Source organism: Acanthochromis polyacanthus, chromosome 15, assembly GCF_021347895.1.
Source record: "Acanthochromis polyacanthus isolate Apoly-LR-REF ecotype Palm Island chromosome 15, KAUST_Apoly_ChrSc, whole genome shotgun sequence".
Taxonomy (NCBI): Eukaryota; Metazoa; Chordata; class Actinopteri; family Pomacentridae; genus Acanthochromis; species Acanthochromis polyacanthus.
In genome coordinates, this window is record NC_067127.1 from 18,140,580 (window position 1) to 18,247,057 (window position 106,478).

Here is a 106,478-nt window from a genome sequence, read left to right on the forward strand (position 1 = left end):
ATGTGAACATCGCTGTAAATAACTGAGCAAAAAGAAAAAGTTATGTGCAAGCACATTCCAGAAGGCAAAAAACTACATTGTGTTGTATGGTTCTTTGCTACAGCTGAAACTGCATTGGTGCTTGAACATCATCTGCCCATTGAGCCCAAATTTGCACATCAATTACGAACTCCCCAACAAGTCTAATCAGAGACAGAAAACTTTATCTGGACATCCCTAATACAGATGTTGGCTATTGAAGTGTTTTCATTCCAGATGTTTAATACAATGGCCACTAGATAGTTGGTTATTTTAGGACATTTGCTGAAATTACTTGCATTATTGATCTTCTTGAAAGGACATTGTTGTATGGCAAAATCTATAACAGGATAACCACAACGACATTAACTATCTCACTGCCCCAGTATCCTTCAAAACAACCAAGCAACCAAAAGGTTGCCATAGTGGAAGTCACAAGAACTGCATTTCCTTGAATGACCACTTGAAGCTGGCTCCAAAAACGAGTCCTTTCCCACAGATGGTAAAATGTTGTTTTATCCAAAGTTGAACATTTTTCAACTCCAGAAAAAAAGCAGCAAACATGCAGATCTCTGGACAGTATATACCTTTAGCTTTCTCATTGCACTGCTGACCTAAAGTATCATAAATACATGACAGTCTCATTACAAACAACTGAAATATATGCTAGCCTTTGGTAGACACAGCCCTTAACTGTAACCAGAATGTTTCCCTTACATTTTTTGTCGCTCAGTGATAAGTATAGTTATGCAGTTTATTTGCCATATCTAGGATGTTTCGTTATTCCTTACAGTACTGTAGTAGTAGTATGTTCCTGTATTGTTGAAAGTGGGAAAAACATTGGGACTTGACATAAAGTAAAGAGAAAACATTGTCATCTAACATAATCTGGGGATTTACAAAAACATCAATCACACTCTCTTCAGTCTCCATTTTACCCTCTTACTACCCTTTAAATCTCTGAATTAATAGTAAAGCTTCACAATAAACCATCCAAGATTAATGTCAAATCTCCTGCCTCTGCCTACATATGTGGTATACTATCACAGCGTAATGCCTTGATCCTGCAACAATATTTCACTCATTCAGCTACGAAATAGCCTCTTCCCAGACTCACACACAAAAAACGGGATCCCTCCCTCCAGCACAAACATTTTTAATGAGACACCTTTCATACCAGCTCTGAATGCTCCCTTCCATGTCTGTCTAGTGCAAAAACAATTCCAGCTTCAAGGACATACTGTAGTCGTTGACTGAAGTCATTCATCTTCCACCACCTGTCACACAGATGTCCATCGTCTTCTTCGACTCCTCTACTGCTTCTATTCATCTTCTTTGTTGTTTTCATTATCACTCTCTTTCGTTGTTGTGCTGATCAATGGAATCTCCTGAAAAATGAGTTTAAAGCAACACAGTATCTTTCAAGTCTTTGTTATAAGATTGTTTTAAGTTAGCATGACACAGTAGGAACCATGAAAAGAAACACAACGTTCAATTAAAGAGAGAGTAATTTTTTTTTAAAGAGTACAGAGTTGAAATTGTACCAGCTCAAACAAATATGATGCAGCTATCTGGAATATTTACTGGATAAAATCGTCAATAGATGCAGATACAATGAGCTCAACACCTGTTCAATTAAGACATAAATAAAAGGCATTTTCCTGTCTTTTTGAGGGCCCCTGTATCATATATTCCTCAACAGTGGCATTTGATTACTACAATAGTGGCTCAACTGTCAATTTTGGCCCATTGATTCTCTAACAGGATAATCCAGCCATGAATGCCACCATGACTAAAAGATGACTTAACTGCCTGTTACAGTACATCAGAACTGACTTTGATCTTTCTAACTGCACTTGGAAGGTCATCCAAGTCTTTGGGGAGCCAAGAGTTGAAATTGGTTTGAGTAACGACTGAGATTAGAGGATTTTTATAAATCTGTGATGAAATCAAAGTTTGCCATTCCCTTGTTTTTTTTCTCTCTGGTGACCTGCTCTGACCAATGCCTGAAAACGAGCAGTGGCAGCACGGCAGTGATGGTAAGTGTAGATGAGTCAGAGTGCTGATGGGCAATCAATCATCCTCACTGCTGAGATGAGAGCAGGTTCCACTGCAGTGATCCCGAGGCAGTGATGGGGAGGGAGGAGAAGGGGAGAGACACCAGGGTGGCAGGAGAGTGGAGGTTAGTGAGATAAAGTGCAACAGAGTGGAAAAGACAAAGGCAAAGTTTGATCACGTCTCCACCAGGCACAGAACCGAGACCTGACCCACACAGACAGGGAGCAATGAGAGAGCGAGGAGCTTAGTAGTGAAGCAGATCTTGGTTTAAACTCCGACTTCTGCCTTTAAACTTCAGTGCAGTTTCAAAAGGTAGATGGAAAAAATAGTAGGTGGTGGTACAAAACACTACCTTTACAGCCTTTAGAAGGACTGAGTTCTATTGCGCTGATTAGCAAAGTGCTTTTTCGGCAGATATGAAGGAAATAGATGTGTGTCTCTGAACAGGTGATGGTTTTTAGTTGCTCTGCAAACAGTTTGATTGCAGCTTATGACAGTTACAGTGACTCAGGAGGCAATTTATGCCTTGTAGCTATTCATCACCTGTTAGACTTTCAGCTTGATGACTTATGATTAAGTGGGCGGCTCTTAATTGTGCAATTTATGCGAAGATTACCCATGCGCAATAAATCTGTGGATTGTACTGCACATACAGCATTTAACAGACTTGTGTCAAAGAAGATCAGTAGTGTCAAATTTATAACATGCTGTGAAAGACAGTGGTGCAAATAGTCATTTTGTGTGCAGAAGGAATGGATTGTCAATTTAACCCACATTGTCTATGTTGAAAGGGACAAACTGAACAACAAGGGAGACAGTTTGAGCACCTTCCACTTGAACTCTGTGCTGTCAAAAAGAGGAAGATTTTTGCTGACTCTTCCCCCTCCCTTCTCTGTCTCTCTCACAAAAAATATTTTTATTCCAAGGTCTTTTCTTTTCTGGAGTGTTGAATAAAACATGACACCCAACTTAGCTGTGTCCCTGCTAATGTACCTTCTATACAGTTTGCTGTACATTGTAGCCAAAGCACATTTAAATTTGCTCTTGCGTGCAACTGAAGAGGTCACCGCTATCTGGTCTGTCAGAAATCAACAGTGGCAAAAACATTACAATTATTATATTTTTATTGTGGATAAAAATGCTTCAATAAATGTGAGCACTTCTATTTCATGTAGTAATCATCGACAGTTTGATTTGATTTTTTGTTAGTGCCTATGTGTGTGGTGAATAATTGGAAATAGTTCCCAACCGGAAAAATTTACATGAACGCCTCCTCAAATCCGACTGTCAGCAAAAACTTTGTTGCATAACTTCTAAAGTTGTTTATATTCACAAAACCATGGCAGACAATGTTTGGATGATGGAAAGAAGCCTTTGCTTAATGGTCCAAAAATATGTGTTACATATCTTTTATTTTTTAAATTTGTATTATGGTAGTAAGTTATAGCTGTTACCATAGATTATATAATTATAATTACCAAATTTTTAATATATTCATCATTTATTAGGGCAACCCTGTCTTCAAGTTAGGTAAAGCAATTTTTTTTTTTTACTGCCATCAGCTATCAGCTTAATGTTTGCACACTCTCAGCTAGAAAGCATTCCTCATCTTCTAGGAAGCATCCACACTATTTCCACATTCTGACTCAAATGCACATGAAGACACCAAAGTTGTAAGAATAATTCGAGAAACGAGACCGACCAAGGAGCCCATGAATGTGAAATATGTGCATCCTTTATGTATGTGTGTGATAATAGCTCTTCAGAGTCAAAGCTCGTATTGATTAAGTAGTGCAGTAGCATCCACACTAGCAGCATTATTTTAAGCTTTTGAAGCATTTGCATTGAAGCACAGCGGAGTTTTCCATGTGGTCTGAAATAAAGCTAATGGTGGCCTGTGAGTCCACAATGGTATTTTTGGATCGCAAGGGTTGCGCTGCTTCCCAAAATTGAGAAGTATTGTGGTTATGTTAGAAGCTACATAGGCAGAAGCGACGCCACAATCAGTCTTTATGACAAACAGTTTTTTGGTGGCCTGAGGTCAAAGTTCTAGTAAATTTCTTCTGCAAGTCCCTCTTTCTTCAAAAACTGCGAATGCATTTTCTAGAATTCTTATCCACCATATTGATCATCATTACTTTTGCTAATTTTTTTCTAGACCAGTTCTTTGTGTCATCCACAGCAATTCATTCATCGCCATTACGACGCTTGAGATATTATGTTGAAGCAAAATAGTCTGACCAGGTTTCAAAATTTAAAAGCTGTTGGGTTTCTAACTTTCATTTATTATTATTATTATTATTATTATTATTCATTGAAATTATGTATCCAAGCACATCAAAATTTTAATAACTTATTTTCATTTTTGTTTTAAAAAAAAATCAAATCAAGGATTAAAATTCAAGGTGCTCAAATTTGACGGGCCTAATTTTGTGCTCACTGATAAAAAAAAGCTCACATCCACTGTCCTTGGCAAAAAAAACAAAACAACATCCAGCCAATCCAGTTACGCTCCATTGGTCATATGACGCCGATGCTTGAAAGCACAGGAAGGCGATGAGCCATTGCAACCATAGACATATATAAAGAGTAGACGCCGCATCGACCACTACTGCCTATTAAGGCTGATGAGCGGTGGGCCCGCCATCTTGGTCCGGTGACCTGCTCCACTCAGCGCTGTTTGACAGCGCATTTAATCCATCTTAACTCTGAATATTAAACTGATTTTCACGCGTTTTAAATTTTTATTTTTTTGCTGCAAACGTCATACATGTAGCTATGATACAGGACAAATGGTTCAGCGTATTTTAATATTCATAGCGGGAATAATAGATAATAATAATAACAGGTAATATATATTAGTGTGTGTGTGTGTGTTTACAGTGTTTGCAAAATACCTGTCTACAGTCGAGCTTAATATCAGACACACACACACACACACACACACACACACACACACACACACACACACACACACACACACACACACTAATATATGTTAGAGAAGCAGATAATGGCAGTAAAGTCAATTATTTTAATAATTTGAAGAGACAATATATGATTATATATATATATATATATATATATATATATCTAGAGGCTTTGAATATGAGTTCATGTTAACTTCTGACTAACCGAAAACTGTATAAAAGTCACACTGACAGCACGTTTAGCGGCCGTGCAGTTAAATAACCACCTGTGTCATTTTCTTCAAAACAATTATAAAAGAACACAAATAAAGTGTAACTATCAAACTTTTTATATCACGTTCATTATACTGACCTTTGATTGTCAATTTGTCTTTGTGCTACTGTTTTGTGATGTCTGTATTTTTTTGTGCTGTATTTGTGATGACAGGCCAGTCAGGTTGATACTGTTCAGCCAGGCATTGGTGTACTTGATAACAACAACAGCCAATGGTGATCTCTCAATACAAGACATGAGGTAAAGTAATAAACTTCAGTTCATATATGGTACTTTTCAAAAGTTTGGGGTCACCCAGGCAATTTCATGTTTTCCATGAAAACTCACACTTTTATTCATGTGCTAACATAATTGCAAAAGGGTTTTCGAATCATCAATTATCCTTTCAACACCATCAGCTAACACAATGTAGCATTAGAATACAGGAGTGTGTCAGGGCTCCCTCCCCACCCCCGTCCTTCCCACCTGACATCCCAAATACCCCCTTTCCCCATCTGTTTCCTCTTCCACTCAGGCTCCCCTCTCTCTCTCTGTCCCTAGGTTTCTGTCTCTGTCTCCTCGGTCTCCCATCCGCTCCTCTACCCCTGTCTTCCCCTACAGCTCGACGCCTGAGTGGAGTTCAGCTTCCCAGCTGACTCCACTCAGGCAATCAACCACCTCTACGGCTCCCGGACAGCTGAGGGACATCTCATTGATTACCACCTCAGCAATAAGATTGTTGAACACAACTGACTTGTCAGTTCACTCTCTAGCCGCACAGTAAGCCAGTTGAAACTTTTGTAGTTTTTAACACAACTGTGTCTCTCTGCCTAGACTCTGCTGTCCGGGACCCTGCCTCCGAGTCCCTTGTCTGCGTCCCCCCCGGATCCATTCGGCACCCTGCAACTCCCCCATGGACCCTCCAGTCAGTCCAGAACCCCCCTCCTTTTCCTGAACTCCCCACCAGTCCATTCACACCTACCCGGAACCCACAGCAGCACGCCGGCTGCTCTCCACCTCCCGACTCCTCGCCCCGGCCCGGCCCCTCCTGAACCCACTCCTTCTGCCGCCTTCCCTGAATCTCCCCTCTCAGTTATCTCCCACCTGCCATTATCCACCAGCTGCAATAAATCATTCTAAATCTCCTCCGGTCTTGGTAGTGTGGCTCTCTGCTCGGGTCCAGCCCTCCCTAGTTCGTGACAGAGTGATGGTTGCTGGAAATGTTCCTCTGTACCTCTACGTAGATATTCCATTAAAAATCTGCTGTTTCCAGCTACAATAGTCATTTACCACATTAACAATGTCTAGACTGTATTTCTGATTGATTTAATGTTATCTTCGTTGAAAAAAAATGGTTTTCTTTCAGAAATAAAGACATTTCTAAGTGACCCCAAACTTTTGAACTGTAGTTTACGTATGGCTCATTATTACTCATCAATCTTAGACTTATTTATGGTTAGTGCTTACATTTTCTTTTATATAATGTTGCAAATAGGAGAGGAGGTTGGGCTGGCGGTTCAGCCCTTCTACCTTAAAGATCATCACTCAAAATGAAATGACCAGGTAAGGACAGAAAGGCCCAGGAGATATTTTAAGTGCAAGTGTACATATTTTGGCCACTGTCATTTTATATCGACAAAAATCCACCTGTCACTTAAAGTAAGCAATGAAAGACATAGTATTGTGTTGCATGCTCTAAATCTTACCAGTATTGTAGATATAAACATCTGCGAATTTATGAAAGTAAATCTTGAGATGATTTGTGACCACTCTGTACAATGGATGAAAAACACATTTTGACATTAGGGTAAAGACCAATTTGCTTCCATAATATCAGCAGCTGTTAATTTGATTAGTCAAAACTGCATTGCTGATCTCTGAGATTGTCATTCTGACTAGTCAGAATGATGTTATAGGTGTTTCCAATATAAATTCAGTGATTATTTAAAGTGTTACTACGACTAGTCACAATGATGTTGTTGTTCATTCCAGAAATTTGAACTTAAACTTCAGTCAGGATATATGTATAGCCAGCCTGTCCACTTCTGTATCACTGTGAAATCACATATTAATCCTTTGTGCAATCTACAAACACAAAGTAGGAGCTTGTACACAGCTATTAAGCAAAATAATTAAATGTATACACACATACACACGTATCCATCCATCCATCCTCTATACAACGCTTTATCCTCACTAGGGTTGCGGGGGGTGCTGGAGCCTATCCCAGCTGACTCGGGTGAAGGCAGGGGACACCCTGGACAGGTCACCAGTCTGTCACAGGGCTATATATACAGACAGTCACTCTCACACCTATGGGCAATTTAGAGTAACCAATTAACCTCAGCATATTTTTGGACTGTGAAAGGAAGCCAGAGTACCCAGAGAAAACCCACGCATGCACAGGGAGAACATGCAAACTCCATCCAGAAAGATCTCAGGCCCAGACTGGGATTTGAACCGGAGATCTTCTTGCTGCAAAGCGAAAGTGCTAACCACTATACCACTGTGCAGCCCCCCGTAGCTATACTATATATATAGCTGTATATTCCCATAATAAATTACTCGTTTTACAGAACACTGTGTTAGTGTGGTGAAGTTTCATTTAATCTAGAGTAACTGCTATCTTATCTGATAAACTCTTTGAGTAATTTTCCCCAACACTGCTCATAATTACCTCCGCCAGGAGGTTGTGTAATCACCGGAATTTGTGTGATTATGTAATCACCGGATGGCCGCCAGGCCATCTCTCAATTGTCCTTCGACCTTCAAAAAATCCTGGATCCAGACGGTGATCCGGATCACCTCCAAAATCTAATCGATTGTTACTTTTGCTCTTCCGGACATCCTGTAAAAATTTGGTGAAAATCCGTCCATGACTTTTTGAGTTATGCTGTTAACAGACAAACAGACACACACAGACAGACAGACAGACAAACAGATGGCCTGGCGGAGGTCTGCGCTCTCCGAGTGCTTTTCTACTTAAAGATGCAAATCTTTTCCAAAAATGGCAGCTGTATGAAAACACATCAAGACAGGCTGTCATTAGAAATGAACACAAACAAGCTTTATGTTTCCCTCTGAATGCTATGTTGCTGTTACTAGCCATTGCAACATCCAAAAATAAAGTAAAACCACATTTTCAATGAAAAATGTATTGCATTTCTAAGTCCTGTCACTCAAAAAAGTTTGCAATTTTAAATAGCTGTCATGGTGAGATACAAAGCAGTGCTTTTTATGCTCACCAGCACTGATTACAACCTTTAAAGTTGAGGAAAAGAAAACATTTTCTCCATTGCTGCCTGTAGGCGTACTGTATACATCAGCAAATGCATGTTTTCATCTCAGCAGAGTGCTTATTTAAGTGAACTTGGGAACTTAGAGAGAAGCAGGTTGCGGCAGGGAAACATTTCTCAGCAGTGTGGTTCCACAGTGGCCCCAGCTGAGGTAAGCATTTAACTGCTGTTGATGGGAGAAGCAGCACTGACCTTTTAGCTGCTCAGAGGAGGGGAGGAGTTGTTAAAGTTCAGACGAGACACCCTCACTGCCAATGATAAAAAGACTACAACCAACCAATGTAATGTGCTTTTAGCTATGCTAGTATTCAGGCTCTGGGGAAATATTGTACAGATATTCATAGTCTTGAGAAGATGTGTCCTGCTGACTTTCCTGATCCCTTGATTTCACCAACTGTTTCTACAAATGATGGCCGAAGGTTGAATGTTAATGACTTTGGGATCCACTTTTCTCTGGCACCACCAGCAGGTCAGCTTTTGTACCTAGCGTGTGAAATAGCGTAACATCTACAGGACAGATTGGTAAATAAATTCATACTGACCCTCATAGTTCTCAGAGGATAGATCCTGCTCACCTTTGGGATCTTCTGATGTCCCCCAAAGCTGTACCATGAAGTTAGATTTTTTTGTTTCTTCATGAAATGTCTCGACAAGTATTGTCATGAAGTTTGCTATTTCAACTCCGTTCAGGATGAATTGTCATTACTTTAGTGTTCTTTGACTTTTCATGAGATGCCACCATAATTTCCAGTTGTTTAGAAGTTTGATTTATGACTGAATAACTGCAAATAATGCAATTTCTATCAACCCGAACTATGCTGAGTGCATATTGCAAATGAGCCAATATTAGCATGTTCATATGCTACAAAACAGTGAACATAATGAAAAATTATTTAAAAAGCATGTATCATTTAACTGAAAACACAGCCTGACAGCTCCAATAATATGCACAAAGACTCTTGGTTTGTTCATTAGTCAGTGTTAGATGATAAATCTGTCATTTTTGAACACACATCCTTACACAGCAATGCTCCAATTTGTCGGTGTCATAGGGTGTATAACAACTTACAAATTGTCAGCTCAAGCATCCACTGAGAAAAGCACCTCAGATTTAATGACATTTCCTCTTGAAGTGTTGTTCTAATTGCTGGCAAAAATCAAAGTCATATTTTTCTGTCTCCCTTGTTGGTCTGATGAAGTCCCTAATTTTGAATAGTGATTCTCCAACTTTTTGAGATGCAGCTGGAGACCCTCAGAGGAAAACAAATTTCATTATTCAGACACCAGAGAGAATAATGCAACACTGAAACCCTTTGCCTCGCTGCCAGAATATGTGGTGCGTTTTACTGTACGCTCACTAATGGCCGCTCTTAATGCCTTTCCTCTTAATAGCAGAGTTGTTTTCCATAGGGACACAGGATGGACCTGGGACACCGTGTGGCCACATCTCCTCTAATGAGCTGCTATTTAGCCATTGCACCTACTTGAGCAGAACAGAGCAAATTAACAAAATGCATTTTATTTCGCTATTGCTGGGTTGAATGCCAAATCTCTCAGGTTTCAGAGCTTGATAGAATGCTGAGGGAGATGAAAAAGCAAGGCCAGCATGTTTTTGTGCTTGCGTTTTAGAGGATCCGTGTGCATTTTTGAGGATGTATGAAAGACAGACGAGCCAAAAAATGAGAGAAAGGCATTGAGAAACACATTCCAAGGTCAGTGACAGAGGCCACTGATAATGGGATTCATGTGTCCTTGCCAAAATCTCACAGTGGTTTATAGGAGGCACTCCAAGTCTGGTGTCCCCTCAGCTACTGGCAACTATTGGTCACCGATCACACACAAAGACAGACCTTACAGCTGTGAGAGGTCATTCATAGCACTCGAGAAGGTTTTCCGATGATTATCGCTACTAGGTTACAACCTATTTCAAATTGTGCATGTTCGCTAAATTTAAAGAGGAAGTAAGCGCTGTGAGATGTGGGAGATTATCCAGCCTTGCTGCAGCGACGGCGTGGAATTGTTACGCATCAGTTTTTGCTAGAATGCTTCACTGAATAGTTAAGCAAACAAAGAGAAGGAGCAGAACATGTTTGTGGATGTCTGCAGATAGGATTCATGGCCGGTGTAAGATGGAATTCCTGGATATGGTGCAATTCTGCTGTGCCACCAGCTGCAACTAAATGATTACTGACTGCATCTTCTGCCCAGACACACTCACAGGATGAGAGAGCTCGAGGGAGGGAGGAAAGGGAAAACACACAGAGGTTTATTCAACATATCAGCAGTCAGGTAATCCAACTGGCAGTGGAATAAGAAGATTAGCAATACTCACTGATGAGTATGAATTCAGAAATATTGCTGAGGAGCCTGTGCTGAGTTAAGCTGTGAACCTGGGCAAGTTCAGGGAGAGTTAAATTTGACAAATTTAGGGCTCATTTTTGCCCACCTTGACATGATTTAGCAAGTCTCAGAGATATGTTTGAAGACCATGCAAACCTCTCATCCCGAAGTGTTTTCACTGGGCGACTTCTTTCCATCGTTTGCTAGTGTTACCTTAATTTGACACCAAAATATCTTCTTAAACGGGTACCTTCAAGTGTGCGTCTTTGACTGAGATGTACAGGGAAGAAGAGCGAGGCCACAGGCTGCTGAAAAAAGTAACACATTTTTCATGCTGATTAGCCGAGGAGGTGTTTCACTTGCCAGATGACATAGTAAGAAGCATTAGAGATTCAGGGACAGGAAATCATCTGTAAATCACTGTTATGATTCATGCATATTTAATGAAGCTTCATAAGCAATAAAAACCCTGGGCCTGAGATCCAGCGCTTCTTCTGCTTTATATGATAATGAACATATAGGTGCTCTGAGCAGCCAGCACCCCATCGACCGGCCTGCAGGCATCATCTTTCATTCGCTACTCACAAAGCCCCTCAGATGGATGAGAGGCATGAAAGCCTAAATGGAAATGACTGGATAAACAAACCTGTCTCTTTCTGTGAGCTTCCTTCGTTTTGCAAACAGCCAACAAAACCCTCTCCATTAGGAAGTGGGCAGAAACAAGTAAATTAAGAAGCATTCATTCAGAGCACCTAAGCAAATACTCGACAGTAACCTTCTCAAAGGTTAAGAACGGTGGTAATGTTTTCTACCCTCAACACTTTTGTAGGCAATACCATTGTAGCAGAACAAGGACGGGAAAGCTGATGAAGTAGAAACGCCCCTCATTACTGCTGATACAGTAGTTACCAAGGCAACAAGTAGGCATGCTGTCCTCCACAATTTATGCCCAATTAATCAGTTACACTAATAGTTTACTCCACGTTATCAGTACTGGATGCTTTTAAAGTATAGAGAAAAAATGAAAAGGAATCCAGTCTCGTGTACTGCTGGACCCTCAGACAATTTTTTTGAGCAAATATAGTTTCTATACAAGTTTTCCGATTTGATGCCAATTGACCTGCTGCGTGGGAGGCAGGGCTTGCTAGTTTTATATTTCATTTTATTTTGACCTATTGTGTGATTGCACCAGATGGAGTCCTCTAACTTTGTAAATCAACAAACAATATGCTTCATTCCTCTGGGACACAGCGAAGGTCAACTCAGTCCACTGGAAGGGCAAAATTGTTTTCTAACTTTCTAGCCTTACTTTCGAAACGTCTGCCAACTTTATTTAACAAATTTGCTTTCTCTCTATTTTACTCATCATGCCTAGGTTTCAATATAAACTTGGCTATCCACATTTCCATCACCCAATGGTTATCTGTTTTTTTTTAATCTTCCGGGTTAGTGCTTTCTGGTTATTGTTGCTGAGAGAAAAGAGCAGACTTACAACAGATTAATCCAGTTGTGCTGGCCAGTGTACTGCTTTAATAGAGGGAGTACATGCGGCACAAAAGAACTGCAGATGTAGGACAAGAGTAGCTCTCCTAAATGCAGCACCCCACCATGACTGCTGGAACAGATGACAGGACACTCACTGGGTTGAACAAAGAACCATAGCAGTCACAACAGTCTCCCATGAAATTGTCTCTCAGACGTACATCTGTTCCCAGTAAATGCATAAGCATCATAAAATGACTCATTATGACCTAACTAAGGAAATGCTGATGGGCTCTTCCGAGACATTCACATTCTCTAATCCCCAGCACAGCACATGTCTGAAATCTAACAAAAAAACTGAGACACACAGCCACACTCAACTCACTGTGAACCCATCTCCCATTGGCTTCCATCCATTCTTGGCATAAAGCTGTGATCCCCACACACCGCATGAGTTTTTGTCAGATGCTGTATCAATTTTGGGATCAAATTGGTTCAGATGAGTCTGCGAATACGCTGAGCAGGTAGAGTTTGAACACAACAAATAATCTTTGCCGACCATTCAGTCAACGCAGAGCAAATATCTGAGTTGAATTTTTACTTTATGGTCAGTAAGGACCAATGTGATGCTAATTACAAGTTACAATCTTCTAAAAGTCTCGCTTCAGTCATCATTCTCTATGTCTTCCCAGATCGTAGTTTTACTGTCATGCCTCACAAAGTATTTCACAGAGGAGAAGACAAAAGCAGCATCGGCGTCCTCCAAGCGTCCGATGTGTTCTTCATTCCGCTGAAGCCAGGGTGCTGTCGCTCTCGATGGCGAATGTTATTCAGGCCAGCTGCATCTCCTCTCCTCGGCAGGGGCTCCTCTAGGGTTTGGCGGAGTGGCAGTGCCAATGCCCATCAGCGCTGAACATCAGTCAGAGCATGCCCCAGATTCACACATCATCTCCACTTCAGAGGGTCGGCCAACTGCTTGTAAGTCTATGTGTGTCTGTGTGCATAAAATTACCTAAGTGAGGCAATTAGAGATTTCATGAATATATATATATATATATATATATATATATATATATATATATTTTTTTTTTTTTTTTTTTTTTTTTTTTTGTGAAAGGGGCCTGGCACAAACAAACCAGATACAATTCCTCCACATGAATAATGCGAAAGAGATGCCGTTATCTTTTTTTTTTTTTTTTTGGTGGTGGTGGTGAAAAGTGGGATTCATTCTGTGAATTCCATAAATAGCTGCTTCCTAGTTATTGTAGTCGATTCACAGAATTCACAGAAATTAAACAGAGGCCAATATGTTGAGGACGTTTGTTAAAGTTAGTGCTACAAAACATTAGTTGTCGGATGGTTAAAAAAATCGCTGAGAATTACAATATCTACTGTTAAAATGTCTAAAAATATTCTAAAAAGTTTTCCACTGATACACAAACATCAGAAGAAACTATGAACTCCTTAATGCAAGAAAATTCTTTGACAAACCCACCTTCAAAGACTCTTCAGAGAAAAGAGACTGAAATTCATATGATTCCTCAAGTGGAACCAAGCAAACAGACTGAAAGCCAATTAAGTAGATGAAATGAATAAATAAGGAAAGACGTGAGACGGCTTAAATGTTTATCCCGTCTCCTTTGCTCAACACTGTTTACAGCTGATGTGGAGCTTCTGTTGTTGGTCTTTAACTATCTTTCTTTGATGACATTTTTCTTTTTCACCATTAGTACATTTTTTGGGATATTTCCAGTCATATCAACTAAAAAAATCAACAGCCTTTATCTATAATTTATCATTAAAATCCCTCATGAATTGTATAGGTGTGTTTGTCATTGTGGTGTTTACCTTTACTTGTGAAGTCTGATATATGTTTCCTGGGAGATGAAGTGCTGCAGGGAGCCTTGGGGCAGTGGAGCTGCCAGGCTGAAACAAGGTAGTTTTTCTTACAGGGGTGATATTTGAGACAATTTTTCTGCCTCAGGCAAGATGAGGCTTTGTAGCGAGTATATTAAAAATACCGCACAAATCAAAAGAAATCTCATTTTAAGCTTATTCTAGACGTGCTTCCAGAATGAGGACCATTCAATGTGTTCTCCAGTAATTTTTGGTTTTACCTCACAGCTCAGTTGTTTCCTAGATTGACTGAATGGTTGATTGTATTCCCCATCAGCTTCTTATTCTCGAAGGAATCCACAAGAAAGGAATAGTGGCAGTTACTTGAGAATGCATGAATGCTGAATGAGCTCAACGTGTGTTAGTGAACATAAATCTCAGTGACTTTGGTGTAAGAAGTTGCAACAATCACCATAATTTGATGGGACTCATTGCTCCACAATCAGTTCTTCGCTGGGAAATATATTTATTTCTGCAGTCTCGCTTGCTGTGGGAGTTTAGAAGTTTTAGACAGAAATTTTACCTTTCAAAGCAGTGTGGTAAGAGAAGGAGCATGACTAATTGTGTCTGGATACTTGAGAATACCTTTTAGCAGGTGTAAAGTCTTGGAGAAAATAACTTGTCATCTTAAGGTTACTAGCCGCTCACTGATGAAGTCCAGCATGGAGGCTGTACCATTATCCCATCTTTACTCACACTGTGTCAACCTGCATATGACAGGTGTAAAACTAGGTGTTCAGGACCATAACATAATACATTTCACTGCAGTTACTAAATGCACATGTGACTCTCTACACCTATAAAAAATGGACAGTTTGGGAAAGATCTGTATTTACTTTCTGTGTTAGCACTCCCATGTCTGCCCAGCCAAGGTAAAGTTACAGCCAGGCAATCGTTAGCTTAGCATAAGAGCTGGGGGGAGGTAGAGACGTCACCGTGAGGTTTCTTGATATACTCACTGTGATACCAAAGCACTAGCTAGCTGTCCTCCCTCTGCTCCCCGTCTTCATAATATGTCAACCTCACCCACCTCCTGTCCATTAAATATTAAAGCCACTTGCACGTCATGGGATGCTGAAGGTAATAACTGGAAGAATTCCCATGGCCACAATTTGCAAGACTTTATCTCATTTCCAGATGGCAGTCAGTACGTCTCCTTGGGCTGCTGCTACATCTTACTAATCATCTGGCATTTTTCAGATGTTTTAATATTAAATTTTCAAACACCATCACACCTAGAGAGCTAGTTAAAATGCTATAATGGCTTTTTCAGTGTAGTTGGAATAAAGAGTAGTAACTGTTCCATCCATACATTAGCTAAACTCCCCTCCAAAAGTATTGGAACAGTGAGGCGGCTGAGGCCAATTCCTTTTTTTTTCTTTTTGCTGTAGACTAAAACATTGGGGTTTGACATCAAACAATGAATGCAAGACAAGAGATCAACGGTTCAGCTTTTATTTCAAGGTATTAATTCAGATTCAGAAAGCTTTATTTGTATCTGGAACACCTTTTTGTTTGAACACACCCATTTATCATGTGACCAAAATTATTGGAACATTTGACTGACAGGTGTGTTTTGTTGCCCTGGTGTGTCCTATTACACTGATTAGTCAAACAATAGGTAGGGCTCAATATCAATGTTCAGTTTAAGATTTGGGTTTTGCCTGTGCAGACTGCATCTGTAGTTAGAGGTGTAAACCAGAGAGCTGTCCATGGGTGGGGGAAAAAAACTATTGTGAAGCTGAAAGAAGATGTAAAATCAATCAGAGCCATTGCACAAACATTTGCCATAGCCAGTACAACCATTTGGAATGTCCTGAAGAAGAAAGACATCACTGGTGTAACAGATGTGGAACAGGTAGACCGAGGAAAACAGCAGTAGCTGATGACAGAAACAGTGTGAGAGCTGTAAAGAAAGACACAAACACAACTGTTAGTAGGAGTGAACAGTGTTGCCAACTCCTCAGTAAGAAAAGTAGCTGTTGGCTGTCCTAAAAGTCGCTAGAAGTCGCTAAATTACATCAGCGCCTAATTTGCATATTTCACAGTTTGCAATTGTAATCAACGTTGTAGGAGAGAGGAATAACGTTGTGGAAGAGACCAAAAAGTGAGTTTAAAACACCCAAAATATGTTTTTGTACTTGAGGCTAAATGCTGTGGTTTATTTTATTATGACAGTGAAGAAACATTTTCATTTATATCCCGCTCTGTAAGTCTGGATGGGATCTGTAGTGACTTTGTGCATGCGCGATTCATTTGCCGTCTGGCCGCGGAGTGATGTGTCCTCTAATCAGACACTGGAACTGCTGTGGGGTTACTCACAGCAGCACCTGCTGCTCGTTGAAAACAGTAGCTGCAGAATGAGCCGCGTTTTCCTGTCAGAGTCTCGAAACGGGCAGAAAAAGTCGCTAGATTTGTCGCTAGTCGCTTTTGACAAAAAATGTCGCTAGGACGCTTTGGAAAGTCACTAGATTTAGCGAGAAAGTCGCTAACACTGGCAAAGTCGGCAACACTAGGAGTGAAGGTATCACCATCTACTGGTCGCAGAAGACTTCATGAGAAAAAGTACGGAGGCTGCATCAGAAGATGCAAATCACTCATTAGCAAGACGAGTAGGAGGGCCCGGCTGTAATTTGCCAAAAAGTACAGAAATAAGGACAAAGTTTTATGGACTGATGACACAAAGATGAACCTTTACCAAAGTGATGGAAAGGCTAAAGTTTGGAGAAAGAAAAGATCTGCTCATGATTCCAAACCTACAAGCTCATCTGTGAAACACAGTGGAGGTAATGCCATGGCTTGGGCTTGCATGGCTTCTTCTGGGATGGGCTCATTAATCTTCACTGATGATGGAACACATGACGGCAGCAGCAAAATGAACTCAAATCTCCAGAAACATTTTGTCTGACAATGTAATGAAAGATGCAAACAAACTGATTGGAAGATTCTTCATCGTGCAGCAAGATAATGACTCAAAACACACTAGCAAAACATCAAAGGAGTTCATCAGGGGCAAGAAATGGAAGGCTGAGACTTAAACCATACAGAGGTGCATTTTACCTGCTAGAGGAGATTAAAAAGAGTAACCCTCCAAAACAAATAACTGAAAGAGGCTGTGGAGAAAGCCTGGAAAAGCATCACAAAAGAAGAATGCAAAAGTATGGTAAGGTCAAGGGGTCACAGGCTTGATGCAGTTATTGCAAGCAAAGGATTTACAACTAAATACTAAGTCTTTTTCACTTTACACTGTTTCAAGTCTATCTGTTCCAATACTTTTGCTCACCGAAAAATGTGGGCTTCCATTACAAATAATGCTATCTTCTAGGCTGTGTATCAGATCTAGATGTAAATACCTGGAAATAAAAGCTGAAATGTTAATCGCTTGTCTCTTATTCATATTATTATTATGGAAAATTGGCAATGAGTTTGTCCGGATTAAACAATATTAGACGTGATGTCTCCAAACAAAGCCTGGTTAGTGTTCTACCAGTCTATCAGCTGTAGCTTCATATTTAACACAGAAATGAAAGTAATTTAACTTATTTTTCTTTTAAGATGTTGTTAATAGCATCTTACACAACAAACTCAGCGAACCAGCAATGAAGCAAGCAAAGAGAGAAAGGCCAATAAAGGAAAATTAGAACATTGATGTGTTCAAGAAATTGAAAAATTTAGTGTTAAGCCTCATTAGACAGAAAGCTTGACTGTATTTCTTTTCTTTAGTCCATGCAGTGCAGTCTAAAGGGCCTATAAAACTTCATACATGACTGGTAGGATTCAGTGTAAATCCATCATGCAGTGGTTATGTTATACTTAATGCAATGCTGTCACCTGCTACAAACAACAGGAAGTGACAGCATCCATCACACAAGGTGTGATTAAGGTTATGATGCAGAAAAAGATCTCTGCCGGTAGTTGGAAATAGCATCTCGTCAGATGTGAGCGCTGGATATTGTGACTGGAAAGCTTGGTGAGATGTTGGAAGAGACAGAGGCAGCCTGTTGTAAAGCAGAGATATAAGCAGACGTGCAGCATTGTAACACACAATGAGCTATTGTACCTGTTGAATTATTGATGCTTCTCCGCTTTTAGGAGGCAGGCGATGCTCTACGTGACAGTTAGTTATGCTTTACGGCTTCATTTTGCCACTCGTTTTAGGTCGCTCCTCCTCACCGGCGAACAGGCAGGTGGACGGAAAGACGTGCGGATACGCATGAGTGCTGGCTCACCCAAACATATGCATATGCGTGAGCATGCACCCAGATGTGCGAGCTGTATCCCCAGAGTGTCTGTAAGCAGGCTGACAGGTAATCCTGTGGTTTCTAATGTTCCTCGAGTCATTCAGCTGGAACAGATTGAATTTCAGGGCTTTAGCCATGCAGCCTCTTACAGTGTGCCACCTGTATGTTTCAGGTAGTCTCTAATTTTACTTTGCATTTTTATTTATTTATTTATTGTGGTCAGTGATTCATATTTGAAGATCTCACACGGACTTCAAGTGTTCCATGAATATATAAGTTGATGCATGACACGAGCTTATAGTATCTGCTAAGTGCACGAGTTCTGAACCGGTGCAAAACTGGTGCTGACAGTTACTGACTGTAAAGGACGGGCTGTCTTTTCTCACGTTGAAAGCAGTTTGTGGTTGTTCGAATTGCTTTCTTCTTTTTTTGTGTGTGTAAAAGTGCAATTATTAGATGTACCAAAGCTGATATGAGGACCTCCCAAAGTTATTTTCTCTTTAATACATAATTCCCACTTTAATTTGTTTCCTCACTGAGCAGCAGACAGTGAAAGGACATGAACACAAAGATGAAATTTTGTATTGAAAAGGCTGTTATATTTGATAATTCCCAAATGATTTGAGTACACGCAGCTGCTGAAGGCATATATTAGTGTTAGGAGTGGATTCTTGCACAGATTTTGGAATTTTTTTTTCAAAAATCGTCTGTGAAACATTGGCATGAAAGGGATCTTTGTTTGTCTAGTCTGACAACATCAACAGAAACCAACACATCTTTTAAAGTTTCAGTTGTTTAAAGACCTTTAATACCCAATGAAACCAATCCAAGCAAGCACAGAGAATTGTGGCATATGGAAAAAAAACATTCTTTCATTTTGAGCTCATATTGGAGAGGTAATTTTTGTTCCAATTTCCCCACAGAGCATGTCGCAAATATGGATGACTGCAGATGTTGACTCAGCTGGTGTGCTGAATGTTAAAAAGATAAATCTGCTAACCAATTTTTGTGGCTTGTCCTTCTACAATGATTCGAATTTCAATTTAACATACAATATCTCTACATGTGTGCAGGATTGCATTTCCTCCTTGTGTTTGGACTCCTGGATTCCACTCCAGCATTACCAGTCAGCTCTACCTGCCTGCTATCATGAAATATTTATGCCGTCCACTCTGGGCTTTTCTTGTGTTCATTTCAGCTACACAGGCTCCTGCCACATTTCATCATTATGAAAATCTGTCGTAGGGTTTTATATATGATTGAAATCTCACACACACACACATGCAAACACTCATACCACAGACAGACTTCAGAAACAGAACAGAATCCTGCCAACTGTCATCCGTCATCGTGATTAGATGAGGGGTAGCGGACCTGAGATAAAGCCCTCTCTTCTCTTTGGCACCTTCATCCCACAGGTCTGCAGATGCCAGATAAGTCAATATTTCAGCGATATCGATTGAACTTTTACCCGCAACACAAATCATGGGCGAGATCATGTCGAGGAAAACGACTCATCTCACATCTGTTCTGAAAATAAGTTATCACGCAGTACCTCAAAAATACACGGTACGACATCCAGCCTGTGAAGGTGAGAACCACGTGTTAACAGCAGATGGAAACTACCTGCTGTCAATCTCTCTCTTGAAAATCCAAAGTTTGTGCTGTCAGTGGAGTGGCAGATATGACTTAAAACTGTAGCTCATGAAAAAAAAGTTCTAAAACATGTACATCATTCTCGTTGCATAATGTTGTTTGACTTTCTGTAAGAAACAGGCGTAAACTAACCGTGACGTCACCCATTGGTTTCAATGGCGAGAAAATGAAGCCCGGATTGTGATACTTCTTGGTCGCCGTTTTGGATTTTTTGGAGCCAGTGACGTAAAAAGCATCATCAAACAGACTGGACCGGAGAGCAACTAGGGGCAGGATTGGCTGAGAACTCTCTTATCCCGCCCAGGTTTTGCCGCAGAGGCTTCTGTTGCTGTCTATCAAGTATAGCCACGCCCCCTGGCTCCGCCAACTTTAACGATTTATTTAAAATTCAGTATTGATTTATTTTAAGATCGGCCACCTGATCTCTCATTTTGACCATGAAAACTAACGGGGAAAAAATCCTGAGCTGTAGAAAATCAGTCTATCAAATTTTATTTTTTCCAAAAATGAATTGGGGTCTATGGAGAAAAAGCTTTTTGGAGCCAACCCTAGCGGACGGTGTGATATTGCAAGTTTTTGACACTTCCGGGTTTGCTTCAATTCTGGAGCCAGATGTTACGTCCACTATATATACAGTCTTTGGTAAGAAACAGTAATGGGAAAAAATGTGAAGATTTAAAGGCAATCATCTACTGTACTATTTTCAATAAAAATTTGCTACAGAAGAAAAGCTGAATTATATAGAGGCGTATATATATATATATATATATATATATATATATATATATATATATATATATATATATATAAACAATACACCACACCAGCTCCTTATATCAAATTATCACGTCCCATGAGTCTTTATTATGCATTCGACAAACCTGGTGTTATGTAGGTGGTTTTATGTTCTCAAAGTGAACATGATGTTATTAATTCTGTCAGAGAGATCATTTTTTTCTCAATATAAAATAATTTTCAGTTATGTTGCCTTCGCCAGAAATATGTCCTTTATACACCGATCAGCCACACAATTAAAACAGAGTGAAGTGAATGGTAATGATTATCTTATTTCAGTGCAATGTTCTGCTGCGGAACTATGTGTCGTGGCATTTTTGTAGGTGATACTTTGACACATACCACTATTTACATACCACATAACAAGATTTTCAGAATAAAGTTGCACTTGGGTGTATTTGGCAACAGTCATAAGCACTAATAGCGGTGGTCAACGCTGGAAGCAACTACAAAGATGACAAATTCATAATTGGTTTGGATTTGAGAAGCCAATTGTAATTTCCAGCTTCATCCCAGTACAGCTCGAAGAACATGACAAAGAGCCCAAAGTGTTAACTCTACCTCCAAACTCCCCAAAGCACTGTTCGATCAAGCCTCCACAGAATGAATAGAACAAGCATGATTCATAGAATATGAAAGGATCAGAGATGAGAGCTGTTTTAGTGGAACTGGGAGACCCATGCAGAAACAGGAGGCTGTTTCAGTGTTGTGGCTTCTTGCTGCATGCCGTCCATCAAAGCATACAAACACTGAGATGAGTACTGACTTTAAATGGAGAAAACAGTTTGCGAGGAAAATATATATTAAATTTTATTGTATGCATTATGTAATGTAATATATGTAAACAATGCATGTCATGTATTTATAACCAACAGTCTGGCCTATTGTACAAAGCATCCTAAACAATCAGTGGTTAAACAGAATAAACAGACATTTTTCTATGCAAAATAGTGAATGCACATTTTTTTCAGTCACACATCTCCTTTAAACGTCAATTAACCTTGCATAAAATCTTGTTCTTCATTTTATTTCTCTCTTCTCTTGTGTATTTAAAGAAAAACACGAGTTGATTAGCTGCTGCTAAGTTCTGTATATATGCGCCAGCTTTGTTTAATTTAATATGTTTCCCTATAGATCCACCGCCAAGACAGTCAAAAATGGATTGGCATATTGGAGGTTTCATATTGCAAGTGCATGTTTTAATTTTAACAAACTACATGAAAACAAACTCTGTGATTTCCGGCTTTCGACTGTACAGTGTGCGAGCAGAGAGTCTTAGCAGCCACAGCAGAGCTCAGAGTCCCAACAGTCTCAGCCACTCTTCTGGTCTTCCTCCTCTTGAAAGTGTTTGCAACTAGGTCAGTAGCTGTTCGCATAATGCAGCTCACCTTTATGGCTGCTGTACCTGGTGCAGAGCAGATAATTTGGGTAATCCTTCAGCTCTCTTCCAGGACATTTCCCAGCGGCCTCAGCGGTGGTCCATGGAGCAGAGTGTGTGGGTTCACTGCAGCAGTGGTGCACAGAGGGTTTGTTTATTTATTGAGCCTTTTAAATTATTTATTCCTCTACACGCTGATATCATTATAGAAGAGCCTGTGCCTTTTAAAGATTTTTCAGCGAGGTTCGATGAATTATCACTGCTTACTAACCACACTGTAGCATTTACCGCACTTTACTTCAAAGCCCACCGGTTTGTGAGACGATTTAGGGAGTTTTGTGGAAGGTTAGCAGATCCAAGCAGTAAAAGTTCAGGTTGCTGACGGTGCAGAGCGTGTTTATTCTCTCTGGGTGTCACTTGGCTCAGTCCATGCTTCAATCATCAACAGCGGCCATGAAGCAGCAGAAGTGGCAGCAGGGAGGAGGATGTAACAAGGTCCTCCAGAGTGAGCCTAAGCCTGCAGATGCAGCAGGGAATACCAGCTTTGTGCAAAACTGCTGGTACTCAGATTTAAACTTCTGAACTTCAGCAGCTTTGTTTATGTTGTAATATTTGTCAGAGCAGATGATAAAACAAGTCTTGTAATCGCTCTTGTCCTCCAGTCAGACAAAAAAAAAACATCCCTTTGCTTTGGAAGTTATTAATTTTTTATGGAAAGTTGTTTCATTGTTTTTCCCTCCCTACATTAACACATAAGAATAGATCTGTGTTCCCTCTGATGCAAATATGTGGGAGTAAAGTCCACAACAGAATGCAGAAGGCGTGAAAAAAGTCAGAGAGGAGGCAATGTGAAAGTAATAGCATTAAGGGTATTTCTTTTGATAGTAGTTGGGGTAAGAAAGGCAAGTCAAAGAAATGTCTATAGGGGAAAGCAGAGTTTGCATTTATTGCAATTTTAAGTAGGAGCTGAGCTTTGATTTACAGCTCAGCTCGACTTTAAAGTCAAGTAAGGAGCATAAAGCCATTTCAAAAGCAGCTCTCCAGGTCATGCCAGGTCAGGTATTTCCTGCCAGCAGTGTGATGGCAGTGCGTGTTTGAATGTTTTTTTTTTTTTTTTTAACTCATTGGCAACTCGTCAGCACATAGCAAAAAAAGTCTAACCCTGACCTTTGAGGCATAAAAGGTCATCTTACCTGATTGAATCGATATCTTTCAGATGACAATGAAATCATACAGCAGATGTTATCTACCACATGGACTAAATTGTTGGAACCATTCCGGTTAAGAAAGAAAAACCCACAGAACCACAATTCAGAAGTAATGTCTGATTTTCATTAGTAACTTTTCAGTACATTTTTATTTATTTATTTATTTTATCAGTTTCAAGTTATTTCAGTGACCAGTGTGTTGTTTTCTTTCTTTGATGGAAGGGTACCAAGAATTTTGTCCACATGTAGTTGAGAAAGTCACTTTTCAGTTTTGCATACAGTGACTTCAATATGAAGTTCAGCACCTATAAAAGAACGATTCCTTTATAGGTTATATGCTTTAAAATTCCTTCTCATAACCTGCTCTTGTGCGAAAGCTTCTATAGTTCTTTTTGCCCTCTGCCAGTGTTTGTGTGTGTCGTATCTCTGAGTGATGTCGATCAATTTCTCCGTCTAAGTGAACCAAACAAGAGTGCAATCGCTACTTAGCATTTAAGAAACGAGAGCCTGACACTCACTTTGCCATCAATTCCCCTAGCCCTTCACTGGGGGTTTCGACTGAATGTTACTCTTTGACAGAATTGTGGTTTGTGTATTAATAAGGCAGACAGAAATCACTGAGTTCTGCAATATAGCACAGTGCCCTGAGGAATTTACAGGAGCATGAAAGGTACATCTACAGCTGTCTGCTCATTGCTATTGATCTATTATGAATGTCAGCTTCCACTTCGGTTGTGATTCATGCAGAGTTGGAGGGTTATTGCGCTTGCTAGCTTACATATGTACACTTTTTGGAATGTAGAATATTTATTTATATTGCAGAGTAAAACCTGCAAATGGAAGCAGACACGACTATAAAAACCTTTGGCCAAAAGCCACAGACACACTCGTGCTTTGAATAACCTGAACATGGGAATAACACGACTTTTGACTCCTGGGAAGCAACTAGAAACTCAAACTTTTTTTTTGTTCTTTATCTAAAATCAGTTAGAACTCTACAAATGATGCTTGAACATGAGTGTTGCATTTTTCAGTTGATGTATTAATTATAAGTCTGTGTAGCACTTAGTTTAGAATCAAGGGCTATTTCTATTGCAGTTTGTCAAAAAGCAAACAAACAAAAAAATACCAAATACATAAAGTAGGGGAAAGTATGCATTATTAATAGTTCCTTACAATTGCTATGTTATCACTTACTGCTGTGAGGAACATTGGGTAGAAGGGAACTAAACAAAATCCTGCCCTCACTCCCCCTCCCTAACTCCAAATGAGTGAGGGAGGGGGAGATAAAACAAGAATAGTAACTCATTGCCGTCATCTTTGCACCATAGTACACAACTGACCAGCTCTACATTGTACAATACACCCATCTTCCTAGCACGGCTTCAGTAACTACTACGTCACCTTCCCTCTCCCTCCCTCTCAAAGTTGTTTGACAAATTTGGTTAATCCCAAACATCATATTTAAAGCATGACTCTGTTGACTCAGTCAAGCTGCAACTAAAGCATTCTGAAGATAAAACTTACTCAATATAGCTCAGCTATTGCAGAGATAAACACACAAAGACAGACAGCGGGTGAATGAAATTTCCTCTATTTCCTAATTGGAGTTCTTCCATTAGTATTGTGACAGCCTTGGGAAAATACTGTAAAAATCAAGAGCTTCAATATGAGTTTACTCATCGTGGGGAGCACTATTCAGGCTGTGAAAACAGTTGTTCGAAAGGCTTCTGAATCAGTCTTTCACTAATTAACTACGCCCTGTATCGACACACTTTTATATATTTATAAACAAGCGTACTGTCATAGGCGTACCATTTGCATCAATAAAATGTGATTCGCATTCAGGCTTGCATTGTATTTTGACAACACTATATGGGATAGTACATCAATTTATAGCTTCCCATTGGAAGCTTTCCCCTTTTGTTGCTTTTCAATATTGAATCCCAGTCACGATAATTTTGCTCTTAAAAAAATACCAAAAAGATATTCTAACATGTGAAAGTGGAAACCTTTTTTCTGTTATTTTAAAATATAAAATGTCAAATAAGTGACTGCACACAGATTCTCCACCTTTTAGTGAATAATGCAGCTTCGGCGGCAATTGCAGCATTGAGCCTGTATGAATAGGACTGTTAGTCTTGCACTTCTGGGCATTGCAATTTCATCTCACTCTTTTTTGCAAAACTGCATCTGTACCAGGTTTTACTAGGATCATGAGTGAACAGCTCTTTTCAAGTCCAGCCACAAAGTCTCAATTGGATCAAGGTCTTGACTCTGACTCAACCACTCTAGAACATTTATCTTGTTGTTTTTAAACCCTTTTCTGTGTAGCTCTGGCTGTACACTCTGGGTCATTGTCCTGGACAGCAGTTCTTTTCTCAAGTCACAGTTTTCTTGCAGACTGCATGTTGGAGGTTGTCGTCCAGGATATCCCTATTCTTCATACGTGCACTTTACCCTTTATTTTTACAAGCATTCCTGAGTCTGCTGCCAGGAAGCATTCCCATACCATGATGCTGCCCCCACCATGCTTCACAGAGGGGATGGTGTGTTTGTGATGATGTGCATTGTTCAGTGTTTACCAAGTCTCTCTAATGGCCAGAAAGCTCAGTTTTGATCTGATCAAACCAAGAACCTACTTCTAGTTTATTTCAGAATCTCCCATTTATTATGGATTTATTATGAACTTTTTTCAATAGTGGCTTTCTGTTTGCCACTTTCCCATAAAGCTTTGACTTGGGAAGAACCTTTGAACAGCTGTTGAGCCTCCCATCTCTGCCGCTGAAGCTTGTAACTCCTTCAGAGGAGTCATAGGTGTCTTGGTGGCCTCCCTCTCTAGCATCTCTCTTATCACTCAATTTTTTGATAACAAGCTGCTCCAGAAAGACTTATGCATGTGCCAAATTCATTCCATTTCTTAAAGATGGATTTAACTGCACCCTAAGGCATATGTAGAGACTTGGAAACGTTCTGGTATCCATGCCTTGGCTTACACCTTTCAATAACCTTTCCACAGAGTTTCTTGGAGTGTTCTTTTTGTTTTTACTGAGTAGTTATTGCTTCACGACTGATGCAGTGACAAATAGTTACTGATTCACTAGTGAGTGGACTCTCCAGATACAGGTGTCTTTATCCTACAGTCACTTAGAGCACATTCACTTCACTCAGATGATCTCCATTTTCACTAATTGTGGCTTCTACCACCAGTTGGATCCTTAGATTGGGGCCTAGACTTATGCAGTCGCTTATTTTACATTTGTAAAAATAAAACATCAGTTTTCACTTTGACATGAAAGAGTCTTTTTTAATACATTTTTTCAAAAAGGAAACCAATTACCTTGGGAAAAGTGAGTTAATGAACTTAATCGTATCAAGTTGATTGAAATGAGTATTTGTTCAGAATGAACATACTTTTTTCTTCAAGTCAAGTTTAATCAAACTGCTACAACTATAAAACATTTAAAAAAAATCTACTAATTTCAAAAAATAAATCCCCTAATTATACTTCAGTTTACCAGACTTCTAATTAAATCAGCTCAAAAAGTGTGACTTATTTTTTTGTTTTCAGAAGACTAAAGTTTCTTGCACACAGTACTTTGCACAGAATTCATGTGAAACATGGGAAGAAAGAGATCTCATTTTACATTGCAATTCCTGCACTACATGCACTGGACCGCTACATTAATTCTGCATGAAATAACTTTTGAACAACTCTGAATAATAACACAAGTGATTAATTGTTACAGGAACCTCGGCCATGGTAGTGTCTTGCCAGTAAACCTTAAAGGCCCTCTCCAGTTATTAAATAAACCTCTAGAAATTCATCTCTATATATCAGAATAACATATTCTGATGTTTTCTCCCTGAAAATAATCCATTCATGTCTTAAAATGGCTTAGATGTACTGTAACCCTACAACACAGAATGTGCCTCTCTTCACCCTCCTCTTCCTACTTTCTGCAGTTCAACACACCAGCTCACCTTCAACTCTGTTCAAACACTGTAAAACCACTCTACACTAGACGATGGAAAGTTGTGATATTGGAGTCATTCCGCCATACACTGTTGCACCACCCTGCAAGTTGTCAGGATTGGTTTTGGTTTCTTAACTTATGAAACTCTAGAAGTTTGAATAATCTGTGTTTTTCAGATTCAGCGGTACGGTGCAGGTTCAATATGGAAATGTTCAGCCATGCTTATTTTGCTCATAATTCATCTTCTAGCAAATACAGAAACACCATATGTTCATATTAACAAGGTAACAAGCTGCACTTTTACCAGAGGGAGCCTTTCAACCATTCTCAGCCACACAAACATTAGAAGACACATCCACAGAATCAAAGTCTAAATGCAACTGAAATAATGATCACAACACCGCTAAATTAAAAACGTAAACATTAATCCTCCTATGAGTCTTTGCACTTGCTACTTTGAAGCAATCCATATTCTGAAAAATCAAGGACATATTAAATTAAACAAGTATGCAGGCAAAAAATATGGAAAACTCAGTGTAAGTCAAATTGAAAGACTAGAATAAATTAAATAGGGACACTGTTTGCATTTACAGTGCAGCTACCTCGTCTAGTCTGTTCTGCAGTTTCCAGATAGCAAAGACTGTATTGAATTTGCATGACTTAGTGGCCTCACCAGCTCTGAATTTATGCAATTCTCTGATAGCAGAAACTGTATTTGTCAGCAGATGTCTGATAAATGTCTTTTTCAGTGTTGTGGAGAATCTGACATACACTATCAAAATGATAATGTCATGCTATTGATTAGTGTTTGTATCTAGATAGCATTATCTGTATGAAAAATACATGCAAAATAGAAGATATGTGCTCTTTTCTGATACGGTCTCATTAATTTTCCCAATGAAGAAAACTGCTCTGATTTCCACCAGCGATCAGTATCTTATCAGCATCTACAGTATCTAATTACCATGTTAACGATCCCTATGTTCTGATTCCTGTTTCATGATGTGAACTAATGGAGCCACAGGTTCATGAAGTCTACTCCTCGAAAACAATGAGTGTGACGGAGTGTTGTGTGCGGCTTGAAGGGTATTCCAATGTTAAGTGATATTAGATGCCAGCTGACTGTTGATGCATTAGATCCAGGTTGATTTGACGGCCTTAATAGCACTGCTCATCCAGAAGTGGGGGTTGCCCTTGACAGGAAAACAATACGGGTGTTTTGAGAGATGACACATTTGCCTTTGACTGAGTACTCTAATCATTCATATACTGATAGGAAACCTACTCTTCAATGTCAGAGGCAAGCAGCTGTTTAACTGACAGGCAGCTGTTTAGTGCTCCATCAAATGTTAGTCTTCCACAATGCTGAATAAGAACTATACCACCTCAGTGGCGCACATAATCTCCCAGCATGTGGTTTGTTGCAGAGTTTCAATGCAAGAGTCGCTCAGGAACAACAGCGGCTGTCTGTGTAATTGCTTCTGTGTGGGTGTTTTACTGTTCTGCTGTGTGCATGCTCAATATGCCTTAGAACTGCAGTATCTACAGTCCCTGGAACATCAACTCCCAGGAAAATTTTGCGCGATCCTACCGCTTCGCTGTTCTCTCCGCATAAACAACTCTCAACACAGGATCATATACTTCCAGTGCGTAAATGATGTCACTTAATGGATCATCTATTAGAAGCAATGCAGTCTCAAGTGTGAAGTGAAGTCAGGATTTTTCATGTTGGAGAGGGCTGTTTCAGCAGAGCAGCTTTCTCCACTTGTTACACAAGTACTGCTGCTGCCACACTGTCAGGCTTGATTGCATGGGTTGTTACCAGACATCACACGTCTCTTAAAAGTTTCAGCTGATTGTATATGTGAAAGCATCTCTTTATTTTTTGGTTCGTTCCTTCCTTTACTTGCACCAACCTTGAAGCCTTGCGCTCTTTACAAATGCCGTCGCTCTTTAATAGGCTTTGAGAAAGGCACATCGCAGCAGCTCACCAGCACACAAAAAGAGGGCAGATGTCTGGGAGCCTATTGATCTGAGATGTCTTTATTATTCAGGAGGAAACATTTTCTTATGAGTAGGAAGGCCGCGAAGGTTAAAAGCCTGCATGAAAACATTCAGGTATTACATTTTTTTAGCTATTCAAATACAAAAATATTTTAAAACTAAATTATTCACAGTTTTGAAATTAATGTATAGGGAGTACTATTCCATCATAAGTCAGTTGCAGAAAATCAATTAAAGATCCAATATTATGCACATTTACTGGTTTACAATTATATTTTGGTCATCCACTACAATATGCTTACATTCCTGAATTGTTCAAAAAACTTATTTCACTCATTGTGTACATTGCCAGAGCACCTCCTCTCTAGCCTAGCCGCGCTAGACCCATGTTCTGAAGGCACAAGGGTCTAGGGCCGCTGGACAGGGAGGGAGGCGGGCTAAAAGGTTGTCTTTCAAATCACTCTGTAGCAATTGGGTAGGTATACAACCAATCAGTGCAACGAATAGGCTGACGGAGTTCCTAGAGCGCCGGCGGATTGTGGCTAAGGCCCATTAGCTTCCCAACCAGCGGAGCCAACTGATATATTAAGGATTTGCCATATCCCGTCAGCATAAGTCCAAATACGTCTTTCTTCTCAATGAAACACTTCAGTGCCGTCCTTTGTTTATCTTTCAAGTTGAATGTTAGCTTCAAATCTTTAAGGGCTGTGGCCAAAGCCGAGTCAAAAGATAACTGTTTATTGTGCGCCGGTTGTTTCTGTCAGAATCGTCGCCCCTCTGTCGTCACTTAGTTATGCCCGCCTTCTGACTCTACACTTCATGGTGATTGGTCCGGCCAGTTTTAGGAGAATCCAGCCTCGAGCCTTATGGAGGGTAACTAGACCCACCCTGGCAGAGAATTAAATTCGTTGCCGTGGGTTGTCTAGCGCGGCTAGGCTACCTCCTCTCACCTTCTGCCTGAAACACTCTATTTTAGCTCCTGTCTCTTTAAGAGTCCCATAATGGAAAGCCCAGTCTGCTCTGATTGGTCAGCTGAACCAACAAAAGTCAAGTGTCGGGATATATTTCCAGCAAAAACGAGGAAGTAATGGTGGTCTTTGTATTGCACAGAAGCTGCACATTCTTTGTTGAAGCTACTCAGAAATTGTGCAAATGTGTTACATAGTGATGTCATAAAGTAACAGATGAAAATCTGAGGAGGAGCTACAGACAGGCAAAAAAACTACATTTTCTGTGGGAGAGAACAACTTGCTTTGGCATGAACTTTTGAGATTTGCAGACCTTCTATGTGCATAAAAAGCAAAAACAGACTAAAGAAAAGCAGCAAAAAAAACCCAAAAAACCCTTCCTGACCTTTTTAAAATCATGGTAGAATTTTAAGCTTGTGCAACTGAGAATGGCTTATAACCAGAGCAATAAGGCTGAATTATCTAAAAAAAAAATAATAAAAAAAAAATCACAAATTATTATTTTTTAAGCTAAAATCTCAGCAATTACTCATTTACATTTTTATTAGTATTTCTTGATCCTGCTTGCATTTTCTATTAATACCAAAAAATTTAAATGAATGAGTATTCACTGGAAATGCATCTACTCTGTTGTTAAATAAAAAACAAGCAAACAGACAAAAAAAGTCAACAAGTATATGTCCTTGTAGATGTCAGAAAGGGTAAGAAATGATAGTTTGCTGTGTATGTACTTGTGTGCATGTTGACTTGTGAATGTTAAGGATAAAAGCAGCACTAAAGAGGCTGCACAGGAATTTGATGTCAGTGTGCATTTGATCATAAACCAAAGCTAGTAGGTGACAAGTCAGGGCTTCTGCAAAGTCATTTAAATTCATCTTCAAGAGATGACTAGTTGAAAGCCTGTTATAAACTTCAAGGCAATCCATCACCCTGTCGTTATATTTCATGTAGTGTGTTTATATGCACATCGCTATCCCGGCTATGAAGCTTACCCCGGCTTTGATCATGTTTGGGGTATGTTGTTTACATGGAGCATAGAGACTCTGGATATCCATGTTGCCGTATGCATGATAGATTCTAGCATTCAAGCTACAGATTACTTGACAATCTTTTAAATGTTATCCTTAATTTCATTTGACTGTACCTATTGAAAGTAAAGGCACTCTTTTGGCGTAGAGCAGGATTAGCTCGACTGCATGTCAACATCGGGTTGCAGTTTGAGCTTCTCCACCATATTGCAAGCAGTGTGAGATGAGAAGAAAATATCAAACAGCTTTGACCAGGGTTAGGCTGTCACTGTCCCCACAGAGCACAGAGGAGCTACAAGATATGCAAAGATGAAGTTTGGTGACTCTGAATGCAGAGGAAAATTCCATGTGAGCAGGACCTTTTCCTGACTGTGTGACAGCGTTTAACCGTTCGTGTGACCTGAGAAAGCACCAGCACTGGTTCCATCACTACTGAGGGTGATTATATAGTGTCATACAGGCTGGACAGTTGTGTGGAAAATCACTTGGTTTGCATTTCTGTTTGTTGCTTGGCTGAATCTGTACCTACACAGATAGTTGTCAGAAACCTGGAAGATGTATACACGCAACAGTATCCTGGATAATGCTTTCGAAATACTCCAGATTATGTCATTGGGTTTCAAAAAACTAGCATTATTTTCTGAAGTTAAGATGTGGGCTTTCAATATGGAAACACAAAAATTTGATATTTTATAAATGATTTTAAAATAAATAGTCCTAAAGTACAGTTTCATTTAGCAAATGCTTTTATCCAAAGGGACGTCAGTCTAAGAGTAGATACACCACACGGCAGGTAAACGGGGCACGAAGGGCCTTGCCTCAGGGTCTTCTCAATTTGAAACACCAATCTCCTGTGCCAAAGTCAAGGATGTTAGTCACTAAGCCACTAAGCTATCCAGCTGTTACATAAATAAATAAATGCAGTTATTAAGATTAATCACCTTGGGATATCTGTAAACAAACAAACAGAAAACAAAGGCAATCCATTGAAATGTTTCCCAGATTTTTTCAGTCTGAACCAAAGTGTGAACTAACTGGCCAACAGACCTGACATAAAAAGCAACAGGTAGTCTTAAGCATACACACGTTTATTGGAAACTCCCTAAACAAGAGCGCAACACAAACTGATGCAAAGAAGCATAACACACACTTAGCACAGAGTTACATTCACGCACACACATTCAGCTCCCTCAGTATCACTGTGCAATCTGAAGGCAAATCCACTGAAGCATAAAAAGATTCAAATAAACTTGGGGTATAGCTCACTTAAATATCTGCTGCTGCATAATCTAAGATTGTTCATTTGCATATCATAAGAAACAATGTCGAGTCCGATATATGCTGATTACAGGGTGGATTTTTTTTTGTATACAAAAACCTTGATTTGTTTCCAGTGATGTGTTCAATCCGAGAGAAGCAGCTCAGAGTTCCTGCAACAAACACAGGCTCCAACGATCACACTTAGACGAGATATATTAGAATCCTTTGTTTTCTTCATGGACAATTTCACACAGCTGCAGTCCTTTATTGTACAAGTATACAAACAGCAAAACACAGCTCAAAGAGTTCTCAAGGCCTGACATGCGTATTCATAGAAAACACAAATGGAACTGGCATGCCATGAAACAAAGATTCTTAAGTCGTACACTCTTTTTTCTTCAGACGTCTATTCGTAATAACTGATAATTTATTTACTTTTTTTGTTACTTTTATCCCTTCGGTCCTTGTGAAGGTGAAATGACTGAAAAGAAAATCACAGAGTAACGAGCACTGGTTGCCCTTGAGCTTCAGACTTAAAAAGAAATATGTGTTATAATTATCTTTTTTCTCGGTAGAAAATTATTCTAGCTTGCAAAACGACACATCCACCATTTGAAACAAACAATGGACACCTGCTGCTACAAAACTATCTATAGCACCAAATTAAAACAGATCATGGAATGGTTCCAAGGATTGTGGGGTACTAAATCCCTTGTTGAAAAAGTGAAAAATACTCACAGATATGACTTCTGAAACCCCCCCCCCCCAATACACACTATACCATCGAACAGGAGAGATACAGTCAAATACACGTCTATAGAACATAATGCATCTGTGTCACAATCATTTCATCTCCAAAATCTTCCTCAAGTCACTGATCTCCAGGCCTGCACTGAAAGACTGAATGGAGCCAGCTGGGGGGCTTCGCTGTTACAGTCAACTCTCAGAGCCTTTTCAAGTCCCATCACAGAGTCTGATGTGCAGAGTTGAGCACCTGTATCCCTCTGGTGAAAGGTTCATTCTTTGTAAAGTTTCATTTTGTATTGCATCAGTGTCAGATAGGCCTCGTCAAAACCCTATGAACACACCACACGCACACATACGCACACACACACACTCAGTTTTAAGAAGCTGCCAGTGGGTTGCATTAGTGACAGAGGCTTAGTTGTGACTGATTTTAATAAATGATTTATGAAAAGAATTTTGAACAGAGACGCTTTCCTTGTCAACTATTGTGCCACGAGCCAAATTGTGCCCAGAATGAAGTTAAACAACGGCTGCACTGGATAAAAATGACCCTCTCAAAACAAGAAAAAAACTTATGTCAAGGAACTTTTACCTTGAAATAAGTGACAAAATCTGCCAGTAGAACAAGTGAAAAATGGATTGGTAAGATTTCTTGAAATAAGATGTGATATTTAGAATATTGAGATCTTAAAATTAGCTGGGAAAACTTATTTTAAGCTATATTTAACCAGGATTGTCAAGTTTAGGTGTCTTAAACAAGCCAGACATGCCACAAAAAAATAGTAGCTTTTCACTCAAAAATAGATTTTTGCTTTTATGTAACCTCCTAATTTGAGATGTGTCAACCTTCCTGTTGTCCTCATTTACAGGCACCAAAAAATATTGTTTCCTCGTCTGAAAAAAATCCAAAAAATCTGCAAAAAAAAATCCCCAAATTTCTGAAAATTTGCAAAACCTCCAGGAAGAAAATTCCAATAATTCCCTAAAAATTTTCCTTGAAAGTTTTATTTTTAAAAAAATCCCGCAAATTTGGAAAGAAAATTCTTGTAAATATTTTCAAAAAAGAGCAAAAATATTCCCAAAAAAATCCTAAAAATATCTAAAGTGATTATATATATATCATTAAAAGGGTTTTTTGTTGTTGATTTTTAACATTTCTATTTTCCACCAAAAAAATGTTCAGAATTTCCCAAAAATGTTGAAAATGTGGACATCACAAGTTTCACTGTAAAAACATGTATTTTTTCCCCACATTTTTAAACTTTAAAACAGGTCAATTTTGACCCACAGGACAACAGCAGGGTTAAACGTATTTTGAGTTTTCTTGTAAAATTCAACTCAAAACTAGATAATTTCAAGGTTGTTTGACTTAAAGCTGCTTTCCGGAGTTTGAATCGCAGCGTCTTCCAAAACGCTGTTGGTCCCACCGTCCCTCCCTCTGATTTCGTCCCTTTATTTGTGCACGCGCGCAGTACATGAGAGAAGTGCCCGGAGTGCTGCAGCATATGGCCTGTTTTGCTGTTTTCCCCTCTTCTGCATTTAGTACATTTAGTAAATAATAAAGGAATTACGTTAGAATGCTGTATTGAGTCTAACTTGTCCTAATACCAAAATAACATGAATCTGCTAGGACTAACGAGTAAAGTTTCAAGATGTGATTACACTCGTGTATCCCTCTCGATGATGTTGTTTATCAAACTTAGTGCATTTACGCGTGTATATGTGTTAGATTGTTCATTTATTTCTATCTAGAGTTCAGAATTGCATGACTCCTCTGACGAAGAGTATGTCCCAGACGCCCCAACATCTTCCTCCAGAGGTCGGGCATCTAAACGAAGCCGTCAGGCGGGCTATGGAGGCCGTGGTCGGGGAGCGATGCGAGCACCCCGAGCCAAAAAACGTCCTGCAGTCTCTTGGCCTGACAAGCCGTGGGATTGGTAACTTTTCTGGAAGTTGCTGAGCCCTGATGCTCTCTCCTTCACTAGCAAAACAAATGTGCGCGCGGTTGCGTAGTGCGTAGCTCGCCCACCTCTGCATGGGCTTGCTTGCTGTGCGCGTAACCGTTGATTGACAGCATGACAAAGCTGAAGCTCGAACTTGATTGGTCGGCAGCAACCGGCGCTTTTTGGAATAACATGGGGGTCTATGAGAGGAAGGCGGAGCTCAGGAATAAATTTTCATATCGTGTTATACTAACTTTATATTATAGTATCGAACTAGACTAACACATTTAAGCTTTGTTAAACAATGATACATAAATTGAAAACAAACGGAAACTCCGGACAGCAGCTTTAAGATGCACTGTATTAAAAGAAGTCCCTCTATGTTGCTGAAATGTCCCTTGTTAAGTGAATTTATCACAAATCAAGTAGGATGAGACATTTTGACTAAAAATAAAACAAATAGACTTAGTAAGATTTTGAGTTTTTGCAGTGTGAACTCAAGGTTACAAGGCTGATGCTGAAAACATGTGGTCTGTTTAACAAATGTAAAAAAGATGTTTGCTATCATTCTGACAAGACATTACAGTTACACAATGACCTTCTATACTGGCTTGCTGCTCATTTCATTCTGTTTTGATGTGCTATCTTCTGCACACACCCCCCCCCCCCCCCCCCCCCCGCAAGCTTTTCAGAACAAACATATAATGCTCGCCTTCCTGTAGCTCGGTCGGGTTAGAGGTAAGCTGAGATTGTGCCTTCCCATTAATGTCACAGCAACGTCAAAAAAAATAAAATAAATTACAGTCACCAAGGCAACAAAATGATCCATCATTTTTAACAAAAATTTGTAAAAAGGCTACAAATTGCTTTGTTGATGATAGGGAACCAGTAATCTGGCTGTGCGTCATCTCTGTTAATAAAGCGTAGGGCACGTACAACCCAGGCAGCAAAAAAAAGAAAAAAAAAAGAAGCTACAAATCTTTGGTGTTTGCTTCATTTCAACGCGCCGTCCCGATGTTAATAAATAACGGAACTTTAATGGATGGATAATACATCAAAATCACAGTCTCTTGTTCAGATCTGTGGCCTGCTGAATGCTGGATTGTCTATTTGTGGGGCTACACTGGGCTGAAAGCCGTTTGTGATGCTTGGGCAGTTCGTGGGGCACCTTATACAGTCCTAATGTCCTCAGAAGCAGCAGTGGCTGACCTCGGGTAATGAGGATTAATGCAGGATCAGATTGGAGTTTGTGCGTGTCCTGGCACACTTCTTCCACGCCATTCCCACCTGTCTCTTATTGATTGCGCTCATTGAGGGTTCATGTCGCTGTGAAGCCGGTGGGAACATGTGTTGAACGTGTCGAATGCAGGGCTCCAACAGAAGGAAGTCGGATAGTAACACAGAGAGGAAGCAGAATGAGAGAGAGGGGATGTGCAAGCCCTAGAGAATGAGGAGTAATGGAACGATAAAAAATGCGGTAACAGAGGAGTTTCAGGTAAAGAAATATTGAATATTGTTTTCTGACATGGACCAGTGCTTCTACAAGAATGTATTGGTTTTATATTTATCATTATGTATGAATCTAGACCAGTGCTGCCGTACGTTTACTCTAAAAATGCAGCATACATCTATAGTTTTACTGAAACACGCAGGATGTCGTTTTCTTTCCGACACTACTTGCTATCAAATCCTATACTTTGTTTCTAAGTGTGGCTTATACATAACAGTTTGTCTGGTTTGGTATCATGGTTTAATTGCTGTGACATTTCATGGGATTTCTTTTTTTAATCTCCCCAGCTGTCTCTTCCAATCCTTTAGCAGCCAAACAATAAATAAACTCCAGCATAAAACAACCTGCCAACCATATCTCTCATTAAGCGAAAAAAAAAAAAGTTCCAGCAAAAACTGGCAATATTTTCATCTTCCTTCGCAGCCATTAGTGAGACGATTCCTCAAGTTTTCAACATGTTTTTCTCTCTCTTCCCTCTCAGCGGTGATGTCCCATATTCGAAGATTCCTCTCATACATCGCATCTAAATATAGGCTTTAATGGCTGCTGAGCAAGAACCAGGTTTAAAAAAAAAAGAAAAAGAAAATACAAACACAAAGGAATGTAGGTGTCACCGAGACCAGGTGGAACAGTATGGGAATGGGTGTTTTTCTTGTCCACTGGAATGTATACAAGACCCAGTCGGTCTCTAGGAGAGGGGAGGTGGGCTTGGCGGCTTGGTGAGGGTGCTGGGGGGAGTCTCGGTGGTGGCCACTAGTCATACTGGCCCTTCAGTCAACCCCTCCAGGGGCAGGGTGGTGGCGTTGTCGGTGGGCTGCGGGTCGTCCTGAGGGTGCGAGGGCGTGTGGGTGGCAGCAGCCAGACTGGCATAAGGCAGGTGGCAATCCATGTGCAGGAAGGGGGGTAGTGCTGGCGGTAGCAGATGTACGCAAACAGCAACCCGATCACCCCTCCAACAAAGGCGTCTGCAAAACACATATATTTTAAGGTTTGCATTTATAGATAAACTTAGCTTGTGTGGGCGACATGAAATACCACCTGCTCTTCGAATCAGCTCAGTTAATTAGACATTGTTGCATGTGTACGTAACGTGAAGTGAACATTCATCAAGCCTGACGACTTCAGAGGTTGATAAAAGTAACACAAGAGGCAAGGCAATGAATCTGTTCCACTGAGCACTTGCCTGTGGACAGGCTGTGTCTGTTACTCTGTCAAACACCGAACAGTTTCGTATTATACCTGCCCACCTTTAAGCTATAATATATCACCTAATATCACAGTGCCATGGTGAATACTAAGCCTATATTGCCGCGTATAGATCAAAATGACACAGCCAGCTGGCGTCTGAAGGAGCTGAAGTTGAGGCTTTCCTAATATCAAAATTATATTTTTCCATAGGTCTCACTTTATTTTCTCCTTCTGGCTGAAATGAAAAATAATGTAACATCGATTTCCACCATTCAGGCACGCTACAATGCATGAGCTTGCCCTGCGAATGTTTCATCAACCCCTGTCAGCTGAATTTAATAGACTGTGACTTGATGCATATATTAGTTTGTTGGCCTCATTGAGACAGTGATTGGAAGCCCAGCCTTTTCCTCTGCGAGGACAGAGTGCACCTCTAAAGTGCAAAAGGATGGCTAGAACATTAGTATCCATCAAGCGTGGTGTAGCAGCTCGGCTAATGGGGCTCCCAGCTTGTGTTTACACTGGGAGCAGATTGAAGCCCCTCAAGTTTAATGGGCTGCACCACTGCTGCTTATTTACAGTCGGCTGAGGACAGGGAGGAGAAAGAAATACAAAGATGACTCAAAGTGATCAGCTTGCCCGCGACTACTGTATATGTTACACTTTTGATGTAAATAAATCCTGTTTGTAAAGAGAGTTGTCTGTTCTGTAGCTGCCCTGCTACCCAGGAGCATATGGCTCCTTAAAACTAATTAACACCATATGACAGAGCTGTCATCATATTATCACATATTCTTTCCAACACCCCACCCACATATGCATTCCCGTCTCTCTGTCCCCTCAAGTCTGAAGCTTGTTATTTTAATCTGCTTCCAATGGTGCTGAATGAAATGTTACCTCACTGTTATTTGACGCAGTTTTCATGAAATCAAAACCATTACGGAATAACTGCAACAAAGCAGTCTCATGAGACACAATTTTCAGCCTGTTGGGCAAATGAGCAGCCTGCCCAGCCTGACTTAGTGTACATCATTATGTTTTCTTTCCCTCAATTTGTCAGTCATGCTGATTAAGATAAAATTTTTGCATGATTACAGTAGTACAGCTGTTTCAAATGTAGGCCTGGTAAATTATCTGTGTCACAATTATAAATGTGCCATGAGCCACATTTGATTGAAACAGATTTCTGAATATCTATCTTGCTGCAGCTGGCAGAAGCAGATTTAACACTATGTCAGATAAAAGGACACAGAGTTTGTGTGAGAGTGATTTTGATAAATGCAGGAAAATCTCGTTCGTATGTGTGAGCTGCTGGGCGGACCTTGCCAGTGGTGTTTGTAGTCGCAGGTCCGGGACAATGCGATCATCATAGCGCTGTAAAGAGGCAGCACCATGGCACAGAGACGCCAGCTACGCCCTCGACCCTGATCCGTAAAACACTGGAGCTTTCCCGCCAGGTAGAAGGAGGTGAAGCCGAGACCGGAAAATGCAACTGGAGCAGGGAGACAAAGAGAAACAGCAGCAAATCAGCAGTGAACATTAAGCATCAGCATTCAGCTTGAAAAACTGTCATCTGGACTGAGAAATCCATGTGTGTGTGTGTGTGTGTGTGTGATAACAAAGCATTTTAGAAAAACGTAATGAAGAAAGCTGATGGGAGTGTTGCAGTTCATCCACTGCGGTTAATCGCACTGAGGGATGGAACTGCCATCTGTCAGGGGAAAAACCTCTGTACTAAATCACTGTTGCGGGTGCCTGAGAGCAGACAATTACATCTACAGAGCTATACTAAGCACAAACCGCACACTAAAGAAGACTTATTTAACAATATGCAATCACTTGCAAAGTGTGCATGTGGCCTCAGTGTGCATTGCGCATCTCAAAATTAGGTTACTAGTGATTGGTTCCATTCATAGCACTGCCTATAAGACAGATAAGAAAGGGGACTATATATGTCCCAAATTACACCACCTTTCAAGATCCGCGGAGTTGATAAATTATTGGTGCATAGTTGCGGCACAACCTTGATTTTGTCCGAGAACCCTCCTCTGCATCGGTGTGTGTTGAGTTCACAGTGAAAAATAAAGCCCTGTGTGAGAAATGAGTGCGAGTGGAGAGACCCTTCCTGTGTAAGAAAAACAGCAGCCGTGTAATTGTACGAATTAAAGGTTGTGTGATGGAGCCATAAGAGGTGGTGCTGAGACAGGGCCAGTAGTTTACTGCTACAGCCGGCCAAACAGCACCCATCAGCACCCATCAGCTGCCCATTTGTCACTCAACCCACAAACTGGCCAAGAATACTAAGGACACCAGAACACGTGTGCAGCCTGTAGAGAGAGAGAGAGAGGAAGGACGGTGGGAAGAGAAGGCAGGAAGTCCAGCTGTCTCAGAGACTGTCCTGCTGTCAAGGAGGGGGAGTCGGTTCCATTAAAAACTCAACATTTTCCATCAGGCGGTGTGCACCAATATATTGTGTGGCTGGTTTAGGCTGATATTGGGTTTTTATTTCCAAATGGTTCTACAGGTTGGAGGTTATGGATATGTTACACTTTGCTTGATTGGATTTTTCCTTTAAAATTGATTCCTAAATTGAACTCCTTTGCAGGACTGAATGGAATGTCTAATGTGAGCTTTTTGGTTGGACTCCACTATTGTGTGCTGCATCTTGTTGTTGTTGCAAGCCGACATGTCCAGCTGATGTGAGTTAAATGTGGCCAAAAAGAGGGCACAGGCTGGATAAGGAAGCTTTCCCAAATTGTGTGGAGCACAGAAACCCAAAAATCATGCTTCTGGGAGGATATATGCAAATATTTCTGCGTATCTACAAAGAAAATGGTGTTTTGGTTGACTGGTAGACTGTAGATTCTCTCTGCCAACTCTTAACAACACATTGTACGGCTCTGCACCTCCAACAAGCTTAGTGGTAGACTTGAAAATGAATCACTGGGACTGAAGTAGACCCAGATCCAAAATCCCAAAAGAAAAATATTAAAACTGTACAGCTGGGCGGGCACTTATAGAAAATTAGCCCTAAGCTTTAAAGTGGGCGAGCAGATGATAGACTGAATTCACCCATAAATAAAGTTAACAAAGTCAGTCAGTTGAAACAATCCATAAAAACAAGGGAAATATGAATCATGCTGCAAGTTAATTGGCACCTTGTGGTTTAGAAAACACTGCACATAGTCATCATCGCCACCCACAAAGTGTACCGCACGGGTTTTGTAGACAACAACACATCACTTTTCAGGCTCTCTTCATCAGTCCTTCTGTTCGGAGGTTATGAACAAGCCTGCAAAGATGCACAGCCTCAGCATCCCTCAGTGTCCATCCATCTCACTTCTGGGCGACCTCTGCACATTCCCAATCGCACGGCAGTGCAGCAGCTCACACCATTCATTTTAATAGCTTTAACCACGGCTAAGACAATTTCATTAGTCATTTGGAAAGACAGAACTAAATTATCCATGAGCCACACGCTTGGGCTGCTGGCTGAGCATTTCAACCTTAAAAGAGCAGTTTAACAGTACAAAATGAAACGTTTCCGAGATATCCTCTCGTCGGTCTGTAGCACTGATCCCACATCACCATAGCATTACCTGAACACTGAAAGAAAAGCGTCAGTGAATCATAATGGGCCACTTCACCTGCATTATTTGACTCTAATATATATTATAAAGTGTGCTTTGCCTGCTTTGAATCTTCTTCTGTATTGCTGTTATGGATCGAAAATCATCTCCCACATGGTATTTCTCTGTGAAGACAGCAGCAGTGATCCAGTTAACTGCTATTAGCCATTATCGTTACTCATTCAGAGTGACAGGAGCTGGAGCCTGTCCAAGCACGCATTGAAAGGGAGGCAGGGAAGCACCCCGGACAGGTCACCAAACTCTCAGAAGACAAACGCACTTAAGCACTCACAGCTGAACACTTCAAATGTACATTACAGTCCCAGCTTATTTGTGGTGTATTTGCACATCCTTGTAGCTGCTGCTTCAGTCAAACACTTTGGCATTGTTGGTTTTAGATGTTAAACTGTGCTAATGCTCAGTTTAAACCTCTGTGCACCACAAACTTTAAAACATTCCTGCACCTATTTAGAAATTTACTGACAGAAAGCATGAACAGATTAAACCCAGCTATCTGAAAAAAAAAAACCCCAGCAATCTGCATCTGAATTAACAAGGTATTATGAAAATGTCTCATTGTAGGAGAAACTTGGACAGTAACAGGAATATTTTGTTTTACATTCTACACACAACCAATATGTTTGCAGACACAGTGAGTCAACATCTCGAGGATTAAACCACTAAAAATGCACTTTGGCGATATGAATAATGCATGAGTTGGAACAGCTAGTATGTGTCCCGCACAAGGGACACACAAAGAAACGCAAAGACACATTTCTTCATGTGAAATTTGCATAATTAACTAAGCCAGTGGGTTATACAATGAATGCTCGGTTTATTCGATATGTGCTGAGGGGTGCTCCTCGAGACGCAGCAGGAGTCCAAGACAGGCCAGGGGACAGAGAGGAGGCCATGGAAGGCAAAAAAAAGATGAAAAAAAACCATCATCATGGTAATGAATCGGCTTCATGTGTTTCAAAAGCCTTTAACAGTAATTCCCTTGAGAGAAAACAAAGACGCCTAATGAGAGTGATGAGCACAGTGCGATTGCTTTGTTCATCTTCAAACAAGCTCAAGGTCCGCTCAGAAATTTCAACCAATTCCAATTGCACTTTTTCAAAGCAAATGGGAAGATTGGATTTCTGCAAACATTTTGACACACCAGTGACATAATATAAGAAAAGAATGATAATTTAAAAAAAAAAATCTTTCAGCCACATTGTTGTCCTCTTTTCTGTAAAATATGACGATTTAAAAAAGCAGTCACTCCATGAATATGAAAATCAATCAAACATCTATCAAACATCAGAGACACTCATAACTCCATCTAGGTGCATTCAGTGTTTCAAGCAACATGGAACATTTGGGGTTTTTTTGTGTGTCAGCACCATGAAAGCCTATTTATTGCTTTTACTCGACACTTAAAATAATCAATCGGAAAAATATTTTTTGAATTTGCCTTTTTATTTTCTTCAGTGTTCTCCTAAAAGTGGTTGCTTGATCCTGAGATATAACGTAGCCATTAGGAGCCTTCTGTCATGTTTTGTACAGTTATTTCTTGTATGACAGCAACATATTTGTACCATGTTTGAGTGTTCAGTGAATTACCAAAAGCCACTTGAGTTCTCTTCAGTCTTAACTACATTAACTTTATTAAGCCTCGGAAGTTTCTTTAATAAACATCATCAAGTTGAACTTTTCATTTGTCCGGTACTTTGGCAAAAGTACAAATATTAAATTCTAAGCTCACATAGTCCAGTCAAAACAGACTAATTACATCGCCATCCTCAGTTTCATTGTGTTTACTGATAATGATCAAATGTTTTGCAAAATGCTTAACCAAGGGAGTAAACATTTTAATCAGGGGTTGAATTGACTGAACATATCGAGGCTAAGCCATGGAGGAACAATCTAACTCTCAGCATCCATCTTCAACAATGTATATATTTTTACAATTCTCTGTAGCAATAATTCATGCAATGACAAAAATACAATTTCACTCCAACCATAAGCTCTTCATCCTTTACACTGTCAGTAGGTTTCCCTGTAAACCACCTCGCAGATCAGTCCTCTCTTTGGCCTGTCAGAAGGTGCAGATGGCAGTCAAGGTGAGAACTGCAGGGGAGCTCAGCTCTTCTTAGTAAGACATGAACTCCCCTGGTTTGGGGGAGTCTCTAAAATATTGACAATGTGCTATTTTTGGCATGTTTTTTTGTTTATGTTAATGTACCTTCATCATCAAAGATTGCATAAAAAATTAGGCTGCAATTGATGTATGATTCATGCATAAGTGGGAGTCATGCCGTTCTTGCTGTGTGGCGGCACAATAGCATAAGCTTCACTTACTTTAACTCAAAGATTAGAACAAAAAACAAGCTTTGTTGATGCTTAACACTGTAAAACAAAAAGGATCAAACATAATTCCATGTGGGGATGAGAGCGGGCAGCAGTGGCAGCTACTTTTTATTTGCCTTCATATTCTTGTCATTCTTACTCTTAGTTATAAGAAAAAGTGTTACATAAAAGTTAAACTAATGCTTTATCAATGTTTCATTTCTGGCCATGGAAAGTCATTAAGTAATTCTTACACTACTGGCATGGAAGGATGAATGGCAAAGCAGAGTCAGAGGTCAGAAACTTACATGGGAGACCTCATTTTATAACATAATGGATAACAAAATAAAGCTGATATGCTATTTTAATAACTTAAATGCTGATTTCTACTAACTGCTTTTCCACAAGATGTAGGCCTGTTTAGAACAAGCTAGCTTTGACATTAAACTGAAGTTCAGCTTAAACTGTAAAGCGAGCTAGTGTAGTTTGAGCAGAATATTAAAGAATCTCAAATTTCATGAAGTAATGTAAGATGGTTTGACCATTTCTGAGCTATAACTTTATTCATGTCAGCATATATTTTAATACTGTAGAATATAAAATTATCTATTTTTTAATTTACCCATTGAAACACCTGGTCCGTGCATATTAATTAATTCATATTATTATGCTCGCCTCCTTTAGCGGCAAACTCACGCTGTCATTCCTATTTTTGATACTGATACACAACAGAGTACCTTTAAAGGAAGGTTTGTTAACATAGATCATAGTTGTAGTTTATAGTTAAATTATACTGATTAATGTCAGCCTCTGTATATGTAAATTGGTTTCCTGTCAAACCTCAAAGACTCCCCACTTTCAATTTTCCGATTTAACCCCTGCCAGCAAACATTATCCCTGCTAAACATCCACATTAACAGTGCTAACATGTGTATGTCAACATGCTGACATTAGCATTTAGCTCAGCATGCTTGAGGAATCACAAAGAACCACCAATGTGGCTGTAGACTTCCACCTGTGGTCTTTTTATTACTTCGCCAAGGAATGTGGCGGAGTTATGTGATGATTGACATACGTTTGTTCTTCCATCTGTTAGCAACATTAGTCAAAAATGGACTTAAGGATTTGGATGAAATTTTTGTCGAAAGTCAGAAATGACCACCTGATTTGACTTTGGCAGTGATCTGGCTTATAGTCTGGATCCACGGATTTCTTAAAGATTTCTGTATCATTGCGAGATAGCGGCACAGCGTCACTGTAACTATGACAACAAGTGAACACTACGTCAGCTGCCTGCTGACGATCACATGACTGCGATCCTGCTACAAATCCACTACTGCGGACTTATCAGGACTATTCCGTTGGAAATGATACAAAGACTGAGCAGCCTTGGCAGAGTACTGCGCTCTCTGAGTGCTTTTCTTGTCAGGCACTGTGATTATACAAAAGTTCAAGTTCTACTCCATCGATGGCTTTATCTTTATTTCCTTATTTACTACTTTGTGATGGAACAGTTTCCTTCAGCACCACACTCAAGGCTAAAAAACTGTAGAATGCATGTGCATATTATTATGCTTTCCATCGCTCAGCCCTCAGCTCGCTCTCCCTCCAGTCTTGACCTTTGACCCCTGCAGGGAACAGCGGGACAGCGTTCTGGCTCTCACCAGAAGTAATGCATATTAACCAACCACTTGGGCACAGAGGCTGTTTTATCCATTAACATACAAAAGCTCAACAGAAACTCCTTATTAGCACTGCATAATTGCTGCTTCACTCACACTATGCTGAAGAGTGCCTGTCGGTATTATAGTAATAATATGAGGGCGCACTTTGCAGAACTTCAATTCTCTTAAGATGCTGAATTAATATGATGGACATTGCATCCATGGTTAATTTAAAATAGATAGTTGTGCATAAGTGAATAAAGCAATGTGGAGATTCAAAGATGTGATTAGGTCTGTCTCACAGGATTCGTTTAGGCATGGTAGAAAATGTAGATGGTAAAGATGACAGATGGTTTTGAAAAGTGTATATTAATTGATCATATCTAATGACTTAATATGCACAAGGGGAAATGGCGAGATGAATATGAATGAGAAGCAGACAATTACTGCTAATGCTTGAGGGCCTGCTTGCTTTACCGCTGTGTATATTGGTGCAGCGGGTTCAGAGGAGTTGGTATTTATCTGTTTGTTTTTCCTTTTCTGGGACTTGTCTCCTCCAATCTTTGTTATTCTCTTACTTTGCTGTGAGGTGAAGAAAAGAAATCTAATCACAGAGAACCTGGGCAGCTGTAAAAACTTTGAAATGTAGTAATAATAGGGCTTTAAAAAAATAGCTGTCATCTAAAACAGAAGTCTGGTGTATATTTATATCTCTGGCTGATTCTGATGGATTAGGCTGGGTGAATAGTTTACCATTCAGATTATAGTATCCTGTGTTGCCATAATCTGCCCGTCTGAATGCATCTTGGGGTCTCTGAAAGCAAAACTGTTTAATTTTGTTCTCATCTGTGCCTCGGGCTTCACACCAGCGAGAAGCCGTGTTGTGCTGCGGCCACATGCCACTTTAAATAAGGCTACATTCACTCTTGTCATCCGTCTGGCCCTATTCCTCTGTCCCTTGCCACATTTGTCTGGGTAAAAGCTCTGTAACTTATGCGTGGTCCAACAAGCACTGTCTGGTGAAAAGGGACACAGACAGGAAATTGGATTTCTTCTGCTCTCTAGACGTGCTGGCATATGGGTGCTCCCTGTGTCCCCATCGCACTGTTCTCTCAATCACTTTCTTACTCACAGTGCAACAACATAAGGCTATTAGAGCTGTCGCACAGATGAATGTAATCCATACCCGATGCTGCAGCCACTTGCAGAGCACCGTCCCTCTTTGCCATTTCTAATGGGACACAGGCAGCACTTCAAAGCATTTGTGTCTTACCGCAGGTGTCGGTGACGTTATAAGCATTAAACTGAGTTATTATGCTAAAACATCAATTTGAAATCAAACTGGACCGTGAAATTACCGCCGTCTTTGACATCAATGAATTTTCACTCACTAAGCCATCTCATCCATTACGGTGTCTTGGCATACTATTGTAACACGCAAAATCCAATAATCTCCTGTTTGATTAGAAGCCTGTTGTAGAGTAGGTCAGCGCAGTCACACTGATGAAACACATTCTCAAACCATCTTACAAACACTATGTTTCTCGCACACACATAAGCCGCTCACCTCTCTATACTACCTCTCCCTGAACTTATGTAATACGGGAAGAGTTCAAGATTTCAAGGATTTTCCCTTTTTGTCAACCTGCCTGTGAGAACTGCATGCTTCAGAAGGATGCAAACATTTCTTTACACCTTCCTGCAGTACTTATGAATTCTGCATGACTATCTTGTAAACTGTGAGCATGCATCTAGAGTGGAAGAAGTGTAAAAAGAATGTGAACAAAAGCAAACGATACACAGGAATATCAAGTATGTCGCAGTCGAGGCAAAGCTCACTAGAGGATATACAGTTTTTCTTTCATTCTGAATAATGAATGGCACAAGGCTCAGTATAATTTCAATGTGGGCATTTTATGTTGTGGACTTTAAAAAGGAGGAAAAAGCATCAAAGCCAAGCAGTGACATCTTTTATGTTCAATGGCGGCAGGACCATTAAGTGTTGTTTTCAAAGATGTGTCTTTGTAAATGCTGCCTTTACATGCCTGGTGTGCCATATAATACGGAGGAGTTTTTTTTAGCATCTGGGTGGCCCACAGCATACACTCCATGCATACCACTTAACATTCATCGGCTGGACAACAGAAAAACATGTGAATTATTTAGCACGCTGCTGTAGTGAAAACAGCTTGGAAAGCAATATGGTTGAAAAGATGTCCAGTGTCCCACGTCGGTCTGTGCAGCTGAGCACAGCAGAAACTTGAATAAGGTTAAAACTGTGTGTTCATTCACCTCTCACTTGTTGAAGAATAAATGCAATCTCAACAAGCTGCCTCAGGATGAATCAGTAAATTGAATGATAACTCATCCCTACATGCTGTAATTACCTTTGAAGAGAGGCAGCTACAAGAGACACCTTGTAAACAACCAGTCAGCACACATGGACATTTTCTACTTGGTGAAGTGTTGCTCAGAGCATCAAGATCAAACTGAGTGAATAACTACGGTTTTATGCAGTTTTAATGAGTCAGTGTGAGAGTTCTCATATCTTTTGGTGTTGTGTTGAGTGTGCTGGCAGTGATCTGCATCTCCTGCTTCATGATACTCACAGGAGGAATGGCTACTGGGGAAGCTCTTGCGTCCCTCAGAGACGAGCTCAGGTTCCCCGGTGCACAGCATCTTCGGATTCACTTGGCCATCTGGGAAACAACGTTGGAAATAGTCTGGCCTGGGTCTGGAAATGAAATACAATCCAAAAGTAGGTTTCAGTATTATCCAATTTACTTGTCAATTTATCAGCCTTATATCTAGAAGGTGAACTTATGAGCTTATAGTTTAACATTTAGCATCACCAACAGAGCTGGTAAAATGCTTCAGTTTGTTGTACGTACCTGCCAACAATCAACTTGATGGTATTTGTGAAGACTCCATTTAGGGCAAGAGCCAGGGACACAGCTGGAGAGGAAGCGACACATATAAACAGGCATCTTTAGTGTTGTTTAATGTGAAAATTGGTAATACAGATGAAGCTGACACTTTCAGCATAAGAAACCTTAATGGAAACACTGGTGTTGTTGTAAATGAATGCATTTTGCTATTAGTGCAATACAAACTCTGGCAGTCTTTCAAGTCTTTTGACATAATAAACAAATAAAACAGCCATGTAGGTCCAAGGGAATTTGCCTCATGGCTGGACAGATGGTTGTCAGCATTTATGCGTGAAACTGCCTCTCATGATGTCTAAGCAGCAGCAGCAGCAGCAGCAAGCAGGTTTTAAACACAGTGTAGGTTTCACTGGCAGCCCTGTGCGGCTGTTCATTGGCACCGTGGTGCTTTTAGTGAAATGCTAACTTCAGCATGCACAATGACAAAATATAGTGACCACACAAAAATGTTAATGTTTGACAAGTTCTGTGCGTGTTAGCTAACAAACATTAGCTCAATAGCAATGAATTCAAAGTGCTGTTTAGGTTTATGGGAGTGGGAGTGAGATTTTGCAAGTATTTAGCATAAACCAAAGTGCTGAACACGCTGAAATTTTACCTGCAAAAGTCAGAGGATCATCACAGTTACTGAACCTCATCGTACATGAATGTCAAGTTAAATATCACGGCAACTGATGCATCACTGCAATGGCACTGTGGACATGGGTGTGATGTCCATTCACAGAGCTATACAAGCCAAATATAAGTCCCTAAAATTAAAGCTATGCACACATAGGCAGTTTTCCACTGCAGGACCTTGGGCTTTTTTAAGACAACCTGAACCTTTGTGCTTGTACAATGTCTTTAGGGGTCTTATTTGAGTGAAAAAAAGTACATATTCTAGGGTAGATGCTTCTAACCAGCCCTAAAACACTACTACCTAAAACAATGCTGATTGGTTAAGCTCTAAGAGGGCAATGAATGCCATTTTTCCGCTCTCTCTATGTCATGACTGAGCAGCAGTTGTTTCCTCTCTAACAATGCTATCCTACATGCAAAATCACCATATATTCCAACATAGAAAACCCCTTATTGCTGTACTTTTATGTGCTCATCAGGCTGGATTACGTCCAGCAACTACTATTTGTTGTTGTTTTTTCGGCACACTCAGAATTATGGCTTCGGTTGAAGTTATCATTGGACTGGATCCAATAGACCCAATGGAAAGAGAAACGCTGATTTGTGTAAATGTTCACCTGCCCTAAGTTCCTGCAGAGGAAGGCTGCCAAAAGCTAGCAAATACCTATTAGATTTCTTAAAGGGAGGTAAAAGTGAACTAAGTAACCCTACAGTATTAGTGACAAAATGATTGCACCAATTGAATGCCTAATCTGACTGTGAAGCAATTACTGCTGCAGCTTAACATCCGTAATGAAAAACAGGACTGCAGTTGGTTGACAGGTAGGCATTACAGCGTAGCTGTACGTTCATTTAATTAGCCATAAAGAAAACCACCGGGGCTCATCATTAGCCAGAGTGCTTGCCCTCATAGGTTAAGCCCAGTAGTCTCCAGGGGAATTGGATTCACCCCACGTTGGCAGCCCTCTAATGCGTTATCTTCATGTGCTGCTGAGGAGAGCACTGTGTCAATGTTATTTAACAGCTTGTTAATTTGGAAAACTGTGCAGATCAGATTTAAGCCTAAAGTGTGATACGATCTGCTTGACCAGTTCAAATATGTGACATTAAATTGCAATGTGTTCTCTCTCTCTGACTTTGTACTTTGTGTATAAAACTACTGATTAACCTTAGTTCTGTCAGATGCATTTGAAGCGCTGGAATGCTTACTGATAGTCATTAGTGAACTAATGAACTTTTTCTAGGTCCAAAGCCAACAGTAGCACTGGCACTGTTTGACAGTCAGTGTTTTTGCAATTGCTCTTGTTTGTTAATTTGCTGGCATCAAATGGGCTGGTTTCTGCTGAATTAGTGTGACTAGCAGCTAAAACTCTCAAAGACGACACTCCAGCTGGCTGCTGCATAGTCATGTCACTTCTTATATATTCCCAATTTGTGATTCTGTGTCTCCTGTTTAGCTCTAACTTTCCTCATATCTGCTCATTTTGACGCATTGAAGAGGAACTACATGAGCTTTGCCATTTTTAAAGCCCACCATAAGAGCACCTGCTGCATTCATCCTCCTAATAATGTATTCAACCTGCATCCGTCTCTCTGCCAAAACGGGCTGTGCTACATTTAGGTTCCACTTGTGGCTCTGATCACCAGAATTTTTCACATTCACATGCACAGGCTCTAGAGTTTGCTGTAGTGATTGCACCAGGGCACAGTTTCAGGAAAATTAGGGCTCTATTGAAAAAAGACAGAGTTGCTGCCATTACATCACCAAAGTTCGTCCCTTTCAGCTCCTGCAAGAGTTGATTTGTTGAATTTGAGAAAACCCTGAAAGTGATATCCAGCAAAAAAAAAGCTTAAATCTTTTCAATAATTTACTTTTATATCTTGAGAGTGAAAACTTTGACACATCAGTAAAAATATGCAGAGACACACTGTTGCACTAATGAAACTTACTGGTGTCTCGCTTGAAGATTACTCCCTATGCACAATAGTGCCTCTGCTTGCTATGTGATCTCATATTCAAATGATGAATAATATTGTTCATGCTTTGTTTCCAAAATGAAAAACAATTACTACAGAATCATCACAGAGTCATTCTCAGAGTGAAGCCTTTTGGAAAATATAATCAAACTTCCAAAATGGCTTCATTACATCCTGACTGATAGATAATCACGTAATTAAGCAGCAGGAGTTTGGGAATGATAAAGGGTTATTAGACCACTCTGCGAAGATGACACCGTGTTCCTTTTTACTCCAAAGAAAAATAAAGAGGCAATGAGATAATAGAATGCAGTGCATCAAACAGTAAACGCATTGTATTAGCAAAACAAAGTCCCATTGGTACTACAAGAGTGAAAATCTATCTCCAAAGCCACAATTTATGCAAGCTCAATTATATCTGTTTGAAGATTTGATTCATGAATTTGGCATTAGAGGACCCTCAGGGACAACTTTGAACTCCTTGAATTAGTGAGAATATCAGGACGGCTGTTTTTCTGTGATTTAGCCTGGGATCAAAACTAAATAGGTCTGTAGGTAGTTCAAAATGAGCCACTTTTTACTACACATCCAGCAGAAGTACTGCTCTCTGATATTTCTTTCTCATTAGGTCGAGAATTTGGTTCAAAGCCACAGTCAAATCTGTGATCATGTAGAAACTTGTCAGAATAATGGTCTTCGTTTTAGTCTTTGTTCTCCTGAACGATGTTGTTTTCCTGTGCAGCTTGTGGAAGTGCTTCTCTGCAGGCGGTAATGGGCCCGTTAAGTTCCACACAGCACTGTAATCTCTGCACTGATGCACCGAGCCACCCTCTCTCCACCTGATTCATCTCCGTGTGTCTCTTTAATTGGATTTGTGTTAAACTTTTTTAATGCTGTCTGATGTGGCAAAGCCTCCGCAGACCTTTTGCACCCAGGGGAAAATGGCAAACGGGGGGAAAAGTCAGTGAGAGAGAAACGCCCAGATGCTGCCGGAGAATGAGACAAATAGCATGAAATTTTAAATGGGTATGCACTCATGGCTGCGGTAATTGAGATTAACTTATGCGGGACCATACTGACGGCAACACTAGGTCACAAAGTTGAAAGATCTGTGCCATTAAGCATTGTAAAGCACTTCTATATGTGGCCAATTAGCCCGTGCTTCCAGGCAGAACTGGTGAAAAATGAAAGGTATTAAAGCGCAAGAAAATTAGAAAGAGACTGTTATTAAAAATCTCCATGCAATACAGTGTGTTCCACTAAAATACGCAGTCATTTTAAGATTTTTCAGACTTATCTTACTTTTATCAACCAAGTAAGCGGCTCCACGCACCTAAGCATGCCTCTTTGATCTCTGTCTTGTCCGTCCTCTGAATTATCTTCACCACAAATATCACCGCCAGTGGGGTAAGGAAAGAAATTGCCTGTGAGGAAAAAAAACACAATAACAAATGTGGGGTTATTACTGTGACATTAGAGATGCACTGCACCATTCCACTGGGCCTGTTTTGCAGGTTAATCGTAAAATGACTTCTGCCTCAGGGAGCAACCTGGACCTATCCATTACGCAGAGTTAATTTTAACGAGGCAAACTGAGGGGCCTCTTTATTGTTCAGACGCTCTTCAGATGCTTGTACTGAGAGAATTTTGCCCCTAACTTGATAAGAGATTTGTCACTCCCAAGCACTGAGGTAATTATTCATGCATCAGAATGTATTAATTACTTTCTGGTCGAATTCAATATATTTCCTTTGCCTTAAGCAACAAAGGTAGAAAAAACAAAACAAAGGCAGAGTTTCAGTTCCATTATTATAACACAAATATTGCATTTCCCTGGAGTTCAGTTTATTAGTTCAGCTGTGTGTGTATTTGTGTATCTCTGCCAATTATAAGCTAATTTTACACCTCACTATTCCCTTGAAGGAGCTGGATTCAAACTTGTGATCACACTTGGATTCACTTGCAGTAACAGTTGCTGTCTGAATCCAAGATTAAAACAGACGCAGTTTTTCGATGTTTTTGTGACACTGGTGTAGACATGGATGCAATACAAAATGCAGACACCATATTGTAGCTCTAAATAGTGCAAAACTCAAACTGTACGGTGCAAATTTGAAACGCAAGAAAGACAGTATGTGGATAGTATCACAATACATTATTTTTGGATATATCTTATGTATTTTGGCAGCTTCTGTGGATGGAAACGAATTTAACAACGCCTTATCGCAGCGTTCCACAAATCACGTACGAGCCTGAGTGCACTAAAAGGTTTCCTGGCAAAAAGGGATTGAAACAAGAGGTTGTGGTGACTCAGCAGCAAGTAGCCTCCGTCACATTTACCAAAAACGCACCCTGTTTATCAGTGCCCTTTGAATCACAGCAGCTCCCATCACTGTCTCACTGAGGTTGTGGCAAATTAAGTGAAAAAAAACAACAACACTTGTTTGGCTGAAATTTTCCACTGGTGGAATATAATGAAGCACATTTACTCAAGCTCTGTATTTAAGCACACATTTGAGGCACTTACATTTCTTTTCATGACAATTTCTACTTTAACTCCTTGATATTTCATAGGGAAATAATGCACTTTGTTAAGCTTTAGTCACCAGTTAGTTGATAAATTAAGAAGCATAAAGGTTCTGAATTACTTTTTGTTATTAAATTAAGAGTTGAAATTGATTAGTGATCCACTTTATATATATATTTAGATGAGAACTAGTTTGACAATCATTTGACTCCTGGCAGCATTTCAACCAGAAAAACAATTAATGGAGAAAATCTTCTTTTCCTTTCAGCTTTTCCCTTCAGGGGTCGATGGAGAAAATAATCAGCATTTTAAGCCATAATGAAAAACTAGTCATAGTTAAGAGTTTAAAATGAGCTCCAACTCAAACAACTAAAAATGCAAAAATCCTGCTCTTTCATTAGTGCATGAGTTATAATAATCCAGTGGCATAATATATTATAGTACAACAGTCAGAAGTGATATTTTTTCTGTACTAAATACTTTTATTTTAATACTTCAAGTGCATATCGGTATTGATAACACTTACATGTTTTCACTTATGTAACCTTTCCAGTGCAGGACTTTTACTTGCTTTTACAAAGTGGTATTCGTGTTTTTCCTTAATGAAAGGATGTCAATGCTTCCCCAGTGACTGTGAGTTCCACATATGCAGGGGGACATTACTGTAACAGAACAGTAGTCTGACTTTGTGGGCCGATTTGGCTGCTGATCCTGACAGTATTTTTAGCTAAAATGGCATCCTCAGAGTATAATGCAGCTGTCAAAGATGAGAAGAGTCAAGTGTAAATGAGGAGAGCAGTACTTATGAGGATCTCTGTTGCCATGGAAACACATTAAAGTATCCAAAAACCATCTTAAATGTTCGACATGAATAGACGATTATGTCATAATATTTTATGGACAAGTTAAAGACTGTTAGAAAAGAGGATTTTATCTTTTCATTAAAAGAGAAGACACACTTTGGAAGATGTATTTTTCATACTTTGATGCCCTTGGGTGATTGTTTAACACCTCTATGAAGATTACTAACTGTCAGTATATCAGTTTACTGCTACAGTTTCATCAGAGCTCATAATTAGGAGTTCCTGCCTCTTTCTCATGATTGAAAAAGTTACGTTCTCAAGCTTGTTTGTGTAAATCTAATCAAACTGTTGGTCAGATCTGTTCACCAAGTGCCTGTCATTAGGAGAGACCACGTTTGCATTTGAAAGCCTCAGGGAGCTCTCAAGTAGTCTCATAACACTTGATTGATTGAGTTAAGTTTCCTCTAGAAAGGCTAATTATTCCTGTTAAAGTCCTTGTCTGGTTGTTCAGTTAACCCCTAAAATCATCTAAGTTTACCAAAGTTACATATTTTATTTTTTTTTCCATTAAACTAATCTGTTCTGTCTTAAAATGGCCAAGATGTAACTACAGTTATGTTGTTGTTGTTTTTTTATGTCATCTAGGACATAAATAAACAACAACATGATTTTCACCAGGAGGAATATTTCATTACATGAGCTTTGCAGAAATCTAAACAGTTACGATTTCCATTTCCAGACACTGATTTGAAGCTCTAAGCTCCTAATCCAAAGGTTAAGTTGGTCAAATTACAATAAATATTAAGAATTTCTCATAATAAGCAGCACTCTGCACACAGGTTACTACAATACATATCTTAATGAAGGTCACAATGAGTCAGTGTGGCTCCATGTAAATGGACTTCTTTAAATAGCCAGATAAATTCTTCACACCTTCAGGGCCACTGTCAGAGAAATGACACTGAAGAAGTCTGACTGTCGGGTGTCAGCACACTGGGAGTATTTTCCCAAGAGGCATAGAGGTGGGAGGTGTAGGAGCAAGGGGGCTTACTTTCCAACTCATAATTTAGAGGCCTGTCACCAGCAAAGATCTATGAACACTGAAGTTAATATAGACTGTCAACATTTTTATAAAGCACGTCCAAAAAGGAAATAGAAATAATAGAGTGCAGACAAGTTGTAGATAAACTCAAATGTTAATGCATTGCTTCTGACTGGACAATCAGCTGCACAGACGAGTCCTGGAATCATAAGTGTGTGTGTGTGTGTGTGTGTGTGTGTGTGTGTGTGTGTGTGTGTGTGTGTGTGTGTGTGTGTGTGTGTGTGTGTGTGTGTTTACTGCTTGATTGGTGGTGCTTTCTATGACTAATGCACTTTCAAGTACTTATCGCAAAATAGCCATCAAATGATTTGCTGATGAGTCATTTACAGCTCTTTTTCGCATTTATGAACAAATCCACTTATAATTTTAACCATTTGTTGTTGTTTGTGTGAAGGCTTCTAAACGTCATTAAGCTATGACAAGTCTAGGCTTAATATGAAGCACCTACTCCTGACATTAAATCTGTTCAGGCATTTTTATATGGGGAGAAAAGCACTACATATATTAAAGTTTATAGCAGCTGTCATTATTTCTAGCTTGAAATAATTGTCAGTTAAAGCTCACCACCTACTCTGCAGCTGTTTCCGCACATAATAAGATGACAGATGTATGTGGAGGTGCATGGGATGGAGTGGAGGAGCCAGTCCCTCAAATGCTGCTGACAGCACACAAAGAGGTGAGCTAAATAAACAATGGGCAGCGACGTCTTTGCGTGATATGTTGATTAAACAGCCAGAACTTAATAGAAGGTCTTCTGACAAGGCAGTATGCTGACAAAGATACTGTACATACACATATTAACCTGTCTGAGAAATGAAGTGAAGCCAGGAACTTTCAAGGCAATTTATAACATAATGGAACTAGCTTATAATTATTTTTTTTGCTTTAATAATGACATTATGAAGCAAATGTAGTCGCCCTGATCACTTACCGCAAAATACCTCAGTGTTATAGCTGTGAAAGATAGCTTGATCACTGTTTGCCTTGGTGGGAAAAGATTTATTATATAAAAGATGTAGCAGATAATGTGATCATTGTCAGGACTCTGCTCTTGAGCGCCGATATGAAAACCTTTAAACTTTTGAAGCTATTAATAATATATCTTCACTGAAAGGCAGTTGTCTTTCATATGGAGGCCATTTTCCTGAGTGCCTGTTGTTCAGGTTTAGATGGTTACAATTTCTGTTTAAAATTGCAAAGGTATTCAATTTTTTTCTTTTTGCCTTTGGAATGCTGTTCAAATTTCTTTAATCTGCAAGCTAAAAGGAAATATAATGCAAAATTTTCAATGAAAATAATGAATGTACTTTTTTAATGTAATGACAAGTCGCAAAAGTACTGCTGTTGAACCTATCAATAAGTCAGCTTGTGAAGTGAAGATCTCAGCATCATTGTTGTTCTTCAGAATTAGCTTCCTGGAAACATTTTTTTTAAATTTTTGAGCGGAGATGTAGGTGAGCTCTTGTGATTGAGCTTCAGTGAGAGGGGAGGCATGGATGGAGAGAAGTGAAGGGACTTCACTGATCTACACATTTTAGAGTAAGCAGCAGTGTAGAGTTTGCCTGGGGACCAGACAGCCTTTATATTGTGTATTACAAATACACATAAAGTCAGTCTGGAACTGCTCCATTGAACCAAATCTAGCCCAGAGGCGGCACTACCGATCACAGCTTGAATTGGAGAGAGCCAATCAGCGTAACGCATGTGTGACACAATCACTAAGCGACCTCACAATTGCCTTTCCGCCATGATGTTTTGTAGTTTTAACAGCTTCCTTCGCCGTACAGGGGTCCTGAGGAAAATCTAAGCTTTCCCTTTCAACAGTGGAGGGCAGCATTACGCATTCTATCGTACAGCTTGCCGGAATTAAAAATACATCCTTTTTAAAAAGAAAAGCTTTAAGAGCTGCTTCTTGTTGAGGTTTTAAGGACAAATTCAGCCCGTGCAAAACAGAGGAAAGCGCACGAGAGAAACCTCGCTCTGTTGCGGTCGCCAACTCGGCCCTGAAGATGACGCATCGTTAACTCCCGCCTCTGGTGCTCTGATTGGTTCGGTATGATCTGGCACCAATTCGAAAATTTTGTTTCAATACAACTGCAATATTTTAAAAGAAACGTATTTTGTCCCAGTGAGGAGGCAGTATAACACAGTAGGAAACATTTCCACTTCCAAATAGCCACAAAGTCCATGTGAAGACGGTGTCTAAAACTAATGTGACAGACGGGCTGCAGGTATAAGCCTTCCATTAGCTGCTCATTGTAAGTGGCTTTGTCCTCTCTGCATGTTGCCACTTCTTTCACTATGGGGGGACATCAGCAACTTCCGAACTGCGACCTACCACAGTGATTATTTCAAGTTTAGCTAAGAATTTGGAAAATGCATTAAGGCAACCCTGCTAGGTTGTTACTTTGATTTTGGTAGATTGGTCCATTTTAATGACAGTGCTCATCTCCCTGTGTGAAAATGTAACACCAAAAAAAAATCCACATCACTTTTTTGAGTGAACACCAAAGCCACATCAAACACCACCTAAAACAACTGTGACCCCCGCCTTCCCCCGACACTTATAGCAGAATAATACTGTGGTGCATGCAGATCAATATGTTCTACAGAATGTGCTTGCAAAGGAAGACTGGTCCAAAACAGAACGTTCATTGAGGAGACTGAGGGTTTGTTTCCTCTGTGGGGCCGTTATTTTTACACTTCCATTTTCACTTGCTATTTGGTTAGGTTTAGGCAACAAAACTACTTGATTAGATTTATGAAAATATCACAGTTTGAATTCAAATACATCTTTTTACAACACGTTTGAAGCTTCTTCTCCATTTTGGGGGTAGCAAGTTTCATCCCATCAAATATTTCACTGGTTGGCTGAAAAGAAATTTCAGTTTTATTGCCATTGCACAGAGTACAATTAAATGCAGTCTTGGCATATCTCAGCTTGTTAGGAGGTTATGGTCAAAGCACCGTCACAGTACAGTGCCCCTGGACCAGACAGGGTAAAGGGCTTTGTTCTAGGGCCCAACAGAGGCCGCTTGGTGGTTCAGGGGCTTGAATCTCTGACCTTCAGACCAGTAGCCCAAAACCTTAACCGCTGAGCTACCACCGTCCCTGTGACTGTTTGAAAGGAACACCACGAATGGCAAAGATATGTAGTCCAGGAGAAAATGTTTCCCCTAGAATGCAGTTTACTTGTATTGAAACATAATTTCTGGGAGACGGGGTACTTGCATGAATGTGTTATGAATCTTTCATGAAATTCAAGGCAATTTCACCCTAATAGCTCTTTGAAAATAGGACCATCTACATGGTTTCTGCAGCTGAATCTGAAAACAAGACATGACCCACATCACTAGCTGAATGTTCTCTGTAATGCCCACTGTGGTGTACCTTAAGTGTATTGAGGCCAAGTTATTGTTGCTGGGATCTACACTGAGAATAAAATGAACACAGACCCTGGATAGAAGTGAGGCAGCAGATTCTTCAAGTTGTTTGCTCAGTGCTTCCAGCATGAGGCAGAGGAATATTATTTTCAGTTCATGCTGTGTCAGTCAGAAATTCATTTTAACTCGGAACCACCCACTGCTGTCCAAGAGCAGATTATATTTGTATTGGAAGTGTTAATCACCACAGTTCCTTAAAGCCCTTCTCATATCTATCACCATGATTCAGGCCTCACCTCAGCAGTAGAAATGAAACACATAGGTAATGATCACCCTCATAATCAATGGATTTCTGCACCACACAGATTAGAAAGAATTAAGCAGAGGATATGGCTCATGAAGACTGTAATAATGGCCAAGTATTCAGTGGCAATCAAGTCTGTAATTAGTAGAATGCACAGTTAGACAGCAGGTACTTACAAACATGACCCTCTTGGGAATGTGGTCTGACTCAACCAGAGGATTCTTGTAGAGCCAAAGCTCCTCTGGTTGAATCACTCTCTCGAAGGGCTCCAGAAACTCTGTAAATCTGTGGCAAAGAAGCAAAAGCACACTGATCAGTCACTTACATTCGACACTTAGATGCTTTAATACACGAGTGACACACTGTACACTTCTACAGAACATCAGATTTTGCTAAAATGTCTTATTTGCGAAGCACAGGACAATGACGACCTGTTGGATCATTTATGAGGGCAAACACAACGGTTCTCCACATGAACAAGACAACTTCACCCGAGATCACCTACACTGCTGTCTCACACACCGAGTGTGAACAAATTAGCATGCTCCTGCTTCCTCCAGCCCTCCCTGGCCACCCAGTGATCTGTCAGATGCGACCTTGTTCTCTGTCATTTCAACAAGGTCTTTTTGTCAGTGAACTCTAAAACAATTCAATCTCTAACAAACTCCGTTCTATTGCGCAGCTGCGTTCCAAGACACCTTACAGAGCCGCTGAAACAAAAAGGGGGTTTCATTTGAAAATGTACATATATTCCTTTGCATCATGAAAACAGTGCTGAATGTTCGTATTGACTTCAGTCTCTCCCTGAGCTCCTTTGTACACAATTAACAAAGTCACTGGGAGCAGCCTTGGATGTGGCCTTTGGATTACAGAGTGGCTAAGTAACTAATGAACCGAGACAATGAACAGAATCAAACTTTACACAACATTAGTTATGCTGAAGTGAATATTTGAATTCAAAAAATGTTGAAGCAGTACAACAAATTAACAGATTTAAATCCATTAGACAAGACAAAGATTGATACAACAGAGTATTTTAATGAAGCAAAAGTCCAAAAACAAGCTAAAGATTTCTGTACATTTGCAGATCTAAATCAGCCAAGCTAACACAGGAGTTTCCACGACATGCCATGTCTAATTAAGATAACATTGTTCGGCTTTAGAGGAAGAAACTGTATTTTTTAAATTCACAATCTAATGCAGCTCTTTTGCTTATAGTTTCAAATTGAAACAAAAGTTGTGTTTTACAATATGTGGTATTGTTTTCCAGCAACAAAACAAGCAATAAAATACAAAAGTTCTGTACTAACACTCTAAGGGCTGCAGATGCAACATTACATACATAACTTTTAGTATTTTTATACCACATTTGCACAGTTTTAGGGTCGTATTGTTCAGCCTCACAATGCTGTTGGATAGTAGAATTTTATTTGTTTTAAATAGATGCTTTAAGATTTGGAAGATTGAAGTTAAATGCTTTCAAATACACACACACACACACACACACACACACACACACACACACACACACACACACACACACACACACACACACACACACACACACACACACACACACATCTGGTGATAATACAGTTTCAGGAACATAGAAGTATTTAGTTACTGTGGAATACAGTGATCAAAGTTGATTTTGAGCTTGTTATGTCTGGTTTGCAGTTCTACATATCTGGGTATGTGGGTGAGGATGGTAGTCAAACCAGCATGTGCACCTGACACTTTACATGGAAATATTAAAATTTCCATGTGCTCTCACATGAAGAAAATAAATGCTGTTATAAGTATAATGTCTTTGATAATTAATTTCAACCAAGTTGCAAGCACGTTCCCACTGTTAGCTACTCACAGAGCGAGCTCAGCCTATTAAATGCAGCTCATTCCTCATTTAAAGGCTACGAGCTTCAATGTTAAATTTATAGCACTTGTATACATGTAAACCATTGGACCAAGATATATATTATAAATTGCTACACATGATTGTACCTTTGTTGCATGCCTTCTCCTTCTTCTCTCTACTGTTTGTAAAGCCTTGGGTGCCATTCCACAAAGTTTAATTACAACTTAATAATATTGTGAGGCAGTTTCCTGAACTTTGCAAAAGGATTCTTGGGTCTTGGCCAGACGCTTCAATCTATAGGAAGAAACAGAAATTGACTAATGCTCTCTCCAACCACTGCATGCCCTTCAGCGAGGCATTTATCTGCTCCAGTAGAGATGCTGCCTGCCAGCGGCAGAAAAGTGAGGATATCCTGCATCCCGTGCAGCTTCTCTGTGTGAATCCAACCAAACAAGTGTGAATGAGGCTATTGGCTGAAGAGCACATGGGTCTTCTGAAACCTTTCCTTCATCATTTTTTGTATTGTTTCTCATTTTTTCAAGCTACAGGAAAATCAATTATGCATTTTTAATCTCTCTGCAAGACGTGGACTATATTACACACTGTGGAAAGTCTGTTTGTTGGTCTGCTGATAACTATGTGTCATGATGTTTTTGGAAAAGAGCAGTCTAATCAGTACAGGCTCATTTTACACCTTGCTGAGCCTGTGTGCATGATTCACTTCAGAAGCATTACATTCACGGTATGTGGTGCACAATAAATTATGCTGCGCTAATGACACAAAATATGCTTCATGAATTACTCCCATTTTCTCAGCTTGTCCTCTCCTCAGCTCTCAGGCGTTGGGGATGGGGATTTTTTTTTTTTTTTTTTTTAGTCCCAGGGATTAAAAGCAAGGAGATAGAGCACAGACAGATAGAGTTGGTCGACCCCAGCGTCAACTCTGATACACACACACACACACACACAAATGGACAAACCAACCCTCTGTTATAAACACACAAAATGCTCTCAGGTCATTAAATACTGCAGTGAGCTACCTGTCACTCTGCAAGGCTTATCTTGCAACCAACCCTTTACGTCTTAATGAGTTTGAGGCTCACACTCCCCCAAGGTGGCTTCACAGATAAAATTCATCTTCACAATATCTTTCATGGGTCATGTGAGAATGCACAGCCTGCACTAACTTCCTGCAGTGTATAACTACCTCTCTATATAGTAATTTAATTGGCTGTGGCAGAGCGTGGCAATGCACCAATAATAATACCAAGAATTCATATCTTACTGTGGTAGAATCAGTTTCGGTTGACATGCAGCAATATTCAGCTACTGCTGGCAAAGATACCTCAATTTCCACTGTGTATATTCAGGATTTTTTTTTCTGTGTTTGCTGTGAGTGCTCACTTTCATAAGCTCAAAATAAAATGCCTTTTGGACATGTAATATTCCTCTATATTCTGGAGAATTTGTATCAAATCTCCTCCAACAAATCAATGCCACCCTCAAAGGATTTCTCTTGGCTAGAAATTCAGATTGAATATTTTTGCCTCATCCTCTCTTCTCCAATGATAAACTTTATTAAAAGATAAACTCCAATATGATTTCGGCACACTTTAAGGGCTCCAGGCTCCAAAACACACTTGAAATTAATCATGCTTGTCTCCATGGATGGAAGTGCCTGGCCTGTGTGGAAATTAAATTCACCTTCATTGTGATTTAGAAACTGAAGGGAACACAGTGGGAAGCGCATCATTTACATGACAGTGACAGAGGATTCTTTTCTCTGCGTGAGGAAAGGAAGGACAATGTGGATTACGGCCACATTAGTGAGGCTAATGTCCGAGTTCAGAGGAGTAATGACATGCACTGCATGTGCCCCAATTTATCCTGATGAGCAATAATTGTAATCACGTTGATTTAAAAAGAGAGAAAATAAGGGTGGAAATTGGTGGCAGGGTGCATTATGGAAAAAAATAAAGTTAGAATAGATGCATTTAAATGGGCGGACTGTTTGGTTAACAGTCAAACGCTGTGATTTATGGCTTTTCTTTGTCATTTATTCCCTTTTAAATCTTCCTAGTTATTTTGCCCACTGCAAGATTTCAGCAGCGACAGCAAAAGAGCTGAAACCTGAAGATGCAGAGTCACTGAAAACAGTCAAAGATAAGGAAACAGTGAAATATTGAGGAAGGCGTTGTGGAAATGCACCACCAGCAGTGTAAAAACAGTTTTTCTACAAAGGCAAATTCATTTGGTCCAATGAGGCCCCCTGTCACGATGTCTGGCCAGAATAGACAGCTCTCTAAGTGCCCATAAACTGGAGGCACACAAAATGCCCTGAACTCAGCACCGCCTGCTGGCTGCCTGGGGAGTTTTATCAGCGTTCTGTTTTATCAGCTTCTGTTTGCTCTGTGTAGAAACATTATTGAGGAAAGTTAAAAAGGCTTCTATAGGGGCCCAACCATTATAGATTAACCGTCAACTCGACAACAGATGTGAGAAGCTTCATTTTTTCTGCCAATAGTTTCATTGTAGGGGTCATTTATGCTCAGAGGACACTGGGTGCATCCACATTTGTTTTAATAAATAGTAGTGCACCACCACGCTTTAGTTTTGGCTTGGAATCTTTACATCTAAAGTTTTCTAATCCAACACTCTCAAATGTTGTCTCGTCCCTATTTTTCTTCATTAGAGCTCTGCTTTTGGGCCAATTTATCATCACCAATTCTTATCCGTCTCTGCTAGATGCATATCCTAAATCTGATGAGCCACAGACAAAGAGACAGAACTGAATTATTTCTCAAGATCTCTTCTCTCTGTCTCTTTTCCCACTGTACGGAAACACACGGGAGATTTAGAACATAACAGCACCAAGAACAATATGTGAAGCTAATTTGAAAGCCCTTGATTTACAATGCACTGTGGGCTGAATCTGTGGCTATGGCCTTGGGAATACATGTCTACTCCTGTGCCACTATGACAGATTTTTTTTTAAAAAGTCAAGAAATTCCTCCTTAATTAGACAGATACGCAGTGAAGCAATTAGGCGTACAGAAAAGTGGAATGGCTCAGTTGGATTAACTTTAGGCGAGTTCCTATTTTCACAAAGCTAAGCCTGAAAGTGATATTTGAGCTGTGTGTGTGTGTGTGTGTGTGTGTGTGACTGTGTCCATGCTTCAGCCTATCGTAGATATATCCAAACAGAAACCGAGTCCTTTCATCAATATTGATCGCATTATATCTGCTAGCAGAGGTTGGCTGAGCTGAAGCGAAATGCCCAGAGCCCTTATTAAACTATAGTCACACAGCTTTTATCTACAGGTGCAGGAGGTCACTGAGCAGTTCTTACACTGGGCAGCTCACTTAGCAGACAGTGAGTGTGTGACCTCCACCTTCTCAAGGGGAATGGAAAATATCAGGGAGCTTTACAGTGTCCACGATACACAGGTTCATAGCACAGCGCCAGCAGTCTGATCCAGTGTCTCAGATTTAACTCTCGAGTGAGTCCTACCTTTCCGAAGTGGGATTGGTTTTCCTCACTTTGTTGCACCTTCCTACAACAGCTACAATACCTGCTGCAGTCCAGGGATGTATTCACAAGGAAGCAGGGTGTTTTTTTCAATCACATTTGGCTACATTTTCACTCTCAGGAGGAGCTTATTTAGCAATCAGATGAGCCACTAGGAACTAGATGTGTGCGTAGTAAAGGGACTGGGGGGGTTGTCTGGCCATCTGCCAGGTTTGGGACAGTATTAGATCATTTCTGCTTTCTTCTCAGCCTGATAGCACCCACATGTCACCTCCTACTTATTACCCTAGTCGTTTAATCATACAGCAGGGAGCTATTGAAAAGTGACTTATGAGATTTACACGCTATTCGTATCAGAGGTTGTGTTGAGCCCGGTGGGAAATTGCCATCCTTCTCTGTTTAGTGTGTCTTCTGGTTCGTTTACCACTGGTAAATTCTCATTCCTCCTCTTACACGCCATGAAATGCAGCTGGAGAATTGGACTGTTCGATAAACCTAAATGGTCAGCGGTGAATGTTGAGAGCCCGGGACTCAGTATGTTTTATGTCTAAAAAATTGAACGTTAGAAGGAAGTGAGTTTTTCTAGGAGAAATAATAAATGCTATGAAGGGGGAGAATAGAAGAGCACACTGCTGGCTTTCTGATTTCTGGCTACGTCATGTCCCAGCGGCGGCTGGCACACACACAGACTGCTCTGGAATGGCCAAATCAGTAACGGACTCCTTGAGTGGCTGTCTAGATTCTCTGAACACAAGCCTTTAGCTGCTGCACAGAGCAGTTCCAAGTTAAAAGGGTGATAATGAAAATGTTTAAAAATGCAATGTTGGAGTTTAGAATCATTTAGTAATTGAGAGTCTTTATCAAAGAATTTAATGATTTAGAAGAACAAATGCTTGTTCAAGGTGATTTTACACAGTGTTTTAAACTACATCAAGAACCAGAGAAGTTGGATGCAGCCTTGACTTGAGTTTAAAAAAAAGCTTTGGTGCACAGATAATAGTCAGTCTCCTACAAAGGATGAGCTAAAGCAGAGTCCCAGAGAAACAGGCAGAGATTTACATGAAAGAACAAAAAGGTGGAACATGTCAAGGTGTCATTATTTCTGTTCCTGATACTGTGTTTCTGCTGTTGTCTTTCTCTTCCTTTGTCTGCCGTTTATCCCTCTTTGTCCTCCGTGTAAGCTTCTGCATATGTGTCTGTGCCTGCCATGGGCGCCTTTAGAAATGTTTTATATAAGCCATTATACATCTTGAGGTGGACCATCGATATAACTTTGTTTCTGTTTTTAAAGTGAGGATTATTAACCATCTAATGCGCATAGACTAATGCAGATACATTTAACATTTTATTTAGTGGGGTGACCACCAATCAAAATAGGCAAGAATGCTACAGAGCACTAGAGGGCAAGAAGGTCACCTATAGGCAACACATTATACATATCTTGAAAAGTCTGTCCATGTGTGGTGATAATTTCTCAAACTACAGTAACTTATGATACAATAAAATGTGTTTTCATTGCTACCTTCTGCTATATTTTGGTAGTTACTTCAATGATTAGAAAGATCCCTTTCTGTATTGCATCTGTAAGCACAATAATGTCACTGCTGCAAATATCCTGCTGTGAAATGGCAAAATCTCGCTGATCGAAAAACTTGATATGACATAAAAATATTTTGACTTCAGTAAACAGATCAGACTTTTACAGAAAAGTAACATCAAGCTGCGATGGAGCTCAGGAATCAGCTGTACAAATGATTTAACTGCGGCTTATAAACCGTGACGTTGTGTGACAGCTCACCTGTCTGACATGAAGAAAATACAGTGTGGCTCGCCATTAGATCCTGATTAATCCTGTCTTCATTTGGGGGGGAACTTCTCATAATACACACGTGGACAAAATTGTTGGTACCCCTCAGTTAAAGAAGGAAAAACCCACAATTCTCACTGAAATCACTTGAAACTCACAAAAGTAACAATAAATAAAAATTTATTGAAAATTAAATAATCAAAAACAGCCATTACTTTTGAATTGTTGATTAACATAATTATTTAAAAAAACAAACTAATGAAACAGGCCTGGACAAAAATGATGGTACCTCTATAAAAGATTGAAAACTATTTGACCAGAGTGACATGATTAACTCAGGTGTGTCATTTAATTGACATCACAGGTGTTTCCAAACTCATAATCAGTCAGTCTGCCTATTTAAAGGGAGACAAGTAGTCACCCTGCTGTTTGGTGAAAAGGTGTGTACCACACTGAACATGGACAACAGAAAGCGAAGGAGAGAATTGTCCCAGGACATCCGAAAAAAAATTATAGACAAACATCTTAAAGGTAAAGGCTATAAGACCATCTCTAAACAGCTTGAAGTTCCTGTGACAACAGTGGCTCATATTATTCAGAAGTTCAAGACCCACGGGACAGTAGCCAACCTCCCTGGACGTGGCCGCAAGAGGAAAATTGATGACAAATTGAAGAGACGGATCGTTCGAATTGTATCCAAAGAGCCCAGAGCAACCTCCAAAGAAATTAAAGGTGAACTCCAAGGCCAAGGTACATCAGTGTCAGATCGCACCATTCGTCGTTGTTTGAGCCAAAGTGGACTTCATGGGAGACGACCAAGAAGGACACCACTACTGAAAAAAACTCATAAAAAAGCGAGACTGGAATTTGCAAAAATGCATGTTGACAAGCCACAAAGCTTCTGGGAGAATGTCCTTTGGACAGATGAGACCAAACTGGAGCTTTTTGGTAAGGCACATCAACTCTATGTTCATAGACTCAAAAAGCAAGCATACGAAGAAAAGAACACTGTCCCTACGGTGAAACATGGAGGAGGCTCAGTAATGTTTTGGGGCTGCTTTGCTGCATCTGGCACAGGGTGTCTTGAAAGTGTGCAAGGTACGATGAAATCTGAAGACTATCAAGGCATTCTGGAGAGAAATGTGCTGCCTAGTGTCAGAAAGCTTGGTCTCAGTCGCAGGTCATGGGTCTTCCAACAGGACAACGATCCAAAACACACAGCCAAAAACACCCAAGAATGGCTGAGAGAAAAGCGTTGGACTATTCTAAAGTGGCCTTCTATGAGCCCAGATCTGAATCCCATTGAACATATGTGGAAGGAGCTGAAACATGCCATTTGGAGAAGACACCCATCAAACCTGAGACAACTGGAGCTGTTTGCTCATGAGGAGTGGGCCAAAATACCTGTTGACAGCTGCAGAACGCTCATTGACAAATACAGAAATCGTTTAATTGCAGTGATTGCCTCAAAAGGTTGTGCAACAAAATATTAAGTTATGGGTACCATCATTTTTGTCCAGCCCTATTTCATTAGTTTGTTTTTTAAATAATTATGTTAATCAACAATTCAAAAGTGATGGCTGATTTTGATTATTTAATTTTCAATAAATTTTTATTTATTGTTACTTTTGTGAGTTTCAAGTGATTTCAGTGAGAATTGTGGGTTTTTCCTTCTTTAACTGAGGGGTACCAACAATTTTGTCCACGTGTGTAAGTAATTAATGACGTTGCTGCTGTGTTGTGTAATCTGTGAATGCACACGCTCTTCTTGCTGTGGAGACATTTTGGATCCCACTGCTGTCTGATGCAGTGTGTCGCTGGAAAACTCAAAGAAAACACTCATATAAACAGCTGGATGCAACAAATTAAACTTAAGGTCTAAGTTAATAAATGTAAGTAAATGATTTGAGGTCTGTGTGTGTGCCTTCATCAGCTAAAGGCACAAACTATGTCAAATTCAGGGAATAAATTTGACCTGTCAGATCCCGGGTGGCCAAAGAGGTGACCAATGAGATTTTATTCATGCCATGGCAGCCCCATTTTCCACCTTTTAAGATGCCTCTGGTGTGTGGGCATAGCTACCTGTTCCTCCTCACCTGACACATCTATAAGAATCATGCAGTAATAATCTGCTGCAGTACTCATTACTTTACTCCTCAACAGAGCTCTCGTGATGGTATCATTGCTCACAGTCTAACCTGCAGCTTCTTTGTGCATCAGGTTTCAGTTTCCTCCACTTATCTTGTTACCAGCTCACTCCCACTACCAAGCTCAAGCCCGTGCCACATGCCACAGTCGCCTCCTCCCTCTCAAAACAGCCGGTCAGCCATCCATCAAGTCGTACGCCACTCTCAGAACCACCAGCCATCAAGCGTCGTGCACCTAACCCACTCAGCAGCGACAGCCTCTTCATCTGATTCATAACCCTTGTTTCCTTCTCCTTTACAAAGACTGCCTGCAATTAAACCTGTTAAGCTGTGCAACCGAGTCTTTCTACTGCATTTTGGTCCACAGAACACTCGACATACAGTACAAAGATGATCTGGCACAAAAAAAAGGGAAGACACAGGTTGCGGTTGAATGGTCGTCTATGCTTAAGTAGATTCCTAACTGAGTGAAATGACTCTGAAGTATCTAAGTGGCAGCCAGTAAGAGCAGGTCGAAATCTCCAAACATGAAAGAAATGTGCTTCAGTGCTTCGCTTCTTATCGCCTTTTGCAGAGGATACAATGGTTGTAAAGAAAAATGGAAATTAGATGGTTTTGTTCCACATTTCCAACATTCAAAGCGATGCCCCATCCACAGCAGATCCATGTTAGAAACATTCATTGTCGCATGATTACTAGCGTATGTACAGTCAGATCTGGATCGGATCTTAACACCACAATTGTCTTTTCCTGTGTCCTTATGAATTGTCCCACATATCTTTATTTGAACTCATGACATTTTCCATTGCGGTCAAGCAAAAGTGTTTAGGAGAAGAGAGGGGATGCCATTTTGCTTTACACAAAGGCAGTATTGATAGCTAGGCTACTGTGTTGGGTTCTGTTTCAGTGCAGTTACTAACTTAGTAAAGTGGGTCAAAAACATTTTTTCCTATCAGAAGCGCTGATTTAATATGTCTTTGCAGTGCAGATCGGCTAATATAACATCAGCTTTTCGAAAGATGTGCATCTGTGAAATGTGCTGTGACAATGTTTTAACCGACAAAACAGAAATTTGTGATGGATGACAGTCACAGCAGGTGAGCCCGGATTTAGCACAAATCCACAACTTACACACTCAACGCTGCTTGAAGGAAAAAGTACTGCACAGATTTTGCTTAAGTTACAATTTCTTACACCGCACAGGAAGAAAATCCTGCGTCTGCTATTCCAGTGTAAATCAAATCTAACTCCTCTGGCATGACTGGATTAAAATAAAGACAACTGGGTGTCTGTGATTTAATAAAGTGCTGCTGGTGCAGTTCGATAAGGTCGAGGTCACAGTGGAAAAAGAGGGGAGCTGACTGACAAACTACGAAGACGTTCATTATTTAATCATGTCACTTAATTTCATTCATTATTGGACCCACAGACCAGAGCACAGCGCTGGCATCTTGACAACTAAAAAGTGCTCGTGTGTGTTGCTGACTGAACAGGAGACAGGGGATTGAAATACTTTTTACAAACAGAAGTTCCAATCAGGCTGGTGTGCGATCTACAGATTTCCATCGCATTCAGGACACCTAAAATAAAGACATTTGAGTCTGCATTTTTATTATTTTTTCTGAACAGAGACCAGACAGTAGGCAATTGTGTGGAAACAGAAGGTGTTAAGCTTGGAGGGTGAGGTTGTGTGACTGGTTGTGGCAATGGGTTTAAAGGCTGAACCTTGGAAACAGAATTGAGGCCCGGGGACTGGGGCTTTAAGCTGAGCCACTATTATGCCCCTGAGGAGAACCATATCAGTTATTTAGCCTTTTCCAACATAATAGTCTCAGCCTGGAATGGAAACTGATAATTAAATTATATTATTAACCAACAAATGAAGTCATATACCTGCTGTGGCAAACTTACCCACATAATATTAATATCCTCATCAGAATCTCTCACACAGTGAGTGCACTCACAAAGAGCATATCTAATATAATCATGTTTAATCAAAGTAATTAATGGGATGTTTTCCAAACAAATTATGTTCCTAGAGGCTTCTTATACTGCAGCCTGCTATGAAGCTCAGAATTTGCATGTGCATTAAGTGTCACATGGCCGCTCTCTGTCTCTGTTTATGTGAGTGTTACAGTCAGGGCCTCGGCCAAACGTGTCGGGAATGCACAGTATCAGCCCATCACAGGCAGGGGAGGCAGGAAGGGAGAGGGAGAGATGCTGAGTGACACTCAGCTAGATCTGGATTCCTTGGAGGCATCCCTTCTCAAGTTGGCTCAAGGGGAGAGAAAAATGAGAAAATGCCACCCTTTGCTTGTCACACAAAACCCAGGAAGAGGATACAGTGGATAATGCAGGGTCTTTTTAAAATTCTAATTATCCATTTATATTGGCTAATTCACAAAGGCATTAAAAAGCCACTGTATAATGAGAAGCCAAATGCGACCTGGCCTGGTCAGACTTCAGGTGTCTGCTCATGATAAAACCCCCAGAGATACTTTCAGAAAGGTCAGAGGCCTGCATTTGAGACAGGTATTAGGAGCTGCAGCGGTCTGAAGCTGGCAGGACATGGCCAAAGAGACATGGAGGGATTGAGGAATCAAGAAAGCATGGTAGAGGGGGCATGCTGAGATAAGTGTCCCAACCCACAGCAGGAAAGAAAGAAGCCAGGCTGCCACGCACTGAGGATTCGCCAGAAGGCTTTGCAAATGCTCCACAGGTCCAAAGCTCACATTCATTGAGCTTGCTGAGTAAATGCATTGACTTTACCGGCCCATTGGTGTTGGCTCATCAGATTTGTTGGCTTTCTCTCTCGCTATTGCACTGCATAGAGGAAATTTCTACCCTTAATGATTCTATATACAACTGTAGGACATAGGAGTTATTCGGTAATGAAAAGCTGTCATTCACTTTTCTTATGTACCAATCTTTTCTTCAGTTTTTCATTTCCTTTTCTTCCCCACTAGGACTTCACTATGAGAGTGTGGAAAAAGAAAAAAAAACAACCAAGAACCTACTGCATTCTCAAGAAATAGTTCAACACTTTGAGAAATATCCTTAATTTACTCTGTTGCTGGGAGTTAGATGAAAAGATTGAGAACATCCGCTCTTGTCTGCGAATGTTAACTACAGAGTTGGAGCTGATAAAATATGGAGCTACAGCAGAGACTTTATAGTGGAGAGACTTGCCACTTAAATATTCTTGAATAGACATTCATGGGAGAATTCCATAACACCAAGGTTGGCAGTTGTATGATGCATAGTGTGTATGTGTGTAGATGTATAACCTTCAGGGAAAACACTTTATAAACCTTACTTTGGGGCAACCTCACCAAACTATTTCAGCGGTGTTGTTTTTTTTTTGTTTTTCCTATGTTACAGTAAATATTGACATTGCCAACATATCACATTCAGATAGTGGCCTAATGTTGTTAGCCCAAAACAACAGCTATTTCCTTGTTGGCTACTGAGCATAGACGGCCAAATTATCAGTAACTGTATATAAAAGCTGGATGTAGCTGCTATGACGTTATCCATGTGCAATGCTGTTTAAAATCCTTGAGTTTGGAATTTGGCCATCGCCACCTTTGTCTTTAAAAACCGTGTATAACAAGCAAGGGGTGAATCTGCCTCAAAGACAATGAAGCCCTGCTGTAAACATATTGTGAAGATGTTGTGGGCCATGCAAATGTAGAGACCAAAATTGTAACCGACTGTAGACATGTTTATTTCTGCTGTGAAGTTGGGTATTTCAACATGGATATCTCTGGGGACTGACTCACTTGAACCACTTAAGGAAGTGCTGTTTTTGGCAATTTTTCACATTGACTCTATTTTTCACCTGAATGGTTCTTATAGTGGCGAGACAAGAACTGTTACAGCCAACGACTAGTTAGCTTAACCTAGTATATAAACTGATGCTTTTTAGAATTTAAAAATACATCATTACAATACAATACATCACTAATCAACTAGTTCTAAATTTGTTTAACTCATAGCTAAATGGTAGAAACACTCGTATCTTATGTAACTGGACGCTTTTTCTTGACAAACATCAGTTTAAACACTACGAATGCAAAATTCTTTTTACATTTCTAATTATACAGAAAAAATAAACTAGTAACAGTGTTCCCACCACAGTTTTTAATAATTATTTAATGATATTATGCATGTTTTTGATTTGGCTAAGCTCTCTGTTTATGGTCCAGGCTAAGTATCAGCTAAATATGGTTATTCGCGTACAATGTCAGGGCAATTTTAGCAAGTTAAAGTAATGTTACTATGTTTTCAGTAACTCCTTTTACATTTCTAATTGCACAGAAAAAAGAAACTAGCAACAGTGTTCCTACCACAATTTTTTAATAAGGATTTAATGGTGTTATGCATGTTTTTGACTTGGCTAAACTAGTTGTTTGTGGTCCAAGCTAAGTCTCAGCTTAGCTTGCAGTGTCGCTTGCAGTGTCAGGAAGGCTTTACTTAGTTAAAGTAATGTTATTATGTTTTCAGTAACAAGTCAATTACACTCTGAAATGTGCTAATGACTTTACTTTTATGACTTTTCTTACTTGGAGTTTTATGGAGTTATTTGGTCTGTGCAGGAGCAAAACACAGGTGTTACCCATAATATTAAGGACAAGGCTCTGTTCTTCTAGGTATGCATGAAGTAATAGCAATGTGACAGATGTTTTGTATAATATAATGACTTTTAAGCAAACTTTTAATATGTCACAAAGAATACATGTCTGTTACCTGATTTGATTGAATAAAAAAGGCTGTTTCATCAGAAGGCGGAGCTATATGCTATGCTATTCATGCTTGCAATAAACAGTAGAAAAAGTGGGAAATGAAAGCAGTTGTTTGACAACCTCTAAAAACCCTTGAAGAAAAACACAAAAAAAACTTTGGATATTTACAATAGAAATGCAAAGAAAATTCTACAGGAGTGTTTTCATTCTAGAAAGTTGTATTAATGCTTTCATGTCAGCTGGTATCAGCCATGTTTCATGTTATCTGGAGACTAAGACAATGGAAGAAGTGGAAACAGATTGTGTGAGTTAAATGTTTGCTATGTCAGAACTAATTCAGAACATTATGTGCAGTACTATTCTTCAAACCTGTTTGTGACTTTGGTGAAGTTTATCCGAATTGTACTGTTTCCCTTCTTCTCTGAAAATGTATATTTACTAACTATCCCTTTAGCTCACTTGCTAATAGCCCCTGGTAAACCTGCATTCAGGTGTTAGCTATTGTTGTGAAGTGTGTCATTTGTACTGAGTAAACATGTCCAAACTGTCATGTCTCGACTTGTTAAATACGATTCATGTGACATATGTTTGTTGGAGTAACTTCCAATTCTCATTCCATAAAACACAGACATGACTTGAGTATCAGCCCTTGTATTTAATTCAAACAAATAAGACTTTTGCCCAAACTGCTAAACCATACAGTACATGGGTGTAGTGAAATGTCATTTCCACAGCAGATACTTAATTTCTCTCTAGCATATCTCTCTAGTAAATAAGCCACTTCAAAATGGATCGAAAAGAAGGATAACCGGCAGAAATACCTTTCAGTGATATTTGTCAGTGATATCTCTGAGAAAAAAACACTCCTACTTACTGCTAATAAGATTTGTACCTACATTTTGGAGAAATATATTTCAGCAACTCTCACCCCAGTGGTCTGTAATTATCCTGTGACCTTTAGCTAAACCACAGGCGCTGAAGGGTAAATACACATAATTGTGTATTTGTCAGTTCACCTTGAAATATTTTCATCTAGAAACTTTCGCCGCATGCTCCTGCTTTGAAACTGATGATTATCAAAAAAAAAAAAAAACAGGTCTGCTCAGGCACAGATAATTAATTCAGCAGGCTGAGGAACTGAAATCTCTTGTCACCTGTGAAGTTTATGAAATCTGTGTTCAGCTCAGCATGAGCGATTCAACTCTCAGTTGAAGGTATGTAAGGAGTAGGTGGGCACAAGTGTGTGTTCGTGTTCACGTTGATCAACTTAGGTATGTAGTAACCATGGGTAACCATGCTTGGGAGTATAGAAGAAACAGTGAAAGGGAGGGAAGCAGGGATGCTGGAGGAATTAAACACCCTGATCACTCACACAGATTGGATACAGATATGGGACTGGGACACGAGGATGACATTTATCACTGTTGTCATGCTCATTGTTAATCCTAGCAAATGTCAAAGTCGGCAGCAGCAGGAGAAAGATTTGTGCTTTGTGCTCATTCGAAGAAAGAGAGAATGTACACGTTTCTCACAGCATCTGAAGCTAAGGTGCAGTACACAAATGCCTCACCTTTTTCTGACAAACATGTACAAACACACGGACACACGGTGATTGTGTACTTTCACAGATATGTAGCATAATTACTTAAAATACATCTGCTCAGCTCCAAAGGTTCTCTCTCTCCCTGTGACTTTCTCACTTTACTTACGTTGTTTGCCTCAGGCTGTTTAAGTTTCATGGCTCAGGTTTGAGTGTATTTCATTTCCTTCCCTTTTTTTGTTTTGGTTTTTGTTGACTGCCTTTCACTCCTCAGTGTGATGAGTTTTATTATCATTTGGATTTTCCTTCCACCCATGAAAATCACCCTTTTTCATCGTGGTGATGTTGTTTCAGAAGCCATCGGTAATATGTCACGTCCAAGAAAATTAAATTACTTCTTTCTTCTTCGCTGAAAGAAAAACAATACTTGTGAATTCCTACTGCACATGCAGATCACACATAGGGCTGCAGGGATGAATTGAGCCTGTCTCTTCTCAGCTCAAGCTCTTTTAGGGAAAAACTGGGGTCGACAAGATGTTAATGAGACCAAACCACCCTCTGAATCTGTTCAGGCAGTTCTGGTGCCCTCCATTTTTACTGCCTTCTTTGTCAGTCATAGACAACGCAACAAACAGTGCTGGGAATGAAAAATCAATAGTTGAAATCAGTTAAAGTCAATCTCCTCCCTTTATAGAATGTTTTTAATGAGCTTCACATGTAGTATAGCTTACATAATGCGCCTAAATGCCATATAGTCCTTACGGTGGGTGGAATTACTGGAAGAATGAACTATGAAGCAAGTTTAACATTGCCAGACTTTCTTTGTGGTACCTAACGTGACATCAGGCTCTGGGTGAGTTCCCATAACAGAGGCGTTTGCTGTATCATTTGGCAGCTTCCACATAAAGTGGACTGATTGCATGCTGCTTAACTCCATCAAGAGGAACAGGGTGTTATAATGGAGGGCTATAAAGAATATAAAAACCCAGTAAGAAGCGCTTTCACTGAAATTAAGGCAAGAAAGGAATGCTGGCAGAAAATTGTGTAAGTTCTATTCATTTTGCAACTTTGTACGCTCTCACTGCAGCTGCTTATTTTTACTCCACCAATTGAACGGCGGAGTTATGTGACGATCGGCGTACGTTTGTCTGTGAATCAAAAATGGACTAACGGATTTGGATGAAATTTTCAAGGAAGGTCAGAAATGACACAAGAACCAACTGATTAAATTTTCACAGTGATGCAGCTTATAGTCTGCATCCACAGCTTGGTTAAGGATTTCCCATTGCCAGATACGGCGGCCGGTGCGGTCACGTGATTGCAATCCTGCAATAAATGACTGTGATTTATCAGTTGGAAATCAAACAAGGAACAATTGATTAAACTGTATGGTGTTTCTAAGTCTCATCAATTCCTGCCACCCGCTACATATTTAGGTCACGCAATGCAGCAAACCCCAGCCAGACAATGGTGAAGCTCCTGATGTTTCACAAAGCCTTTATTTCCATTCAGCCGTCAGCCTTATTTTGAACACAAATTCACCTTTCTATCCTTCACTCCTTTATTTAGGAAACACCATAAGAGCTTGTCCCCATTCCAGCTAGGTGCTTCTAAGTTTATACACATCCTTTGTTACACAGCAACAGCGTGGAACTGTTTTCTTTCATTTTTACATGAATTTTCGGACTTTCCGGCACCGTCTTCATCATGTCAAGAAACCGCTTCTTAGATAAACACTTCCTGTGCTACTGGAATGGTTGGAAAATTAAAGCCCGTACCATGAAAAATGCACTTTCAAAATAAAAGCCTGGAGGGAACGGTTATTTTAACACTAGTAAAGAAAGTGATGAACTAAGCAACAGACCTTTATAAGAGTAATTTACACACAATTTGGTATCCATACATTATGTGCACATGCATGACACATGCCTGTGCTCAGCGCAAGGTAATTTTTTATTAAGGATTTCATCCGTAGGAAATGATACGTCAACTGAGCAGCCTTGGCAGAGAAGTGCTTTTCTAGTTTCTATTGTGATAGTCGCACAATAAAGCGGCTAAATGTCAAACATTTAAACATGCTACTTAGGAAGTGCATTTAGCTCTGACACTGTTTCATAATAACAGATGAAAATTACTTTAATTTTTAATTTATTGATGGATTATTCTCTGTGATAAAAATGCCAACTAGTCTGACTCCCTGCATGTAAACTGTGCGTATAATCCTGCCACTGGTTGTGCATTTCATGGGGCTTTCTCCTCCCATTCCCCCACCAACATGTTACTTTGTCAGCCAACTAGCCATTTTAATAAAAGTGCTTTCCTCTCTACGCTTCATCCTTGACTTACACCCAATATGACTGTGATTATTTTAAAGACATACAAACAAGCCAGAGCATTTTTTTTGTCTATATGTTTAATTATAATGAGGTGCATCATCTGGCTATACGAGACTAAATACCAATAGACCAATCAGGGTAAAATCTGAACCAAGAATACAAAACATATCTCTAAATTTTCCATGTCACCACCTGAATGTTGGTTCTCATGGCAATGTGACACGTACAGTTTGTGTGTTGTAACTGCATTGTTTTGTTCAGTGGCACTATTGATGTACAGCTCAGCTGGTTTACAGATATGATGCGTTTGCAAGAGAATCGGTGTCGCTCATACATTGCCAGAAAAATAATTGGTGAATTCTCCCAACCAACTTCAATTTCAGACTGAACAGAACCAGGTTATCGGTGCAGCATCAGTTGCCATGGTGATGTAACAGGTTAAAAGACAGCCACCCTTCTGAAATTGAAAACTAAGGATAATAAAATAAAGATAATACAGGCAGCAAAACTAACTGGGGAGTGAGACAGATATCAATAAAATCCTGTCTGTATGCACCCACACAGCCTTGAGAAGAGTTCTGACTAACAAAAAAGAATAGAAGTGGCTTCACGTGGCTGTGCAGGGCCTTTATCTTTTGTCTCTTTTACTTATAATAAGAGTGGCTCCACATGACCACCCATCATATTTACTTTATCAATGATTAATTCTGAGAACATGAATCAACACTGTTAGTCAAGGTCGAGATGTTCCTAAGCACAGTTTAAGAGCAATTTAATGTTATTTTATAGATTGTCTATGTTTTGTTAAATACAGATAATAAGCAGTAAATTACAGAAAACAGCCAGAAAAAAATCAGTTAATTAAAAAAAAATCATATTAATGGTAGTTTGTTCTTTTACATTTACTCTATTTTGCACTTTATCTACATCAGCCAAAAAAAAATACTTTACCTTTAAAAAGAATCTGAAAGAAAAAAATATGTATTTTAAGGACTTAAGTAATGGTGAATGAATTATTTTTCCGATTTCCCTGTCTCGTAGAATTACAAATAATATCTAAGAAAAATCTGAAAAAAAGCATGGATTTGCATGTTGACTGTAAATAAAAAGGGTGCAACTGTAAATAATTTCCATAATATGGCCGAAAATCTTTATTTTTCCAAATAGTTATTTTTTCTTTTATACTGAATGTAAAATTCTGCACTTTTACTCTTAAATCCACTGAAATCCACTACTATTTAAAAACTATATAACAGATATTATCCATGATTTCATTTTTTTTCAGTGTTCCACCATTTTTAAATTTCTTTTTCTGGCACTGTTGATGTTTAGCACTTGTGTTAGGTTTTTCTTTGCAGCACATTTTGTGTATAATATATTTGTTAAAGTAATGTAATTCTATGTTAAATGTTAAATTATGTTATGTTTCATAATGTGATCATATGCCTCTGTTTCCTTCAGGTCTCACAGTTACAGAGACAGGGTTTTGTGCCTGCTGGTTCTCTCAAATGGTTTATTAAAAACATCTAAATGAAACGGAGGCATCGTTAATATGATTAGATACACTCTGTGTGATTTCCTGCTGTGAAAAGTCAGAATGTCAAAAGAGTAAAGAAAGGTCTTCGTTGGAGCAACAGTAATCAGTTTCTGGCTCTTATAGTCAGAACTTTGTAAAAACCAATCAGTGATGGTGTTGCCATAATTTAGTCAAACAGAGGTCATCAAACTCCAAACACATACATGCACTACTGTTGCCAAGGACACTTCAGTAAAGCAGTGTTTATCAACACAGCGCTGAGATGAGATTTAATCAGGATAATTGATTTAATTAATTTAAGTGAAAATACCGGTGTGTGTGTGTGTGTGTGTGTGTGTGTGTGTGTGTGTGTGTGTGTGTGTGTGTGTGTGTGTGTGTGTGTGTGTGTGTGTGTGTGTCATTTGCAAAATAAAAGGTTAAATTAGGCTGGACCAATGTTTGTTGTCAACTGGAAGATAAAATCCAAAAGTTTGGCGAAGCCAGGGGGCGTGGCTATACTTGATAGACAGCAACAGAAGCCTCTGCGGTAAAATGTGGGCGGGATATGAGAGTCCTCAGCCAATCGTGCCCCGAGTTGCTCTCCGGTCCAGCCTGTTTGATGATGCCTTTTACATCACTGGCTCCAAAAAATCCAAAACGGTGACCAGGAAGTAGCAAAATCCGGGCTTCATTTTCTCGGCGTTGAAACCAACGGGTGACGTCACGGTTAGTTTACGCCTGGTTGCCCTAATGTGGGTGTACTTGTTGAAACGAGATTGACTTGTTCCTGGACACTTATAGCACTTACATACAGTTGATGAGAACTGACGCGTGGACTGACAGTGAAATGTTTTGAATGTTTGAATGAATGTTTTGTGAAACTGAATAAAAGACATTTTATCATATTTTTCAGATGTATTTTGTTACTGTGGTGTCATCCTGGGACCTACATATCATCAATTAGACTGGCCTCCATCTTACAACTCTCTCTTGCTCGTGTCTATCCATCTGCGATATCATCCCATAGTCAACGTGGTTGGTCATGGCAAATTTTGTCTTTCTATTTATTTGTTTATTTTTTGTAAACAAAATCTCTGTGCACCTAAAAGTTTTAAAAGTTATTGAGACTCTACTTCCTTCCCCCGCGATCATGATTCCACCATGACATGTGTGCTGTTTGCAATTCACCTTGCTGTGGCAAAAAGTGAGCCATAACTTCACAGTACGTTGTCTAAGGTAAACCACAGAAGAGTCATCGAGGAGGAGTGGTCTGACAGCAAAACCCGGAGGCCTGAGGGACGTAAACACAGACGTGAGGAAGGCTTCTCCAGAAGGAGAAGGGCTTGCTTGATATATATTTTGAGATTTGGGCCAGGAGACTGACAAATTTCCTGGTGAGTGTGTTGGAGGGAGGCTCTTTCATCTCCTCAGTCCCTCATCTGTCTTTGTATAGATAAGTTATGATGCTGGAAATGACAGTAATGGAGCAAATCTAAGAAAATACCTGCGAAAAGGCCAATGCAGAGAAGAAGTGGCAGAGGGAGGTATAAGAATAGACGTGGCATGATGTGAGAAAGTGTAAAGCAGAGCAGGAATCTTCCTCTCTGCTCCGACAGAAGCTGTCACTTCCACAAGGCATCCACACCTCAGAGGACTCAGCCCACACCTACTGAGCTTCAGTCATGGTTCACATATTTCTTCAACAGCTAGAATAATGGGGAAACTTTAGTTGTTACGGAACACTTCCATACATATAGAACAGTATGGAGGCACATGCTTTGCATTTAACATGATGTCATTTATCTTTATATAATCATTGCCGACATTTAAATCTCCGGGGCTTAGAGTTGTTCAACTGTTATATAGGCATACGTTTTCATATTCTTAATTGTTGAAACTTTATTTCATGCTTGTTTCTTTCAAATTAATTGATTTATGACAATGTGTTAACTTTGGAACAACCTGCCTGAGGAAATGAGGCTCACAGAATCTGTAATGTCTTTTTAATCACGTCTTAAAACCCTTTTCCACAGACTTGCTTTCATGTGATGTAGTCTTTTGATTGCTTATTAAGATTTTTATGTCTTACTGAGGTTTGATTGCTGTTATTATTTTATTTGTATTTATTAACGTTGCCACATCGTCCTTTGTAATTCTTTTTGTTTTAACTTTATCTTATAAATCGTGTCTTCTGGGTTTCCTGCTTTTACTTTGTCTGTCAAAGCACTTTATGGGCCCTTTTTTTGAGTCTCCTCTATTTTAAAAAAAAAACTACTTTCTATCTCGACAACCATCATTTTACAAAATATCTTCATAAACACAAACAGAATCATAAATGCTGTAATAACAATGCCAGGCCAGTTTCCATCAACAATACATCAAACACCACAGAAAAACGTTCTGACATTTCATCGATTCTGCTGAATGTAAATTCTAGATGCTGTAAAAAAGTAATGCTGGGTACAGAAGTAGTGTGTGCTGGTGAAGCAGTGCAGCAATGCCATTTAAATTTAAAGAAGCTGGTGTATTTCTGGCAGTGTTTTTGTTTCAGGCACGTGCTCATTACACAAAGCAACAGTGGCCATTTACCAAACTCTTATGCATGCACACAAATTTGAGTTTTTAAAAAATCTGCACTTCAGAAGAGGTCAGAAAAAAATCTCAATTTGAGTGACCAAGCATTGTGGAAAATGTTCAAGGCCTTGATCTTGTCAATCTAAAACAGGTGAAAGTATCGAGAGGCAGGTTTCTCAGCCGGCAACACGTTTCATTTTCAACGGTAACAATTGCTCTTTTCAGCAATCTCAGTTCTTCTACCCCTAAACAACAAGTAGGAGGCCTGAGATTGCCGATCCACTTTAATCAGGATGAAGAACCTGGATCCTTAAGGTTGTCCAGGCACTACAATTTACCGCAATATGTCACTGTGCTGCAGTCAGAGTTTTCCCCACAGAATCAGCAGTGTAAAATGTAACTGTATAAGAGACGCAGTTGAATTCCAGCATATAATTCCAGCTGAAAACGTTGCCTATGAAACACAACTCTTACTGTGATATGAGTGGCTTTTCTAAGTTTTTGAAATGTTGCCTTGTAAACAGTGCAGCATATTGTTAGTTTCACTTTGTAATGTGGGCTAATGGGGGGAGATTTGGGAGGAAGGAACTGCAACTCTTCAAAGTATTATGAATTATTAAGTCGCATACACTAATGACTGCAACATTAAGTTGGGGAAATTGGTTTGGATTTCTACCAAAACTACTTTGTGATACAAGAACAGGCTGGATGGAACAAAAGAAATAAAGCTTGAGTACTCCTCAGATTAAATGTATTGAATTCACAATAAAAATCATGCAAATGTCATGTCTGTTATGACTGACTTCTAAGTTTATGTTTACTTATTTATAGTGTGTAAGATTATGCATCGTTTAGCTCCTCCTCTTCTGGTGGACTTCATCAATTTCAATTCGACTGCAAACAGAGCTACTAGAAGTGCAGCTTGGAAAATTGCATTTAGTCAGGCCTTGTTTCCTTTCTAAGTATCACAACAATAGAATTCAATACCACAATCAATAAGACAGTCCCTATCCCATTATTTATTTATGCAAGATTTACAAAATTGCCTATTAAGAAACCAATATTATTGACACTGATGCTGTTCTTTTTCCACCTTTAACTCATACTGTACCTGTGTATTTGAGTATATTATGCTGTGTTTAGTTGTATTTGGGTTTTCTGTTGGCATTGATGCTTCTATTAGAATGCAGGTAAATTTAAATATTGTACACATTGTAAAAATTCATTTTAATGCCGGTCCACATCAGGGGAAAGAGCTGGTGGCGCCAGCGTAAATGAATGTTGATTAATGCAAATGGCCCCTTTTCAGATAAATACACTGAAATTGCAGTTTCATGTTGACCCTAATCAACATTCAAACAAACAACTATCTTCATGTTTTTCTTCTCTTATTCAATCAGTGTTGTGCCTGCAGTAAATTTTCATCGTCTACTCACTGACCCACAGGGCGATATTTGCAAAAACCTGGTGTGTTCCTTTTAGAGAAAGTGGTGAAAAGGACAAACGGAGAGGAGCTGGGTGATCCGATGCCTATGGAGGGATGAGGAGATGGCGTTGGATAGATGACAGCAGGGACAGCAAGACGTAATGAGCTGATCAAACGATTGTGGAGAATGAAATGCCAGAGGAGCTTGGAGCGGTGGCAGACCGAGCTGTCGGGGAATCCCTGGTCGTGGTGTGTGACAGTCAGCTGCCTCTGCTTTCATATGAATCCTGATTATTCCTGCCACAGCACCTGTCTAGTTTACTGATCAATACTTTCCTGCCTCCCCTCCTTTCTGCCTTTCTGCTAATCTTCCCTTTATGTGAATCTTCTCTCTGCCATAGCCTCCTCTGCCTGCCAATTTTCTCTTATTCATATTGCATATTTTCATGTATTTTTCACAGACCTCTCAGATTCTCAATATACCATGGTCGGCAATCAAAGACGCCATCCAGCGCACAAACCCCTTTTCCATACCTCGCACTCTCATGCTGTTTCCTTTGTACTTTGCTTTCAGGTGTCCTTGTTGAATAATCTTTCCTTTGTTTGGTTTAATTAGACGTACTTGAAAAGGCTGCCACTTTAAAATGGCTACTCCTTGAAGAAGCCAGTAATTAATCAGGTTTATTTCATCCCTTAAAATCAAGCACAACAAAGGTTGTTCTCCCCGTTAGACAGATATCCAATGAGCATTTCTAGAGGTCAGGCTTTTTCAAGTATTGTATTCCGCCGGTCTCACGTCAGTTTCTGTCAGCCGCCTCCAGTGGGGAAGAGTCTCTATTGTCATGCAGCCGTATTCAGCTATAAAACATGCAATATCAATTTTTGCTTCATCTCCCACATGATGAGGGTTACAGACTGGATGACCTCTGATTTAGTGCTTCGGATGGTAGCAACCAAAATTAAGAACAACACACTGTGGTAATTATGCAGCCAGTGAAACGGGACCAAATGGCAGATGGCTCCAGCTACGAATCTGTCACATTGTTGAAAAGTGACGTCTGACCAGGATGGAACAGAAATGCACAAAAACAAACAAACAAATGGCGAATGTGTATAGAGAGAAACAGCACAACATGGGCTTCCCTTTGGAATCCTCCAGTCAATAACTTCTACTCCAGTATTTACTTGTCTCTACAGTATCTCCAGTTAAGTCAACCGGATTCCAATAAACAATAACTGTGTCTAAATGCTGTATGTTGGACTTTCTAGAGAGTCATATTTACCCTCTCTCTTTACTCTGCTGTGCAGGAGTGAGCTTGTTAGCCTGGAAATTAGGCACATGGGAGAAGGCGATCAGACTAAATCATATAGACAGGTGAAATAAAACAAAAAGTGGAAGTGCTGCAGAGTTGCAGTGTCTGTTTGGGGAGGTGGTGGTATTAGCAACCTTTATCAGATTAAACACCACTTAATACAGCTTTGGTGCTCACACCTGTGGCCTTTGGATCAAGTTCTCTTTACTTACATTGCATAATAACATGCCTGTGAATGGAATTTGGAATAATGTACAGAAATATGTAAGTGTCAGGACATCACTACAAAAATGTCCCTTTAAGATTATAATCCCTAATATCTCCATGAAATCTAATGGCATCTGTAATAGTTGTTTTGTCCATTTTTTCTGCCCAGGACATTCAGTGTATTTGCATCCTGTAATCACTTTTTGATATATTTTCATCTTTATTTATATTTTCAGGTTCCCTACCTAAGCACAAGGTATTTGCTCATACAGAAAAACCATGCGTGCATGTCATCCACCGCAATTTTATATCGCTGATAACACCCTCGCCGTCTCCTGTTTGTTCTCTTTACACCGAGACGGGTTTTATTAAGTTACCGCTAATGCAAAACATGCTGGTTCACAGTAAACGCATTCAACTGGCAAAACATGAGGGTGGAGTAGGGGGTTTTAATTATAAAGCCCAAACTGTAATGTGTTTGTCACTGCAGTAAGCGCTGACTGCAATGGCCAATCAAAGAATTTCAGCATTTTTTTTGTGTGTATTTTGTCAGTGGACCATTTAATTTTTAATGGAACAAGACGGCACAGCCACAGTAGCTGTTAGATGAAGAGCTGCAGGCCACAGGCTGTACACATCCTCCTCAATGGGGCGGCCGGCTCCACTTCGACCTGTTGTGCAGACAGCTGCATGTGCCATGAAATCAGATCGTGCTTAGAATAGTCTTTGGCTGTCTTGTTTTTCAAACTACAAAACTCTAAGTTTGTTTGGTTGCACTGTGAAGAAATGCACCCATTTTTTCGATGAAGTTGCTGTTCAGCGAATGTTTTTTGCACCATTGAACTACGCTCCCTGTAACCATGGCAATCACAGGTGGTGCCAAGTCAACCAGGAGGGAAGAAATCAGAATTGCAACTTAGTTATATCCATCTTTTACATCATTAATCCGACAACAATGTGGGCAATACCCTCAGCGTTTTATCAACCACGGAGACAACGTGTCCTGATGAGTCTGGAATCAGTCCCATGAAAAGATTTTCTAAACAAAGCACAGCTGCTCTCATATTTAACATGCACGCTACACAATCTGCTTATTCTTAAAGAGTCAGAGGCCTGACATTCTGCTCTTCCCCAACATCTCACAAGGCTTGCTGACACTTGCCAAGGCTCTGGGCTGCGTCCCAGAGCTGCTCCTAAGCCTTCCTCTGAGAGGAGAGGATGATATGCAGTGAACCAAACACTGTTTCCAGGGATGAACCGTGTTGTTCATAGCACTTTTAACTACAGCTCCATCAGAAATTAACCTTAAAAGAATGCCAACATCAGATAATACAGTTTTTAAACTTATCACACCCTCGATAGACTAGCATGCTTCAATGCCAGTGCAATTAACAAAAATCCTGCTTTATCAACATAATTCTTTCCAAAAAAACAAAACAAAAAACAATCTGCTTGGGTCCAAATTATTTCTCTTGGCACAAACAAATCCATTCTACTTTGTTGTGTACATTAGCCTGTAAAACAGCTGCCCTCTTCTCCGGCCAATCACTCCATCAAGAAGCTTTTAGATTGCACAGATAAGAGTTCTCAGAGTGGTTTTGGTGCCTCTCTATTTTCTGTGCCTGTGTCTTAATCTATAAAATCTCAAAGCAATCTAGATCTCCCTAACTGCGTGTCCTCCGCCTTATCTTCCTCCTCTGCCTCCGTCTTTTTGTCTCTGTTCCTTCTGCTTCATCGCCGGCTCCACGTCTACCCAGTTTTCTCACATTTACCGGAATTACCTGCTTATTCAGGTGTCCAAGAATGAGCTTCAGAATACAAGGAACTTTACCTCTGAGCTTGTATTGATTTGATTTAGGACATGAGCTCTCTCACATGACCACTCAAGAAAGAAATGACTTCTTGGTAGTTGTCTGAGCTCTCGCTTGTTGTGCTCCGGATTACAAGGAAAGTGAAATGCAGCAATCTCATTATCCTCTCCTTCTGTGTTCAGCAGCTAAGCGCAAGAAATAAAAAGGACTTTATCTTTTTCGGAGTCACTTTTCAGCTTTTGTTTTTTTCCCCCCACTTTTGTTAAATGTCAAAGATCCATTTCCATTTAGATTGAAACTTTTGCTTTACACTCGGGAAATGCGGGACTCGTGGGGTGCCAAGCTTGGGTGACTGGCATGGCATTAGCGGTTTCATAGCACAGGGTCAACCTAACGTCACACACTTGGCCCGTTGCTAAGGTCAGCGCACCTCCTGAGGCCCGGAACAGACAAGCAGCTTGGCAAGCGAGGGCAGATAAAAAATAACATTCCCTTAAAGGCAGGTCGTCTTTGGCAAAGATGCGAGTGTGAATAATGTTTTTGAATTCAGGGCTCCAAGGTTTAAATTCTCCTGTTTGTGTGGGTGACCAGTCATGCACAGAGGAGAACTTCCATGCTAGTCAGCTATTTAATTGGAAACAAAGACAAACAGAATTACCGAATGTGCACGTGTGATCTCTGATGAAAGACACCTCTCTGATGTATTCATATCTCCTCATGAGCCCAAACTAAAGGATTAATTAATTAATTTCCCAGCATCCCTCGGTACATGTTCACAATTATGAAGGAATATGAACAGCAAATGAGAAAATCAGCTCTTTTTCCCTCTCCTCCTGTTCATATTTAATAGCGAGCTGCAGAGGAGGAAAATACTGAAATGAAAATCTGTCGGGAGAAATGAGATTTTAACCAAGTAATGAAGCAAGGAGACACATGATTGCTAAATCTTATTGGTAAACAGGCTCCAATAAGGCTGCCATTTTCTGCCCCAAAATAAAACCACACTGAGCTTACACCTACACTGAACCTACACTGAACAGCAGGCACAAAAGGCGACAGCTAAAAACTCTCGGTTACACCTCTGGTGAGGAAAACAGCAGATTCTAGTTGACCCCAATTACCCTGCTTTCACCTTGGTCCTCGAGGTGAGATAAGAACAGGGAACCACTGCCCCTCAAGGCCAGAGGGTGACTCTCGCTGATCTGCTGGGATTAAAGCTTGTTTGATACAACAATTACTGCCAGACCCAAAGAAATGTAATAGACCGAATGCTCCTCTGCCTCAAAATACATGATTGAAACTTTCTATCAGAAATCAGGGCTCTTAATCAGAAGCATTGAGTCAAGTAACGTTCTGCTATTCATCTAACTTACTCTGAATGACAGGAAGTTACTGGTAGAGATGGGATTTGTGGCTCTTTGAAGGGAGCCGGATCTTCAGGAGCCATTCAAAAGACTGGCTTGTTGTTGTATTCATTTACTTTTTAGAAGCCAACCAAGGGTAACTATTTTTTAAATTATTTTTTAAAGAAACAATCACTGGTAGCAGTTATAAGATACGATATGGATCAGAATAATTACGGCATACAAATGGCTCACGACTGCAAACTGGTTCTCATCGTTCGCTTAAAAGAGCCTTTCAAACGAGTGACTCGTTCGCGAACGTCACATCTCTAGGTACTAGACAATCCACACCTCCATGCCAGAGAGTAAACAGCCATGAAGCAAGATACATTGTGTCTTTAGGACATGGATGCTTGGAATAATGCCTCAATGGGACTTAGGTAAGCAGTTTAAGATTGACTATGCAATAAAGCTTTACACATGGATGAAAAGAATATGTCAGTGTAGGGACATGTAAGTTTCTATCAGCCTTGGATGTGATGAGGATGATGTTCAGAGTTAGGGGAGCTATGATTTGTGTTAATGTATTTTTCACATCTTTGTTCTCCTCAGTATTGAGTTTCTGCTTCAGACAACAATTTCCTGAAAGCAGTTCACAAGACATAGACACGTAGTCTAACCAAAAGATTACAACTTTCTCAAAGCTGAGCAGTGCAAATATCCATCCATCCATTATCTATACACCGCTTAATCCTCATTAGGGTCGCAGGGGGCTGGAGTCTATCCCAGCTGACTTCAGAGAGAAGGCAGGAGACAGCCTGGACAGGTCACCAGTCTGTCCCAGGGCTGACCAGGGCTGCATATACAGACAAACAATCACACTCGCATTCACACCTATAAACACTTTAGAATCACCAATTAACCTCGGCATGTTTTTGGACTGTGGCAGGAAGCCATAATACCTGGAGAAAACCCACGCATGCACAGGAAGAACCTACAAACACCATGCAGAAAGATCCCGAGAAGGCCGGGATGTGAAGCAGGGATCTTCTTGCTGCAAGGGGAACGTACTAACCACCAAGCCACTGTGCAGCCCCCAGTGCAAATATGAAGGCATTATATGTGTTTAAGCATGTGGAGAGCTGCATGATGATTAAATAACTGATTAGTTGTCAACTATTAAATTAATCAACTGCTGTTTTGATAATCAATGAATCAGGCTGAGTCTTTTATAAGCAACAAAAGTCCAAATTCTTTTATGTCAGCTTCCATATTTTCTGATTTCTTCCCTCGTCTACCACAGTAAACTCAACATCTTTGGGTTTTCAACAAAACCAGACATTTGTAAGCACAGATCAACCTTTTTACACAGTTTTCTGTCATTTTATATCAATTGAGAAAATAAGCAACTAAATGACGATGAAAGTAACAGTTGCAGCCCCAATGTGGACATTTGATGCTGCCGGCGGTGGAACCACATTTAATTTAGTGTCAGTTTAAGGGCACTGCTCGCTGTAAGAGCAAAGCAGATCGAGACGCAGCGTCGCAACAAACACAGTTTATTCATCTTAGTTTGCTTTGTGTGTAGCAAAGAGAGAAAATGTGGAGTAAAACCCACTTCATTAGAGTGATCAAGGACTTTATGGCTGGCGCTTCGGTGGCAGAGTGCAGCAGTTAGTCGATGATGATGGTGATACTGTGTGAAATTGCTTTTTATGTGGCCTTGAGCACTCATTCACAACAGCAAATCGGCCAGAAATGTGGATCTCACAGACTCACACGCACATAGACACACTAAGGGCTGAACTATGTTGCCTCCGCTCTGACATGTTTCACTCTTTGGTCAAATCCCTCCACTTGAGTTTGTCAAACGCCATGAATGTGCAGCATCAGGCTCCGTCTTCTCTGCATAATCCATTTAGTGTGACAGCACACATGGAGTTAGACTTACACTTAGCCCCAGGACAGATATTAATGATAATATGCACAGGGAATGCAGGCAGCTTAGCTACTCGGGGCTCAATCAGAGGAGCCTCATTCCTGACTTTATTTTCCCAGAGATGGAATAAAAGCCACAGCAAGGTGAGTCATTTAAGAAAAGCAGGACTTGGGGCATTTTTCAGATCATATCAAGCAGAAAATCAATAAATGAGCCGATTATGATGCAAAAGGGGCTTAATGCCTCCAGGCTAGACAAACAATTAATAATTAATGTAAAGTTTTGATGCCTGTGAGGCACAATCCTCTTAAAGAATGTCATGTTACAAAAAAAAGTACAGACTGCATGATATTCTTGCATCACTGTGGGCTTCCCCTAGTGTTACTGTCTTGTGGAGTGAAGTGGTCAAAGAGGCTGTTTCTGTCTCACCATCAGTGATAGTAACATGCCCAAGCTGTCATTAAGAATGATTTATGGGGTGAAGTCGGAAGCAGGAGGAGGTTCAACTTGTTTTTTGCAACCTGTTAACACACAACTGATCTGTCCGTGGTGTTGATCTGCGCACCGACAGAGGGACCTGTTCGTCCAGCAGCACACCGCGGCAAATCAACCTCAATACAGCAGTTCGGCGACTAAATCACGCAAAGGAATATGAATACCGTCAGTCACCAAGCCGAATGACACCGGGATGCCTCCGAAGAGACAGAAAACTCAGCTGGATGAGGTTTTACTTACACAAAAACTCCGAACAGCAGAACTCGGATGCCAATCTCCAGAGCCAGTTCTCGCACGTTTTTCCTGCGGTCTGGCGGCGACACATTCATGATTATGAAGGAAATCCGATCAAGTGAAACGGACAAAGACGACCCCGGTCAGTTGTGAGGGTTGTTCACTTTTGTAATCCACCTGAACAAAGCCGGCGCCTCCACAAAGCGGAGCTCCCTAATCACGCATGCTGTGCGCCTCCATTGCAACTCGGTCACCTGGAGCAGTCTTCGCTTTTTCCCTTTCCTCCGCCTGTCTCCGTCTGTTTCTGTCCCCCTCGAGCGTTTTTCTCTGTTGCAACTCTGTAGCTGACAGCTGCTCTTCTATCGATTCAAAGTCTCCTTCTGCCACTCCACGAATTACTTCATCAGGGCAGGAGTTTGGGAAGCAGTGGAGGGAGATGGGAGAAGGTACAGGTGTGGGTTAGTAGTGAGAGGGAAAGTGGAGGGAGAGCTAAGTAGAAAGAGAGACTCTGAGCACCAGCGAGTGGAGAGTCAGAGTATCTCCCTCCCTTCCTCTCTTCTCCTCTCTCCCTCCCTCTCCTTTCCTCTCTCTCTCTCTCTCATCTCTTGGCTTCACTCAGGAGAATCAGATGACCAGAGGTTTCTGGAACACCGCTCTGGACCTCAAAGGATGCACAAGTTCAGCGCTCATGATGAACTGCAGCGTCCTCTTTGTCTATTCTGCAGCCAAGGCTCATCACTTCATCTCATAATGAAGCTCTCACAGTAAAATGTGACACAACCAAAAGTGGAAAACCCACACCTGAGGCACGGACCTCTCCGAGAGCTGGTGGAACTAATCTATCACCAGCGGTATTAGGCTCCACGCTCAGCCTGACACATGATATTGCATTACTTTGCCAAAAGAGAGCCCGTAGAGGGGAGCCCTGCTCTCTGTTGGCTCACCCCCCCTCTTGCGTCCAATCATGCCACTGTGAAGAATCTGGCACCCAAGGGTCCACACAGGAAGACAGTGATGAAGGAGCACAGGCAGTAACATACCTACAGGCAGGGGAAACCTGGCCAGCAATTCACAGGCCCACATGAATATTTGATGCCCTCTTAAACTGGCCCTCCTGCATTACCTTCCAGTCCTGCCTCTGTGTCTAAATGACTGTGCTAGTGTGGGGGAGACCATTGTGGAAAAAAGCCCCTGACCCAAAAACTTCTCTGCTTTCTTTTCTAGGTCACCAGCTCGACACACTGGAAGCTGACTGTGTAGATGCAATTTAGAAATCAAGCTATCCTGCTGGTTAACAAGGCATCCTGTTAGCCAGGTAGAAAAATGAAGGAATACATACACACACGTAGGCACACAGTAGAGATTTCGATGTAATTTTCTTTGTTGCATACAGTGGAGTTCTAGGTGATGTGCCTGAAGTGTGTGCCAGCTCCCTAATAAGAACAAAACAAAACAAGAGGAGATGTGGAACGGTGGTAGGTTGAGAGGTGAGCTCCAGCTTCAAAGCGCTCTGGCAGCCATCAGACTCTCCTGCTTTTAGAGACTGTGGCGTGTTTATTACGAGCTATCAGCATTGTTTTATCTTGCTGCATCACAGGACTCATGATTTAGCTGATTCACTCTGGTCAGAGAGGTTTTCCAGACTTTTCTCAGCGCAGGACGACATAAACACCAAATTAGAGAACAGAAAAAAAAACTGCTCTGCTCCCTCTGGTTATTACCATTCTGACTTGTTCTTTGTTACTGAAAAGCAAACACACAGGATTTATCAGAAATTTATAGGAAATGATTCATATGAAAAAGAACAACCTTTCGTTTAACTTTTATTTTGTATAACTGCAAACAACATTTGAATGCTCATGTTTCCTCGACCCATTTCTGTGTTTTTTCTTTCTCTGCAGTGTCGGTTGTGAGTCACATTCCCCGAGGTTCTGATTTCCCCGTAAGATTGGACATATGGCACACTCTAAAATAGATTGTACTCCAACAAATCAAAGTTGAATGCATCGTTACAAACTGCTCCTAATCACCTCCATGGGTATGGGTGCATGTATTATCCGGTGTTGTGGATATTCTCTGTGAAAGAGTGACTCATCGTGTCACGTAGGGATTGGTTGATCACTCCCAGAGTTCTTAGCTTTATTGGACATCACTACTCATTACCCTTTGGGCTGAGTTTTATGGGAAAACGTCCCTCATGCATGTTTTATAGACAGTGTTGTGTCAGTCTGTGGGCAGCATTTTTTACACGCCGATCCACCTGAGGAGGTGTAAAGTTTGATGCCGTTGTATAAACCTGCTCCCCTGAACAACACGTCCGCAGGCAAAAAAGATGAGCATCTGAAAGCAGCGATGCGTTAGATCACCGAAAATGAAGTAGTTTCTGAACCCAATAAAGGGAAGCATTAGGAGAAAAGCCACCCATTTTGTGCTTTATTCTTGAAGTTCTATAATTAGCTCCTAAAACTGTGAATGTGCCAGTAGAGCCCTACTGTGTCGGGCAATTCAGCAACTCCCTGAAGTGGAGAGACACATTGCATGACTTCGAATGTTTGGCATCTTCCATCAATTGCAAAGTGGCATTACATGACAAATTAATTATTCAGCAAGCAATTTTTGTCCATTTTGTCACTATGTAACATTGATGAAACTGGTGTTTTGTGTTCTTTGCAACATCAGATAAAGAGAACTGTTTCTAGCAAGAACTGGCCATAAAATTACTTCAAACGAATGTTTCAAAGCCAAATCAAGGCTGTTTAGTTCCACTGTGATAAGTGCACAAGCGTGCATGTTCATTCTTCAGTTCAGTTCAGTTCAGTTCAGTACAGTTTTATTAGTCCACCAAGGAACACGGTGGAGTTACGTGACGACAATTTGCTGCATTTAATTTAATTCACTTGAATTTTCCACTTTTCAGGATGCATAAGAATGACTGTTGGACTCCCAGCTTCCACCAGAGCAGTGGCCATGACGGTTCTTCTTCTGTCTGATAAATGTTCATTTTGACGTTTCCAGTTTGATTCGCTTGATCGGAATTCTGAAGAACCAGTGCATTATTGCCTTTAGTAGTCACATTGTATTATTTATAGATTATTACAAAACCAAATTGGCAAATTGGCGTTGGTTTGTCTGTCTGTCTGTCTGTCTGTCTGTCTGTCTTTCTGTCTGTTAGCAACATTACTCAAAAACAGATCGACAGATTAGAATGAATTTTTTTAGGAAATGTCAGAAATTACACAAAGACCAAGTGATTAGATTTTGGCAGTGATACGGCTTTAGTCTAGATCCATGGATTTGGTAAAGATTTCTGTATCATTGCAAGATAGCGGCGTAGCTTCACTGTAACTATGACAACAAGTGAACACTATGTCAGCTGCCTGCTGACGATCACGATTGCGATCCTACTACAAATCGCTACATATTTAGGTCATGTAATCCAGTATCCATAAATTAAATATACATGCATAACACACACCTGTGCTCAGTGCATGGCCATTTTATTTGTGGATACATCTATATTAAATCACCACATTCTATGTTGCCGTGATTTCAGATCATCAGTAACTAATAAACAAATGTTGCATTTTTAAAAAAAACAATGCTGCATTTCTGATCATGCCATATGGGAGAATGAACAGCCTTGGAGGAGTACTGCACTCTCTGAGTGCTTTTGTTGTTTTTATAGTGTCAATGCACAATTTCAATCATCTCAGAGCACTTCACGTAGTGAGGTCAATACCTTACACTGTTATATTAAAGAAAAAAACTCAACAAATTCTTCAATTCCCTTTGAGCAAGAACTTTAGTAACAGTGGAAAGAAATAAACAAGAAGAAACCTCCAGTAGAACCAGACTCGGGGAGGGCAGCCTCGACAGGCTGGGTTGAGGGTAAAGGTGAGAGAGAACATGATGGCAGAGAGAAACAGGCAAACAACACACCAGATAACGGTAAGCGCTGGGATGGTTGGTGAATCCAGTAAATGCAGTTCAGAAACGTACAGCTCTGGACCGAGAAGATATATTTGTTTGATTTCTTTATTTTCGTGTCATGCACAAAAATGTGCCCAACCCTCATGGGTTTACAAGACACCAATATGGCCGCATTGCAGCAGAATACATCCAAAACATCACAATATCCTGTTACTCAATCCTTAAACAAAATATGTTGCCTTTTATCCCAGGCCTGGCAAATAAATTCTGCCATGAAAAAAATTCCTCTTCTAAAACATACCTCTAGTTTTTCATGGTCATCCAACCAAAAGAAATCAAAATAAACAGAGGACATCTTACTGAAAAGTACCTCTCTTACACCTTCATATACAGGACAGTAAAACACAAAGTGAACCTCATTCTCAATTTCACCTAAATTACACAGCAAACAAAGTCTTTCCTCCTCTGGAGTAGCATTAAACCTCCCAGTCTCTAAAGCTAACGGTAATGTTCCTGAACGTAGCTGTGCACACAAGGATCTCAGTTTTTTACTTAAATTATACTTAACATAAGGTTCCACACTGTACCTATCTTTTATCAGGCAATAAGTTCGTAACTTCGGTTTATACTAAATATCAACAGACCATTTTTCTTTAAACCTTAGAAACAAATTACTTCTCATCTCCTGGATGTCACATGATAACCTATTATGAAAAATAAATGATAGAGTTATTCAGATGGAATAAAGACTTTATCTCGTTTGCTCAGGGGTGAAGATTGGAGATGCCTCAATTAAAGACCTTTTTAGTGATTCTCTGATTTGACATCTTCACCAATCTATTCCAAAGTCGAAGCATTTGGCATTTATGTCTGATGTTTGGGGGTTCCCATCCCATATCTCCAGTAATGGCCAACGCAGAAGTATATAAGGGTAATGATGTGCAAAGATGGAATATAAATGCTTGTAGAAGAGAGGAGAGGTGCTCAGTGCATCATGGGAAGTCCCCCAGCAGCATCGTTCAAGAGCAGCATAACTAGCAGCCCTAACTATAAGCTTTATCAAAGAGGAAAGTTTTAAGCCTAATCTTAAAAGTAGAGACGTTGTCTGCCTCCTGAACCCAAACTGAAAGCTGGTTCCACAACAGTGGAGTCTGATAGAAGGAAGATCTGCTTCCCATTCTGCTTCTGGAAACTTTAGGAAACACAAGTAAGTCTGCACTCCAAGAGCAAAGTGGGATAGGGGTTAGGATAATATGGCACAGTTATGTCTTTAAGATGAAATGGGGATTAGTTATTTAGGACTTTAAGGTTTTTCCTTATGTCTGAATTCTTGCTTGTGTTGTACGTCGCTTTGGACAAAAGCGTCTGCTAAATGAAATTATAGAATTGTATGGGGAAAAGGTTTAAATTCTGTATATGCATGTACAAAATTGTACATGTTTCCGTATGTCATATCATGCTAATTTAAGTTAGCATCATGTTTGCAAAAAAAATAAAAAAATAATGCACCTCTAATATTTGCACTGGGAAGTGAGACTATGTAACTTCTGTTGATGCAGCCACTGCAAATAGCTCGAAAAAACTAAGGGAGTATCCATTGATTTAAAGCACAAATATTACAAACCTAAAGCTAGTGTTAAACATGACGAGGATTTTCAAATTGTCGACTCTTAAGTTAAACACAGTCGACTGTCAAGCGTGTATGATTAAGATTTTAACTTAATACAGAAGCGTAACTCTTTTGGTGTCTGTGAAACCATTTTATGTCATTTTTATCCATCATTCATTTATAGTTTTCAAACTTTTTCATCCATTTGATGGTTTAATGGATTGTCTGTGAAGGACAAAAAGGGCCTAAATGGTTTTGTGAAAATTTGCTCCAAGATAATTGGAGCCCAGCAAAAAGACTTGTGCTCTCTGGGGAGAAACCGACAGCTCAGAGAGTAAAAAGAATTATCAGACAATCTGACCATGTTCTGTCCAGCAGCTTCACAGTCCTGCCCTCAGGCCGGCATTATAATGCTTCCCTTTGGAGGAAAAAACGCTGCTCCAAGTCCTTCATTCCTTCTACTATCAGGCTGTTAAACATTGACAGCAGACTCAATTATACATTAGTTATTATTCATTTGGTCATTTAAATAAAACTAATGAATTGCTGTATTTGGGATCAATGAAGTAGAGAGAATCTGAATCTGAATCTGAACTGCTTTAAATAAATGGATCACCACAACCAAAAGGCTCAGAATCACTGCTCCACAGCAATAAAACTGAACTTCTGGAGTTGTTTTGAAGTAGGCGGACAGAAAGCTGCTCCAGTCAGAGTACTTTTTAAATACCATTCATTTTGGCACCACACTCTGTTTTAATCACTGACTGTGAGTGGATTTTTTTCCCCAACCACCCGAGGCAAAGAGTAGGTAGAGATCAATAGACCATTTAGTGGAATTGCACTGCTTCACAAAAACTTGAGTCCAAGTTCCTCTGATGTGTGACATTAACAGCTTTGTTAGGGCAAAATTATCATTCTGAGGCTGATTGTTGCATAAGAATAAACAGCAGAGTGGGAAGTTTAAGGTGGAGACAAAACACATAACAAGCCAGAATCAACTTGTTTATTTTAACAGAGGAAGCTGCGTGACTTGAAGCCATTTGACTATCCAAAATCAGCATGACAGTAATGACTTACTTAATTAAAACAAAAATGTATCCATTACGTTTGACTTATAGACATTGTGTGAAAGATCAATGTAACACAATCCACTTGTTTGTGGAGAAGCATTTTATATCCTCAAGTTTGGAATTTTCCCATCAACGTCTTGGTGTTTTAATTAACCAGACAAGACAATTGAGGGATGGATCTGAGAGTTTGTGAACACTACATCAACTCGTACAGTGGCAGCTTGTCAATCATAAAGTGGCAACAGCCTAAATTACACCCTGCTTTATCATTAACTTTACCCTAAATGGGACCAGAATTTACAAAATGAACATCATGCCGTATTGAAGGAGACTTTAAACCAGCGCTCAAGACCATAAACTCATTAGGAAAACATTTACCAGTATAGCAAATCAAGTGATGATTAGTGCCATTTTCTCATACAGTTATACACAAACAGATTGCTTTATGGAAGGAGTCACCCCCTGCTGGCCCCCAGAAAAAATGCAGCTTCTATACTAGCTTTAATTTTCAAACCTGGAGGTTATGTCCATATTCTATTTACAGTTTACGGTTTGACCAAGCTCTGATAGATTGCAATGGAAAATTGGACTTGAATTAAAGTGGCAGTTTCAAAGATTCTTCTTTTGTTCTCTTGGGTGGCACCTATGGCTGTAAGTGATTGTTTTAGGTTTGTTTCTCAGAAGTCCAACCAGTTTCCACTGTATGATCTTGACAGTCAGTCCAGAACAATTCCAGGTTACCACACATGAAAGCGAAAAGGGACTAAGGGAGAAAAGGGAGTCCTCTGACACCATGAATAATAAACATGAAAAAACAGTGCACTGCTTCATGCCCAGGTGAGTTGAAGACAGTCAGTAGCTCCTCCTATCCTTTCTGGTAGAATCATGACTGTTGGGTGGTGGAACATGTGATTAACTGTGTGTGGCTTGTGATTTTGTATGGGGGTGTCGCTGAAAACAGGAATTTTTAATAGGGTCATTCCATCTCAAACCAACAGATCTTTTGAACAATGTATGCTTTAAAGTCTCCAAGTTGCTGGAAAATTTTATAGCATAAGATGTGGATGTTTGGAAAGATATTTGGAAAATTGATAGTTGTGAAAGTGCTTTGATATAACAAACACTTTTTTGTGCATTGAAATTTGAGTCAATGTTTGAACGATAATATCTAACAAACTATGAATATTTTTCAGTCAGTTATAAAAGCTCAATAAAGGTTATTTCATTTCAATTTTGTAATTAAACATTGCATATTAAAAATTATTCTATATGTTTTATATTCTTGTCCCATGTCACTTATTGAGTATTTATTATAGTTATTTGTTTTCAATAATGCTTGCTCAAAGATGGGACTTTTCAGGACAGCTTCAAGTTTCATAATTCAGCTCACCTATAATTAGAGACTGTTTAATGTGCTTGTCCAATATTACTGATTCTGAATCAATGGCATGATGAGAAATAAAAGTGAAAATTTCAGACTTTTATCTTTAATAACTACTGAAATGTTGCAGTTCAAACATAGGCTCAAATTTCAGTGTGCAAAATGTCATAAAAGTGGGTCAACAGCCAGTTTAAAAACAAAAAAAAACAGTCATCAATAATATATATATCACATGAAATATTTGTATATTTAAATATATATAAAGGTTTCAAGCAAATCCGAGATGGTTGAGCAGAAGGCCTCTGATGATTTCAGATGGAATGATCCAATACTATAAATGCAAAGATATTTTCATGTAGTTTCATCAGTGGGCGATTGTCTCAGTCAACATCGTGTAGCTTTGATTAAAAAGTCAGCTGTCAGATTTCATAAACAAAGCTTTTATAAATTATGAAGAATGCAATAGTTAGATTTCTCTCTCAGTCTCGGCTTTGACTAGCAGCAGTCAAGCAAAGAAAATCTGTAGAAGGTGTTGTCATGGGACTGGTTCATTGAAGATTATTTTTCGATAAAATATGAATGTATGAAAGTATGACGGAATATATCTGTACCGCTGCCAATTATGTCTTTGCTGTACACATTTCTATATAATCTGGACACATAAAACAACAAGTTGTATTGTTTAAAAGAATAGTTAATGAATTCATGCAACACAAAGGCCCAAAGTAAATATATTTGAATGGCTCTGAAGCTGTAAATATGTTTATAATGAATCCGTACAATCAATCACTCAGATGTTGCAAATGGGGAAATGAAGCAATGTAATGAACAAACTCTTTCCTATCAGTGTCCTCCATTCCAATGCGTTCATGATCTCACTGTGGGTCTTTAAGTATAATACAGCCTGACTAATCCGATCATCATCACACTTATCAGTGCTAACGCTATCAGTGAAATTAGTAATTAATGTGAGAAATTAGTTCTGCCTTTGAAAATGGCACACAGAGATGAAATATTAAACTGCGACAAGAATAGGAATATTCATGGAGCTCTTTTTGTCTGGTCGGGGCCCACTGTGGTTTTATTTGATTTGCAGCTCTGTCACAGTGTCATCCATTTGTCTTATTGTAATGCAAGTTCTTGGACAGCTAAAGCAGAGTGGGATTTACTTCTGGGTAGATAAAATGCTGATCCAAAAGGAAAAGAGAAAAAGCGAACAACAGCTGAAGTGACTGTATCCTCTACAGTGTCGTTTTGTGCATGAATGCTCTCACAGCATGTGCAAGACTTTTATGTAAGGCGCCCATAACGTACATATTTTTCACAATATTCCATGCATTTTTTTTTTTGCAAACTACACTATACACAGCATGTACTCTGGTATACACATATACAGAGTGTGACTGTGAAGTATTTGAATCAGATTTCTCAGCTTCAAAGATACACCAAGAGATACAAGGAACACACCCAAACACACACACACAAAAAAACACTTTTTGAGTTCAGAATCCCTCCACAATTCTTGCTTTAAACAAGGGCGAAGAGAAAATTGATTTACCCCTAAGATGTACTTTCTTTGTGTGTACAGAAAGGGCATTGATTCCTACATGTGCGAGTCGTCCTTCTCAGCAATGAATGCAATAAAAACGTACGAGAGAAACAGACTGACTAACCCAAACCTCGAGAACTGCCTGAAGATTAAAGTGACGTCTATTTCACCAGATATCCAGAAAATAGTGACCAGCGGGAAATGCCACTTTTCACACTAGATGAGTAGTTATTGTGTCTGAAATCTGAACTGTATTTTTAATGAATGTGGCTGGATATAATTCAGGGCTACTGTAAGCATGTCTGCTCTGTCGTTTCCGGGCCGAGCCCGGCAGCCCACGGTCGAGTGGATTCAGCCTTTTTGCTCTGATTTGCTTCCGACAGTGCAATGCATTGTTATCGGTTCATATTTGTTGTGCCATCACAGTCACATAAAGGCCTAAATAACACGCACGTTATGTTTGAAACTCGTGCTACTCACATTTCTGTTCCTACACCTATGTTTGATGTCTGGCCTGTTTGAAAGAAGTGATTTAATTAATCATAATTATATGACGCCTCTGTCCGTTGTTTGAGTGGCAACTTGTGTTCTAGAGACTATTGGAATTTCAGCACCAGGCGCTGTCCGCTGACGTAATTTGTTTTTGCATGTTGAGCGTCCACGCTGCACCTCGCTGATGCGCTGATTCACCCTCGCATCACAAATAAGAATTTAGATAGAGTGAAATGTTTCTGTTCTGAAAAATGAAGTTTCCAAATAAAGAGCTTTTTGAGACTGTCAGTCCGATTTTTAAAAAGTATAATTTATTTTGTTATTTTCATTCTCTAGTTCAAACAATCTCACGAGCCAGATGTTTTTGCTTGCCGTTAATTGCCGACCTGTGCTCTATGGGATTAGTCACTACCACATATATAAAGTAAACACAGATAGTCTTTTCAACATCACTACTATTTTATCATTATTATTATTTTACCTCTAGCAACCACTAGACCTCTAAAACTGAAGTTCCTCAAATGTCTGTTTGAGGTTAGCTCCAATAAAGAATCTGTCCTCATTGACCTCCATGTTAAAATGCCCAACTTTAAAGTAGGACTAAACACATTCACAGCCTTCTGCAAAAATAGTTTTGGTATCTACAGCTAATTTCATACTTAAATGTAAAATGGTTGTATTCATATAGCGCTTTTATCCAAAGCGCTTTACATGATACGTCACATTCACACATTCACACACTGATGGCGGAAGCTGCCATGCAAAGCGCTAACCACAACCCACCAGGAGCAATTAGGGGTTCGGTGTCTTGCTCAGGGACACCTCGACATGATCTCGACGGGCCGAGGATCAAACCGGCAACCGTCCAGTTACAAGACAGCTACTCTACCCACTGAGCCATGCCGCCATGTGTCATACCATACATTTTTGAGTCAGACAAATATAACCCAAGAAAACACAAAATGCAGTTTTTAAATGATGATGTAAAAGCCCATCGTGCCCTGTGTGAAAAAAATAATAGCGCCCTCAGCTACCAATCTACCAAATAACCAAATTAATGTGGAGGTTCAACAGCTAGACTCACATATAATTCCTGGCAGGCTTGTTGAATCTAAGCATCATTTAAATAGAGCCTGTCTGGTGTTGTGAAGTAGCTAAAGGGTCTCAAAGAGCAGCTCATGATGCCACGTTCTACAGAGATTCAAGAACAGATGCAAAGCAAAGTCATTCGAATGTATTAGTCTGGAAGGTAACAAAGCCATTGCTAAGGCTCCGGACCTCCAGTGAACCACAGTGAGAGGCACAAATGGAGTAGCCCAATGACCAAAATTTCTCCAAGAACGCATCAACATTTCATCTAGGAGGCCACAGAAGAACCAAGACAAACATGAAAAGAACTGCAGACGCAAACCACTCCTGACCAAAAAGAACGTAAAGCCTCGTCTGGAATTTGCAAAAAAAAAAAAAAAAACGTCTGGATGAGCTACAAGACTTTTAGGATAACATCCTGTGGACTGAGGAGTCAAAGGTGCAACTTTTTGGAAGACATGGGTCCATTATATCTGCCAAAAAGCTAATACCGCATTCCAGTGAAACATGGTGGTGGTAGCGTGATGGTTTGGGGCTGCTTTGCTTCCACAAGACCTGGACGGCTTGTCATAACTGATGGAGCCATGAATTGAAGCTCAACATAAATGTGCTGCGCAGCTTGACAATGACCTAAAGCACACAATCAAGTCCACCTCTGAATGGTTCAAAAAGAACAAAATTACAGTTTTGGAGTGGCCAAGTCAAACATGAATACAATTGAGATGCCTTAAAATGGAAATTTATATTTAAAAAAAATCTAATGATGCGCAATTCAAACTATTCTGCAGAGGAAAGTGGACCAGAACTCCTCCATGGTGAGGTAAAAGACTGATCAGAAGCTATCACAAACATATAACTGTAGTTGTTGGTGCCCAGCCACCCTTAGTAGCAAAGATTTAGAGGGTCAGTTACTTTGTTGCATAAGGCAAGATGGGATGGACAACGTTTTTCCATCATTAAATAAAATCATCATTTAAAAACTGCTTTTTGTGTTTTCTTAGGTTATCTTTGTCTTAGAGTAAATTTAGGTTGAATGATCTGAAACATTTAAGTGTGAACTACAGTACATGCAAAAAAATAGAGGATACCTGGCAAATAGTTTTTCACAGCACTGTGGATCCAAAGAGTTTTTCTAAATGGAAAGGGGAGATCTACTAAAAGACTCCCACCTGAGGATATGGCAAATGTGAATGTAAAAACTTGAGATAAAGCTTTAGCAAACATCAATATATATTGTGACGCTTGTAATCCTCTGAGTGCACGCTGCAGGTTTATATTTGCTCAGGGTAAAGTGAATTTAGGTGAGAATGATTGACCGTGGCATGCAAGAGTTTGCTGTGAGTCGAGTTTGATAACCTGCAACCAGCCTGTGGGGAAGTAGTGATGCGTGGATCGACACGTAAAACTCCGATCCTGCAGGCAACCAGAAGTGGGTGGATTCGGATAAGCTCAACAGAAAATATCATGGGTTTGTTGCAGAAAAGTGGCATGCAGTAGGCTAGGCTGTGATTACTCGTCCACATCTCTTCAATCTCTCTCTCAAACATGCAGGCTTTGGAGGGTCCAGGTTTTCTCATGCACTGCCTGTAAATATTTTGTATTACTGAACTATAAAGTAATTTACAGTGAAAATTAACCGCACTGCTGCTAGACCTATCCATAATTCAAGATCATTTAACCTAATATGGCTGTGCTTGTAATGAATTAGGAGGAACATGAGAAAACCCAGCCTGTAAATCTTAGTCTGCTGCATAACATTTCAAAGTGTATTTACTCTTTGCTTTATAAAAAGACAACTCTAGCTGGCAGGGAAGGAAGATGACTGCATTAAATGGAATTGTAGGATTAGAAATGTCACAGTTGACTGATTGAGCGAACGATTAAGATGGGCTGCAGTTCAGCAGCCTTCAGAAGAATGAGCCTACTTTTTAATTTCTCTAAACATAAACACTAATATATGAATCTAAGCGAGAATAAATTAACAAATCTGGCTGTTGTCAGACAGACACACAAGATTGTGAAGGACTCCTCACACATTCTATTTTCAGATTACAAACTGCTACCATCAGATAGATGCTTCAGAGAACTGCCTTTTATTCCTACTTCTGTCACAACGCTCAACAAACAACAGCTCAGTCCAAGCGCCTGTATGTGCCTGGCTGGTGCATTTGATGTACAAGGTTGATCTCTTTATGTTTTTTGTTCTACTGGCATCATTTCTTTATTTTACACAAGATGCAATACAGTGCTCTTACAAATGTAATATGTATGTATATGTGAACTGTATAGACACCACCGTTCAAAAAGTTTGGGGTCACTTAGAAATGTTTTTATTTTTGAAAGAAAGGCAGTTTTTCAATGAAGTACTCCAAACAGTTCAAGAACAGCATTCAATTTACTTTCCGTACATCTTCAGTAGAAATTTCAGGCGAAAATTGACAGAAGCTTAACGGGCTAGAATTTAAAGTAAGATTTATGTCTATCCAATTTCACAAAATTGACTGCAGTGACCTAACAATGATTTATGTCTCTGTGTGTTTAAGCAGGGAACCAGCACTGTTGCTTGGGTTTTCTCTCAAAGGGCAGATCCTTTCCTGCCTCATCTTTAACTATTTAACAGTTTTATTTAAATGGTCAACTCCTTAAGTGTCTCTGAGTGAACTTAAGCCTCTACACAGTCCAGGTCCATGCACACAGGTGTTTTCACTTCATCTGCCTGATTAGCCCTGTTCTCATGGGTAATTTAGTGTGATTGGCCTCTCCCGTCTCTTAGCAACCCTGTCTCTTAGAAAATATGGCTATATGTTACTTTTTTTTCCCCAGTTACATTTTGAATCAAACACATTTGTTCAGATGCAGCTTTTTAATGAAACTCAAGTCATGATGTCTGGGCCTGACTGTTGTTTCTCAGTGCCATCTGTCATTGAGTATTGCTTTCACTGTTCTCTTGCTGGAGTTTACATATTCAAAGCAGTCATTTTCTTCCATATTTGTAAAATGTACTAAAGCTGGTTTCTAAAGTAGATTTTTTTTTCTTACTCACCACGAGACTGTTGCTCACTTACTAACTGTACTCTGCAGCCTTTTGCTGTTTTTTGTCCTGCAGTGGACTCTTCTCTCCTGTCAAACCATTAGATTTTGCCTTTTAGCTGCCAGTGCTGGGAAGTAATATTATTTTAAATATTGAACAAACATTGATATTACATTTACAAAAAAAATTCTCTATGTTTAAACAATTGCCGTAACCTCAATACAGTTGTGATGAACTAGGAAATTATCTGTAGAGACAAAAACTGTTGTTTGTTCCAGGCTGTAAACTCACTTATTTTTGCTGTAAAATTGGTCATCTTAGCATTGGAGTCTGTGGGGATTGACTCACTTTTCGAGCCAGCCTCAAGTGGACATTTGAAGAACTGCAATTTTAAATTGGCTTAATTTTCAGTCCCAGAGTTAATGCTTCATTTAAATCTATGAAGCAAATCATATTGCATATTGTTAAGAAAGGCTCTCTTCAAAAGCTGGGTGTTAATTAGCGTAATTAAAAATGTGTTGGGATTTTGATTTACATTTTCTTATTTGTGGTACAGAACCTGGAATTTCCTATTTCACTGTGGCTCTCTGTTACATGCTGTATCAAAACGTACTCATTAAACATAGTAGTAGCCTGCAGTCTCTTCTTAGCTTTGTTTGCATTATGAAATTCCCAGTACAGTACAGCTACACCGAACATTAACCTGAGGTCTCATCAGACGATGTGGCTGTGTGGGAACTTTCATTGTATTTTCAATGATTTGAATCTAATTCACAGGACACCAAACTTATTATTCTGTGTGTGCAATTCATAAGCAATTCAAATACAATACACATCCTTGTAGCATTTATGCATTAATGTTTTTTGAGACTGTTTTTGCCATCCAGCCCGTAATGTGTTGGGCTTGTACATACACTATCATAAAGCACTGACACACAGTATATCAAATTTATACTTTACATATAGTACTACATATAATAATATTCATTATATGGCACATCCATAGCTACACATTCATACTGGGCAGAGGTTCTCCAACTGAACCTGTCTTTTTTTGTTTTGTGTAATTGAAAATGAATAAAAAATTAACAAGACCAGATTGTGGCATTTTTAAGAACCAGGAAAGAGACCAAGGAAAACAAATAAAAGATTTTCATAATCAAAAAGAGATGGCATGAATTAACACTTAAATGAAATGCATCCAGAAGAAGTATTACAATCAGTACAACTGGGCCATTTTCTCTTGTTCTTGCTATTCACTTGAAAATTTATTAGATGAGAGTGCTGTTGTGGAGAAAAAAGATATTATTATCTGATTAACTGAAAAACATGAGTGTGGAATCCTATTTCAGCTCAGCTGAACAACTCTTTGGTAAAGGTCAGCGATGACACTGTTATTACCTTCAGCTTGTCACTGGAGTCTAATTGCTCCTTTAAGTTCTGGGAATGGATCTGCACACTGTAATGTCTGACACTTTCTGCACAGTTACAGCAATCTGCTTGGAGCTCTGTATGCATTAAGCATATGCTGTGGGCTAACTAATGAAACAAGTGTGAACTTTGTCAGGGCGATAAAGTAATCTAACATGTTCCCACACGGTGTAAAGGGAACAAATAGTGCTTCATTTCATAGTGTGCCAGTGCTTAGTTGTGTGCACCTGGTTGTATAAGGGACACTTTCACATTTCTCCTCCTTTATTTATACAAAATTTCTCTTACATGAATTCATTCATTTCATTTATATTATTCAAAGACTCCCTCTTGGGAAAAAAATAACTTTTATAACCTTGTTAACATATCCATATGGTGTTTTTAATGTGTTTGAAGACAAATAAGCTGTCAACACCACAGCTGAGCATTTCCACTTGAAAATTGCAGTGAAAGATGACATTCTCAAAAACAGAGATTCAAACCATCACGGTGTTGTATGCAACAAACCTAAAGAAGCCATCCTGTCGTCTTACAGAAAGAGGCTTCAGGATAGATTTCCACTTCTGACATGCATACCTGGATACCTCCAATATTCAGTCCTTCCAGGATTTCGCGGG

General features: G+C 39.9%; 1 protein-coding gene across 1 annotated transcript; it reads right to left on the bottom strand.

Moving 5' to 3' along the window:
- Positions 1-32,595: 32,595 nt before the first annotated feature.
- On the bottom strand, positions 32,596-90,842 carry plpp4 (phospholipid phosphatase 4). The gene is given in 8 exon segments (XM_022206098.2): positions 32,596-37,885; positions 37,888-37,953; positions 39,498-39,668; positions 48,413-48,537; positions 48,695-48,758; positions 52,677-52,767; positions 59,639-59,747; positions 90,286-90,842. Coding segments are annotated over 8 exon segments (855 nt in total). The 5' UTR covers positions 90,375-90,842; the 3' UTR covers positions 32,596-37,745.
- Between the last annotated feature and the right edge of the window lie 15,636 nt (positions 90,843-106,478).